The following is a 144,179-nucleotide window of genomic DNA, read 5'->3' as shown; positions in this document are numbered from 1 at the left end:
GGGCAAGGGTGCCTGCAGCTGCCGTTGTCGTCCTAAATGGATCTCTCTTCTTCCTCACCCTCTCCCTTGTCACAGCACCTGCTGCCCAGAACAGAGCTTTTCTGAAGGTGAAGTGGGAGCGAGCGGGAGGGCCAGGTGCTTCAGCTGGCCTGTTTCCCGGGGGCAGAGTGTGGCGGACTGGAATGGGTATGAGTAGAAATCATTAATGAGAGACTTATGTGACGGTGGGGGTGGGGTTAGGGGTTAGGGGGGTGAGGGTGGGGAGAGAAACACTGTATTGTCACACCCCACACCATGGCCACTTTTGAGCTCTGTGAGTGCAGGGGAGCTCAGCTCTGAACTAAGATAGCCCTCAGAGGAAATGCCTCAGCAACGTGTGGGTGTGTGAGTGTCAAAATCCTCTCCAAGGAGGTGCCACTGCATGGCTGGAGAACCAGGCCCCTGCTCCTTCGAAGGCATTGGCAGGAATGGGCAGAAATGGGGGTGGGTTTTAGAAAAGGACCTGGAAAGGTGGGTGCAGCTGGAGGTCAGTGACTCCCAGGGGTCTGATTGCCTTTGGTTTTCAAACGGGGTTCCCCTTCCCCACACATCCCCTGGATCCACAAAAGACACAGGAAGCGCTCATTACAAATGGGAATCTCAAGCCCTCCACTCACTCCTGTCCCCACCCTTTTCTTCATGCGCACTGAGCTCTCAGGACATGAGCAGGTGAGCACGTGGCCGGGGCACCCTGGCGCCCCAGGACAGCCCTGTTCTGTCCTGCCCTGGTCTCTGGATGGGCCCTCACGGCCAGAGACTGGACTGAGGGAGGGGCAAGCACATGCGCTTGGTGGAGAGGTGGTAATTCAGTCGGGCAAGAAAGAAGTGGAAACCATCAGGGTCTGTCAAAAATTTTATTTCTTTCTTTCATTTCACACAGAATGATGTTAAAATAAATCCTCAGTAATATATATATATTTATATACTTATTTACTTGTATTGATATTTACAAAAGACTGTGGAGCTCCATGAAGTCTATGTACACCTATGATCAGGTGGACAGGCAATGTTCATTGAGGCACATATGTACACATTTATGTATAACCTATGTACAAATATCAGACCCTACTGACACAGAATCTCTCAGCTGCAGAAGTCCTGGGCGGGGCAGTGTTGGGGCTGAAAGCTTCCAGAATATGTCAGCAAGAATGATAATACCTATACATCCTGTGCAATGCGGTTATAGCTGGTGTCTAAATTTTCACGAAGCAAACAAATAGTTAAATGACTCCCAACTCCCATGAGTCTTCCCCACAAGTCCTGCTCCGCCTTCAGCTCCCATTGGTCCAGTCTCTTATCACCATGGAGACCCCAATTCCCTTTTGGCATCATGCTTACGGAGCTTTACCATCAGCCCTGGAGTTCCTTCTCCTATTGATCCCAGGGAGGCTTATGTATCTGCCTCTCCTCTTTGAGTTTTCAGAAATTATTAGAGCTAGGACACAGAGGCAGCTGTGGAGCCATGCCTGAGCAGCAAGGAAGCCAGTGCAAACCCTAATTGGAATCTGTGCTGTGTGAGCCTAAGTGAGTGGCCATTTCCACATCCTATATATATGTGTATGCAATATATAAAATCTCCAGAGACAGCCTATAGAAGCACATATGCACAAAGGTCTAGAAAAGGAAATAGCATCGTGCACTCATGATCTTTACAGCTGTGTCCCTGATGAAAACTAGAGAATCCCCCTAGGTTGCTGGCACGATTAATCCAGATTGTTCCAAGATTACCCTTAGTGGAGCAAGGGGTGCAAGGATGCAGAAACCCAGTCAGAGGCCAATTTGGCCAGGGTGTTGTTTGCTCAGCAGGCTGGAGCTGGATCATGGGACTCTCCAGCTTCCTGGGGCCCTTCAAATGAAGCAATCATCCAAGCAAGACAACAGAGGGAAACTGGGTCGCCGGATCCCACGTGAAGACAGAACTGGGGCAAGCACGGAGCATGTTCAGACCCTTCAGAGTTGACACTCACCCTCGCCAAAGCCAGCCAGGCTGCTCTCCCTGCTTTTCTCCCCCACTTCTTAGCCTGCAGCTGCTTGCTCCTTTCCAGCCCTACCTGGCAATCACAGTCCTCACCCTGCACTTCACAAGCTCAAAAGGCAGGCATGTCAGCACTGACATGGAAATGAGTAGCAAACTGAACCCCTGAAAATCCTCTCCCTCCCAGCTCCTTGTCTTGCTTTCTCTAGCAGCCCAGAGTGTTTAGGTGCTCACACTAACAAAGTCGGTGTCTGGGGAATCATCTTCCAGGAGAGGCAAGGCTTATAGTCCTCTCAGGAGAATGGAGAAGAGACCCCAGGACCGAATCCTCTCTGAGTACCTATCAAAGGTCCTAGCTCACAGCCGCGTTTACACTGCCCTCAATTACCTAGATGTTGCAGCAGCTGTCCACACTGTTATGTAATTACACCTGCCTGGTGCATCTGTCCATGGAATGATGCAGGCAGTTCTCAGCTGCACACTTATCTGGAACATATCTTATTATTTTAGGAGTGCAGAGGAACATAGAAAGTTATATCTGTTTCCTTGCTGAGGTTCAGGCAGTGTAAGAAGGAGCCATCCAGAGAAGCTGCCTCAGTTGCTCCAGTTTACCAGCTGGCCATGATACATCTGGTTTATGAGATTCTACTAGCTGACTGCTAGTACATACACGAATGCTGGGAGTGTTGAGAGAGGGCAAGCACCCCTGCTCCATCTCAATTGCATCAGATAACAGGAACCTCTCCCACCCGCGTCTAGGCAGAGCACATACAGTCAATTGCAGGAGGTGAGGCTGGAGCTGTCTCCCATGGGTCTAACACACTGCCAGGGAGATGGGGAATGAGAGCACGTTTCAGCTCAGACCCAGGTGTTTCTCCGAAGAGGCAGCTGAATTCTGGGTGCTCTACTGCCTACACCCACAACCTAGATTTGGTCAGACTCAACAAGAGGATGGATTTGTTAGTTTCATGGGTTGCTACACATCTCACCTTCCACGGGGCAGAGGCATTCTCTAGCTATTATTTTCAGACTCGTGAAATTCAAGCCTAGGTTACCACCAGTGACAAAGAGAAAGCAAAAGATCCATCCTTTGCCAGGTCTTCAAGCTTTCCCCTCACCCAGAACTACAAAGTTTGTAATAACTTTTCCTGTCGGACAGGCAGAACAAAGGATAAAGCAGTAGACCCTTAGATCAGACTTCCCTTTTATCCCTGAGTCAGGCAGCCATCTGGGAAGGGAAAGATGCTGGCGCCTGATCTTCTGTTATGAAAGAACTACCTTCTACAGAAGTCCCTGTGCAGGAGAAAAAAAGTTGCACTGAAGTGATGGTAAGAATGCAAAGGGAGGTCATTTTAAAAATTCAAATAAATGCAGTATTTCTTGGGTTGCCAAATGTATTCCACATTAGTGAAGCTAAGGGGATTGGTCACTGTATAACTGTATAATTTTTTGAAACAATGGTATACATATATACATATACTATACATATATATACACAGATATATGTATATATGGAAAACCTCTGGTAACTCAGGACCAATTAACCAAAACCTTGACTAACAAGAATTATGTTTTCTTATTCTGCTTCCAGTAGAAAGAGGCAAATGATAGCAAGGGTATTATCTAATGAGCCCAAATGTCCAACTTCCAGAGATGTCTTGTAGCCAGCAGACATTTAGCCTATTTCTTTGGTCTTCTCCACCCACACTTCTGTACAGTGAACACTGAGGTTGAGAATACTGACCCTGAGCAATGCAAGGTCTCCTGTCAACTTCAAACATTCTACTTACTAAGGCAGGAAAGTTTATACTAACCTACTTAGGAAAGATTTTTTCCCCCCATAACAAAGGTTGAACCAAAACACATTTTCCCCTTCCCACCCAAAAAACCCATAATTATAAAGCCGTCAGAAGGCTTCCTTCCCTGAGGATTTCCCCGTCAGTTAACTGAGGTTTTGCTGTATACGCGGGTATAGAGCAAGGTAGATTGAAAAGGAATGCGGTGGGACCCTGGAGTTGCCAGCCTTCCCTGATTGTCTAGTCTGAAAATTCAGCTGCACAGATTTTTTTTTTTCCAGGAAAGGAGGCTCTTCTAAAGTCCCCAGTTAACATGTGCAAATATTTGTGCAACAGTACACTATAGTAGGTGGTGTGGTCTTTGTTTCGCTACTGTCATGCCCTAACCACCCACAAACACTGTCCCTGTAGACCTCTATCCACAACACTTGCTTTCCTCCACAGCTCTCATGGCAGACCTTTGGTTAAACAAGTCAGCTTATTTTGAAGGGCAGCCAGAGGGCAATTCCCCAAATCAGCCCAGGCGACCCATCTCAGGTGCACACCTCCAGGCCACATTCCTCTAGCATCCATCTCCCAAGGGAGGGGAGGGAGGGAAACAAATGGATCAAGTAATGGCTTTTAGTGCATGGAAATGACCTTCTGTAATGGCTCAGGATGCTTTATTCTTATCTATTGGTAAATGCTTTCCTGCAGGCTTCCATTACACCCTGCCAGTCTGACTGAAAGTCCATGAGATGGGCTGGTGTGAGGTCACTCAAACTCAAGGTTTCAGTGCCCAGAGGTTGTGAGAATGCCATGTGAGAGCAGGCAGAAGGGAGAAGGCAGAAGGCGAGAGGGACAGAGATGCACACAGACAGACAGAGGTGCACACGGGGAGGAGTCAGAGTGACAAAGAAAGTCTTCTCCTGGACCTTCCCCGTGCAGATATCAGACCTGTGTGTGTTTACATTCCAGAGGAGGGTCAGGGCTTCAGAGCGGCAGGGGTCACGTGACTATGTGGGAGAAGGAGGGAGCTACAGAGACAGTGAGCTAATGCCCAGAAGCCAAGGGCATTATCTGAGAATCCAGGTACTATCACTTTTCAGTCCTGAGAACAAGATTTTGAAATAGCTATTGCTAAAGAAAACAGTCACTATTTAGTTTATTGCACTTTTCCTCTTTAAAAAATAAACTATGAGAGATGTAGCTGAACGTTGGTGGGAAGGGAAGCAGAAAGAAGGGAAAAGTGAACTAGGTTCATTTGATAGAGACTCATTCCAGCTTGTTGGGGATCCCTCACCTCCACCCCTCTCTGCTTGCTGCTCTGATGAGAGAACAGGGCTGGTTTCAACAAGGGCCAAGTCTGCGGATCTAGATGAAGGTCACACTAGCCATTTGGACACCTCTCAGCATCCAGCGCTCTGCTGGTTGGCTCAGGTGGCCAATGATGTTAATGAGGTTGAGGTCATGGGCTCAAATCTGCCAATGGACACTTTGCCAAGGCTAGGGGAGCCTCCAGTGTGTAACCAAGGAGCACCCTGGACAGTATAGCCTATGTGGACCAGTCCTCTGTGACTAGACAGCCATCAGCAGGATGGAGGCTGTTACGGCAATGGGCTCCAGGAGAACCAGAGTTGGAGCAGGGCTCACCATCCCCACTCCTGGGGAAACAGTTCAAAGCAGTGTGCTCCTCCTGCCTGCCATGGGGGTCTGGTACAACTCTCATATACAATTTGCAAACCATCCTATGGTTTCCTTTGGGGAAAGTCAGCCTCTGCCTCTCCTTTCCACTACCATGGGCTGCAGTGAAGCCCCAGCCTGCCCTCTATCAAGATGCTACTGACATTTTATGACTGACCATGAGTGAGGAAGTTGGCCAAAGACCTCAGTACAGTGGAGTGAGAGATCCAGGGAGAGCAGACAGGACAAGCTAGTCTCGCAGCCTTCCCCACATGGCGCGGCCACGAGCACCCAGGCTGGAGGCTCAGGCCAAAAAAATCTGTCCTGGGAGCCCTTTCCACATCAAGACAATGAAGTCTAGGGGCATGCTCCTTTGGGAGCTCCTTTCAAGGCTGACCTCCTGGTTTCATGCCTACTCCATCCTCTGAGGCCCAGCTGAGAGGGGCAGAGGAAGCAGAGAGGAAGGGTATGTCAAACACCACAGAAGCCTCAGGAAGCACAAAGCCTTCATTATGACCTTAACTAAATTTCAGCTCCTAAAAAGTTGACTCTGAAATCTGACTAGCTCAGTTACCCTTTCTTCCTGACACCCTCTCCACCCAACCTGGACCTCTTTCTCTTTAGACTCCTGAGAACTCCAACTTCCTTGAAAGTTTGAGCCAAGGAGGCACCTGCTGAAGCTAAAGGGAAAATGGGTATTTTGACTTGAAAACACTTGAAAGGCCCAACACGTTGCACTAAGCGTGCAAACATGGATCCACACACCCATCCCCTGCTGTTTCCTTCTTGGAGATGGGGAGCTGCGACCATGTTTAGGGGGGCAGGTGGGACACAGCCTGGATGGCAGCAGGACTAGAGGCCGTGAGGATCTGATTTCGATCTGATGCCTGACTGCGACTCCCCAACTTCCATCTGACGTGAGGCCTTTGCCAAAACACACTAGCTCTCAGCTAGTCCTACTAGTGGGAAGAGCCAGCTCTGTGGGTAACCCCAAAACAGCACATAATCTTACAAAGCATTTAAATCTGGCCTTAGGATATAGGATATGAGACAGGCCTTCTAAAAAAGACTTGTTTGCTTGTGTAACATTAGGTTTACATCCTTAACCAAGTTTTACATAAGCTGAATTGGTGTGTGTTTCCTCAAGGTACAGCCATCAGATGGAAGACAGGTGTCCAGGTGGAGCTGGGGCAAGGGAAAAAGCCTGCCTGGGATGACACACTCATAGGGGGTCTCAGGAGTTGGCCCCACTGGGCTTACATCCAAGAGCAAGTGAGATGCCACAATCAAGTAAAGGTGAATTATTTTAAGAGATAAAGTCTATATAGGGTTTGACTCTCTGACCCAGCCCCCAACAAAGCCACTGGGGTTGGAGGAGCAGTAAGATCTGTGGGCTGAAAGAATGTTGGGGGCATCCTCACTGTCATTGTGGGCCCAGGACCCTGCAGATTTTTGAGCCAACACTGCTTTCAAGAGGATGGGGATGAATCCAGAGATCCCAGGGATTGGGAGCGGGGGAGGCTGGGCTATTGCACTGTCTGTGTGGATCTGCTTTGAAAGAAAGGGCATGGCCAGAAGGTGTATATTAATGGGCTGTCAGTTGTCCCAGGTCCTTCCACACTTGGCACCCAGGTTTCTGGTGGGAGGAAGGTGAATAAGTAGAAACCCAATGAGATTCCCAGTCTTAACCAGAGATCTGCTTGACCATGGTGGCCCATCTTTTTGCTTTAAGCCTCGAGGTCATTTTTCTGAAATCTGGGAGTAAGAGGGAAAGAGACTAGTGGAAGAGATTTCTTGAAGGATACTGAGGGGGAGAGATGCAGGCTACAGAAAGGTGATTAAATCTGATCTTTTGTTCATGCCTATTTATAGATATGGAGGCAAAGGAATGGATCTCAGTATATTTGAGGTGTGTGTTTGTGTGTAATTTCTTGGGTATGTATGCTGTATTTTGTGTGCCTAATACGAATAGATGTATTGGGTGTGTAAACTGAGTCTGTGCGTATTTTGCGTGCAAACAATAGTAAATTATCTTGGGTGTATTCCACATGTATACCCATGTGTCCATGTTGTTTTTGTGTATTTTGCATCTGAGTTGTGTCTTTGTACATGGTGTATGCAGGTATTTGTGTACACTCTGTATGACCATGTCATTTTGGATGGTTTGCATCCGAGTTGCAGGTTGTGTCTTTTACATAGTGTGCAAACACCATGTAGGTCTTTCGTGTATGTTCTATACGTACATTCCACGTCTGGGCTGAGTGTGCATATTTTGGATACAGATATAAGTGTATATCTTTTGAGTACACCCTTTTCATTAATTTGGTCTCTGCGTATTTTGCATGTGTGGTGAGTATTTTGTATCTGTGTATGGTAACAATGTAGATCTCTTTTGTGGCAGGTGTGTATGTCTGTGTGCTGGTGTGGGTAAACATTTTATAGTCCCAGGTCAAGGGATAAAATATCTACCACCCAACCTAGGCATTAGGTATAGGTTATTTTACCATTTGTCTTTTCAAGGTCTGCGTCCCTCCATCCCACGCCTTGGAAATAGAGCACCATCTCCCAAGAAGGAGAGGAAGACAAGCACGGAGGCTTTGTGCCGGGCCTGGGATGCCCTGTAGACCCCTGGGGATGTGGGTGACCAGGAACTAGCGAGCACCCTGGGCTGGTGCCCCACACCCCAGGGTAACTGTAGATGCTAAAGAGCCAACAGTGAGGCCAGGGCTGGAGTGACAACTGGCAGCCTGACCACATGGCTCGCTGTGTTTGGGAAATTTAAGCAATGATGTTGAAAGGCAAAGAAGCCTAGTGAGGCAAAAGCTTCCCCATCTGCACCCATTCCAGGGTCAGCCAGAACTCTCCCTTTAGGTGGTCTGGCCTTCACTCTCAGCCTGCTCTAGGGGTGGGGAATGATTCTTTACCCAGCCTTTGGTTGCTTAAGCAGCCCTGGTTGCCAGTTTAATGGGGGCGGGGGGGAAAGAGCTTGAGCCTGGTGATCAAAATGATGCCTGTGGATCAACTAGGGACTCCATCTCTTCGTCCTGAACTTCAGAAATTTCCACATAGAGGAGGTTCCCTTTTAGCCTAGACCTGTTCAATTGGGGCCCCAGGATCCCTCCTCCTCCGTGTCCTTGGTTTCAAAGCAGGCGATCCATTCTGGCTCTTTAGGGAAAGGTTCATGGAAGTGACTGATGCAGAGCCAGATGATCATGTCATTTTGCGTACTTTGCATCTGAGTTGTGGGTTATGTCTTTGACATGGTGTTTGTAGTTCTCGTGTGTATGTTCTCTATTAGTTAAATACATTCTATGTCTCAAATGAAAACCAGACAGGGCAGGGACAATGAGAATGGAGATGATGAAGGTGATGGGCTGTGGAGGGGCTGCCTGGGGTGGGTGTGGCCCAGGACAGCTGGAGCTGTGAGGGCCCTGGGGCCCTTGTGCACTCGGTAAGACAAGCTTCAGCCATGGGAAACTGAAGCTGCAGCACATGAAGGGCAGAAAGACAATTTGAACATCTAAGAGTCCATGAAGACTGGAGTGTCGGAGGCAATGGCAGCAAACCCAGGTCCAGTGGGCTGACCGATGAGACAAATTAACCCATTAGGTCTCTGAGACAACCAACCCACCAAGCAGTGGATTTGCTCCTGAACCTGAACTCCAGAGAATGACTATATATATGTGTGTGTGTGTGTGTGTGCATATATACATATACACACGTATGTATGTATATATAAGTATATATAAATAAATATATATATGCGTGTATATACACTCTAGTGCGCATAGTCAAACACATGCATATATTGCCCTGTGTCAAAAATATTGCATAAGCTTATACAAGGTTCAAATGCAATTTTTTCTATAGCTAGCTAGGGAGAGGAACTCATGGAAGAGACACTTGATACATAGGTATATACACTGGATCCACAGATCCGCCTGTGCTCAGGACGACGTGCCCCAGTCAGCTGTACAGTCTTGCCCATGACCAGGTCCATTCCTAAGGTGCAGTCACGTGAGGTGTTAGACACTGCTTTCCCTGCTCACTCTCCTGGCTTTGTAGAGGTCTGCGCCCCCACTTGGAAGAACAGGGATGGGGGTGGGCTAGAGGGCCAGAAGTTTTGGTTCCCCACTCCAAACAGTCTATTTTTTTTTCTCTTGATTGAGGGCTTTTCGTCTTCTGATGGGAAAGGAAAAAAAAACCCTAGTTCAATGCCATCCCTAGGCTATTAATACTCTAAATATGAATACTCTGTAGGCTACTAAGAAAATAGGTTATCTCCTGTGTTTTAAATATTGAGATTCATGCAACAAACACCCATGCAGCTCTATCGCATCACTGGTAGATTTCACTGCAGTGTCAGTGTAGCTGGGCCACAGCACTAGAAAGCAGATGCCTGCAAACTCCAGTGTAATGAAGAAATCAGACATGTTTTTGTGACCCTGAAGCCTGCAAAAATGGTGAAATCTGAAGCTGAGAGGTCCCTTGGTTTGTTAGCTTCTCCCTGTAGGGCGAAGGGAGCAAATGTGAAACTTGACAACTCACATTCGGTCATCCTAACTGTCCCTCCCCCGGGGTTCCCTCACTTTGACACTGCACAGAAAAAAACCAAATGCAGCATTTTCCGTTATGAAACACAAGCCTCCGGAGCATCTACTTGGCAACTGCAATTCACAAACCCCCAGCCTGTGACACAGAAAGTAATTCCAACACACAGCACTGTGTGTTCTTTTCAATGCAAAAATGGGAATGACCTTTTGAATAATCACCAGAACTTTAAGGCTAAGCCACCATGGTTTTTCTCTGTGAAGGGGGAGGTAGGCTCAAGTGGGGTGGTGGAGTGGGAGGGTGAGGGTGGTAGTGGTGGGGAGTTGATCTCTGAGATGCTGTGTGCATTTCATTAGGAAGAAAAGCTGACACTGATGTGATGGGTTCTGTATCTGCTATGAGGTGGCCTCAATGTGTCCTGAAATCCTGGCTTCCATAAGTGACTCCCATCTTTGGAAACCCCTAAGCCGGTGATGAAGATTTGCTTGAAAGCCATGGATAGATATTCTGTGTTCTAAATCAAAGATCAAAAATCAAAAGTCACTTGCACGACTATTGCTCTCCATGCAGAACCAGATACACACTGTAGGACACACTGACTACAATGCAGGCTATTATGCAATATCTGCATTAGTTCCATTGAGCTGTGAGTAGGTTAATAGGGTTCAGTCAGACGTCAGTTAACATTTTGGTAATATTCACATAGTTTGTATTAGCCAGAGTGCAGTTGGCTGTTTTCAAGTTTTCCTCTCTAAAGTCCTCGTTACTGTTGTTTACCCCCTCCTGGATCTCCATGTAATCAGACTTACTAATGGTAGAGGCACTTCTACTTTTCTTTAGGTCTGGGGAGGATGGGATCTTTGGACAGCTTGTCACTTGCAAGTACTGGGCCTGCTCCTCTCCCTCTGTCTCCCGGTGGTAGAAGTAGTTGAAATTGGACACTATGACGGGGACCGGTAAGGCAATGGTTAAAACACCTGCAATGGCACACAGGGAACCCACGATCTTTCCCCCAATGGTAGTCGGAACCATGTCTCCATAGCCTACAGTTGTCATGGAGACGACTGCCCACCAGAAGGCATCCGGGATGCTCGGGAACTGGGACTCCCTCTCATCGGCCTCTGCGAAATAGACAGCACTAGAGAAAAGGATGACCCCGATGAAGAGGAAGAATATTAGGAGGCCCAATTCTCTCATGCTGGCTTTGAGGGTCTGACCTAGAATCTGGAGACCTTTGGAGTGTCTGGACAACTTGAAAATCCTAAAGACTCTTACCAACCGGATGACTCGAAGGATGGCCAGTGACATGGCCTGCTGACCCTGCTGAGCATCCTCTGGCTTCTCAGCCAGCTCTGTTCCCAGGGTGATGAAGTAGGGGATGATGGCCACAATGTCAATGATGTTCATGATGTTGGTGAAGAAGCCGGCTTTACTGGGACAGGCAAAGAACCTCACCAAGAACTCAAAGGAGAACCAGATGATGCAGAGGGTCTCTACGATGAAGAAAGGGTCAGTGAAGGAAGTGGACTGCTGGTACCCGATGGTGCTATTGGAGTAGGTATGGAAGGTCACTCCACTGCCATGCATGTCTTCGTTCTCATCCCGGAATATGGGCAACGTCTCCAGGCAGAAGCTGACGATTGAGATCAAGATCACCATGACAGACACAATAGCTATAATCCTGGCAGGCCCTGAGCTCTCTGGGTATTCAAAGAGAAGCCACACCTGTCTCTGAAATTCATTTTCAGGCAGAGGACGCTCTTCCTCTTTGATGTAGCCTTCGTCTTCCCGAAACATCTCCATTGCTTCTTCTCCCAGCTCATAAAACCGAATTTCTTCAGAGAATATATCTAAGGGCACATTCACGGGTCGCCTTAACCGGCCCCCAGACTGGTAGTAGTACAAAATGGCATCAAAGCTTGGGCGGTTCCGATCGAAAAAGTACTCATTCCGGAGGGGATCAAAGTATCTCATCCGTTTCTTTGGGTCCCCTAAGAGGGTCTCTGGAAACTGGGCTAAGGTCTTTAGCTGAGTCTCAAACCGCAGCCCGGAGATGTTGATCACCACCCTCTCACAGCATTCGTGGTCAGCTTCTGGGTCATAGGTATCCTGCGGGTGCCCAGGGAGGGCAGCAGCCTCATCCGCTGGGTCTCCGGTGGCCACTGTCATAATTGGAACTGGGAGAGGCGCCTCTCGCTGCGCCTTCTAGCTGCCTGGTGGCCGGGAGCTCGGGATGGTGCTTACGGCCCCAGGAAACACAGCGGCATCAGCCTGGGTTCCAGCGGGAGAGCCCCCAGGGCTCCCTGAGAGCTGGAGAGAGAGCCTCGCTTGGCTGAAAGACAGAGGCGGTTAAGAACATAAGACCACTCAGCACTGGCAGCCCGACCTGAGGTGCTGTTTTTTTTTTTTTTCCCCTCTCTTCTCTCAGCCAAAAGCTCAAAAACATCATTACCACCACCAATACCACAAAAAAGTAAGATTTACGTTTACCTTAGCTGGGGATCAGAGAGGAGCAGGTGGTGGTCTCTCAAGAAAGCCCTGGAATGCCCTGAGCTGGAGGCAGGGGGCTGACATAGGTCCCTCTGCACTGCGCAGGCTTCATGGAGCACAGCCCCATACAAGAGGTTGGAAGGGAGCCCTCTCCCAGGCACTAAACTAATGCCTTGCAGAACCCTGCACCCTGAGAGGTATTTGCAGTGACAAATCTTGGGCCTGGGTGGGTCTCTCTCACTGCCCCCACCCCAGTGACTCTACACACGGCTGTTATTAAACAATAGATTGATTTACCTGGCAAGGCACGAATCTGCAGCTCTCTTCCTTGCAGAGCTGATCCGATGCTTCAGGAATCCTAGATACACAAACGGGCAGCCCGACACCCCATCACGTCTTCTCACTTGAGCTAGAAATAATGGTGAGTCATTCTGGGCAGGAGGGCAGGCTCCAGGGCCTGGAGGTGAGCTCTAGGGCTGGGCTGGGCTGGAGGGGTAGTGGGATGCCTGGTTGGGGCACAGGTAAGCTCGAGGACAGGTAAGCTGGGATCTGGAGCCTTTGAAAGGAAGAGGTAAGATGCAATGCTCAGCAAAAGCTGGAGTCCTCCTGGCTGTCCTCAGGAGGTGTGACGTTGCCTGGAAAAAACAGCAGCAAGGTGGAATCAGAGTTTTTGGGCAGCTGATGCCAAGATTCAGGAGAGCTCTGGCAGCTTCTCTTCCATGCCCATTTTCCATTCTGGTGTCATACCTGAGAACTATCCCTCAGCCTCCTAGCCTCTTCTGGGCAGGCTTCCATCCATTGGAAGCGTTTTCTCCCAGGGAACAAGCCTTTAGACTTGGCTGGGCCTGTCTCCTCCAGGGGCCTCCCCTGGCTCAGCCAGGTTCCCCATTGGTCCTCTGCAGCCATCAGGAGGGACTCTGGGCAAAGCCCTCCCATCCCGAGGTCAGGACACAGCATCTCCCAAGGGGACAGCTTCCTACACTGCAGCCCCACTCCCAGCTCTGACCTCTGCAGAGTCCTGGAGGAAGAACCGCTGATCCCCAGCCTGGCTACCCCCAACACACACTCCTCCAGAGCTCATCTAGGGAGACTTCTCACACAGAAAGGTCGATCTCCAAAAGCTGGTTTCCTTGGTCCCAGGACTTTCTCTCCCTCAGGGATCCCTACACTGCAGGCCTCCCTCCGGCAGGGTGGCATTCGAACCGGGCAGCCCTCGACCACCGATTTCTCCCCAAGAGAAAACCCCTCATGTCTCTTGGGCAGTGAGTGCAGAACCAAGTCTCAGTCAGCCTGGCTGCGAGGCAGCTTGGCAGCAGCAGCTAGAGGGGGAGCCTGGAGGAAGCCAGCTTCCGGGCTGGCCCCCTGCCGGCCCAATCCCGCCGGCCCCAGGGCGGGGAGGGGTCCGGGCCCTCTCCCCATCGCTCCGGGCTCCGGCCGGGATTCCGCCCCGCGCGCTCCGCGCTCGGCTCCGCGCGGGTGGACCTGACCCACCAGCTGGCTGCTGCAGCCAGCTCCACCTTAACCCACTCCTGCCCGGTCCGGAAGGGGGCTCTAGCGGTGGGGCCCGAGGGCAGCCCAGCTCTTTTGCCCCTAGGGTCCGAGGGCCCGCCGAGGCTCCATCTCCCTCCGGAAAACACTGGAACCTAAACTCTGGGGGTGGGGAGTAGGATGCTGCCCCAGATCTTGGCTTTCCCCTAAGAGCGGGGGGTCCCCGGCCGCCCACGGCCCCAGGGAAGCGGAAAACCCCCTTCTCTGCCGCAAAGCCGTTTTCGTTCCGAGCAGAAGAGGGGAATGCAGCCGGGCGGTCCCAAGTGATTCGGGTCCTACCAACCAGCGCTATTTACCAGACATGGTTATGTCAGCTGCGCTTCCCATCACCCGCCAGCTCCTCTCTGCGCCCTCCGCCCCGCGCGCCCGGCACTGCCCGGAGGGTCCCCGAGCCCTTTCCCCGTTCTCTCCTTCCGCTGGACGCCAGCCCCACATCGCCTGCCCCGGCTCGGTCCGGCCCAGGCTCGCCCGCCCCGGACTGAGCCCGAGCCCGCCGCGCTGCAGGCTGTGCCGCCCGGTGCCCCGCAGCCCGGACAGGGGGGCGGCAGCACGCGCAGCCGAGCGCCCCGACACCTATTTACCCTTCCCGATGGGCACCCGGAGCCTCCATATTTCTGGATGACCGCAGGAGGCGGCGTGCGGGCGGCCAGCCGGAGCCGGCTCTGCAGTCCCGCGGGCTGCGCGTACCGAGCACCCGGCCGCCGCCCGCAGCCGCACCGCGCCGCACCGCGCCACGCAGCGCCGCACCTGGCCGCCGGCGGACTCGAATTAAAGGGGCCGGCGGGGGCGCGAGGCGGCGAGGTGCCGCCACCCGGCTGTCCGCTCAGTGAGGCCCCCGGGCCTGGGCCCCCTCCCCGCGAGGAAAGCACCCCATCCTTTGGCAGAGCTCAGCTTACTAACCAGAACCTCGCGGAGGGCTGAGCTGGGTGCGGCGGCGGGCCGGGGAACCGGGGACCAGAGTTGAGGAGCGGTCGTGAGAGACTCCTGCCAACCATAAGTAAGCCAAGGAGGAAACAATCAATAGCAGCTATCCCAGGCCGGAGAAGGGATCCAGCCGCGTGGGAGACGTGTTGCTATTATTATATGATGCTGCCAGACGGAACCTGCAGACCCTTTCGTTGCCCTCTCGCACCGGCTTGCCCCCTCCTGCAGTTCTGCCTCTCCACCTCCCGCTTACCTAGCCGAAGCTCTGGCTTCGCAGAGGGGAATACAGCAGGTGTGGGCCGCAATGTGGCACAAACTCGGTGTTGTGTTCGCCCCCACGGGGAGGAGCCGCAGGAACCCGGCAGAACTGCAGCGCCGGCCCTCTGGACTCCCTCCCCCGGAGGAGCAGGGGCAGGAAAGGCTGGGGGTGGGGGCGTGGGGGGGCGTGCAGCTGCCCTAGGCAAGCGCCAGTTCAGTTCAGTCACTCAGTCTGACTCTTTGTGACCCTATGGACTGCAGTACGCCAGGCAAGTGCCAGGTTCCTTATAAAATGGGCCCCTCACAGACCTTAGGGAGCCAGCTGGCCTACGGGGCTCTGAAATTGGGGATGAGCTTATGGTACTCCGGGGTGGGTGGGGGAGGATGCTCTTTGCTTTTGTAAGTAGGTGGGAAGCCCAGGCTGCCCTCTGCTCAGATGGTGGGCCTGAGAGGGTCAGGGGTGCTCTTGGAAGGCCCGTGACAGCCCCAAGTCCCTGCCAGTTCTTGTCTCCTGTCCGAATTATGGTTCCAAACAGTGGTTCCTTGAGCCCAGATCTGAAGCAGACATGGAATCCTGCATGCAGAGGGCCTCTATTCCCAGGGAGGCTGCTGCTGATCCCTCCTTGCTCAGCGAATCCTCCTCTTTAGGCCTGTAGTTTCAGATAGGAGCTCCGAGAGCCCACAGGGTCCAGGTTTGTGGGATTCCAGTGTTTCATTAAGGTGCATGCATGCCTGCTCAGTCGTATCCGACTCTGCGACCCCATGGACTGTAGCCCACCAGGCTCCTCAACCCAGGGATCAAACCCTTGTTTCTTAGTCTCCTGCGTTGGCAGATGGATTTAAGACTGGGGCCTACCCAGTGCTGCAGGGGGTAGTCTGGGTGGGCAGTGACCTCAGTGAGCTCTGGGGACAACAGATGACTATCAGGTAGGACTGGTTTGGTTTAGGGCCCCATAGAAGCTGCCCTGGCAGTGTCCTAGCCTGTGTGGCCTGGGTGTTTCAGAGCCAGCCAGGCTGGGACTTACATCCTGGCAAGTTCATTCACATCTTTGGACCTCAGTTTCCTCATCTGGAAAATGAAGATTCTTCACAAACTGTTGTGATGGTTCAACAGTTTACGTAAAGAGTTTAGGCCCCGGGAAGACATGCCACAAATGACAGTCTCTCCACTCTGCTTCCCTAGGAAACTCCTAACTCCCAGCTTGCTGCTAAGCTTTTGGCTCTTTCTCTAAGTGCTCAATCACCAGGTTCTCTCTGCTTCCCAGTTTGCCCCGCCCATCTCCTTCCCTGAGATCTCAGTCGTTCCTGCCTCCTTCACCAAATTGTCCTCCAGAACCTTGCTCCACACTCCTTCTGGAAGCTTCTCCTGACCAGTCCCGCAGGACTCTGTCCCTCCTTCTTGCCACATTGGATCTTTATGTCAATTAATGCACAACAGTCTTATCCATTTGATCAAGTCTATATATTTTCTTTGCCCTCCTTTGTTGAAATGAAAGCCATGGACAGAGAAAAACTCTCAAGGAAGAATTAATAATCATGTTCATTGGTGACTTATGCTTAACATGTGCCAGACACTGTGCCAGGCATCTCTAGACCAGTGGGACATGTAATCCTCATAGCTCTAGGAGGTGATTTCTACATCAGAACCGTCTCTTGGGCTTTCCTGGTGGCTCAGACAATAAAGAATCTGCCTGCAATGCAGGAGATCTGGGTTAATCCCAGAGTCGGGAAGATCCCCTGGAGAAGGGAATGGCAACGCACGCCAGTATTCCTGCCTGGAGAATCCCACGGACAGAGGAGCCTGGTGGGCTACAGTCCATGGGGTCGCAAAGGGTCAGACACGACTGAGTGACTAACATACACACAATCTCAGGGGAAAGGAAACAGGCAGAGTGATGAAGCAACCTGCCCAAGGCCACTGCGCAGTGGCTCGGGAATTGAATCAGGTCTTAACACATACCTGTAGCCGCCACACTCACTGCTCAAGTAGAATGAGCAGCCCTTCAATTTCGTCCCCCTCTTTGGGATATTCCTCTGACCCTCCTTCCATCTGGTTGAACTCAGGGGTATGTCATCCTTGTTGTTGTTTAGTTGCTCAGTCATGTCCAGTTCTTTGCAATCCCATGGACTGTAGCCTGCCAGGCTCCTCTGTCCATGGGATTCTCCAGGCAAGATACTAGAGTAGATAGCTGTTTCCTTCTCCAGGGAATCGTCTCCACCCAGGGACTGAACCTGACTCTCCTGCATTGCAAGCAGAGTCTTTATCACTGTACCACCTGGGAAGCCCAATGTCGTCCCACCTCTCCTCATTAAAGCCTGATCTAAGTGTGAACAACAACCAAAAAGAAATTAACTAAGGAAGAAAGAAAGAAAAAAGAAAGAAAATAACAGAATTCTTACCCCTGACAGTTGCTTGCTAGTTGTATGAGCTTGAGCAAGTTATGTCAACCCTCTGAGCCTCAGCTTCCTCATCTGTCGGTAAAATAGCAAAAGACTTCATGGGGATGGTAAGGATTAAATGAATTAAGCCAGCTAGCTTAACCTAGGTGTTTAATCTTTTTAGCTTGAGGTCACAGTTTTCTATTTCGGTCACAAAAGATCAGCCAGAGTGCCCTTTGATGCCTTCCCTGGAGTGAGTCAAACCCCAAAGACCACTCCTTTCTTCTTCAGTCCAGTTTCCTTCTTGGAGGCCAGGCCCTGCTTTCAGCAGAGGGAAAGACTGCTGAGTGGCCATCACAAGAAAGGAGTCCGTTGGTTCCTGCCCTCCAAGACTACAGTCATTGAAAGGGGTTTATGACAGCGCGTCCATGCCCACACTGACCCCCACACCCACCCAGGCACCACAGGGACAGGAGGGAGGGTCTTAGGTCTTTCCACCACAATTTATGAACATAGGAGTATGGGGGGTGGGAATCACTCGTGGAGGACCATCTCTCCCTTCTTGCATGACTACCACCTCTGCTGATGCTTGCTGCAAAATGGGAATACTTCATAGGCTGTTGTGAAGGTTAGCCCCCCTACCCACCCACCCAGTGTGGAGTCTCAGCCCTTGCCAGCCCACCGGAAGCAGGGCAGGGAAGCATGGAATGTGAGCCCAGGCACTGGGCTGACAGCTCTCCATAGATCATTTGATTTAATCCTTGCCACCACCCAGTGGGAAGGATGCCATTATCTCTATTTTACAAATGCAGATCCTGAAGCTCAAAGAAGGCCAGTTGCTGTCCAGGGTAATTTAGTTGGTAAGTGGTGAGGCTAGGATGGAACTGGACTGTCTGACTCCGCAAATCACCATTCCGTTCTGCTGGCTGCTTCCACTGTGAGCGAGGAGCCAGGCCTCTGGGTTGACTTCCTGGTCTTAGGAATGTGGATTCAATCCAGCAGAACTTGCAGAGCCGCAGAGCATACCCACACATCCTGCGGAGGATGTCCATCCAACAGGAGGTCTTCTTAGAGGGGGACTGGTGCTGATGGTGTTTGACTGTTCACACCAAGGGAGTTAGGCAGTGGTACGAGATTCAGGACTTGAAGGCTCCTCCCGGTGCCCTTTGCTAGAGCGGCTCTACTGAGGCTTCTCTCATCTGCAAGGCCCAGGGCTCAGCATCGCTCACCCCGGCAAAGGCATATACAATGCAGAGCATCTGACCAGGGTTGTAGCCTTAGCATGCAGAAGTCTGTGACCCAAGGTTGCTCACTCAACCTTTCTTGCCCCAGTATACTTGTTAAACAGGAAGGATAGAATCACCCTCACCACCTCATTTCTTTCATAGGATTAAAAGCGAAAAAGGGTAGCACTAGTGGTAAAGAACCCGCCTGACAATGCAGGAGATGCGAGAGATGTGGGTTCGATCCCTAGGTCAGGAAAATACTCTGGAGGAGGAAATGGCAACCCACTCCAGTAGCCTTGCCTGGGAAATCCCATGGACAGAGGAGCCTGGGAGGCTATATAATCCATGGGGTCACAAAAGAGTTAGACATGACTGAGTGAGCACGCACAAAGAGAAAGAGGGAGGAAGGAAGGAAACTAACGTTCACATCAGTGTGTATTACAATATCATTTATAAGGATCAAAGAGAAGAATATGCATGGACACACTTGGAAAAGCCAAAAAAAACCTGATCCGTGTGGAACAATACACTGTTCTTGTGATTGTCATCACTGCTGTTGTGACTGCGCTCTGCCAGTGTGCCGGATGTCATGCCTGACGTCTGAGGACTTCCCCCGGAAGTGCAAGGAGCATCATTCCAACCCCCTACTTACCTAAGAGCTGCCTCCTGCATGCAGCTTCCTAAGGTAGTCAAGGGCTGCCTTCTGCAGGAAGCCTTCTGAGATTAATTCCTGTTGCCTCCAAGGAGCTCCTGTGTGGAGCCCTGGGCTTTGGTTGCAGAGGGTGGGCCTTTCCTCACCTTTTGGAGCTGCTCCTCCGTATTGGGTGCTATGCTGGTTGTCTCACAATCAGGGCCCTTTTGTTAACACCCAAAGGCAGAACAGCATAGTGGCTGAAGCACAGCTGCTAGTGTTGGCTGATCCAGGCCTAATCCCACACCTGGCATGTTTTGGCTGTGACTGGGTTCTTCACCTCACATTTCTATGGAGTGACTGGAATGTCAAGTGCTAGGAACAGTGCCTGTGCCCTGGCAAACACTAAGCATTAGCCATCAGCAGACCACTGTCATAGCATGGCCACCATGGTCTTCTTCTCCATTAGGAACAGAAGTGGCAGGGCTTTATGGTGAGCTGTGACAGCTGACGCCTTCTGTTGTTCCAGCCCACATCCCCCGGACCACCTACAACTTCAGCTGCCCATGGAGGACAGTTTCTGAGTGTGCTGGCAGTACCCCCTTCAACCACAGTCTCATGGGCTCCTAGACTCAGGGCTCTTTCTGAGGCTGGGGTGGCTCACTCAGGCTGCCTGGCCTGGCCTGGATGTCAGGAGAGGCAACTCTGAATGCCCCGACCTCCCGGCTGTAAGAGGGACAATTTGAGTTCTCCAGCAGGCTCCGCAGATGGCTGCCATCTGTACGGAGTCCCGGTGGCTCAAGAGGAAACTAGCTCAATCCCAAGAGCCAGCTGGCCCGGGTCAGGTCAAGGTCTGTAGCAAGGTTGCATGACCTCTCTCCCCGGCCCTGCCCAAGACTGGTCCCCTGGGAGCTCTGTCTTCGGCTCAGGCCTGTCTCCAGAATTGTAGCTCGTCAGTCCCACTTCACAGCCCTGCTTCTCCCTCATGTGCCCTGTATTGGGAAAGATGCCATATTTTACCCTGTTGCCCAAACCAGAAACCTGGGAGTCCTTAAAAGCTTTTTTTTGCTTTCCCCATCCTGACATCCTCCACAGCCAGTAAATCAGCTGACCTTGGCATCTGTTCTCTTCTTTCCGACTCCCTCTCCCTCTCCGGCACTCTGGTTTAAGCTACCTGTAGGCATGGTCTGGCCCACTGTATCCTTTCCTGGTCCCCTACCTTCAGACTAGCTCCCTGGTCTCTTCTCCCCACAGCTGCCAAAGTGATCGTCCTAAAGTGCAGATCCAATCATGTCACTTACCTCTTAGCTCCTCCTTGGCTCCCTATTGTGTGCTCAGTCATTCAGTCATGTCCAACTCTTTTGTGACCGCATGAACCGTAGCCTCTCAGGCTCCTCTGTCCATGGGATTTTCCAGGAAGGAATACTGCAGTGGGTTGCCATTTCCTCCCTCAGGGTATCTCCCTGGTCCAGGGATTGAACCTGCATCTCTTACATCTCCTGTATTGGCAGGTGGATTCTTTACCACCTAGGAAGCCCCAATTGCTATGATGCAAACTGCATGTCCTAAAAGGCAGGCAATGCCCTTCCTGATCTGATGTTCCTCTGTTCTCCCTCTGTCACCCATTCCAGAAGTCTGTACTGGCATCAAGGACTTCCCTGCAGCTCAAACGGCAAAGAATCTGCCTGCAATGCAGGAGACTGGGGTTTGATCCCTGGGTCAGGAAGACCCCCTGGAGAAGGGAATGGCAATCCACTCCGGTATTCTTGCCTGGAGAATGCCACAGACAGAGGAGCCTGGTGAACTACAGTCCATGGAGTCACCAAGAGTTGGATATGACTGAGTGATAACATACAACATACTTATACTGGCATCAAACTAAACTATCTTGAAGGCTGGAACTGGCTTAAAACATACAGATTAGCTAAAGACCTGAAGTCAGACAGGCCTGGGGTTGAGTCCTGGCTTTGCTGTTTGCCCCTCATGTGACCTCAGGTAGGGTATTTTTCCTCTCTGAGTTCCAATCTGGAAAATGGGAATAGTAAGACCTAATGCTCACTCCAGGGATCAAACAAGAGGATGTGAACAGGGTGTTTATCCCAGTGCCTCATCTGCAGAGAGGGCTCAAGAACAATGAGCTTCCAGATGGTTCTAGCCTCCTTGCACAGAACACCTTGCCTCACCGATCACCCCAGTGACTCCTTTTCTAAACATTCAACTGTGTTACATCCTTCTTGAAGCATTCCTGGACCACCTCCCTGGACCCCGCCCTCTAGGGCAATGCCTGAATGCTGCCCCGGAGACAGGTCATTGCATCAGGTTCTGGGGTCTGTCACTGTCCCCACACTGTCTTCCCCTGGGTGGGGAGCATCCTGGGGCAGGGACATGTGTCTTCTGCCTGCATCCCTGTGTCTGGTCCAGCCAGGCACAGACAGAGCAGCGGGCCCAACAGTGTTTGTAAACTAGTGATTGCCTGATAGCTTAACCATCTCTCCTTGCCTTTCAGCCCCAAGACTTGGCATCTCTGGAAAACCCTTGCTTCTGAAGAACCCTGAGTCACTGCAGGACCAGCAAGGGCTGTTCCTGATTCTTGCTTTAGGCCTAGAGTGGTCAAGAAGGAGGGTTGGCCATACACTAGCCACCTCCAAGGGTAAGGGTGCCCCCAAGAAGCCCCTGCATCAGAGGATGGCAGAGGAGTGTGGATGATGGCCCAGAGAGACATGGCTCCATCTCTGTATCACAGAGGTGTTAGGCAGCTTGCTCAAGGTCACATGGTTAGTCTAGGCAAGAACCAGGGTTTAAATTCAGGCTCCAGAATTCATCGGAGAAGGCAATGGCACCCACTGCAGTACTCTTGCCTGGAAAATCCCGTGGATGGAGGAGCCTGGTAGGCTACAGTCCATGGGGTCGCGAAGAGTCAGACATGACTGAGTGACTTCACTTTCACTTTTCACTTTCATGCACTGGAGAAGGAAATGGCAACCCACTCCAGTGTTCTTGCCTGGAGAATCCCAGGGACGGGGGAGCCTGGTGGGCTGCTGTCGATGGGGTCACACAGAGTTGGACACGACTGACATGACTTAGCAGCCAGAATTCATGCTTTTAGCTATTCTGCTGTGCTGTTTCATAGTTTGCGTATCCAGGCATGCTGCGGGCTGGGCTTGATCTCGTCCACTTGTCACTCTGTGCTGTAAGATTTTCAAGGATTTCTAAGGACTCTTTGACTCCTGCTTCTCCCGTTTCTGCACACACACCCTCAAGGAATGGTGCTTACTGCCTTTCACCATGGGTCATTCCAGTTTGGACAGAGCTAGCCTTTTGTCTTTTGGAATTTTCCTTCCTTGTGGCCATAAAGTACAGCTCTGCACCCCCTCCCCAGCAGACAGTTGCACTTTACAAAGCTGAAGAGAGTGGCCAGGAGCCCTATGGCCTCTGTTCTTTGGGCTCATCGCCTCTAGGCCCTCAACTCTTCCTAAAACGCCATGGCTTGGGACTTCGTATCACCGTGCCCTTCTCTGAAAATTATCCAACTTTTAAGTGTGCTTCACATGAGGTCCCCAGAGGAGAGTGCTTTGACCCAAGTGTGGCCCAACCAGCCCAGAGGTGGGGGCAGTGTTACCTCTTTTGCCTAATAAATGAAGCCTAGCACACACTGTCTCCTTAGTGTCTATAGTCCATGGCCTGATTGTTACTATAACCCCTATACCCTTCTCTTCTCATTATGGCCTTTGGTCCATAGAGAAGGGGCATGGAGCAGGCAAAGCAGAAGCAACTTGCTATCATGGAAAGACAGTCATCTTGGCATTTCAGCCCAGCTCTGCCACCACCTGGGTGACCTCTTCTTGTTTTATGACTAGTTCCATAACTTTGCACCAGCTAAGGAATGGGAGCTTCTTACAGACAAATGGACATGTCTCATTTGTGCTCCACTAGTATTTTTTTTAAGATTTTTTTTGATGTGGACCATTTTTAAGGTCTTTATTGAATTTGATATACTATTGCATCTGTTTTATGTTTTGGGTTTTTTTGGCCACAAGGCATGTGGTATCTTAGCTCCCCAACCGGGGAGAGAACCCACACCCCCTGCATTGGAAGGAGAGGTCTTAGCCACTGTACCTGCAGGGAAGTCCCTCCACTAAGATTCGAAGTGAGCCGATTATACTAGAGGACGTGAAGGCTCACAGAGGTTGTATGACCTGCTCAAGGTCACACAGCTCTAGGAAGTGGCAGAGCTGGGATTCAGGCCCAGGCCTCATTGATCCCCAAGTCAGCAGTTCCCCCATCACAGCTCACTGCCTGTTTAAAAAGGGAGAAAGGAATTTTGGAACTGCCAGATCACTTTGAAATGAATCCTAAAATAATTCAAAAGAGTGCAAACCTGATGCTCAGCGCATCTTAATAATGTTTTCCGAGTCTAAGATGGGTCATTACAAGGGGAACTCAGGGAGTCTTCAATTCTGGGAACCTGTTGAGAGAATATGGGTTTCAACCATAGTGAGAGTGTTCGGTTAGACATGGGGGAAAATGGTGGGCTCTGTGGGACATTTAACTGACCAAGGGACCCAAAGGAGACTGCTAAGAACAGGGTAGGGGCCTGATTGCCTGCTCTACATCACTTAGGAATGGCCTTCCCAAGAATGCTGAAAAAGTAGTATTTTGTTCAGTTGCCCAGTTGTATCTGACTCTTTAGATGGGTGAAAGATTGGACAGGAAATTATTGGCTAGCAAATCTGTGTTTGTTGAATGGAATGAGCTCTAGTTTGGAGAGGCTGCAGGGCCTTGTCCAGGGAATTTAGATCTGGGGTTCTGAATGACTCAGCCTTTCTTTTGAAGAAGGGGAAAGAAAGGGAAGATAGAACATGGAGGGGACTAGCCATCCTGGCAACTTTCCAGGTGTTGCAGAGCCAAGACGCACCTGGAAAAGTGAAGGGAAGACAGTCTATGAATGAACAAGGGGCTAGGGGCATGAAGAATGGCTAGAAGGAAGGAAAGGGAGTGGGAATGTACTCTCCTACTCCTCCATGCTCCCAGCCCAGAGTCTTGGCTTGCCAGCTTGTCACCAGAAATTCCAGTCTCGTCCAACAATGCCACCCAGCGGCTATGTGGATGAAATGCAAGAGGTGCTCAGGGTGGCCAAACCAGATAGAGGAACAGGAAAAGTACACAGCCACTCAGAAAAAGAAAACTCTGGGCTTCTTTCTGCCTTGAGGATGTGGTGCTGGGCTCCCCAGGGGTCTCTGGGTATAGGCCTAGAAGTTCTCTAAGACTCCTGCACACCCCAAAGGATTTGCTCTCTTCTCTGAACGCTAGCCCTTAGAATCTGCTGGGGTAAGACAGAGCTTCCCTGATCCATAGATTCCCGAAGCCTCCCTGACTTGTTATTCAGTTGCTAAATCGTGGCCAACTCTTTGTGACCTCATGGACTGCAGCAAGCCAGACTCCTCTGTCCTTCACTGTCTCCTGGAGTTTGCTCAAATTCATGTCAATTGAGTTGGTGAAGCTATCCAACCATATCATCCTCTGCCGCCTCCTTCTCCTTTTGCCTTCAATCTTTCCCAGCATCAAGACAGAGTTTCCTTGATCTGTAGATTTCTGAAGCCTTCCTGGGCGTAGACCTAAAAAGGCAAGGGTGTCTGTAGCCCCTCCCCCAGGCCTCCCTTTCTGGGATGATAAGAGGCTGAGAAGGCAAATGCCAACTGCTTCCACTGCCCCTGCCCTGCATTCATTGGTCACAGCCAAGGTCATGGTGGCTGCCAGGTCAGCACAGCAGGGTCTGTGGGGCAGCAGGAAGGGGCTGGAACTCACTTCACAATGAATTGCATACACTTGTCTTCCAGCTTCATCCTGCCCAAGGTCCATGAACTTCTGGGAACTAAGCAAATTTCTTTCTCTAGGAAAAGTGGGACCCCAGAGTTAGATGGTAAGATGGTGGCATGAGTCCTAAGGAAAACACAAAAGAACCTGGGAATGAGGGTCTAATGGAAGCTCTTTTCTCCAGGCTTCTGTGATACAGATCATACCTAACAGTGTGAGTACTATTTTTCATTCCTGTTTTACCAATACAGAGACTGAAGCTTAATGAGGTTGAGTTGAGTGACTAGCCAACAGCCATGTGGCCAGTGACCAGGTGCAAGAGGCAGGAGCTGAACCAGTCTGTCTGACTCACCAGCCCAGCTCTAAACCGAGCATGAGGAAGTGCTGTGGGGACGCCCAGAGCCTGGCACACAGGAGCCACTCAGATATTAGTGAATGACTAGATCCTTCTCTAGAGCTGGAGAGAGTAGTGGACTTGTCAGCAGTCAGCTCTAACCCAAGGCAGAATGAACTAGCCTAAATTCAGGGATGGAGTCCAGAAAGGCATAAAAAAGGGAAGATCCCCTGGAGAAGGGAATGGCTACTCACTCCAGTATTCTTGTCTGGAGAATCCCATGAATCCCAGCCTGGGGGGCTGCAGTCCATAGGGTTGCAAAGAGTCAGGCAGGATTGAGCGACTAAGAAAACAGAAGCCTTCAAAAACGTTGGGGCAATTGAAAGGCATCTTTAAGGAGAATGTCTGAAGACTGTACGAGGTGTTGAAGCCAGGATTGAGGCTTTCTGCCTGGGAAATCTGGATACCTCCCTGCTACTTCATCCATTCATTCACTCCTCTACAGAAAGGCTCTCTGGAATAGCCCATCTCACACAGCAAACCCCACCTCTGCGTCTAATCCTGCTGTATTTCTTCATTGCATTTATCTTGACCTGCTGATTTGCTACATACTTATTTGTTCATATTCTTATTTCCCTGCTCCTAGAATGCAAATTCCATTAGGAGGGTGCTTGGGACGCTGTGGGTGCTCAATACATAATTGTAAGACAAATGCCTAAATGAATGACTGAATTCAAGGGTTGGAGGGCAACAGGGATGGAGCACAGAAGCAGCTTCACTTGTTCCAGGAACACAAAGTCAGGCAATATGGAAGGACCCAGCAAGACAGGAAGGGTCATTGGGGAATAGTGGGGATGTCATGCTAAGGAGTCGATTTATTTTTGTCCTGTAGGCAAAAGAGAACTCCTGAGGGTTTTGTGTTGGAGTGTGACAGGAGCCAACATAGGTTTCAGGAAGGTACTGTAACTTGTAATGAAAACATGGATGATCTGAGAACAGAGGCAGGAAACCAGGAAGCATAAGGTTGCTTCTCCAGGTGAGAAATGACAAGGGGCAAAGTGGAACAGTGAGGTTGGTCGCAGAGAGAAAGCACCAACAGGGAGCCTTTAGAGTCAGTAAGGCTCAGTGGCCACGAGACGGGAGAGGGAGGGGGAACTTGCTGGTGCCTTGGACCAAGCAGGGGACTCAGAGAGTGGTGTGTGCAGACGGCAACGCTGGCCTGATGCTCGGGAGAGAGGGGATGGAGATCAGAGTCATCACTGGGAAGGGGTATTTGAAGCCACAGGGGAGAATGAGATCCTCCTGGATGGGAGCATGTTGTTGCTGTTGTTTAGTGTCACTTGGTCAGGAGAAGGAGGCTGAGGCATCTAGAACACCCGCACTATGGGGAAGGGAAGGGAGAAGAGGGGAAGGAGCCAGCAGAGCCCTGCTTGGAGGAGCAGGAGGAAGGTCTGCTACTTCCGGGCCAGGGCTGAGCAGACACTTCCATCCTCCCTTGACAGGACTTGGCACCCCGTCTGAGTCCCGTGGCCTCATCCCTCCCACTCGAGTACAGGACATGGCAGAGTCCGACAGCACTGGGTCTCCGTTTGGGGTCAATGTTTGTACTACATCAGGGTCAAGACTTCTACTCCACGGAGAAAGAAATAATTCATTAGTGTCATCTGTAGAGCTAAAAATAATACATTACAAATTGGTAAAATTGCACAAGAGTTTTATCCAAAGTAACCTGTCCTTCCCATTCATCTGTTTGGAAGCGTGGACTGCAGTATAGAGATGGGCCTGAAGCAGGAGATAGATGGGTCCCAGGGTGAGCAGCTAGTCTGTCCTCTGTAGACGGATACTCCAAGATGAAGAGAACAGCAGGAGCAGCGAGGAGCTGAGCCCTGCCCAGATAAGAGAGGAGACCACATATTTCTCATTCTCAAGGTCAAGGAGACCTTCCCAACTACACAAGCACAGAAATGCACATTGGGGGTCAAAAATGGAGGGGAGTCACTCCGCAGTAGGTGATGTCAACATACCCATAGGCCTCTTTGCCAGACTCCATCTTGACTAAGAGGTGCACACATGTGGGGAAGGACCCTGAGATAAACCAAACACAGATTCAGAACCAGTCAAAGCAAGATGATCGGCCAAAGGAAACCTGGAAGAAATGCCCTGTGTCAGTGATTCAAACCATCACTGAGGGCGCTGCTCCCTCTCTGAGTCTGCTCTTGGGAGTCCACTCACACATACCATTTTTCCTCCTAATAAATACTGTACTAGGCTTTCCAGGTGCCACAGTGGTAAAGAATCCACCTGCCAATTCAGAAGATGCAAGAGACACGGGTTTGATTCCTGGATGGGGAAAATCCCCCTGGAGTAGGAAATGGCAACCCACTGCAGTATTCTTGCCAGGAAAATTTCATGGACAGCTGAGCCTGATGGACTACAGTCCATGGGGTCACAGAGGTAGACACGACTGAGCACACGAACATTTTACTTGTTTCTTTACTTTCTGTGTCGCTGTGGAAGTTTATCTCTACCAAGCTGATGGGCCAGGGGTCTTGTCAATGGCTACTGTCCCTGGAACACTAAAGGAAAGAAATGGCAAGGACCTAACAGAAGCAGAAGAGATTAAGAAGGGGTGGCAAGAATACAAAAAACTATCCAAAAAGGTCTTAATGACCTGGACAACCACAATGGTGTGGTCATTCACCTAGAGCCAGACATCCTAGAGTGTGAAGTCAAGTGGGCCTTAGGAAGCATCACTACAAATGAACCTAGTACAGGTGATGGAATTTCAGCTGAGCTATTTCAAATCCTAAAAGATGATGCTGTGCAAGTGCTGCACTCAATATGTCAGAAAATTTGGAAAACTCAACAGAGGCCACAGGCCTGGAAAAGGTCAGTTTTCATTCCAATCCCAAAGAAAGGCAATGCCAAAGAAAGTCCAAACTAACACACCATTGCGTTCATTTCAATGCTATCAAGGTAATGCTCAAAGTCCTTCAAGGTAGGCTTCAATGGTACGTGAACCGAGAACTTCCAGATGTTCAAGCTGGATTTAGAAAAGGCAAAGGAACCAGAGACCAAGTTGCCAATATCCAATGGATCACAGGAAAAACAACAAAGTTCCAGAAAAAATCTACTTTTGCTTCATTGACTATGCTGAAGCCTTTGACTGTGTGGATCGCAACAAACTGTGGAAAATTCTTAAAGAGATGGGAATACCAGACCACCTTACCTGCCTCCTGAGGAACCTGCATGCAGGTAAAGAAGCAACAGTTAGAACCAGACATGGAACAATGGACTGGTTCAAAATTGGGAAAGGAGTTTGACAAGGCCGTATATTGTCACTCTGCTTATTTAATTTATATGCAGAGTATATCATGTGAAATGCTAGGCTAGATGACTCACAAACTGGAATCAAGAATTCTGGGAGAAATATCTACAACCTCAGATATGCAGATGATACCACTCTCCTGGCAGAAAGCAAAGAGGAGCTAAAGAGCCTCTTAATGAGGGTGAAAGAGGAGAGTGAAAAAGCTGGCTTAAAACTAAACATTCAAAAAACTAAGATCATGGCATCTGACCCCATTACTTCGTGGCAAATAGATGGGGAAAAAGCGGAAACAGTGACAGGTTTTATTTTCTTGGGCTCCAAAATCACTGCAGATGGTAACTGCAGCCATGAAATTAAAAAAAGATGCTTGCTTCTTGGAAGAAAAGTGGTGACAAACCTAGACAGCATATTCAAATGCAAAGACATGACTTTGCCCACAAAGATCCATCTAGTCAAAGCTATGGTTTCCCCAGCAGTCATTTATGGATGTGAGAGTTGGACCATAAAGAAGGCTGAGCACTGAAGAATTGATACTTTCAAACTGTGATGCTGGAGAAGACTCTTGAGAGTCCCTTGAACTGCAAGGAGATCAAACCAGTCAATCCTAAAGGAAATCAGCCAACCCTGAATATTCATTGGAAGGACTGTTGCTGAAGCTGAAGCTCCAATACTTTGGCCAGCTGATGCAAAGAACCGACTCACTGGAAAAGACCCTGATGCTGAGAAAGATTGAAGGCAGGAGGAGAAGGGGATGACAGAGGATGAGATGGTTGGATGGCATCACCGACTCAATGGACATGAGTTTGAGCAAACTCTGAGAGATAATGAAGGACAGGGAAGCCTGGCATGCTGCAGTCCATGGGGTTGCAGAGAGTTGGACACGACTGAGCGATTGAACAACAGCCCTGTCCCAGTGGTCTAGTGGCTAGGATTCAGCACTCTCACTGCTTCAGCCTGACTTCAGTTCCTGGCCAGGGTACCAAAATCCTGCCTCAAGCCGCTGCAGGCTGAGGCTACCTGAGATCATGACCAGTATCCAGCTGTGGAGAGTTTTGAGCAAGGTGTTTGAGGAGGAAAGGACTGGCAGTGGGTAGGGGAGGCAGCCTGTGGCAGGCACTGCTGCCTACGAGGGGAAGTGGTGGCTGCCTCCCTCTCAGGGACCACAGGACCCCACACTCTGCAGTAGGGTGGTCCAGCCACATGGAGAACAACTTGTTAGCTTGTGGTGAAAGATTTTCCTCCTCTTCTAACTCTTCCTGGTGAGTCACAGGAACCCAGAATCCCAGCCTCCTCCCCAGCTTTGCCATTCAGATAAAGATGCACCCTGGAAGATCACTGAAGCCCTCTGAACTTTCTATTTGGCATTATAGCCCTGGGTGGGCTTTCCTCTGGAGAAATAGGATAGGGGGTGCTTGGCCCTCTGATAAGAGACACAGGAGGGTTATGAAGGAGAGAAGGAAAAGGATGCTCAGGTGTATCTTACACCATCACTTACACTTTTAATAGGCAGCCAGTTAGGAACTTCCAATGGAATTCTCATTTTTGTCACCACACCCCCGAGCCTGACCCTCTTCCATGTCTTTAAATAGTGCTACTCTTCACTCAGTTGCCTAGGGCCCAGTCCCTGGAGACAGCCTTTGACAAACCCATTGTGTGTGCATGTGTGTGTGCTCAGTTGTGTCCGAATCATTGGGATCCCATGGACTGTAGCCCACCAGGCTCTTCTGTCCGTGGAATTTTCCAGGCAAGAATCCTGGAGTGGGTTGCCTTGCCATTTTCTACTCCAGGTGATCTGCTTAATCCAGGAGTGATCAAACCTGTGACTCTTGGTCTGCATTGGCAGGTGGATTCTTTACCACTGACTAACCCATCAGCAACTTCTATTTATTGTCTCTGTTTTCAGTGTATTTTGAATGTTTTGTCTTATCTCCTCCAAGAATGATGCAAGTACCAGACACTCTCATTTCTCACCTGGGCTCTCAACAGGTCTCATTTCTACGCTTGCCTCACGCAGCAGTCAGAGTGATTTTTTAGAAACAGAAATCAGGTTATGTCATGCCTTTGTCCAAAATCCAATGATTTTCAGCACCACCTTCAGCCTTTCTGTGGCCTGGAAGGTTCTGAACCATCTGTGCCCTGGATACCTTTCTGACCTCATTTCCAGCCACCCTCCTACCTTCATTTGGCTGGACCAGCTGCCTCCTTGCCCGTCCTCAAACCCAAGTACATCCCTGCAGCAGGGCTTAGAAGACTTGTTTCCCAAACGTTCTCATGACTTGCTTTCTTTATGGCATCTTGGCTTACATATGACTTCCTAGGAGAATGCCTGGCACATACTGGGTAAATAAATGAATGGATAGCAATATCTATATTAATCCCGTGAGCGGCACTTAGGAAGCACTTACTAACCAGCATGTAATAACAGTTTGGCCTAAGCACTCTTGTCATGCCTTTGAAATCTGCACTCACTCCCAGGGTTCCCACTGGACCTACGAAGGAAAAGCGGAGATCCGCGGGGCACCAAGAACCAGATGCATGCGAAGTCCGTGGCCACCAGAGGGCGCCACAGGCGGCGGCATCTGCGCACTGCGGTACAGACTGCGGCTGCAGCAACGCTGGAGGTTGGGCCCCCCCCCCCCCCGCCACCAGTACCGGAGAGAAGGGAAGTGAGTATCCAAAAGCCATGGTTTCTAAAACTGCACGTGACTCCTTCGTGCAGTCAGGATGCAGTCAGCGAAGACTGCTAACCCAGATCCCGAGGCTTTTATAGAAAGGACGGTTTTAGTTCAGTTCACTTCAGGTCAGTCGCTCAGTCTTGTCCGACTCTTTGAGACCCCATGGACTGCAGCACGCCAGGCCTCCCTGTCCATCGCCAACTCCCAGAGTTTACTCAAACTCATGTCCATTGAGTCGGTGATGCCATCCAACCATCTCGTCCTCTGTCGTCCCCTTCTCCTGCCTTCAATCTTTCCCAGCATTAGGGTCTTTTCAAATGAGTCAGTTTTTCGCATCAGGTGGCCAAAGTATTGGAGTTTCAGCTTCAGCATCAGTCTTTCCAATGAATATTCAGGACTGATTTCCTTTAGGATAGACCGGTTGGATCTCCTTGCAGAGAGATTTTGAGAGTTAATTAAAATCGGTCCCCCTGCCCCCACTATTTGTCAAACTCCAAACCTCAGCACTTCGAACTCACCTGAGATCAGCTTGCTTGACAATAATCCCTTCCTCCCCACAAACACAGAACCCAGAAACTGGAACTTTAATTAACACAAACTCCTCTGTCTGACAAACCCCTGCCATCATCTACCCACCCCAGGAACAGTGTTCTGAGCCTGCCTGAGTGACTTGGGTCTAATCTCCTAGAAGACCACTGTTCCATGTAACACCTTCCACAGCAAATTCTGCTATGAACTATGATTCTGTGAGCCTCCTGAAAGCAGAATCTGGCTTAATGAGGGTGGGGAGTGTGGGAGAGAGAAAGATTAGCCACTAACATGGGCTAGGAGGCTCCTTTCTGACTTCTCAGCCCTCAGAAAAAGTCTGACATCTCTAGCATCCAGACTCAGTCCCTGCCCTCACACACCCTGTCTATTCTCCAGACTCTCCCTGTTCCCTTCTGGGTGAATCCCATGCGGGCAGGTCAGCCCTGCAGCCTGGGTGCTGGATAACATCTTAGAGGTCACCTCACCATTTCCGGGGCCCATGCAGCATGCTGAGAACCCACTGCTCACTCCCCTCACCCCAGGTCCTCATCTGGTGATTTGGCCCGGGGCCAAATACCATCTTTCCGATGGTATGCACACTGTTTCCCAGGCATGGCTGCCCATGGTCTTGCCTATCTTTCCCACTGCCGCTTCTTGGGGTGAACGCTGTGCGTTCAGAACGGGGCCCTCACTCAGCAGAGGGCCAGAGGATGGGCCTGGGCAGGGCAGGGAGTGAGGTGGTGAATGCTGCTTTAGCCAACAGATGACCTGAGCTGAGGATGTGGCTGGGAGGTGAGTACAAGGATCAGGGCATGCAGCATCTGAAGTCAAGACCCCCAGGTCTTCCCATCTTCCACACGGCTCCTGCTTTTTTGGCCATTCCCCCTGTAAGTTCCTTTTAAAATACCCTCCCCACCCACCCCCAGGTACCCCATGGGTGGGATCACTTTGCCTGCAAAACAAACTGCTTTCATTATGTAACAATGAGCGTGTCTATCCACTGTTAACAACGTGAACATTTATAAGGGCCAACACAGCTTCTGGCCAACATGAGAGGCTGTGGATCGCCTCGCTGAAGTGTGAGAATTCAGCCCAAAGTAAAGTCACTTGACATTCTCTTTTGCTTGGGCAGCCTTGTTATAAGTAAAGGTGTGACTTTTCCTTGGGCTTTTTGAAATTCTAAAATAACTACAGTGCCTCAGTATTACCCACCCACCCTCCACAGACACCAGTCTCTGGAGATTTCTGAGTGTGAATGCTGACTTTGGCACATGACTTGTTCTGTCCTGCAAAGTCCCACTCTTTAGAATGCTGTTCTTTGCTGGGTGAATAAAGGTTCATTTACTAATTTTTCACGAGCTTCCATGAAAAATGGATTAGTGGGCTAATTTTAACCATAGCCCTTGCCCGTAGCATAATGCTTTAACCCAATGAAATACAGCTATCTCTGGAACATAAAATTGTATGTACAGCATGATTATAACTCCATTAAAAACAACTTTTAGCATTTCCAGCCACGACAGAGTTAAAAAAAAGGAAAATTGTTAGTTGTTCAGTCGTGTTCAACTCTTTGCGACCACATGGACTATAGCCCACCAGGCTCCTCTGTCCATGGGATTCTCCAGGCAAGAATACTGGAGTGGGTCGCCCTGCCCTTCTCCAGGGTATCTTCCCAACCCAGGGATCAAACCCGGGTCTCCCACACTGCGGGCAGATTCTTTACTGTCTCAGCCACCAGGGAAGCCCCATGGCAGAGTGAAGACACTGGCAAATCCTCTCATCCGAAAATAATGTTAAACTGGACAAAATGGTCATAAACAATAATTTCAGGGCTGGCTCTGAAAATTGATCAAATATAAATGACACATTAAGAAAAATTCACTCATAAAAAACCGTTGAACTTCCGGTAAGAACAACAGGAGTTTGAGGTGTTCTTGCTTCTGGCTGCCCCCTCCCACCAGGCTCGGGAGAGATAGATCTAGTAGAATATGACTGGCTGTGAAAACCAGCAGTTTCACTGCTGGAGGAGGCTGCTTGATTCAGAAAGGAGGGTAAAAGTCCCATGTTCAACAGAGTTTCAGTAAAAGTAGCAAGCTTGGTGTAAGACAAATGGGAAAGCTCACAGCCCTGCTTGTTTGAAGTTTCAGGCGGGCAGCAGATCTGTAGAGTATCCAGAAATTTAACAGGAAAAGTTGGAAATAAAATAGCTCCAAAGGGATGAGATAAACTCTGCACACATTTCTGGCTGTCTGGGAGTCTGCTCCTGCACAAACATGTCCTGGGAGGACCTGGTAGGAAATAAAAGCTGAGATAAAAAAACTGCTTGAAGCTTCAGCTGCATTCAACAAATTCTGATACATTCTCTTTTCATTTTTATTCTGTTACAAATATTTTCTAATTTTCCTTGTTACGGCTTCTTAGATAACACCCATCATTTAAAAGTGGACATTTAATATCTGAATATATGTGGTTTTTAAAGTATCTTTGATATTAATTTCTCATTTTGATATTAACTTCTCATTTAAATACTTCTCTGCAATCACTCTCTGTGTTTTTTCAGTCTTTTAGCTTTATTGAGGCTTTCAATGGCCAAGTCTAAGATCTCTCTTAGTAAATGTCACATTGTCCTTGAAAATAAGTGGGTTATTTTCAAATATCTTTTGATATTGATTTCTAACAAAATTTCACATTGGTAAGAGAACAGACTCTGTATGACTTCAATACCTTTAGACCATGAAATTTTTGCACCTTGTTCTATGTCCCTGAATATGTTCCAGTGTCTCCTGGTTTATAGTCTATGGGAACTTGAATAGCATTTGTATCCTGCTATTGTGTGAAAGTTCTATAAATCTTAATTATGTTGAGTTGGTTCCTAGTGCTTTTCAGGTCTACTATATCCTTCTACTTTTCTGTCTATTCATTCTATTAATTTTTGAGAGCTTGATATTGAAATTCCAACTAAAACTCTTACTTTATCTACTTAAAATGATTGTAATATATAGTGGAACTATATGTAACTTTGTTCTATATTTTCCAAGTCTCCTGTAAATGTATTACCATATTTTCATAATTTAAAAAATAAAAAAGAATGAAAAATAAAACCTTCCTGAGCTTTGGATATGCTCCCCAGTGCACACTCAGATTGTTGGTAGAGGGTGGAAGCCATGCTGGTTGAAGGTGCGTGAGCACAACCTCTGACCATCCATTGCTGATCACTAAACTATGTCTACAGAGCTATGTAGACAGCCTTCAAAGACGGGCTAAACTGAGCAGACATATCAGCGGCAGCACATGGCAAACGGACTGGTAACCACAGAGGAAGTTCAAGTAAGTGCTTCAACAAAACAAAGCAAAACTGGGAAAAAACCTTAGAGGAATAAAACCAGGGTCAAGAATTGCTACAAAATATTATCTAAAAATGTCCAGTTCCAACAAATTATAAGACATGCAAAGAAATTGGAAAGTGTGTTCCATACTCAGGGGAAAAAAGCAATTTAAAAAAGTGGGCACAGATGTTGAATTTAGCAGAAAAAACTTTCAAAGCAGCTATTATAAATGTTTAAAGGATTAAAGGAAACTATGACAATGACCCAACATGTAGGGAGAGAATCTAGGTAAATACAAACCCTAAAACAGGAAGCCCTGAGTGGCCAGTTTGGAGAGTTCAAAGGGGTGCTCACGCTAGGCTGCTTCAGTCGTGTCCGACTCTGTGGGACCCTACAGACCGTAGCCGTCCAGGCTCCTCTGTCCATGGGCTTCCCCAGGCAAGAACACTGGAGTGGGTTGCCATGTGCTCCTCTAGGGGATCTTTCCGACGCAGGGATTGAACCTGGGTATCTTGCATTGCAGGCAGATTCTTTACAATCCGAGCTTTACAACCTTGGTTTCTATGGTGGCTCAGACAGTAAAGAATCTGCCTGCAATGCTGGAAACCCAGATTCAATCCCTGGGTTGGGAAGATCCGCTGGAGAAGGAAATGGCAACCCATTCCAGTATTCTTGCCCAGAAAATTCCATGGACAGAGGAACCTGGTGGGCTACCATTCATGGGATTGCAAAGAGTCAGACATGAATGAGAGACTAACATTAACACACTAAAAAAGGACCACATGTAAATTCTAGAATTGAAAGTATAATAACTGAAATGAAAAATACACTAAATAGGTTTATTTAAGATGTCAGGGAAAAAGAACTGGTGAACTTGAAGGTAGATCAATAGGAATCATCCAACATGAAGAACAAATAAAAAAAGATGGAAGAAAAATGAGTGGAGCTATGACATTTTTGGGACAATACAATGTATCAAAATTATGTGTAATAAGACTCCCAGAAGGAAAGAAGAGAGATTAAGGGGCAGAAAACATTTTGAAGAGTTTTTTCTGTGGTTGAAAACTTCTCAAATTTGATTAGAAATTATCTGCAGGCCCAAGAAGCTCAAAAAACCTAAATCAGGGTAATCACAAAGAGATCCACACCTAGACACACTGTAGTCAAAGTGCTGAAAGCCAAAATAAAGAGAAAAGCATGAAAACAGCCAGAGAAAAATAACTCAAACAAGGAAATAAGGGATTAAGAGCTGACCTCGCCTGAGAAACAGTGGAGACATACAGGCAATGGAAAGATAAGTTCAAAGTACCATGGAAAAAAGTTAAAAAAAAATTCCTTATCCACTCAAATATCCTTTAAGAATGAAGGCAAATACAACTAAGATTAATTTTTAAAAATAATACAAAAGGATGATTAAAAGAGAAAAATCTAATGCATCAGAATAATTTGGAATGCCATTAAAATAGTACTTAGAAGAAATGTATAGCCTTGTACACCAATCTTCTTGAAAAGAGATCTCAAATCAGTAACCCCAATTTCTACGTTAAAGACAATGGTAACATGCACACACACACACAAGAAATTAGGAAAAGAAGAGCAAATGAAACTCAAAGTAAGCAAAAGGAAGGGTTAGGATGGAAATCAATACAACAGGAAACAATTGATGAAAATCAATGAAGTCAAAGCCAATTCTTTGAGAAAAATCAATAAAATTGATGTATTTAGTTAGTTTAACCAGATGAAAAGAGAAACAAACAATACTATATATAAAAGAGATGATATTATTACTGATTCAGCAGACATGAAAATAATAATAAAGGAAAAATTTAGTGAACACCTTTATACCAATAATTCCAACAACTTGGTGAAATGGATACATTTCTTGAGAGACACAAACTACCAAAGCTCACACACAAGAGACAGTCAAATACTCTGCTGCTTATTAAAAACATAAACTTGTCGTTGAAAACTTGCCCCTGAATAAAATTTCAGGCTCAGCTGAATGCTACCAAATATTTAAAGAAGAAATAATTCTACATAAACTCTTTCAGAAAATCAAAGAAAATACTCCACCATTACCCTGATAGTAAAACCAGACAAAGAGATCACAAGAAAAGAACACTACAGAGCAATATGCTTCATGAACATAAATGCAAAGCTTGAACAAAATTTATCAAATCAATAAAAACAACAGAAAAAAGATAATACATCATGACCAAGTGGGGTTTATTTTAGGTATGCAAGTTTGGTTTAACTTTCAAGAACCAATGTAATTCAACATATTGAAGAAATAAAAAAGAAAAATCATATGATTATCTCAACAGACACATTTGACAAAATGCAATAATCCCTCTTGATAGAATCTCAGCAAACTAGGAATAGAGAGCTGCTTTTTTTCAACCTCGTAAAATGGATCTATAAAAAACCTTCAGCTGGCATAATACTTAGTGGTGAACAATGGAATGCTTTCTGCCTAACATCAAGAAGAGAATGATGTCCACTCTCACCATTTCTGTTCAAGATTCTATTGGAGATTGTAGCCAGTGCAGTAGGCAAAAAAGAAAAAAAAACCAGCATCCATATTGGGAAGGAAGAAGTAAAATTATCTTTATTCACAGATGACATGGTTATGTAGAAATCCAATGAAATCTGCAATAAAAGCTACTAGAATCTAGAGTTGAATTTATTCACAGGTCAGGTTACAAGATCAGTGTACAAAAACCAACCACATTAGTGCTAAATACTATCAACAAACAGTTAGAAATTAGAAACATCATTTACAATAGCATTAAATATGAAATGCATAAGGACAAATCTGATAAAAGGTGTGAAAAACTTTACACTTTAAACTACAAAACACTGCTGACATAAAATGAAAGACCTAAATAAGCAGAAGGATATATTACATTCCAAAGTCAGAAGACACAATAGTGCTAAGACGCCAGTTCTTCCCTGGCGTTGAATCAATATAGTCAATGTAATCCTGATTAAAATCTCAGCATAATTTTTAACAGAAATTGACAAATGGGATGCAAAGGACCTTGGACTAACCAAAATAACTTTCAGAAAGAACAAAGTTAGAGGGTTAACACTATCCGATTTCAAGATTTATTATAAAGCTACAGTAACAAAGATACTGTGATACTGGTGTCAAGATAGACAAATAGATTCACTGAGCAGAAAAGAAAAGTCCAAAAATTGACTTACACATATATGGACATTTTTTATACAGATGGGAATGCAATTCAGTGTAGACAGGATAGTCTTTTTAAGAAATAAGGCTGGAACAACTGAAGAGCTGTACATAAACATGTGAACTTAGGCCTTTCCCAATACCATAGACAGAAATCAACCTCAAAATGGGTCATAGACGTAAGTGAAAGAGCTAAAGCTGAATTATTGCTTGAAGACATGTAGAAAATTTTTGTGACCTTGTGCTGTTGGGAAATTCTTAGATATGACTAAAAAAGAAATGACCTATAAAAGAAAAAGATTGACAAAGCATAATTTACATCACCAAAATTAAAAACATTTGCTCTTTGAAGATATCATTAAGAAAGTGAAAAGAGAGTCAGGCTGGGAGAAATTATTTGCAAACCCTACATCTGATAAGGTGTTGGAGAAGACTCTTGAGAGTCCCTTGGACTGCAAGGAGATCCAACCAGTCCATCCTAAAGGAGATCAGTCCTGGGTGTTCATTGGAAGGATTGATGCTGAGGCTGAAACTCCAGTACTTTGGCCACCTCATGCAAAGAGTTGACTCACTGGAAAAGACCCTGATGCTGGGAGGGATTGGGGGCAGGAGGAGAAGGGGACGACAGAGGACGAGATGGTTGGATGGCATCACTGACTCGATGGACATGAGTTTGAGTAAACTCTGGGAGTTGGTGATGGACAGGGAGGCCTGGCGTGCTGCAATTCATGGGATCGCAAAGAGTTCGACACGACTAAGCAACTGAACTGAACTGAACTGAACTGACATCTGATAAAGGACTCACATCCAGAATGTATAAAGGGGGGAGGAGCCAAGATGGTGGAGGAGTAGGACGGGGAGACCACTTTCTCCCCTACAAATTCATCGAAAGAACAACTGAACGCTGAGCAAACTTCACAAAACAACTGACTGCTAGCAGAGGACATCAGGCGCCCAGAAAAGCAGCCCATCATCTCTGAAAAGAGGTAGGACAAAATATAAAAGATAAAAAGAGAGACAAAAGAGCTAGGGATGGAGACCTGTCCCGGGAAGGGAGTCGTAATAGAGGAAGTTTCCAAACACCAGGAAACCCTCTCACTGGCGGGTGTGGGGGAAGTTTTCAAATCTCGGAGGGTAACCTAACTGGGAGGAAAAATAAATAAAACCCACAGATTACATGCCTAAAAGCAACTCCCAGCAGAAAAGTACCCCAGACGCCAGCACCCGCCGCCAGCAAGTGGGGGGCGGAATGGAGAGGAGCAGGCGGCATTGCTTAGGGTAAGGACCGGGCCGAATGCCCTGAGTGCAATCGGAGGGAGCTAACGTGAGATAGCAACTTAAATGGTGGGATAGCAAGAGAGAGAGAGAAAATTAACCGGCCTGAACACACTGCCGGCCGTTCGCAGAACAAAGGGACTGAGCAATTCCAGAGAAGTGCTAGCCGGCTGTGGAACAGTCCATCCCCCGCCAGAGGCAGGAGACAGGGCGGAGGGGAAAGGGGCAAACTCGGCCCCAGAGACGGCGTCCCCTACCAAACTGCAAACAGGCTCCCAGTTTCTAACCAAAGACTTCCTGAGATTCTGGATGGTCGACATCCACTGGGAGGGTCGCGGCTAGAGGCCAGCTCCCGGGAACAGACACAAGGCGCACGCACCTGCCAGGCTCGCACAGAAACTGAGGCTGGGACCACGGAGGGGAGAAGGCGCGCCGCACCTGGGGAGAGTGCGCCCGTCAAGCTCCTGGCTGCCTGAGCTGCTCGGGCTGGGAAGGCTCAAAACACAGGCCCAACCAAGTCCGTGTTTTTGTGGAGTACCCGAAAACTGGAACTGCATGCCACACAGGGCCCGCTCCATATAGAGCAGCTGGGAGCCTGAGCAGTGTAGACGGGGAAAGCACACACCCGTGAGCGGGGGCAAACCCAGTGTGGTCGGAACACTGTGAGTGCTCCCCACACAGGCCAGTGACACTTGTCTGCAGCGCCCCACCCTCCCCGCAGCAGGACTGAACAGGCGAACCTGAACAAGAGACCACCTCCACCCGCCTGGGTCAGGGCGGAAATTAGACACTGAAGAGACCGGCAAACAGAAGCCAAATAAACAAAGGGAACCGCTTCAGAAGGGACCGCTGCAACAGATTAAAATCCCTGTAGGTAACACCGACTACACCGGAAGGGGCCTATAGATATCGAGAAGTGTAAGCTGGAACGAGGAGCTATCTGAAACTGAACCGAACCCACACTGACCACAACAGCTCCAGAGAAAGTCCTAGATGTATTTTTACTTTTTTTTTTTTTATTAAAAAAAAATTTTTTTTCTCTTTTTTTATTTTTTCTCTTTTATTTTCTTTTAAAATTCCCTATCACTCCCCCATTACCCCTTAACTTTCATTTTCATATATTTTTACTATTTTTTTTAATTAGGAAAAAAAATTTTTTTCTTGTTTTATTTTTTTCCTCTTATTTTCTTTTAAAGTCCTCTATTACTCCTCTACTACTCCTTAATTTTCGTTTTCATTTCACTATAACTTGCGTCAAAAGAAAAAAAAAAAGGAGAAGCCATATTTTTAAACTGAACTTCATATATATTTCTAAAATTTTTTGTGTTTTTGTTTTTAATATTGTATTTTTAAGAGTCTAACCTCTACTCTAGATTTTTAATCTTTGTTTTTCAGTATTTGATATCAATTTTGGACATTTAAGGATCCAATATTCAGTACCCATTTTTACTCAGGAGTGTGTTGATTACTCTCTCCCACTTTTGACTCTCCGTTTTCTCTCTCAGATCACCTCTATTTCCTCCCTCCCCCATCTCTTCCCAGTCCAATTCTGTGAATCTCTGTGGGTGTCTGGGCTACGGAGAACACTTTGGGAACAGAGAACTGCGTAGATCTGTCTCTCTCCTCTTGAATCCCCCTTTTTCTCCTCCTGCTCAGCTCTATCTCCCTCCTCCCTCTCCTCTTCTTCATGTAACTCTATGAACCTCTTTGGGTGTCCCTCATGGTGGAGAATCTTTTCACCATTAACCTAGAAGTTTTATTATCAGTGCGGTATAGTTGGAGAAGTCTTGAGGCTACTGGAATAAAAAGACTGAAGTCCAGAGGCAGGAGACTTAAGCCCAAAACCTGAGAACACCAGAAAACTCCTGACTATAGGGAACACTAAGTAATAAGAGATCATCCAAAAGCCTCCATACCTACACTGAAACCAACCACCACCCAAGAGCCAATAAGTTCCAGAGCAAGACATACCACACAAATTCTCCAGCAACGCAGGAACATAGCCCTGAGCATCAACATACAGGCTGCCCAAAGTCACACCTAACACATAGACCCATCTCAAAACTCACTACTGGACACTCCATTGCATGCCAGGGAGAAGAAATCCAGTTCCACGCACCAGAACACTGACTCAAGCTTCCCTAACCAGGAAACCTTGACAAGCCAATCGTCCAACCCCACCCACTGGGTGAAACCTCCACAATAAAAAGGAACCACAGACCACCAGAATACAGAAAGCCCACTCCAGACACAGCAATCTAAACAAGATGAAAGCTTTGCGCAGTGGCAGTATCGTAGCCAATGAGGTTTATCCGAGGCGCGATTATTGCTAATTAAAAAAAAAAGAAGTAAACAAGATGAAAAGGCAGAGAAATACCCAACAGGTAAAAGAACATGAAAAATGCCCACCAAGTCAAACAAAAAGGCAGAGAAATACCCAACAGGTAAAAGAACATGAAAAATGCCCACCAAGTCAAACAAAAGAGGAGGAGATAGGGAATCTACCTGAAAAAGAATTTAGAATAATGATAATAAAAATGATCCAAAATCTTGAAAACAAAATGGAGTTACAGATAAATAGCCTGGAGACAAAGATTGAGAAGATGCAAGAAATGTTTAATAAAGACCTAGAAGAAATTTAAAAAAAGTCAGTTAAAAATGAATAATGCAATAAATGAGATCAAAAACACTCTGGAGGGGACCAACAGTAGAATAACGGAGACAGAAGATAGGATAAGTGAGGTAGAAGATAAAATGGTGGAAATAAATGAAGCAGAGAGGAAAAAAAGAAAAAAGAATCAAAAGAAATGAGGACAACCCCAGGGACCTCTGGGGCAATGTGAAATGCCCCAACATTTGAATCATAGGAGTCCCAGAAGAAGAAGACAAAAAGAAAGGCCATGAGAAAATACTCGAGGAGATAATAGCTGAAAACTTCCCTAAAATGGGGAAGGAAATAGTTACACAGGTCCAAGAAACCCAGAGAATCCCAAAGAGGATAAACCCAAGGCAGAATGTGTAAAGAATTCCTACATTTATTCTTGAGCATTTATTAGATTAGATTTATTCCTGAGTATTTTATTATTTTGATGCTGCTTTAAGTAACTTTTTCCTTAATTTAAAACATATCTACAAGTCAATAATAAAAAATTTTCCAATTTAAAAATGGGCAAGAGATTTGAAAAGACATCTTAGCAAAGAACATATACAAATGGCAAATAAGCACATGAAAAGATGCTTGACACCATTAGTTATCAGGAAATACAAATGAAAATCACATTGAGAAACCACTACACACTATCAACTATAATAAAATAGTACTGACAATACCAATTTTTGATGATGATGTGGAGAAACTGAAATCTCATACACTGTTGGTAGCAGTGAAACTGGTAAATCCACTTCAGTAACTAGCTTGCAGCTTCTTTTAAAAATAAGCATACACCTATTATCATACTAGTAATTCAATCCTGCATATTCATTCAAGAGAAATAAAAGCATATGTCCATCCAATGACTTACATGAGAATGTTCATAGCAGCACCACTCGTAATAGCCATAAAGTAGAAACAATCTAAATGTCCACCAGCTGGTTAATAGGCAAACAAAATGTAGTATATCTGTACAATGTATATGTTAGTCGCTCAGTTGTGTCTGACTCTTTGTGACCCCACAGACTCACAGACTATAGCCCACCAGGCTCCTCCATCCACGGGAGTTTGCAGGCAAGAATACCGGAGTGGGTTGCCATTCCCTTCTCCAGGGGATCTTCCCACCAGTGATCAAACCTGGGTCTCCTGCATCGCAGGCAGATTCTTTACCACTGAGCTACCTGGGAAGCATCTGTACAATAGAATATTATTTAGCAGTAAAAAATGAATGGATTGCTGGTATATTTGCTACAAGGGTGCCTCAAAACATGCTAAGTGAAGTTAAACACAAAAAACACACATCGCATGATTCCACTCATGCTACATTTCCAGAAAAGATATGTCGATAGAGAAATAAAACAGATCAATAGTTGCTGGGGCTTGGGGTGGGGGAGGGGTGTGAAGGCTGACTGCTAAAAGGTAGGAGTGAACTTTTTGTTGTGATGGTTGTATAATTCTCTAAATCTACTACAATATCATTGAATTTTAGGCTTAAAACGAGTGTGTTTTATACTGTGTTAACTATATCTTAATAAAGCTGCTCAAACTGCACAAGAACAACAACTACTACATAGGCCCCCCAAAAAGACTGAAAATAATATACCAACATATCAAAAATGGTTGTTTGGAGATTCTATTATGAGTGGTTTTTTTTTTCTTTCTTTCTTACATTTTCAATAATCTGTATTACATTTATAATGGAAAATGTAAACATTTAAGCAAAAGTGAATCTGGGATTACCTTATAAAGCTGTGCATAAATGAAGAAACAGACAAAGGATTAATCTCAAAAATATACAAGCAACTCTTGAAGCTCAATTCCAGAAAAATAAATGACCCAATCAAAAAATGGGCCAAAGAACTAAACAGACATTTCTCCAAAGAAGACATACAGATGGCTAACAAACACATGAAAAGATGCTCAACATCACTCATTATCAGAGAAATGCAAATCAAAACCACAATGAGGTACCATTACACGCCAGTCAGGATGGCTGCTATCCAAAAGTCTACAAGCAATAAATGCTGGAGAGGGTGTGGAGAAAAGGGAACCCTCTTACACTGTTGGTGGGAATGCAAACTAGTACAGCCGCTATGGAAAACAGTGTGGAGATTTCTTAAAAAACTGGAAATAGAACTGCCATATGACCCAGCAATCCCACTTCTGGGCATACACACTGAGGAAACCAGATCTGAAAGAGACACGTGCACCCCAATGTTCATCGCAGCACTGTTTATAATAGCCAGGACATGGAAGCAACCTAGATGCCCATCAGCAGATGAATGGATAAGGAAGCTGTGGTACATATACACCATGGAATACTACTCAGCTGTTAAAAAGAATTCATTTGAACCAGTCCTAATGAGATGGATGAAACTGGAGCCCCTTATACAGAGTGAAGTAAGCCAGAAAGATAAAGAACATTACAGCATACTAACACATATATATGGAATTTAGAAAGATGGTAACGATAACCCTTTATGCAAAACAGAAAAAGAGACACAGAAATACAGAACAGACTTTTGAACTCTGTGGGAGAATGTGAGGGTGGGATATTTCAAAAGAACAGCATGTATACTATCTATGGTGAAACAGATCACCAGCCCAGGTGGGATGCATGAGACAAGTGCTCGGGCCTGGTGCACTGGGAAGACCCAGACGAATCGGGTGGAGAGGGAGGTGGGAGAGGGGATCGGGATGGGGAATACGTGTAAATCTATGGCTGATTCATATCAATGTATGACAAAACCCACTGAAATGTTGTGAAGTAATTAGCCTCCAACTAATTAAAAAAAAAAAAAAAAAAGAGACACGTGCACCCCAATGTTCATCACAGCAATGTTTGTAATAGCCAGGACATGGAAGCAACCTAGATCCCCATCAGCAGATGAATGGATAAGGAAGCTGTGGTACATATACACCATGGAATATTACTCAGCCGTTAAAAAGAATTCATTTGAACCAGTTCTAATGAGATGGGTGAAACTGGAGCCCATTATACAGAGTGAAGTAAGCCAGAAAGATAAAGAACATTATAGCATACTAACACATATATATGGAATTTAGAAAGATGGTAACGACAACCCTTTATGCAAAACAGAAAAAGAGACACAGAAGTACAGAACAGACTTTTGGACTCTGTGGGAGAAGGTGAGGGTGGGATGTTGCGAAAGAACAGCATGTATATTATCTATGGTGAAACAGGTCACCAGCCCAGGTGGGATGCATGAGACAAGTGCTCGGGCCTGGTGCACTGGGAAGACCCAGAGGAATCGGGTGGAGAGGGAGGTGGGAGGGGGGATCGGGATGGGGAATACGTGCAAATCTATTGCTGATTCATGTCAATGTATGACAAAACCCACTGAACAAATAAATAAATAAATAAATAAATTAAAAAAAAAAAAAAAGCTGTGCATAGTGGCAAGTTTGGAAGTGGGAGTTGCAATTGGAGAACCATCTGGTAGGGAAAACTCTTTCTAGGCTTCAGAGCCTTCCCGAGGCAAGGCAACCCAAAGAGCTAGGGCTACTGATCCAGAAACCTTGGAGTCATTCTGACTTCTCATTCCTCCTTTGTCTGTTAAGACTTCATCTCCAAGCCCTGACAATTCTTCCTTTAGAGTGGTGGAGCTTCTGCTTCTTTGACCATTCTGATCCTCTCAACACTTGGACCACTGCAGAAGCATACCAACGGGTCTGCTTCTCTCTCCACTCAGTTCCTCAGTTGTGTCTGACTCTCTGCGACCCTATGGACTGTAGCCTGCCAGGTTACTCTGTCAATGGGATTTTTCTGCAATTTCTTTAATCCACCAATAATCTAAACACACCTTTTTAATGAGGGGAGAAAAGCCCCACTAATCATCACGAAAGTGAAAAGTGTTAGTCGTTCAGTTGTGTCTGCCTCTTTGTGACTGCCTGGAGTGTGGCCCACCAGGCTCCTCTTTCCATGGAATTCTCCAGACAAGAACACTGGAGTGGGTTGCCATTTCATGCCACACTGTAAAACCTCAATATTTAGAACAATGTGGTGGTCTTGGATCATGAATAAATGGGCCAATGGATTAGAACAGCAATTTCAGAAATACAACAGAGGCAGGGCTGACATCTTAATAAATGGTATAACAATTATTGAGTAGTCATCTGAAGAAAAAGTTGGATCCTACCTCATACCCTATCCCAGTGCAAAAAGTTAAGGAGATCAAACCAGTCGATTCTAAAGGAAAGCAACCCTGAATATTCATTGGAAGGACTGATGCTGAAGGTGAAGCTCCAATACTTTGGCCACCTGATGCGAAGAAATGACTCATTAGAAAAGACCCTAATGCTGGGACAGATTGAGGGCAGGAGAAGGGGATGACAGAGGATGGATGGTTGGATGGCATCACCGACTCAATGAACATGCGTTTGAGCAAATTGCTGGAGATAACGAAGGACAGAGAAGCCTGGTGTGCTGCAGTGCATGGGTCTCAAAGAGTCGGACACAGCAACTGAACAATAATAAAGCTCCAAATGTAAAAAGTGAAAGGTAATACTAGAAGAAATCACGGGGTAATGTTTTATGATCATAAGATAGAGAATGTTTTTCTATATATGACTCAAAATTGTTTACTGGCATTCTCTCAAAATATCAGAGCAATAACATAAAAATGATAAATTCAACAACAATAAAAATACAGTTGTACATAGTAAAAAATACAATAAGCAAATTCAAAAGACAAACGACAAACTAGGAAGAATATTTGCAACTCATAATCCAGACAAAGGGCGAATCTCCTTCATAAATAAAGAAATGAAAGAAATCAATAAAGAAAAAGATAAGCTACACAATAAAAAAATGGGAAAATGACCATGAATAATCAGTTCACAGGCAAATAAATGCAAATGTCCCTTGCTGTGTGAAAAGATACATTCTCTCACTTATAATTAGGATAACTGCTATTTATGCTATACTAAGATATCATTTTTTTTTTTTCCTCTTTTAGGTGTCTGAGCCGAGTCCCGGGTGCAAGCCCCACAGCTCAGGGAAGCACACTGCGGGTGGGGACCCTGCTCCAAGATATCATTTTTTTAACCTATCAATTTGACAATAATTCAAAAATAGGACTATACACTTCACACTCTGGGCTCTGGAGAAACAGGCACTCTCATTGGTTTACTGTCAGTGGGAGAGTTAATTGATTTGACTCCTGTGCAGGGCACTTTGGTGATAGTTTTCAAAATGACAAATGCATTTATACTTTGACCCAGCAATTCCATCCTAGGGATGGGTGTTCCTGAGTTTATCAAAATGACACATGCACAAGGTCAGTCGTGGCAGAGTGACCTGTAGTAGCAAAAGACTGGACAAATGCCAAAGTGTTCATCACTAGGACACTAGTGTCCACAGTATGTTATGTTGTTCAGTCACCAAGTCGTGTCCAACTCTTTGAGACCCCATGAACTGCAGCACACCAGGCTTCCCTGTCCCTCACAATCTTCTGCAATTTGCTCAAGTTCATGTCCATTGAATCAGTGAACCCATGCAACCATCTCATCCTCTGTTGCCCTCTTCTCCTGCTTTCAATCTTTCCCAGCATCAGGGTCTTTACCAGTGAGTTGGCTGTTTGCACTAGGTGGCCAAATTATTGGAGCTTCAGCATCAGTCCTTTCATTGATCATTCAGGGTTGATTTCCTTTAAGATTGACTGGTTTGATCTCCTTACTGTCCAAGGGACTCTCAAGAGTCTTCTCCAGCACCACAGTTTGAAAGCATCAATTCTTAGGCACTCAGCTTCTTTATGGTCTAGTTCTCACATCCATACCTGATTACTGAAAAGACCATAGTCTTGACTATACAGACCTTTGTTGGCAAAATAATGTCTCTGCTTAAGTACAAACTCTTAAGCCTGCTTTTGACAGTCTGCTTCCCAGCTTTCCCTCACCGCTCAGCCCTGCCCACGCCTCAGGCTCTAGCTAAACCAGGTTGGTCCTGAGTCTCTGAGAACGCCATGTGCTCTGGGGCCTGTGTCTTTGTTTTTTTCACCTATCCGGATGGAATGCCAATCCTTTCCGCATAAAAAAAAAAATCCATCACTCACTTTTTGCTTCCTCTGTGAAGCTTAAATAATAAGACTGTTACAAGGAAGATGATGAAGATGCTGGAAATGGCTATTGTTTACTGGGTACATTTTCAGTCAGTTCTTTTACTACATCTCCTGAAATTGCTGTCCCTGTTTCACACACAGGAAATAGACTCCGAAGGTGGTACAGCCCTTGACCCAAACCTTGATGTCTGGGGTCGCATAGGCCTGGACAAGACTCCCAACTCAGCTCTTTCCTGGCTCTGTGACTTTGGAAAGTTAGGTAACCTACAGACACTTTAATTTAATTATCAGTAAAACATGAACAATAAAAACTACTTCAAGGAGTTGTTAAGGATTAAATGAGATGCTGGAAAGAAAGCATAGTGCTTGGCACACGGTAGGTGTTCAGTTAATGGCCAGTCACAAAGACCTTGCAGTTCCATATTCCATCCACTGGCCCACATTAAAGTCTACTTCCCTTGAAATGTGAGGTCCTAACCACCTAAACCTTCTGTTTATATCAACAAGAGTTTTCTGGCTAAAGTCATGTTATTTATTTATTTTTACTTTTTATTTTATATTGGAGTATAGTCTTTTAACAATGTTGTGATAGTTTCAGGAGAACAGGAAGGGACTGGGCCATACATATACATGCATCCATTCTCCCCCAAACTCCCCTCCCGTCCAGGCTGCCACATAACACTGAGCAGAGTGTCATGTGCTAGGACCTTGTTGGTTATTCATTTTGAACACAGCAGTGTGTATATGTCAATCTAAAACCCCCTAACTATCCCTTCCTTCCACCCTTCACCAACCCCGGAAATCATAAATTTGTTCTCTGAGTCTGCAAGTCTGTTTCTGTTTTGTAAGAAGTTCATTTGCATCATTTATTTTTAGATTCTGCATGCAGTGGATATCATATGATATTTCTCCTTCTCTGTCTGAGTTACTTCACTCAGTGTGACACTCTCTAGGTCCTTCCATGTTGCTGCAAATGGCATTATTTCATTCTTTTTAAATGCCATGCTATCTTGATCTACTTATGCTTGCCTAACCTCATCTGTTAGATTATAAGGGCTTCAGGACCAGGACTAGCTCCTGGGTTTCTCTATACTCCATGACTGAAGCCAGCACTTAGCAGATGTTCAATTAAGTGTTTAATAATTCATTAAATCTGAAAAAGGAGAGTAGGGAAAGAAAAGAAAAACGGTGAGAGAAGAAAATGAAGATAAAACCGTAGACATCTAAAGACTCATTTAATTATATAAAATTTTAGTGCCAGGCTTGGGGTAGGGAGGAAATGAGCGAGGCAGAAACTCCTGTGAGGTGAACAGGAAGTGAATAACAAGGACAGGAATGGGAAAAGAGGGGATAGAAAGTAGCGCAATGCCTGGGGGCAAACATTTGTATTTAGAAGGATGGCTCTTGGGCAATACTTAGTTACCCCTTTTCTTGAATTCAGTACCACAAGGATGATTGAAATGAGATGAAAAATTCACTATTAGTTCCCAAGTGCCTTAACCAACAAAACCTTACTGTTTGGAGGTGATGGTGATGGTTGAAGGGACTTTAAACTGATCCAAGGTTGCACATGCACCCTGATAAGGGGAAAGGCAGCATCCAGCCACAGTGTTAATCGGCATGGGTCACACAAAGGCCAAGAGGCAATCGCCAGCTCTGTTCTCCACAATGGGCATGTCCTGAGTGGGAGCTGGCATCTCAGGTTTGATCTATGGGCTTTAAAGAAGAGAGAGAAAAGGGAAAAGAGTCTAGCAAAATAGGGGAGGAGAAATTGCATTCCCCATCCTCCTTGTTCACCTTCTGAATCCCACCATCTGTTTAGGTTTGCTGGGAAGAGTCCCCTCCACCACTGCGTGAGGGCTGACTTGACCATCCTCCATATTCCTACAGCACTGGTTTCTACTTGGGGACAGGGTTCACCCCACACTATTTTGTATGAGAAAAATGAGAGAGAAAGACTCCATCCCCCTAAATCTGTGAACCCTTTGAGAGTAGGGCTCCATCGCGTTCATCTCTGCCCTACCTTAAGGGGCTTCACCCAGTGACTGGCGTCTTGTGCCTGGCATATAATGGGTGCCCCGTGGGTTTTTATTGGTCTAGTTCTCTTTGTGGAGGACTGCATAAGAGGAAAGGACTTGAAAGGGTACAGGAGGCCAGATAAGATGTCCCACTGCAGTGCTTTTTTCACACCCTGGGCCTCCCACATCTTATTGCCGATCACACAAGATTCTCTTGAACATTTTAGACCCATCTCCCTAACCAGATCCTTGAGACCACAGATCAGCTGACTTGGGCTCAATGGAGGTGCAAGTGAGTGCTAGATGATCGCTGGGTGAGTGGACACAACTTCACACACTGTTGATTGACTTAGGGCTCAGCAAGGGTTGCTTGAGGGTCATGGTCTTGCTCTTCAGACTCAGGAGCAAGTCCCTGGCTGCAGGACCTCCCATGCTCTCCTCAAACTTGCATTTGGCTCCATGCACCTTCCAAGCCAGATCCTTGAGGATCTTCAAGAGTGGTTCTCAGAGTCAGCCTCCTGAGGGAGATTTTAAAGTTCCTGGTATCCAGGTCACATTTCAGATCAATTAAATCAAAGTGTCTGGGATGAGAAGCTGACATCAGAGATTTTAAAAGATCCCCAGGCGATCCTAGGGCTGATAAGTTTTAGAACTACCTATTTGGGAAATGCATTTTTGTTATTGAAATTGAATAAGTCTCAGTAAACCAGAAAATTAAATTTAACAAGACAGCATAAATAGAGGTCCCATCATAGGACATTTATTAAAGAGTCAAAGAACTGGTGTGATGGCCACGATTTGTCCAGATGCTGCTGATGTTTGCAGACCACCCTGAGCAGTAGGCATCCCCTGGTACCTCCTCTTAGCACAGCTGTTTGCTCTTTCCCTGTGTGCTTATTCAACATTTGAATACTTGTTGCCATATTTCTCCCTTCCCATGAGTAACTCAAGAACAGGAGCTATGTCTTCATAAGCACACTGTCTGGACTGTGGTGAATAAGTGACAGATGTTTGTAACATAAATGTGTCCATGAATTCATTCATTCATTGATTCATTCATTCATTTACGTAAGCGTGTATTCACCAGATGCTGATAATGACACACAGAACGTTATTGCATTGGCAGAGAAGAGTAATTGATCAGGCAGAGAGAAAAGAGAATCGATCCCATGAAAAGACAGAAACAAAAGTAGGGAAGTAAAAGGTAAAGGAAAGAAAAGAGAAAAGAGTATACAATTATGTGATGTAGTGGTAACTTAGTCAGGCTGGGAGAATCAAATGTTTTTAATCAGAAGGACTTAAAAGTTAAGATCCCCTGGAGAAGGAAATGGCAATCCCTTCTGATATTCTTACCTGGAACATTCCATGGACAGAGGAGCCTGGTGGGCTACAGTCCACGGGGTTGCAAGGGTCGGACACGACTGAGCATGGAACACACAATAACATCTGTAAGTACTCTGTACTTTTCTTCCTGAATGAATACTTTTAGGGTACTCATCACAATTAAAATCCATTAATTACTATGGAATTATTTGCATCACCCCTCTCTTCTCCTCACAGGGGTTAACTCTAGAAGAGTTCCCACTCCTGGCCTTCCCCTCCCCATCCCCAGGGTCTAGCACCACATGACGCACCGTGAATGCTCAGCAAATACTCACCGAGTGATTCAGAGAATTGCTCAGTTTCAGTTCCCTCTTCTATTAAAAAAAATCATACGATTCTAACCTCAGGGTTCTTATGAGATATAACTTAGATAATATACATAAGCACCTGCTGCATCATAGGCATCCAACAATTGCTATTGCATTATTATTAGAAAAAAACAGTAAATACTAAATGCCTACTCTGTGCCAAACCCTGTGCTAAATGGTGGCCATACAAGGCATGTCGAAAGGGCAAGGAGACTGCCCCCTTTTAGAAAAACTGAGGATTTGAGGACCCCAGTGTCACCACCTCTCCCTAAGAGCCTCAGCAAACTCCAGCAGCTACTCACAACACCCTCGCTGGCCGCATCTCGAATTCCGAGTCCTGGAACCACTCAGACTGGCCTTCCGCTCCACCACCACCAGATGGCAGCACAGAGCCCGAGGACAGCTGGGCCCATGGCAGGCCAGGCGCTGTCAAAGCCCCGTGCAGGATCTCAGTCTGAGAAGAAGGGGACCCAACCTCTGCCCTTCTGGCCTTGATATGCTGGTTGGAGTTATAGTTAATGCTTTGGGATCGGCCCCTCCCTTTCCACGTCCAACGCCCAGAGTCTAGCCCCTCATCCTGGGGTCACCACATACCTACAATGTCCTTGGTCAGAATCCTTCTCAGAGCACCTTCCCCTCACCTCCGTTCCCTTACAGATCCCTTGCTTTTGTGAGGACTCAGAATGCCCTGTTTGGCTTTTAAGGGGTGCCTCCATCAAAGCTCACTTTCTCATGTCTTGTTATATGCCTCAACATGACCTGCGATTCAGCTCTCGTCCTCTCTGCCTTTGCTCACATCATTCTTTGTCCGAAAACTAAAAAAGTTAGTCACTCAGTCGTGTTCACGTCTGACTCTGAAATCCTTGGACTGTAGCCTGCCAGGCTCCTCTGTCTATGGAATTCTCCAGGGAAGAGTACTGGAGTGAATAGTATCCATGCTCATATTTGTTGTCCCACTTTTCTACCACCTCCTTGGAAATGAGCTGTGGGTTTAATTTTAGGAAATCTTCCAGATTGACACCGGATGATGGTTTACTCTTCTGTGTGCTCCATCAGCACTTCCTTTCCTGGTAACTGCTCTCTGGGTTTCAGGTTTGGGTTGACCTGTTTACATAATGGTTTATCAGCAATCTTCAGGTGTTTCCTGTCACCTAGCAAGGGAGGGCAAGAACGGGTCTTTCTCTTAAAAGAAAAACAAGTCCCTTCTCTCTGCCTAGTCTGTACCCTTGTATATAGGTTAACTTGCTTCAGTCGTGTCTGACTCTTTGCGGCCCTAAGGACTGTAGCGCGCCAGGCTCCTCTGTCCGTGGGATTCTCCAGGCAAGAATACTGGAGTGGGTTGCCAGGCCCTTCTCCAAGTCTGTACCCTTAAGAGCCCTTCATAGTCACGGATAGGCTGAAGGAGGAAAGGGGGAGGTCAGTGAGCAATGACAATGCCCAGGAGCCTGGACGTCAGGGTGACGCCTAGACTCAAGGGGAAGCCTTCGGGGCGGGTGCCAAGGCTCGCGAGGACTGGGGAGGGACAGATTGTTGACAGATGGTCAAAAAGCAAGGGAATCTGGTGCTGCACTAGGTCCAGGAGCCTCCCAAGAGCAGGGTTGTAATAGGAGGGCCGTGGGCTCTGACTCTGGGAAGAGGGGCATGGGGAACACTAGCCTTCACCATTTGAAAGGGTAGCAACTAAGTGCCGTCAGAAGTGATGGGGCGTCCTTAGGGTGAGGAGTGCAGGAGCATCATCAGGCAGGCGAGCGTCCAAGTGCAGGGGGAGCTATGGGAGGCAGGAGAGGCGCAGACATGGGGTGAGAGGAGGATGAGCAGAACCTTGTCGCAGGTGGAGGCCCTGGGGGGCTGCATTCCCTCCCAGGCTTCTGCCTCCTCCTTCCTCCTCTCCTCTGCTTTTTCTTTATTCTCCTCTCCTGCAACCAGAGCAGAGCACCAGTCTGTGGCCTGATGACAGCCACGGTGACTAAGAACTGCGAGAGAAATGCTGAACCCTCAGGGGCAGGGTGGGGCCCGCAGGGGGCCTGGCCACAGCACCTGCCTCCTGGGCATGCCCTTTCATCTGGAACCCTGTTCTCCGCTCACTGGCAGCTCTGTTCTTCCGAGTCCTTGCCATTTTCTAGATGCTGAAGTTTGACTGGGAGAGGCCTCAAGAGGCTGCTGGACCTAGCCCCAGCCTTAAGCCAGTTGAGATGGGGGCTGGTCTGAGTACAGGCAGCTGCAAAGTGGCAAAGACAAAATTAAAATTCATCTTGTGAATTTAATTTTAAGTCATTTGTGTGCAGATTCTCTTACTCTTCTTACCTGCGGGAGCTGCCATTTGTACAGATGTTTTGGTTCACTGAAGGCCCAGGTTACAAGTCCTTTTATTCTGCTGAATCTGTACTATGTATTCACCATGTGACCTTGGAAAAGGCACGGCACGTGCTCTGGGCCTCCTTCCCCCTCTAAACAATGAGGGATCGAACCACTGCGGTGGCTTGTCAGCTTTGTCAGGTGGAGCCCAGGACTTGGCAGAAGAGGCTGAGGGACCCTTGTGGGTAGAGGTTGGGAGAGTCTGAGTGGGCACGGTTCTGGCTCCACCCGGGTTTCCTCCTGAGCGGCTGCTCTTTGACCTTGGTTCTGCATAGGATTGTGGTTGGACTGAGGGTTCAGCTGCTAAAACTGTTCAAATTCATGGTCTTTCCTACTGCTGACACTGCACGAGCCTGATGCCATTGTGCTGTAAGTCACGTCCATGGTGCTGTGTCCCCATATGCAAGCCCCCGTCCGTGTGTATGCCTAAGCACTTGGGTGTGCACAGGCAGCTTCAGGACCTCTCTGCTCAGTGAAAAGCTGATGCTCTTTGGTGGTGCTTGTGATGCTATCTCAGAAATCTGCTTTGACTAAAGTGGTTTGATGGGCCGAGGGCTCAGGTTCCCCATAGTCACCTTGCTGATAAATTACATCCTGAGTCTAGTGACTGGGGAAGACAGGTTCCATAGCCAAAGGACAAAGCCCAGATCTGTATTTTGTCACCCTGCTGCACCAGCTGGAATCCCTTGTCGCTGGGCTAACAGCTGTGAGCAATCACCTGGCCACCAGGAAACCTCCCCAGCTGGGACCTTTCTGAGAGTCTGTGCCAGACGTACGACATCTGTGAGCCTGCTCGGGGGAGAATCCAGTTACTCGGCTCAGTTCCAGCCCCAGTGGTCATGGGGAAGAACCAGGAGGCAGAGTGAAAACAGAAAATGGGCTGCTTTGCTTTTCTCAGTTTCCAGCTCAGCTCATCAGATCTCCATTTCCCCGTTTCATAATGGAAGTTGGCAGGCAAGACTGGAACCAAAAGAGGCCCCTCATGGTGGCAGTTGGTGAAGCCCACCGCTCTCAGGTACGGATGGTTTGTTCCCTCTGACCCTCTGAGTTTTCATCTTTGACTCCTCCCTTTGGCTTCTGACCCATGGTGACTCCAGTCAGGCTTTTAGTCTGCACGTGGTATGTTTGGACAGTGAGTATCAGGCAATGGGGAGAATCTGAATGTAATGAGTCATAGAAAAGTCTCCCAAACACTGGGACAGAGGCACGGAGGAGGGTGGGGTTTGTTTCACAACTCAGCGAGATGGATTATTGGTGCCAAGGGCTCTCTTCTCTGAAGGGAAGTTTAGCCAAGTGTGGGTTTTACAGCCATGGGTGTGAGAGGGCTAACCCTGTGGCAGTCTCTGTAAGGACTGGAGTGATTGTTCAGGGCCATTCTGGAGAAGGGCTGGTGGCTGGGGGTGACACTCCCCAGAAGAGAGACAATGAACACTGGGGAGAGGGGCTAGGAACCCTTCACTAAACGTGAGGTGAATTGTCAACTGCCAAAGAAGTCAAGTGACTTTGGGTTCCATTCTTGGATGAATCTTGGTGGGGCAGAGAGCCAGCCTTGCTCTACATGGCAAAGACCATTCAGGGAAGGTAGGGCTCAGTTCCAAGCAGTGGATTTAGGGAGTCATGAGACTGGGCAGGAGTGAGTCTGGGGTCAGCATGGCAAAGGTCCAGCCAACCAACCAAGAGAGGATGCTTAAAAGGGTTGGGGTAGTGAAGAGGATAGGAGAAGAGTGATTTGGAATTCCTGCTGCTCCTGATGTCAGAACTGAGGCCATAGATGAAATAACAAGAAGAAAAATTCCAATTCACCAGAGCTAGATCTACATGATCATTTGAAGACAGCAAATCCCAGTGGCCAAGACCCTGGGCTTTAGAATAGCATTACAGTGAGCACCATCAGGAACCTGTTCTCAGATGTGGTTATAAGACCTATTCAGTGTTGGCCTGCACTGTGATTTTTAAAAAATTGTGTCAATAACCAAATGCAATTGGGAGATTATGCTTATAAATTTATACTTATAACCTCAGATCTGAAGATCTGATCACCTAGGTTCATATTCTAGCATGGAACAAGAAATGGAACTTGGGCGGCAGCTGCCTCCTCTGAATAAGGTAAATACACCCCAGACCATCACAGGTCCTACCTCCTTCCACTTTTCCTCCTGCGTAATTTCACTGATCTCTAGGCAGGGATGATAGTTCACAACCCTGTTCTAGTTAAGGACTCAGAGTGTGAGTCTTGGTCCAGCCACTTTTGAGCTATTCTAATCTTAGACAAGGAAATCCTCTTTTGTAAGCCAGAGCCTCATTATGTGAATCTGGGAATCATAACAGTACTTACTGGGAGAGTTAGAGAACTCCTGGAAAGCAGCTAGCCCAGAGTGTGGCACACAGCTAGAGCTCACCAACTCTGAGTTGCTTGGGAACTGTCCACCAGTGGAGGGGGGCAGTCTCACAAAGATCTGGGGGCTCCATCACCAACACCAGCCTTGCAGAAGCCAGGGACTGCAGAGGATGGAGAGGCCCCCCTGCGCCACACCACCCGAGAATCTCTGAAATGAATGGCCATGCACCAGTTCTTCTTGGACCTTTCCCAATGAGCAAGTCAATGGTGTTGGTTTAGGGCTGTCCTGGATGCTCACTGATATCAGATTTGATCTGGGGGGAAAATGTGAGGAGTAGGAAAGAATGTGTCACTTAAAGTAACTTGCACCCACTTGGGAGGCTGTAGTGCGCTCAGTGAAGCGGGTGTTCCAGCCCTAACTCACTGGCAGGTGGGAGTGTCTCCCCGCCACTTCCTTTTCTGTTGCAGAGTTGCTCTGTGCTCACTGGCAGCACTTCCTCCCTGGGTTGCTCATCAGCAAGTTCTGCAGGCAGCTGGACCCACCACCATCCCTCAACTCCGTGATAGAGCATTGGCACATTAGGACCTGCCTGGGCTTTGATTCTCCCCTTGCCCCCCGCCCCCGCCACTCCCCACCAACCCTAGGTGGGGTCTGGTTGGTGTGGATGCCCTTCTGGAAGTCTGGACCCAGCCTGATAAGAGACACTTTGGTAACTGGCTCCCACTGGGCTCCGAGAAGTCCCCTGTTGGAGCATGATCAAGTAACTAAGAGATTCCGTTCTGTATCCTAAACTTCCATGGATTTCCTGGCCCTGGGAGCTGAGTCTGCTTTATGGATTTGGGATGCTGAGGAAGGAGTGGACACATCCTTCTCAGAGAGGGATCAGAGGAGAGGAAACTGAGTCTAGAGGCTGTGAGCACAGAAGAACAAGGGAAGAAGGTACCTGGGCAGTAGATGGGAGAGAGAGAGAGAGAGAAATCAATGGGAGGCTATAGGAAGGCCGATTTTTGGGATCAAGGACAGTGGCTAAGATGACATGGGTGCCAAGAACTAGCAGGGGAAGTGAAATGAATTGAGTGAGCTGGGAAATTCAGGCTCTGAATCCGCTTCCCTCACTGCCTTTCCACTCCTCCATCCTCCACTCCCTCTCCCCTTTGGCATTCACTGTGGCCCTGACACCTAAATACTGCTACAGCCAGAGAGAATGGTCAGTAATCAGTCCTCTCATCTCAGCCTTAGGTAATGTTTCCATGCTGTATCTCCCTCTGGCTGGCCTGGAGAGAACGGAGCAGTAAGAGTCTGATGCTAATGCTGGTTCAGAGCCCAACCTCCTACAGAATCATCAGACCAAGCCCTGACTTGGCAGGCTGACTTATCCAGATGTCAGGGCTCAGGCTCTTTGGTTCCTACACTTGAGCTAATTGGTCTCTTTGGAGAAGCTTTTCAGCCTCTGCCCTCTGGGCACTTGTCCCAGGGGAGTGGTTCCTCTTTGGCCTTTGCATTAGGCCTCTATGGCTGCTGAGTATCATCACAAGTCTTGTCTGATGGCCTCTGGCTTGCATCTGGGAAGCTGGGAAGTAACTCAGACAGTGAGTCTAAATTAAATATTAGGTCTAAGAGACTTTCACATTTTTCATAGCGTGACCTCACTGGGGTATTTACTTGCTGTTCTCCTGGTTCTCCCAAATTAATAATTGATTAAATCCTGTTTTGACATTCATAGCTGATTTGCTTACATTCTACTGAACTGCACCTGTTCTGTGAGAGAGTAGGTGTGCGTCAGGAGGCTGGGAGAAGTTGGGGCAAACAACAGAAGCTTTAAAGGAGGTGTGTAGCTTGAGAACTGACTTTACACATGAAAATACAATTCAGTTCTAAAATTGTGGGTCATCTACTATATGATAAGCCCTAGATTAGACTCCAGAGGCAGAATAAAATCATGGAGAGTACTGCCTCCTCTCTGGAAACTTGTGTTGGGGAAGAAATAGCAGATATACAAACACCAGCTAAACTGCAGAATGCAACCCTGCTCCCCCATTGCAAGGCTCATAACACTCAAAATCACAATCACAATCAAATACACATCTGTGCATGTCAGGTCATACCTGTGAAGATCAGCCCAGAATGTGGTTTTGCTTTTTTGGCCATTAAAACCTAGGAGTAAACTCTCACCATTTAGAATCTGCTTTTCATTACACCATTGTGGTCAGAGGAACCAGAGGGCTGGGGTGAGAATCTGGGTGCCTCCATTCTAGCTTTGTGAATTTAAACATGTCATTGAACCTGTCTGTGTTTCAGTTTCCTCATCTGTGAAACATGAATTATGGTGCCAACTTTGCAGGGTTGCTGAGAGGTTTAAACAAGTTAAACAAATATGTGGCAGTGCTCAGAAGCTATGACCATTATTCCAAAGATCTCACTGCTTGCAGAGGATAGCTAACCATCTCATCCTCTGCTGTCCCCTTCTCCTTTTGCCTTCAATCTTTCCCAGCATCAGAGTCTTTTCCAATAAGTTGGCTCTTTGAATCAGGTGGCCAAAGTATTGGAGCTTCAGCTTCAGTATCAGTTCTTCCAATGAATATTCAGGAAAATTCAGGGTTGATTTCCTTTAGGATTGACTGGTTTGATCTCCCTGCTGTCCAAGGGACTCTCAAAAGTCTTCTCCAGCGCCACAATTTGAAAGCATCAATTTTTCAGCACTCAGCCTTCTTTACAATCCAACTCTCACATTGGTACATGACTACTGGAAAAATGATAGCTTTGGCTACATAGACCTTTGTCTGCAATGTGATGTCTCTGTCCATGGGGTTATCCAGGCAAGAATACTGGAGTGGGCTGCCATTTCCTTCTCCAGTGGACCACATTTTGTCAGAATTCTTCACTGTGATCCATCTCGGGTGGCCCTGCACAGCCTGGCTCATAGCTTCACTCAGTCGCCCAAGTCCCCTCGCCACAATGAGGCTGTGATCCATGAAGGGGAAAAACAGAGGAGAACATGATAGATACCTCAAAAATTTAAGAAGCCTCATTAAGTTGTCAGTAAGGGGATTGGAACCAAGATTGCCAGGAGAAATATAAATAACCTCAGATATGCAGATGACACCACCCTTATGGCAGAATGTGAAGAAGAACTAAAGAGCCTCTTGACGAAAGTAAAAGAGGAGAGTGAAAAAGTTGGCTTAAAGTTCAACATTCAGAAAACTAAGATCACGGCATCCAGTCCCATCACTTCATGGCAAATAGACGGGGAAACAGTGAAAACAGTGGCTGACTTTGTTTTGGGGGTCTCCAAAATCACTGCAGATGGTGATTGCAGTCATGAAATTAAAAGATGCTTACTCCTTGGAAGGAAAGTTATGACCAACCTAGACAGCATATTAAAAAGCAGAGACATTACTTTGCCAACAAAGGTCCATCTAGTGAAGGCTATGATTTTTCCAGTAGTCATGTATGGATGTGAGAGTTGGACTATAAAGAAAGCTGAGTGCTGAAGAATTGATGCTTTTGAACTGTGGTGTTGGAGAAGACTCTTGAGAGTCCCTTGGACTGCAGGGAGATCCAACCAGTCCATCCTAAAGGAGATCAGTCCTGGGTGTTCATTGGAAGGACTGATGTTGAAGCTGAAACTCCAGTACTTTGGCCACCTGACGTGAAGAGCAGACTCATTTGAGAAGACCCTGATGCTGGGAAAGATTGAGGGCAGGCAGAGAAGGGGACGACAGAGGATGAGATGGTTGGATGGCATCACTGACTCAATGGACATGAGTTTGAGTAAACTCCGGGAGTTGGTGATGGACAGGGAGGCCTGGCATGCTGCAGTCCATGGGGTCGCAAAGAGTTGGACACGACTGAGTGACTGAACTGAAGGGAGTTGGGAAAGACCTCACGTGTGTTAGAGGAGGTGTTGCAGGTATCAGGAACAGCAGTCATCAGAACGGAGAGGCAGGAAGGCTTGGGATGTGTTTGAGAATAGGGTAGTGGCTAGTTTGGTGGAGGCAAACTATGGTAAGAACAATTGATTCAGGCTACCAATGGAGAGATGAAATGCACAGATAGGTAGAGAGCCAGCTCTTCATCAACAGGCAGCAGAGGACCCCTGAGGGGTTTTGAATAGAGTAGTAATAAGAGAGATGTAAGGAGAATCTTCATACTTTAAAACTAGAATCCCATGGGTGAGGAGGATGGAGATATCTAAGATTGCAACACATTTTTCTAGCCGGGTGACTAAAGGTGGTATTTCCTAGAAATAAGGAGGACAGAAGGGGCTGATTCAGTGAGAGATGGTGAATGCTTTACCTGGACAGGTGGAATTGGAAGTGCCAATGAGTCATTCCAGGGGCTGCTCCTGGCAGACTGTTGAAAGTGGAGGAGCTTAAGAATGAGGCTAAGGATAGAGATATGGATTAGGGGGTTAGTCCAACGAGAGTAAACCCATGGAATGAACTTGATGACCTAGGAAGGGATTGGAGGAGAAGAAAAGAGGACTGAGGGCTGAACCTTGGAAATATAGCACTGAAGGGAAAGGCAGATGAAAAGGACCCATGAGGAAGATAAAAGAGGAATGATTAGCATCAAGGGAAGCAAGGCAGTTCAGTGTTGTCAAAGCCAAAAGATGGAGACATCAGGAGGGCAAGATCTTGAGAGAAAGCTACTTGAAAGCTCTGGTGACCCTTGAGCACCATCTGCGTAGGGGTTCTGGGACAGTGCACTATTGAGGGTCTAAGTAGTTTTTGGTTGTTGAAGGAAAAAGAGACTGAAGAATGAGGGAAAGCAAGGAGAAGGAGAGGATAGAGTCTGGAGAAGAGGCAGGTCAGAGGGGAAACTGGAGAGCCTTCATGGAACTAAAGGAAGAGATGAGCTGCTGGCTCATTCAGTCCTGCCTACCTTCCCAACATGCAAAGTTAAGATCAGAGAAGAGAACCAGAGCAAGATGCCAAGTGGTTGCCGGATGCCAAAATATTAAGAAGTTCATGTTAGTGGATGTTAGTGGCAGAAATGGAGAGAGGGCATATGTTAACTATCACCGAGAAAACAAACATGACACAAAACAGAATAGCTTGATTATGAACTGAACGTTAAATCAGTTAAAACATTTTAATATGAAACATTTATTCTTTTTTTAATGTTTTTTTTTTTTGTGTGTGTGTGTGTGGTAAAAGGCACATAATATAAAACATACCATTTTGACCACTTTTAACTGTACAGTTCAGTCACACTAAGTACATTCACATTGTGTGCAACTTTCACCATCATCCATCTCCTGAATTTTCAGTTTCCTAAACTAAAACTTGAGCAGAAAATGACAACCCACTCCAGTATTATTGCCTGTAAACTCCCATGGATGGAGGAACCTGGTGGGCTACAGTCTGTGGGGGCGCAAAGAGTCAGACATAACTGAAGAGGCTGAGAAGCAGAACTGAAACTCTGTCCTCGTTGAACACTAAGTCCCTGTTGCCCTTTCCACCTCCCCCACCAGCCCCTGGCACCTACCAATGTACTATGAAACATTTATTCTTGAGGAAAATAACTTGGACAGCATCAGTTATCTTCAATGTTGGGGAGGCAGAGGAAAGCAGTTCATGTTTCCCTAACCCCACTGTTTACCAGCTCTGTGAGTTCTGTGAGTCACCCACCCATCTTTGGCTCAGGGTCTCACCTCTGTAGTAGGGATTGAAGGAGTTATTGAGGAATCTGAATGCATGAGAGTTATTATCCCAGTGCCTTGCACATGGTAAGTAGGTGCTCGGTAAATATTAGTTATTGTTACTGTGAGCTTTTCTTGGCAGTCTGTTAGTTAATGCAGTCTTGGAGGGAGCAGTTTGGCAGTTGTAGCCCTGTGATTTAGCTGGTCAGATGCTCAAACACTTGCCCTGGATTAATAAATGCAGCTGATGAAGAAGTGAAAGACTGTGTGGGACTAAACAAAAGATAAAAGGGAAGAGAAAGGAGAGATTTGGGAAATAACAGAATACATTGTGTGAGTGTGTGTGTGTGTGTGTAGGGAAAGATGATAAGACTAAGGAGTATTTTAAGCAGCATTTTATGTCTGGTAGAAATGGGTCACTTAATGATATAAATGAGCTTATTTACAAAGCAGAAACAGACTCACAGACTGGGAGAACTAGTTCATGGTTGCCGGAGGGGAAGGGATAGTCAGGGAGTTTGAGATGGACATGTACACACTGCTATATTTAAAATGGATAACCAACAAGAACCTACTGCATAGCAAATGGAACTCCACTCCATGTTGTGTGGCAGCCTGGGTGGGAGGGGAGTTTGGGGGAGAACGGATACATGCATATGTATGGCTGAGTCCCTTTGATGTTCACTTGAAACTGTCACAATGCTGTTTGTTAATCAGTTATACCCCAATACAGAAGAAAAAGTTTAAAAATAGAAAATAGAAAAAAAGAAATGGATCATTTCAACCATTTCATGGTTGACTTAGTACAGGAAACCCACAGCTTATGGCTTCATAACTTGAAGCTGTGAATACTGGTGTTCTTCATCAACTTCCCCAGTTGAACCTGCAAATATACAATCTAAAACCACATATTTCCCTCAATTTGACTTTGCAACCATGTCTACCTAATTAATGAGTATCTATCCTGTCCCTTACCCCCACCACTGCAACTGCCACTGTAAGAAATGTGAGGAATATTGAGAGATGCAAAAGATTGGGTGCACAGTTCAAATTCATGGTCTACCTTCTTTGAGTCTCAGTTCTGAGAGAGTTAATTCTTAGATAGGTTGAAAAGAAGTCCAGGGTCCCCAGGGAGAAGAAAGGGGTCTGGGCCTCTCCAGGAGGAGAAATGGACAAGCATTTTTTTTTTTTTCTACTTTAGTCACATTAGACAGTCACATTTTTCTCTTAGTCACATTAGACATTATTTTCTTTAAGCCCAGAGCTAATGATTACACAACACAACAACTCATCTTGATCCAGGGTATTTTTTTACTTAAGCTCTGTACTAATGATTATATAATAACAAATGTATCTTGCTTGAGGACATGTTTCTCCTTCTTAACGGGAACCTTCTGATTAATCTTGTTATCTTAAGAGGTATGTTGTGGGAGTAGGTCTAGTAAGACCTTCCTATTGTGAGTTCTAATCTTAATTTAAGATATAGGTTGTGGAAGTGGGTTTGGTAAAAGTGTATTAAGAACTGATAAAGCTAGTGAGTGGGGCACTCTCTGGCCCCTTTCTGACGTCTGTCATAACTCTTCTTTGTCCTTTTTCACTGTAATAAAGCTTCTGCCACACAAAAGTTCTGAGTGATCAAGCCTGGTCCCTGGTCCCAAAGCTAAATCTTTGTTCACCATAGGCCATCAGTTCTATCCTCTGGATGAAGACCTGATACGTACCACGTTGAATGCCTGTGGCCTTACTGAACTTACTTCCCCAACTGTTCAGCTCTCCAAGAAGAGCATCCTGGAACATGATGATCAAGTGTGCCTTTATCTCATGGAGAACATTCCCTCTCGTCCATCATATTTTTCCATTCTGAGGAGGCCCTGACTCTGCCTGGAGGGCAGTTTCTCTCTGGCAATGCTTTTCCCTTCAGCCACCACGTCAGCTTTCTTGAGCCCTGTCCAAGGCTTATGAAGCTTGTGCTTGAGATCTGACCAGTGGGGAGGCTGATACTGTACTCCAGATGTATGTGTTATGGCTCAATGTTCTGCCAAGTGATCAGTGGATTATCTGGGGCCAGTTTTTAATTCCTGCCTGATTCTCTCCTAACCCTGTACTTCCCTGGTAGTTCAGATGGTAAAGAGTCTGCCTGCAGTGCGGGAGACCTGGGTTCAATTCCTATGTTGGGAAGATCCCCTGGAGAAGGAAATGGCAACCGACTTCAGTATTCTTGCCTGGAAAATCTCATGGACAGAGGAGCCTAGCGGGCTATAGTCCATGGGGTCTCAAAGAGTTTGACACGACTGAGCGACTCATGCTTTCCCTCCTAACCAACTTCCCATTGCTGTCTTTTGCAGAGTGCATGGGGGGAAATGCAGTCTCACTTAAAAATTATCCCAAATATCTGCTAGTAGCCGCTACTACAATATATGTCTGTCACACACTTGTGCTTGTGCTCATTCGCTAAGTCATATCCGACTCTTTGTGACCCTGTGGACGGTAGCCCGCCAAACCCCTCTGTCCATGTGATTTCCCAGGCAAGAATACTGTGGTGGGTTGCCATTTCCTTCTCCAGGGGAATCTTCCTGATCCAGGGGTTGAATCGTGTTTCCTGCTTGGCCGGCAGATTCTTTACCATTGAGCCACTTGGGAAGCCTGTGTCATGCATTACAAATTCCTAAATTTATTTTTGGACAGTCTTCTATTTATCTCCAGCCTGACTCTCTTCTGTTAGCAGAAATAGTGTAAAGTGCTGTGTGTATCCACATGTACATGTCTCTCTCTCTTTTCTCTCTCTCTCACCACACACACACACACACACACAGATGAATTTCAAAAAGCACAAGTGTTAATTAATGGGGATAGAACATTGTTCAAGCTGTCACAATGTGTGATGAAGACACTGAAAGTGCTGTAAACCATCAGCGTTAATTCCATTCTCCAGGAGAGATGGAAAATTCTTGTATTCAGGGGACCTTAATTACTTCTGTCTGAGTTGCACACCAGGTTTTGTGGGCTGCTGCAGGGTTGGGTAGTCCCAGCTTGCTGAGGCTGCCCCCATGTATCAAATGAGATAATGCAAGCATACTTGGTGTCCTGTAAAGTGCTGAAGAAGGGTTATCCTTTCACCCTAGTTTCCCTTAATATTTTGAATTTGTTACATGTGAATTCATCTAAGGTATTCTAGAAACTTCCCTGGTGGCTCAAATGGTAAAGAATCTGCCTGCAATGCAGGAGATCTGGGTTCAATCCCTGGGTCAGAAAGATCCCCTGGAGAAGGAAATGGCAACCCACTTTAGTATTCTTTTTTTTTCCCCCCCAGTATTCTTGCCTGGAGAATTCCATAGACAGAGGAGCTTTGGTGGGCTATAGTCTACAGGGTCACAAAGAGTAGGTATGAGTGGGTAACATTCTGAATGGTTCTGACATTTCTTGATCTGCCCAGAATCAATCAGCAATGCTAAAGTGAGGGGTGGGCATGAATAATAGTGATCCCAGAAGCAATATATTAAAATATGCACAGAGATCATGGGGGATAATTCCTAGGAGCATGCCAGGAGAATCCCTACCTCCTTGTGAGAGTTGTCTATCCATAAATCAAAAGCCACATTGTTTGGTGGCCTTTATGGCTCAGCCACGCTGCAAAGCTGATGACAAAGATTTGCCTTCACCAGGTTCCTTAATCTTTGAGGAAGGGCAATACCTTGTGAAGCCCAGTTCTGCTTCCCAGCTCATCACTCGATTTGAAACTCGTCCTTCTGAGCTTTCATTCCATTTGCGATCACATGTCATCCAGACTTCCTCTATATCTTTTCTTTATTTACTATTCCTTGGTCTTCCCCACTCTTTGAAAACCGAGGGATGGTTGAGTTGCCGTGGCAACCTCCTACCCCCACCGCTTCTCTTTTCTCAACAATTTTTCTACATTTTAATAAAATCAGTATTTATAGTGTACAAAGCTTCATTCCCCTTCACTGCAACTCTTCAAGGGAGGTTTCCTGTCTGACCAGAATACTAATGATGACTAAAACCTGGCTTTCCAGTGAGGCTGCAAGGAGGCCCTACAGAGTGATCAGATTTGTGTTTGTGTTCAGGATCGTTTGTGTTCAGGATCAGGATTTGACTTGTAAACATGAAGGATCACAGTTGACAGAGCTGCAAACCCATCCTTGGAAAATATACCGTGCTGGATACATATAAAATACATGTTGGATATGTCTGGAGGGGAGGAGGCATGAAGCGAGGTGTTCTTACCTTTGCTGTGTTGACAGAGGGAACGGAACCCCAGGGCCAACCTGGAAGAGCCGGGAGGTAGCATGAACTTGGGGAAACCCAAGGGCTTCATCACGTCCTAGTCTATGAGATCTTGGTGTTCTCACACTATGTACACTGTAGAGCTGCTGTGAGGGGCAGAGATGACATACTCCTGGCGTTTGGTGGTATTATAGCCTCAGGGTTAGGTGTCTAGGCTCTGGAAGCGGCCTCAGATGCCAGCTCTGACACTGTGTGATTTTATGACCAGAGATAAATTATTCAACCTCTTCATGCCTCAGTTTTCTGATCTCTAAAACAGGGATTATAATGATAGAACCTACGTTTTAGGGTGGTTTTGAGGATTCAGTAAGTTAAATAGGTATCGGCTTTGCCTGATAAAGCTGTTGTCATTTGTTCTTGGCATTTGATAAATGAGAACTACTAACCAGTTTATCAAGGTCCAAGACTAGCGCAAACCTGGGTTTTATCAAGGATTAACAGCCTTTGAGGGACAGGCTTGGTGGAGAGCTTTGGTAGGATTCATTTAGTAACAAAATGAAATGCTTTGACTTCATTGAGAAGTAGAATCTGATTCTAAACAGAAAAATGTAGTAGCTCTCCAATACTTAGGATTCAATAATGATAAGATTCGTTTTATACACACACACACACACACACACACACACACACACACACACACAGACACAAGATGAGCTAGTTTAGCTTAAGTCTAATTTGAACTGAAGATACTGTTTATCCTTTCTGATAGTTCGCAGGTGCAATGTCTCAGTGAGATTATATAGTAGCACTGATAATACTGCTTCTGAAACTTTCATGGGTATGTGAATCACTTAAGGATTTTATTAAAATTCAGATTCTAATTTAGTAGGTTTGGGTAGAGCCTGAGATTCTGCATTTCTAACAAGCTCTTAGGCGATGCTGTCGCTGCAAGTACCTGGAGACCAGTATGTAGCAAAATAGTGAGGCCAGCTCTTCCAAGACACCTTGAAACCAAGGTATGGGTTTAGAGGAAAGGGTTCTTCCATTTCCTATTCAGATACAAAGCTGGAATTACCCAATAATAACAGAACTGGGCCCTCATGAGGGAAAGAGATTGAGAGTGACCAGTGGAAGCTTGAAGCCTCTTTTTTTCTGAGGCCTTTCTGACAAAGGAAGTCAGGTAAAGCTATATTCAACTGTTAGGCTTTTTGCCTGGCTGCATTTTGTAAGGGGCTTTCTCTTGCTTTACAAGTGTGTGATTATTAGTGTTTCTTTTCTTGAAGTGTTTTCAGAATTCAATAAAGCTCATCGTTTTTAGGATTCTTTTTTCAGTATTTGATTTATTCAGGATATTTTGAAGAGATGATTGTTGGACCAAATCTCAAGTGAAATTGAGCCAACTAAAGACATAATTATTAAAATATTAACTTGAAAATTCAATTCCTGCTTAAAAGCATTGCTTTCTGGCAATGTCTTATTTCAGTCTAAACTTGCATAAACAAACAAACAAAAAAACCCCCAACACCTCAAAACAAAACTCTTGACATGTTTTTAACAACAAACAACAATGGTGACATGTAACAGCTGCAAGCTCACGTCTGAATTACCAGTAGAGGAATTAAAGGTCCGTGTTATAAGATGAGGGGTTTAGCAGCTTTATAAGATGAATCAGCCAGTGACTCACAATTACAAGTTGTGTGATTTAAAAACCCCAGTGGTTGTGAGCTTCTTTTTGGAGAATTGGCAATCTTCAAAGAAATGTGATGTCAGAAAAAGAAACAGGAAATACACTTTAAATTCTAGACTGACCATGATTCAAAAGAGCATGGTAAGACATCTCCGTATGCTCATTTCATTGGAAAAGATGTCTCAACTGGATTCAGGCTTCTAGTCACGTAATATTCCCCTTTATTGAAAGGCAGTTTTGTATCCTACAGCAGACAGGCATTTCTCCTAGGTTATTACACAAGGTCTGCATCATTCTCAAAAAGACCCACAGATCAAGATCAACTGACACCAGTTAAGGGGAATTTGGCTTTTTAGTGGCAACTTGAACCATTGCAGATGCCTATTCAATCAACTAGTAACAACTCAGATGTGAGATGGACAATACGGCAGAGATGGACAAGAATATATATTTTAAAATGCAAAGTTTTTAAGCAGCGTTGAATGTTAGAAGTCTTTTCAAAGAAAACCACAGAGTAGGATTCCAGATTAAGGTCTCCTCAGCTGGCAGATAACTTCTGGGAAAAATGAAATAGAGGTTTACCATAACAGAGCTCTCATCCTTAAAGGAGGAGAGCTCTGTTCCTTCCAAGCTAGTGGGAACCGTTTACAGTAGCAGCCTTATAGTTTGTAATTAAATAAATCACCAGGTGACATTAATTATACCTTCTTCTTTGGCTCCCTAAATTCCTTTTTAATAGACCTGAAAGAATTGCAATGATTAATATGGATTAAGAGCCATTTGCAACTTTTAGACCCAGTATTTTATTTTCTAATAAATCTATATTCTTTCCCTCTTATTGCAGGTAGAAAAATCCATATTTTCAAATTTTTTTAAGGAGTTTTCTTAGAATTACCAGTAACCAAAATCTTATACTATGTTAGTCAATGGTTCTTGGCAATTATAATGATCTAAAGTTTGATATCTCTTGTATGCTAATTTCTCACAGATTCCACAAGGATAAAAGAATGCATGCAAATTTTTGAACTGGGAGTCATTTTGACTGAGGATTTATAGAGATATCAACAGGCAAATTCTCTTCAATTTAAACACAAGAACTTTTGTCCAAATGAAATACTTCAAAGGATTGGAGATTGAAGTAACCCTTTGATGAAACCTAAAAACTATTGGAAATATTTAAATACTGAGGTTAAAATTACATTGGAGATAAAATCTGATTTCCTGTTTCTAAGTCTAAAAGCTTCCAATAAGGACCCTGGAGTTTCTTGGAATAATACACAGATCTTCTAAGACAGCAACTGGATGAGGTAAGTGTTGTTGACTTGAAAGTACAGATTAATTTCTTCAACACTACTCATATGTTTCAAAATTAAGAGAAAATTTCCAAGAGTGAGACATATTTGGGGTTTTATTGAATCCAAAATATTTTTAAGTACTCCAATAGCTTGAAAAGTTTTTTTAAGGTTTTCCACTGCTAAGACAGCTATCTAGTTTCCATGGAGTAAATTTGTTTTATGAATCTAGTATTGAGAGCCTTTAAACTCTGGTACATCAACATGTAGCAGCTTTTGCAACTTGTGAAAGATAAGATGCTGGCTGCAAGTGGCTGCAGGAAATAAGGCTTGATGAGAAAGTAGCAATGCCTGTCTTATTTCCTGAAGGTCCTTGGACAGAGCCAATTATTCTTTTCAACTTTCTCATAGTAGCCATGTCTACTTGGCATAGAACTTGATACCATGCCATATCCATAGGCTTTCTCATTTTTCACTACTTCTATAAGGTCTTTGAGTGCAGAAGTTGTGTCTTTTTGGTGTCCTATTTATTCAACAAATGTTTATTGAGCTTCCACTAAAAACTGGGCACTGTATTATAATTACAATAATGACTAGGGCAGCGCTCAAGTTGCTCACAGTTTTGCAAAGGAGACAGAAGAGTAGACTGTTATATTTTGTTATATTTTCTTTGAACAAAGGGCTATTTAGGATACATCAGAGGGTTACTTAGCTGATTTCTACCTCAAGGTGACATCATCTAAACTTGAAAGATAGTTAGCCATCACCCAGCTGAGGAGAAAAATGTAGATGGTTGGAGAAGGGGGCAAAAAAAAAAAAAAAAAAAAGCTGTGGGCAGAGGAAGCAAGCAAATGTGAAGGTATGTAGAAGAGAGAGCATGTTACATACGAGGAATTCATAATAATTCAAGGTGACTGGAACAGAGCGTACCTGTTGGAGAGTGACAAGGGATGAAGTTAGAAAGGTCAACCAAAAAAAAAAAAAAAAACACAAAGGTCAACCAAGCTAGATTATGAAAAGCCTTGGATGTCATACTAAAAAGTTTAGGCTTAATTCTAAAAGGATAAAGGAGGAGTCACTGAAGTATTTTAGCCAGGAAAATCACTAGCATATTTGTGATTTACATAGATCATTTTTGCTGTAGTACAAAAGTTTACAAGGCTACTGCAGCAAAATAGGCAAGAAACGACTAGAGATTGAAACAATTCAGAGGAGGAGGCGGGGAAGGAAGTTGTTTCAAGAATTTATTGGTCACAAGGAGTGAGAAGGAGAAGTCTGAGATTAGAAGATTTCCAGATTTCTAAATGGTAGTATTAAGGAGAAATGGTTCCTTTCTCTCAGATAAGAAACATAGTTAGGGTAGGATGTGGTGCTGAGTGCAGGAAATGAGTCATTCCGGGTTGGCCATGTTGAGTTTGAAGTACCTTGGATAGTCTCAAGATCACCTAGTATGATGTTTCTAGTGGGGAGATTGTTATGAAAAAGATAAATTGTCTATGTGGTCAGGAAATCCTGTGAAGCTGGCTAACAAAATCCTGACTTTTTGGAAGGTTATGGAAGAATCTCATAGATCTCAACAGCAGGGGGTAGAGTTGAGGCTCCCACATACTAGAAATTTGTCTGTAGCTACTGTTCATCTTTCACCGAGGCAGTGTGGTTGTTCTGCTTCATTTCTGCTTCATTCTCTAAGCTTCTCTAGCAGATTTAGCTATTACTTCACCCGAACATGGATTACATGGATCTAGGGTTGTCACGAGGCTGACCTTGGCTCAACTCCATATGACTTAGAACTCTGCCTACTTGTTTCTACCTCTAAGTCTCCAAGTCTCAGTTATGAATTCCAGTGAGAGAGAATCTGATTGACTTGCTTTGGGTTAGGTGACCACATGTGGACAGAGGATGGGTTTATGTGGGTTCTAGTGCTGTCCCTTCTAGACTGTGGATTCTAAGAATGGAATGTGAGCAGGTAGGAAATGATGGGTTGAGAAGACAGGCAGCTGGAGTACAGTAAGAAGAATATTCAGTACATAATTTTGAAAGTGTTCGTCACTCAGTTGTGTCTGACTCTTTGTGACTCCATGGACTGTAGCCCACCGTGGAATTCTACAGGCAAGAATTCTGGAGTGGGTTGCCATTCTCTTCTCCAGGGGATCTTCCTGACCCAGGGATTGAACCCTGGTCTCCTGCATTGAAGGCAGATTCTTTACCATCTGACCCACCAGGGAAGCCTGCATAAGTCTGAGCTGGAGATAAAGATTTGGGGAAGTAGTTAAAACCAAAGTATTGGTTGATATTACCTGGGGAAAGTTCAGACTTTTAGATCTTTATTTTTAGATCAAGATGGAAAAAAGAACCTTGGGGAACAGCAGTGTTTAAGAAGCAACAAGAGGAAAATAAGTCAGTGGTAGAGACAAAGAAAAGAAGGGCAGTGCTACAAAAACCAAGAAAAAGGAAGAGACCCACAGGGTCAAACCCTACAGAGGCTGAGTAAGATGAGAACGGAAGAATGACAAGGAAACAAGTAGTGAGGAAATATCCAGTGAGAGGTGGAGATAGAAGCCAGATTACAATGGGATGACATGAGTAGAACGTCAAATAAATGAGAGTTGAAGGAGTAGAGACAATTTCTTTTTTAAAAAATTTGGCTTTGAGTGGAATGGGGAAAATAAGGCTGAAGATGGATTTATGGTCCAGGAAACTTTTATATACTAATCAAGTCTCCCCAGGTTCTGGGCTGGGGACATATCAAGGACAGAGCCAAGACAGTCAATGTTTGATGAAGGCAAATCAGGAGGGGGTTGAATAAGATGAACCAGAGCTCCAGAGACTGGGACAATTTTCCACTGAAGTGACAGGGGAAATGGCATATCAGGGGCTGTGATGTGTGTGTTACTGACAATCTAAGGGGGTAGTCAGTAACTATTCTTGAATAATAAATGAATAGATGTGTGGAGTGGTGACTGAGCCAGTTTGCAGAACTTAGGACTCCATTTCTCTGGGGTCTCACTTTAAGGCAAGAGAATTGGGTGGTAAAGGCAGGCTGAGGCAGGGCTCGGCTTGCCAGCTTGAATGCTGAGAGACAAACACGGTGGAAAGGCTTTTCTCCTGTTCTTCAAGGTACCCTGATGGAGGGAGGTGTGGGGGAAGTTCAAGAGGGAGGGGGCATATGTGTACCTGTGGCTGATTCATGTTGATGTTTGGCGGAAACCAGCACAATACTGTAAAGCATTTATTCTTCCATTAAAAATAAAGAAAAAAGATACCCGATGGCAACCCCTTCAGTTACCTCACTTCTCAAGGAAGCCAAAACTTGGGATAGCAGGGACCTTGAGGGCTAGGGATTATGGTTGTGAAAAACAACCTTGGTTTAGGGGTCAGGAAACCCTAGATTCTAGTCACTTTCTGAAATTTACTGACCACATGAGCTCACACAAATTGTGTAACTATGTATCTAGTTTCTTTATTTGTAGCAAGTATGTGATGTGACCTTCTCTGCTCATTTTAGAGTACAGATTTCACAAAATGCTTTCAAATATACGTCCACGTGTATGTATTATAAATATTGTAAAGCACAGTGCAGCTATAAGGCCCCATGAATTCATACTCCAGGCATTCTGAGAGTGTGGCTTGCTTGTGCAGAGTCCCCATGGCGCTAATTCTAAGCATCCAGGACTGTGGGCCAGGTTCCTTCTTGGCAGCTACATGTATCGAGAGCTTGGCCTGACTAAGAGTGTAGAGCATTCCCGCTGGCACAGAAAGTGCCTGGAGGGAGAAGCATATTAAAATCACAAACTCATTACTTTCTCAAGATTAGGACACATAAAATTCAAACAGCTTTATAAACTGCCTCCAGAAATTGTAAGGCAAAAATTAACTCTGCCTCAAACTTAACATCCGCGTTATGAATGCCACTTCCCTCTCTCTCCTAATTATGTCCACCTCCGTCACCATAAATCAAAAGACAACAGAAGCATTTCCCTCTGCAGAGTCCCCCAGCTTCTCTATAGGAATGAAAGAAAACTAAAGGCATAGGTATATTTATCATCTTTTAGCTCAGTTTCTGGATTCCTATTATGTCCTCTGAGTACCTTCCATCATTGCTGGTAGATTCAGATCATGTGGAAGTAACTGCTGGTTTTCATGGCTGGCAGAACACGTATAAATTAAACTAGTAATACCTGGCAGCTACGTCTCGCTAACACTGCAAAGGTTAACGAGATAGCGCTTGTCAATCAACTTGTGTTCTTCATCTTCATCTAAAAGTATTTATTATGCCAAACTGGACCAGACGTGAGTGAGGGACTGTGCCGTGTACACACAGTTCCCTGTCAATGGTGTGTTTTGAAATCAGATTTCTGGGTTCTTTATTTCGTTCCTTCTCTGCGGCTTCATTTCCAAAACAATGACTTCACTGACCTTAAATTGTAAAAGCCAGTATCGTCACCAGAGGTTTTAGTTCTTCATTTGGCCTTTTCTCCTACCCTTTTTTCTACCATGACTCAAGTTATCAGATATCACTTGGAGTGAACAAAGAAGGATTGTTTTAAAAACAAAATAATGTAACCCATTTGGGCTGTGATTAATGGAACTTATAAAGAAATGATAAATGGATGTTAGGGAGAGAAAGGCTCAGTATCGATAAAGGTTACAATACAAAAGAGAGGGCCCTAATCCATAGGAGATGTACAGCTATAAATCTATGTAGAGATTTGTTTCTGTCGAAGTCCACCAGAAACGTGACAATTCTCCTGGATGAAGGCATGCTTCAAAGAGGATGGCTGTAATCCATTGGAAACCACCTGCATTTCTTAATTCATCCTGTAAATGTTTGCAAAAGACTTTTAAGATTTGGCTCCTTAAAATGAAATACTTACAAATTATGGCTCATGGAGTCCACAACCAAAGCTGCACGGCCAGAAAGCTTAAAAACAGCTATTTCTCATATCAGCTGGAGACTGAGAAAAATATGTTTTGTTCTTTTCTCTAATAGCTAATTACTACATGTGTAAGACAGCATAAATCTGTAATTTTTTTTTAAGACAAAGTAAAATTTCAGATGGAAACAAGAGGGCCTCTGTTTTGGTGATGTAGCATTTGTTGACATTCCAAAAGCACACACACATTTGAATAGCTAGCTGCTATTAGAAAAATGATTTAGGATCAACATGGCTAAGTACAAAATAAGAACAATGGGTATATAAATGCTGATTCAGAGAAATTATAGTGTGTCATGGTGGAAAAAATATTGGACTTACATACATGATACTTTTTTACTTATGGGAAACAAAATGATCTTATTTCACACTTGACAGTTCTAGATCTAAATAATGAGAATCCTAACCTATAAACTCAGGAATGCATTACCCACTAGACTCTAAGTTCTTTGAGAGCAGGGTCCCCTTCTTCTTCACACTTACATCCTCTCATAGTGCTTTGAACAGCGGGGTGCACATAATTGATCCTTAATATATATTCTGCATGAAATGATGTACATTTGCTTTCTCACTTTGCCCTCATATAACTGACAGAATGTGCCAAGGCACAGACATGACATTTTTTTCTCCCTTGAGATGTTTCTGGGCCTCCAACAGTGTACAGTTGGCAGCAATAAAGGAAGCCTAACAATGTTGGCATTCGAAAGACCTGCTGAGTGTAACGCACAGAAGTGTCACTACAGTCACGTGAGAGGAGTCTGCAGAGCTGTCCAAAGGTAGCCGACACTCGAACTGCTGATAATAGCTCAGCTTTGGTGTTTCTTATTCAGAAAAAAAAAAAGAAAAAGAAAAGAGAAATGAAACAAAGAGAAAGAAAAGAAGGAAGGAAGGAGGGAGAGAGGGAGGAAGAAGGATCTGGAGCTAATTATTAATACGAGTATTAGGATTTTTTGGTATTTTATTGAATTCTGCACATAACAATTTCAATGAAAACACTTTAAATCCAATGACAGATTTATAAAAGAAACCAGATGAAAATGTCACATAATTAACTCACAGGTATTTACTGTTATTTACTTAACAGAAGGCCTAAAATTACTATGTCAGGAACGTTACAGAACACGGCATAACAGTTTATTTTAACTTTACAATAATATGTGATAAATTAACATAATTCAATGTCAAAGGAAGACAAATGTAGAAAAATATAAAATGTTTTGATCTTACATTTTATCAGAACTCCATTATTTATTATGTCATTGTTTAAAAATGACTATTATTTCATTCCATACAAAATAATACTTGTTTGACTTATCTGTTTGAGGAGGAGAACTAAACTTAAGGTTACAAAATTTTAAATTCTGATATGCTATAGCTTATATTTCATTTAATTATTCACAGTAATACTTCATTGCTAGTCAGTAAAAGTACAGAATGTATCAAAGACTGTTGATTTACAAGGGAAAGCAATTCCAGTGTCTCTCTGTTATTTGAAAAAAGAATTAAAATGTAGCATTATGCCATTGACTAACACATGAATGTTCTCCATATTTGAACTGAGAAGTCATCAGATTTTAATTTTATCCAGGAAATTACTTCAGTGAATTTTTAAATATGTGCATCAACTTTACCATATATTTGAACTATGGCTAAATGTTAATAGTCCTGTTGTCTAATACTTGATATCAATTCTTTTTGAACAGTTACAGGAAAAATGAGGTTTTCTTAAAAGAAAGGCAGTTTTTCTACTCACTCCCCATTCCCTGTCCTCCCCTAATCACAGAACACATTTGATGAAAAACAACAAGCTGAAAAATGGCCAATATGGTGGGTCTTAGAGTATGTTTTCTCTGAATTAGAATGTTTGCAGTTTCTTGAGTTGATTACTGTTTCTTTGAACTGTTCATAAGTCAGTCATTATGATGGACTTTTTAAAAAGGAAAATTAGAAAGAGACCAGTGGAGAAGATAATTTTTCAGTCCAGTGCTTTGATATCATCTGGATTCAATGTCTGTAGTCAGAGTGTGGGGACTTAAATATGTTTTAGATGGAAAATGTTTGGCTATCACCTTGTGGGAGGACTCTATTTTAGAAGTATTTAGAAAGGTCTGACAGTAACAGCAACAGTGCCTTGTGAAATTTCCTAGTGTATCATTTGGAATTAAATTTTAGTTAAAGTCTTAAAGATCATGGCAGTGGTAGGAAAGAAAAAACTTAACAGGGAATGAAAAGTGTAAAGAACGTGAAATGTAAAACCATTTGCTGCCCTTCCGATTTTGGACAAGTCACGATCTTTCTAAACCTTTGTTGTTTAATCTCTAAACTTCAGATAGTATTATTACTTTATAAGGATATTTCAAAAGTTAAATAAGATATGTGGATGATCTTTGCAAACTATGAGATAATAAACACGTATGAGGCATCTCTGTGAAAAAACTGAAGTTTTGTAGTTGTATTTGTTACTCTGTTATCTGCAAAATCACTTTCTATCTGCATAAGATTAAAAAATGGATTCTAAAACATTTAGCATGTTACACAGAAACAATACATACACTGTTTGCTTTCCCTTGTATGTGTAGAAACTTTTTAACAGAAATTATGTCATTTTATGGGATAACTTCAAAAATAGTCTATACAGTGCCTTTAATAGGATATTCCTATTTGGTTTATAATCATACAATTTTATGGCATTTAGGAAAAACAGTTCAACAGTTAGTTTTACGTAAACTAAATACGTAACCTCCCCACCCCAAACCCAGTATAAGAGATCACACCATGGAAACATTTTACCAGAAGAGATATTACTATGGTTTGTTTTCATACGGTCAGTTCACAAATTGTTGTAAGATACACTATTAACACAATATGCTAGAATCACCATTTAGCAAATTTTATCAACTTTAAAAAAATGGTTAAATTACTTCTTACAAAGATTACTAACACATACATATAAGACTCAGTTACAGCTAAAGTGAAAATTCAGATTCACGTAACCAAAATGATCAGATTAAATGTTTTAATGAATTGTTCCACTAATCAAAACATATATTTCCCATTATGACAGAGGCCTTTAAAAGCTGCCCCCTTTTCTGAATGGAAGGATATAAGACTATAAGTTTGGACAGATAATCTCAGTATGACAAAATATTTCTGTATTATTCAAATGGACTATCATTTAAACAATTTCCCTAGTGTCCATATTTTAGCGTCTTTTTATCCTAATCTCTTTCTACCATAAACCAGCAACCAGAATACACTCTTCTTTTACAGTGGGTATACTTATCTCTTAGCTATGTTGTGCAAAACCTATAGCCTTTCATTTTCCCAACCATCCACTAAAGCCAAACAGAAGCGTTGGTTTATCCCTGAATTTTGTTTCGCACTCCTGAGCAAAATTAATTACAATATGGCTCTATCAAGCCTCTTTTGTATTCACAAAAATTTATAAAATTTTTGACTATTATTTTAAATTATAGCCATTGTTTCTGGGGCCAAAAGGATATTAACTTTTAAATGTGACAAAAATGCACCTTACAATCAGCTACAGTTCACTGGGAAGCATATTCAATTCTGATTTGCTAAGTGTTTTACTCAACTACAAAATTTTTTCATAAGGTTCACTTGAACAGACATTTCATTTAGATAATTAGCAACATTAGAAGATGAAATGATAAATCATAGTAATTAAACCATGGTTAAAATAAAAATATTTACATGCCTTATGTCTTGCTGAGGTCGATTAGCAATATTGGAAATATTAACACTTGGATTTGCAGTTTGTTCAGTCCATGAGCAGAGATGTGGCATCTAAGTGATTGGAGGGAGCAACATGGACATGGACATGTATATTACAGCAATCCTAAAACAATATAGAATTCTCAAAAATGTAAAGACACATACAGATTACTAATAGAAATTGGGGCTCAGAGAGGTTAAAGGAACTTTCCTAGGGTACATGAGAGTTATTGGTAGAACCAAAATGAAAGCACAGAGATACCTGCTCTACCAAACTGCGGCTTACGTGGAAATAATCAAGAGATTGTAAGGCAAACACTCCTATCCCTCCAACCTTTTTCCACCTTCTCCTACTCCCATGGTTATAATGTTGAGTATGATAAAGCTCTGTTGCAGTTTTAGCATTTCATATATGATTTCAAATCACCTTAAACATCAAATTAAATTTAAAAAATAACCTCCCTTCCTTTCCAGGTACTTCATTAATCTGTTTCCATGTCGCAGAGTGAGTTTTTAATTTTTTCATGATCCCATTTAGAGACCAGTGACAATTTTTAGAGGAGAAAAAAAATCTCATATCCTTTCTCACAAGCATCTTGAAGAATGATATATTTATGACACTTTCAAGACTTAAACCTCATTTCAATTTATTCATTCTTTCAAAAATACCTAAGAAAATCTGAGTCCTTAAGTCTGCTTCAAAGACTTTTCAAATGCATATAATGAGAATTTGGGGACTGGAAAGGCCTTTTGAGATTAACCCAGAACATCCATTTGCAATCAGGAAACTGAAGCCTGGCAATAGTAAGTGATGCATCTAGGCAGAAAATAGGTAAGAATTCTGGTCTCCCGATATCTAGAGTAATACTAGTTTTACTACCCATTTGGTGAAACATATTTGCTATGACAGTTTCTTCATCTGGTACCATTCTGTGCTTTTATCTCAAAAGTCCAGGTTTTATCTTTATTTGAAACTGTAGCCTATAATAACGTGGATATGATATTAAACCTACTATAATGCTTAGGGTTGTGTCATTGGTATTTTATAAAGGTAGCTCCTGTGTCTTATTTTGGTAACACCTATTGATCTTTACTAAAACATCCGCATGTCTTAGACCTCCTATTAGGACAGTTGATTGGTTTGTTTCAATCATCCCAATAGCTGATGTGACCAGGCTGTAATCATCGGTTGTGGGTTACTAAGGAGGTTGGAAATGGACTATTCTCTGGGCCAGTGTCTCTATTACATGGGCTAACACAGAACAAAAACACCTTGGTGGCTGTATTGTCATCTTAATCACAAATTATCCAGATTGGAGGTGCACATAGCTCAAATCTGAGATAGTTGTCATTTTTTACTTCAGTTTTTCCCAGAGTGATCTGGTCTCAAAGTTTTGACCAGAGAAATTACCAGCAGATTGTGCAAAATCATTGTAGACATTGCCTCAAAAGAAAGTTACCTGGATTATATCTTCTATCTGTTTGTTTTGCCGCTAGTAGGTATAAAATTGTTTCAGTTATTGATTCTTATACATTAACAATGAAATCCATGACCCGTATTTCCTTCTATGGGATATCATAAAGTATTATAATTTTGACTTCCCTACCACAATATTTTGATAGTAATTGAAATTCTATGAGTGCTCTTAACTTAGCATTTTTAGGCATTTAAATAACAGGAGATGGGAGTTTTATGCATTTGGTCACCATATTTTAGAAATGAAAAGAGTCTTCTTTATATTAAATGTTCACAGTTTGACTTTCTATAAGGCTTATTAAATAATATACAAATAGCTACCATTCTGCTGAAATGTCACAGTAAATACATTAATAATGGCACAGAAGTGAAATGTCCCCAAATGGGAAATCATTTTCATGACGTCCTAAGTTACTTTTCCAAATAAAACTTTGCTTTTCTTTTTTAACTGAAAAAGTTCCATTTCTAAAAGAATATAAAAATAGAAAATGAGTCAAGAAGCATTTTACAGCTATGATTTTTAAGGAAATTCTAAAAACAGTAGATCAAATATATCTTTAAGAATGTGCTTTGTCTCGCCACATCAAACACTGCATAAAAACTAAATTAAATGAGTATATTATATATGAACTGTTGAAAAATATTAAGATAGATAACTTAAACATATAACTACTAATATATTTTTTAAAGTTAAGCTCAGCTAGAACCTACCTACAACTAATTTGCAAATCTATCATTTTGAATCAAAAAATAAAAGAATGTTTAATCAAGCAAGGCACATTTCTTTTAGGCAAGTCTGTCTTTAATACCATTCATCTGGGCACAGTGTAGTAGACTTCACTTATTTACACACAATGGACTAATATCTATGAGAGCCTTTGGTACAAAACACTTTCACAAATAAAGTTGTACATAGAAGATAACATTAATACATATCATGATTAAACACAGTCCAGTAATTAACTGAAAGAAAAGAACAGTATAATAAGTTGGCTTATTGGAAACAAGCATTTAGGCTTTCTTTATCAGCAGTACCGACTAGATTTTGGATGATTAAATATCACCAAAATGTCAAATGATACTTTAACACTTTTCATGTTCTTCTCTATCTCTTGGTCAACACCTTTTCTACTGCACACAGTTTGAAGAGAATCCTCCAGCTTCAGAGCTGTTTCTTTTATATGAAGCATTTGTTAGAGACATGTTATTCAATGTCAACTAAAAGTATGTGTTGGCAGACATATCACTGCTCATCAACAATATAATCAACACTGTATTCATTGTTCTGGGCAGTTTACAAAGAGCGTTCTACCGGCCCGTGCAGCTCTATAGTTCTTTATGTGGGGCTCTTCTGTATCTGCTGGACAGAGTAAACACAATAATTTACTATAATTTAGTTTTAAAAAAATTATAGACTAGGTCAATATAAAATATTCTATTCATTACACTTTTAAAAACTATTCACTGTTATGTTGAGAAGTTTGAGTGATTTAATTTACGAAATGTATTAACCACATATTGAGTGCTTTTAATTTATGTCAGAAAGTCTCAGAGTATTCTAGAATTATGAACTTTTCCCCCCTTATTAATATTGACCTCCAAATGTAGTCTAACCCAATGTGATTGTTCTTTGAATAGGAAAATTTATATTCATCCTAAGAACCATCTGAAATGTACCGAGTGCCAACTGATTTTTAGAAAAAGACATGTATCAATTTTCTCAATGTATTTTCAAGGGCTTGCTTCTTTTCTGTACATTCCACTGTAGTAATCTAAGATGAGAACTCCTTCAAAGTGAACTGAATTCTCATGCTCAAATAAATGTTATGAAGAGGGAAAAAAGGAGAGAGCAAAACAGTCTCAAAATTAGTGTTCTGATAACCATGTTCTAGGTACTATACAGATATTCTGTATGACCAATTATCACAAATAGCTTTCAAATATTACAAATAGCTTTCAAATCTACTGATCCTTTAAAGTATGAACTCTGCATAGTTGTATACTATTTTAAGAAATAAAAAATTAAGACAACAATAACCACTTAACCAGGGTTTGTGGAAAACCAAGAAATAAAAGTTCAAGTTTGTTGTTTTCTTCTCACCAACTACAAAAAAATTATTTGGAAATGCAGATGGTAAAGCATTCCTTAAAAATAGCATAAAGCAGCACAACTGTCTTATTCACTGCTACCTTCAAAATCTAGAATAGTGTCTGGCACACAGACACTTTATATGCTGAGTGAATAAATCCCTACTACTTTGTACAGCGTAAATTGGATATATAATTTACTGTGAAACTTAGAAAGACAAAAACGGAAAATCCTACACCAAGTTTCAGGTTTCAATATGTGAATATTATCCATCATAATACATAGAGAAGACTGTTTCCCATACGTACTCTTGGCTTTAGCAGGTATCTCAAAACCAGTGATAAATGCTTAATGATGGTAATTTGAAATCTGAGTATGCTTTTCATGGAAGAATCATTCACTCACTGAACTATATGTTGTATGCTTACCATGCTGGGAAATTATCTAGTGAAAAGTCTTACCTTTTTGGCCTGGATTATACTTGCTCATCCTTCATGAAAGAAGTAACTTCTTTTTAAAACTAGTCTTTACTTAAAACGTAAGAGTACATTCTTGCATCACAGTACACTTAATGTTCATTATAAAAAATTTGAAAATTACAATGGTCTACTAGTTACTGATGACTACTAATTACAAGAAAAGTAACATAATGATATAACCTTTTTATATCCTCAGTGCCTAACTTCTGCTCAATGCCAGTGCAGCTTTGGCTATCTTGAGATGGTTCCATTAAGCTATTCTTTTCTTGACACACCCTTTTTATGTAAGGGGCTGGGGCTTTCTTTAAGCTCATGAGTTAATACCTGCCTCAAGGCTCTTAGGATTAATAAGTCTGGTACAGCTTGCCATCCTAATAGACTGCAGGTGTGGAAGGAGTAGTAATTCAACAGAAACAAAACAAAACAAAAAAGCAAAAAGTAAAAGTGATATTTAGATGGTAATCATGTTTATATTAGGAGCTAAGAAATGGGTTGAAGGACTTAGAAAAATGGACTTTGGCTTAAGTATCAAAATTACAAAAGAAAGGATGTATAATAAAAAATGGTGACTTATAATTGAAGCTATTTCACCAAATAAATGTTCTAACAAACAAAGCAAGAAAACAGGATAAGAACAGTCAAATTTCAATAGTGACTGAAACTGCGTACAGCTCCTGTGTCCTTGTCTTTTGAAGTAAAATGCTGACTCAAGAGTTAAGACTGGGGGCTTTGTTGGTGGCTCCGTGGTAAAGAATCCACCTGCCAATGTGGAGACAGAGGTTCGATCCCTTATCCGGGAAGATCCGACATGCTGTGGAGCAACTAATGTGCCACAGCTACTGAGCCTGTGCTCTAGAGCCCGGGAGCTTCAGCTACTGAAGCCTGCATGCCCTGGAGACTGTGCTCCACAATGAAAGAAGCTACCACAAGGAGAAGCCCCTGCACAGTAACTAAGAGCAGCCCCTGCTCAACACAGCCAGAGAAAATGCTCTGCGGCAACAAAGACCCGGCACAACCTAAGTAAATAAATAAAAATTCTAATGAAGAGTTAATGATTGGGAAATGTGAAGATGTAGAAACAAAAAACAGCACTTGGGCCAGGAAACTGGTAACAATTTAGACTATAATTCTGCCACATAGCAGATCTTTGAACAGCCATTTCCCTGAAAGATATAGAGGGAAGCCTGATACACATTCTTAAGTTGCTTTTACAGGAAGCAGACCCCCTCCAGATGAAAGCATTGACCACACAAACACGGACCCTAGACTGGTTGAAACCAGAAAGCTGATGATGCTTGAAACTTCACCTTGATGCCAACCAATACGGGAACTGTGCATGAGCTGATCACGCTCTGCTCCTCGAACACTATAAAATTTATTACTACTCCCCGGGGGTGGGTCACACAGACTTGAGGGCAATAGCCTGCTGTGTCCTCATTTGCATGGAAAAGCAATAAAAGCTACTCTTTTCTACTTCACCCAAAATTCTATCTCTGAGTTTCTATTCAGCACCGAGAACAGAGGCCAAATTTTGGCAACACTATCAAGCCTGTGAAAAAGTAATTAAGACTTCCGCCCAGGCCTAAACGAATTCTTGAATGAAAACTCAGTATTCTTGCCTCAAGAACCCCATGAACAGCATGAAAAGGCAAAAAGATATGACACTGGAAGATGAATCCCCCAGGTCGGGAGGTGTTCAATATGCTACTGGGGAAGAGCAGAGAAATAGCTCCAGAAAGAATGAAGCGGCAGGGCCAAAGCACAAACAATGCTCAGTTGTGGATGCATATGGTGGTAAAAATAAAGCCTGATGATATAAAGACTAATACTGCATAGGAACCTGGAATGTTAGGTCCATGAATCAAGGTAAATTGGATGTGGTTAAGCAGATGGCAAGAATGAACATCACCATCGTAGGAATTAGTGAACTAAAATGGACAGGAATGGGTGAATTTAATTCAGATGACCATTACATCTACTACTGTGGGCAAGAATCCCTTAGAAGAAATGGAGTAGCCCTCATAGTTAACAAAAAGAATCTGAAAGGCAGTACTTGGGGACAATTTCAAAAACAAACAGATCTCAGTTTGTTTCCAAGGCAAACCATTCGACATCACAGTAATCCAAGTCTAAGGCCAACCACTAATGCCAAAGAAGCTTAAGTTGAACAGTTCTATGAAGACCGACAAGACCTTCTATAACTAACCGCCCCCTCCCCCGCCACAAAATAAGTCCTTTTTATCATAGGTGATGCGAATGCAAAAGTAGGAGGTCAAGAGGTTCCTGAAGTAACAGGAATTTGCATTACCAAATGAAGCAGGGCAAAGGCTAACAGAGTTTGTTCAAGAGAACACACTGGTCACAGCAAACATCCTCTACCAACAAAACAAGAGACGATTCTACACATGGACATCACCAGATGGTCAATCAGAATCAGACTGATGACATTCTTTGCAGCCAAAGATGGAGAAGCTCTATACAGTCAACAGAAACAAGATCTGGAGCTACCTGGCTCAGATCATCAGCTCCTTATTGTAAACTTCAGGCTTAAATGGAAGAAAGTAGGGAAAACCACTAGGCCACTCATGTATGACCTAAATCAAATTCTTTATGATTATACAGTGGAGGTGATGAATAGATTAAAGGGATTAGATCTGGTAGACAGAGTGCCTGAAGAACTATGGACAGAGGTTCATAACACTGTATAGGAGGTAGTGACCAAAACTATTCCAAAGAAAAAGAAATGCAAGAAGGAAAGTGGTTGTCTAAGGAAGCCTTACAAATAGCTGAGAAAAGAAGAGAAGTGAAAGGCAAAGGAGAAAGGGAAAGATATACCCAACTGAATGCAGAATTCCAGAGAATAGCAAGGAGAGATAATCAAACCTTCTTAAATGAACATTGCAAAGAAATAGAGGAAAACAATGGGAAAGAAGGGGAAAGATTAGAGCTAGTCAAGAAAACTGGAGATACTAAGGGGACATTTCATGCAAACATAGGCACAATGAAGGACAGAAACAGCAAGGACCTAACAGAAGCAGAAGAGATTAAGAAGAGGTGGAAAGATTAGATAGAAGAACTATACAAAAAAAGGTCTTAATGACTTGGATAACCACGATGGTGTGGTCACTTACCTAGGGCCAGACATCCTGGAGTGTTAAGTCAAGTGAGCCTTTAGGAAGCATGACTGTGAATAAAGCTAGTGGAGGTGATGGAATTTCAGCTTAGCTATTTCAAATACTAAAAGATGATGCTGTTAAAGTGTTGCACTCAATATGTCAGCAAATTTGGAAAACTGAGCAGTGGCCACAAGACTGGAAAAGGTCAGTTTTCACTCCAATCCCAAAAAAAGGCAATACCAAAGAATGTTCAAGCAACTATACAATTGTGCTCATTTCACATGCTAGCAAGGTAATGCTCAAAATCCTTCAAGATAGGCTCCAACAGTATGTGAAACAAGAACTTCCAGATATTCAAGCTGGATTCAGAAAAAGCAGAGGAACCAGAGATCAAATTGTCAACATCTGTCAAATCACAGAAAAATAAAATGAATTCCAAAAAAAATCTATTTCATTCATTATGTTAAAGCTTCTGACTGTGTGGATCACAACAAACTGGAAAATTTTTAAAGAGATGGGAATACCAGACCACCTTGCCTGTCTCCTGAGAAACCTGTATGTGGGTCAAGAAGCAACAGTTAGAACCTGACATGGAACAACAGACTGGTTCAAAATTGGGAAAGGAATACATCAAGGCTGTATTTGTTACCTTGCTTATTTAATGTATATACAGAGTACAGCACGAGAAACGCTGGGCTAGATGAATCACAAGCTGGAATCAAGATTTCTGGGAGAAATACCAACAACCTCAGATATAAAGAAGATACCACTCCAATGGGAGAAAGCAGCAAAGAGGAGCTAAAGAGCTTCTTAATGAGGGTCAAAGAGGAGAGTGACAAAACTGGCTTAAAACTCGACATTCAAAAAACTAAGAGCATGGCATCCGGTTCCATCACTTCATGGCAAATAGAAGGAGAAAAAGTAGAAACAATAGCAGATTTTATTTTCTCGGGCTCCAAAATCACTGTGGATGGTGACTGAAGCCATGAAATCAAATTCTTCATTGGAAGAAAAGTTATGACAAATCTAGACAATGTATTAAAAAGTAGAGACATCACTTTGCTGACAAAGGTCCATATAGTCAAAGCTACAGTTTTTCCAGTGGTCATGTACGGATGTGAGAGTTGAACCATAAAGAAGGCTGAGCACTGAAGAATTGATGGTTTTTGAACTCTGGTGTTGGAGAAGACCCTTATGAGTCCCTTGGACAGCAAGGAGATCAAACCAGTTAATCCCAAAGGAATCAATCCTAAATATTCATTGGAAGGATTGATGCTGAAGCTGAAGTTCCAATACTTTGGCTACCTGATGCAAAGAGCTGACTCACTGGAAAAGACTCTGATGCTAGGAAAGATTGAGGGCAGGAGGAGAAGTGGGGGACAGAGGATGAGATGGTTGGATGGCATCATCAACTCAATGGACATGAGTTTGAGCAAACTCAAGGTGATAGTGAAGGACAGGGAAGCATGGAATGCTGCAGTCCACAGGTCGAAAAGTGACTTACCAACAACAACAATTTGTATTTGATGAGGAAAAGTTTGAAATCTTTCTGTAACATGGTTTTATGGGAACTTGGTTTTCATGAGTCTATACTTTGACATCTACTAAATAACTTGGGGTTGGCTGCACATCAACCACCTCTACAAATTCTACCAACTAAGTGGTCATGAATTAGCCTCAAAGACTAGAAAGAGTTCTTGCTGAATTATGTATAGTTCTCTGATTGGCCTCTTGGAAATTATAGTCTTGGCAAGCAAAAAACGTTTTAACTCATTTAGTAATTAAAATTGGTAATGTGCCAAGATGTAGAACTTTGTCAAAAATCTGAAAGTCATGGGAAAATGAGCTGTGAAGTGTAAGCAATTCTACTTAGAGCAGTATTTAGGCCTACTAAAAATAAATCTCCTCAAGACACATAGCTACATAGTAATATAAATTGACCTTTCAAAATGAGTTAAAATGTTTGCAGGTATAAGGTTTATAGAAACTAGGAATAAAGCAATTCAAACACAGTTCTTACTTGGATAAATTGTTTCTGTCTATGGTTTTTAGTTGCTTACTACATTTTGAAATCTGACATATAGTCACTCTTGACTAGTTTTAATTACAATTTTTTATAAAGGTAATAGATTAGTGACTTCCTCAAATACATATTGCTCTTCCTCAAATACACCAGGCATTTTGTTTTGTCCTGTATGGAAGAAGGCAGGAGGCATGGGCTTGGTGGGGGTGGAGGGGTGGGGGTGGGAGAGGTGGGGGAGGAGAAGGAAGCTCAGTTTTGGACATATTAAGTTTGAGATATCTATTAGTTATGCAAGTGGAGATGTCAAGTGGACAGTCAGAAACTCAATCTAGAGTTTAGGAGAGAAGGCCAAGTGGGAGATACAAATTTATGTATAGGTCATCTAAAACTATGAGAATAAGACTGGAGAAGAAAAAGGGGTCTAAGGACTAAGTCATGGCCCATGGGGTTCTTCAACATTAAGACCCAGGAGGGATGCAGAAGAACCAGTAAAAGAGGCTGAACAGGAGAGGTCAGAGAGGTAGGAAGAAAATTCAGTGCGGTATCCTGGAAGTTAGATGAAACATTTCTTCCTAGGAGTGGGGATGTATTCTATAGGGCCAAATGCTTCTGATGGGTCAAATGAACTGAGTACTGAGAAATGGCCACTGGATACAGCTACAGGAGGTCACCGTGACCCTAAACAGTATGATTTTGGTGAACTGGTAGGGGTAAAAGCCTGTCTGGAGAGAACGGGAAGGGATTCAATGATAAACAGAGAGAGATACAGTCCCCACTCTTATACAGGAAACAGACACTAATTATATAACATAAATTAATTTAAAATTACAGCTATGTCAAGATAATATACTATAGTAATTCATTCCAAGATATACTTTTCCAGATTTGAGCAGCTAATTGGGATGTATCTCAAAATCTCTGGTATTTTCCCTTATAACTAGCAGTTTTTCTCTTCTTTTTCTTTGGTTACCAGGTGGAGAAAGGCTCAGATTGGCCCCAGGAAATGCGGGAAGGCCAAATGAGAGACCTTCACACTTATCCAGGATAGAGATGATAGGAATGTGGACTAAAGTGGTGGTGGCAGCAGTATAGAAAAGTGGGTTTTTTTAAAAGAGACATTTAGGAGGTGAAATGACAGAACTCAGTGATGGACTGAATGTATTCTCTTTGAATTTATTACTACATTAACAGACATTGATACACTGAGACTACTAGGCAATAAATCTTCCTTTTAAAAGGCTTTAAAAAATTAAGATTATTTGCAAATGTTTATGCTGCACATATGAATGAAAACAAATATTTTGGAAATTCACTAATTGTCAGAAAATGAATGACTTTAGATCTATAGATAAAAAGCATATACAGATAAAAAGCATATAGGACAGGGTATAACTTATGAAGAGGTAAAGTGCGTGCATGTAATAAATTAACCCCATGGGCTTCTCTTTCAAATAAATTACATGCTTTAATTTAAGAAAATGTTTAAATGTCTAAAAATAAGAATCTTCGGATATTTAAAGGAAAGGAGTTTAAAATAAACTTAACAGAAAACAACTGAAAGAGCAGTGCTGATGGCCCTATAACACACAGGTGCAATGCTGACTTTCATTCTAAAGAGGTAATGGGGAATTTCCCCAGGGCCTTTATACTCTCAAGGAAGGGGTGAGGGGAGGTTGGGGGCTCATCAGAAGAGAAAAAGTATCTCTCCATTTCCTACCAGGGGGCTATGATCTCTGGATCTGCAAAGTCAGAGCCCTGCATACACAGATTTATTCCAACATTCTTTAGATAGGATGAAATGTGATCTTTTGTCCACTTGAATGCTATCCCAGGATTTAATTTTTGGGCAAGAGTTCCTATTCTGCACTATTTAGGTTGCAGCAATAATAAAATGGCTCCCCTAAAAATGATGGAGCCTCTTTTTCAGATCACTTCTTTAACGCATTTGATGGTTAATAGTGCAAAATCTGAAATGTAAGAAAAAGCATACCCAGGACTGAAAAAAAAAAAAGAGGAAGAGAAAAACCACAAAAAAGTTTTCTTATTTTTCTTTTTCAAAATGCTTTTTCTTTACAATGTCAAAGACAAAATTAGTTCATAGCATCACTGAAAACAAAGACAAATATCTGAAATGCTCTAACCTGTCTAAATCATTTAAAGAAGACTATTATCATGTATACCATATGGCAATTGCCATTTTCAGGCACGAAGCTTGGGGCTGAGTCACAACCATAAGGTTTGGGCTCTGCGTGGTTTTCTTTCCTTTCTGTCTTCTCTGATTTGCTTTCTCTCAAAGACACATTATCAGCAGGTTATTTTTAAAAAGTGATTTATTATATATAAAATTATGAAATGAAATGTAGTTTTTTAAAATTTTGTTTTGGGGTATAGCTGATAGTTTCAGGTGAACAGTGAAGGGACTCAGTCATACATATACATGTATCCATTCTCCCCCAAACCCCATTCCCATCCAGACTGCCACATAATATTGAGCAGAGTTCCATTTGCTACACAGTAGGTCCTTGTTGGCTACCCATGTTAAATATGGCAGTGTGTACCTGCCCATCCCAAAGTCTCTAACTATCCCTCCCCCTGGGCCACCAAAATCTTGTTTTTAAGTCTGCGAGTCTGCTTCTATTTTGTATGTAAGTTCATTTGTATCATTTCTTTCAGATTCCACATATAAGGGATGTCATATGATACTTCTTCTCTTTCTTGACTTCACTCAGCATGACATTCTCTAGGACTACCCATGTCACTGCAAATGGCATTAGGAAATTAGTTTTAAAGCAATAGTTTTATCTTCCTTAGTTTAAAAGGCCAAATACAAAACAGGAAGAAAAAAAATTCCATCCTAAAATGCAATCTCTAAATATCCTCTTCCCCATTCTTATGCTCCTCACTTCTATCTCACAGTGTTTGCATAAGTCTTCAGACTGGGGGCACATGTGCTTCTTTGCATTTCTTAGTGTGAGGGATTAGCACTTCTATTCACAGCTAAGAGATGGGAAGATCTTGGAACTGCTGTAGAAAATGCTGAGATTTTAAATGTATAGGAAGTCAGGAAATTATAGCTATGGTTCTCAAAAGAATAGACTGCTGGTATATAGTATATATATTGGATTTATGTACAACCAGCAAAGGAATTACTTGAGTATGTTATATGCCAAAGAGGCAAACAATAAGTTTTATGTAAATGAACCTTAACTTTAAATTTCTTCATTCTGTGCATTTAAAATTTCAATCCCAAAATTTTATTTCAAAGTTGAGAAATAATTAATATAACACTCCTGTTATGTGTAGCCATTTGTGATTATATCACCTTAGTTGGTGGGTATTTATGTTTGCTATAATATCTGTCTAAAACACCATACGAAAAATAAAATAATGCTATTGTTTTTATCTCTGGATTCTCCAGCTGTAGGGTATATATATTTTCCCAGGATGTTGATGGATATGCACTGATCCAGTCACATCTCCTCCCATGAATCTCTTGTACATACAGACATAGGTATACTTTTCAACATCCAGGACATGCAACTGAGCTCAGTGAAGTCTATGGTTCAACAAAGCTAACTAGCATGTGTAAACTGAGGCTCCTTAGCATTCTGCTCTAAGCCCAATTCACTACCCAATTTCATTTTCGAAACGCCTTAGGACCTTGAGGAAGGGGCTACAATTATTATGTAGGACACAGCTACAATCTGATTTTTTTTTTTTCAGCACAGATGTTCTTAAAGAGTCATGAAGTGGTTAAGTAAGGCAATAATGTCAAATTTCAGTGAAAATGGCAATCTCCTTATGGTTGCCCTGAGTTTGTTCTATGTAATTTCCCTTTTCTTAATAAGGGAGAGTCAAAATGTTTATACTACTTTCTGGCATGGTTCCTCAGTAGTCCAATTAAAGAATGAGAAGATAGAAAAATAATAATCTGCATAACCTATCATCTATTATAGAATAAAACACATAAAAGTAGGAAATTAATTTTAAACCTGAACAATATCCATTATCCATTGGATAATGTCCCAATAACCATTGTATCACTACCAAGACTGATTAAATATAATATTAAATCTAGATAAATCAACTGGGTAAAAAAATAATCTTTTATCACTAGAAAAGTCAATCTCCATCTGATTTAAATACCATATTTGGTTCCTATGGTTAAAAATATCTGATGGTTTAAAAAGGGTTAATTTTCAGTACACTGAATGATTAGGTTTCTGGGGCTATGATCTTTCCATGAATTCATTAATTAGTAACATGGGCTGAAGTCAAATCTAAAAGTACAAGCAATTTATTTTCTCAGTCTCTCTCAAGTCATTCAGTAAAAGGAACATGGGTTTTGGGGCCAGAGTGACTAGCTTTAAACCACGCTAGATCTCTTGCTAGCTGTAAAGTCGGGTAAATCACTTAGCCTTAACCATCTATTTTTTACTCTCCTAAGATGGGGTTAATACCACTTACCTTGCAGAGTTGAGAAGTGTTCTGGATGTGATTGACACTTAACAGATTGTAATTATTATTGTTATTATAGAAAGTAAATAGTAAGATGCTGATTATGTTTTACACACCATTCACAAGGCTTGATATTTTTATACAAGGCCTGTGAGTAATGATCCCAATAATAACGTAATCTCTTAGCAAATAATGGAAAATAATATAATGTAATCTCTTGGCAAAATCTCTGACAATATACCTGTATTAACATTTACAACAACCCTATGAGGTATCATTTATTATATTTATTGTACAAATAAGGAAACTGAGGCACAGAGAGATTATATAATTTGGTCAAGGTCATACAGTAGAGTCAGGATTCAAACCCTGGCAATATGACTGCAGAACTTATGCTATAAATCACTTCATTAAAAACCTGAAAACAACATTACTGTAAGATAATGGCCATTCACTCATCAAATATGTATTGAATACAAACACAATGCTACATTTGGTGCGGGGCACTAGAGTCCAAAACTTTGTCAGGACTACAAAACCTATAACCTTCAAGGAGCTTACAATATGGCGACCAGAAGCAATACTACCTTAAAGTCATGACTCAAAAGCCATATTTTTCTGGCTAAAAAAAAAAAAAGTCCTTTGTATTACTGTTATTTGAAAACCATACAATTCCAAAATTATAGCACAACCATAATTTACCTAGAGAACTATCAGGGTTTCTATATCTTCTGAATAACTGTGAATAAAATTCTCACTGCACTTCATTTATCTTTATGCTTACATCTTTTAAGAACAGACACAAAAATTATTCTTATGTAATGACTGTTATGTGTCTAACATCACCACCAAAATGGGTCATAAAAAGAATTTCTGGTCATTAAAAATACCAAACGTTTGGTCAAAAGGTGGATCAATGTTAAAGGCTCAAATAAGTAGCAAAGGGAACTAGATAAAGGAGTTCTATTTCAAAGCTTATATATAAGAACAATGACTCTATGACCAGGTACACAGATTTCCTGCTTCCTTTTTTTTTTTTCTTTCCTTTCCTCTTTCCCCCTTATAGCTTTAATCATTATTTTTCACTCTCTCAAATGCACAAATAATAAAGTAAGTAGGTTTCTGACTACCTGAAAATATTTTATGAGCTTTAAAAATAGGGTTACTCTCATTTACCCTAGGATAAAAGAGTTAAACCTATCAAACCAAAAAGCAATTGTGGATAATGTATAGTTTATATAATGTATATAAAATAACATGATTTATATAATGTATATAAAATGTTAAAATGTTACCCTTGTTGCAATTTTATCCATCTTTGTTTTGAAGAACTGTACTACTGCATACTACTACATAATTATGTAAATGAAATCAGACCAATAATCTAACAGCAGGTCTGCCTTTTACCCTTTTTTCATGGGAAACAACTTGTTCAGAAGACAAGGAGGTTAGTAAAAGGAATGGAGTCATTTTCAGCTCAGTCTGAGTGAAGGTTATTCTGAAGAGAAATTACTTTTTTCCCCACTTTTTTTGCAATAAACAGAAACCAAACAATAGTTGGCAACCTGGACATCAAACAGAAAAAGTATTATAAATGATCTTCAAAAGGCACCTAGCCTGTAATAAATATAAACCTATTGATTTTGCAAGTGAGCACAAATCTAGATATGAATGGTATCCCCCTGGTTCCCTGTAGAAAAAGAGACTGCTCCAGTAGCCCACACAGTGCTCACCTGATGCTGTCTGTCTTCTGGCCACCCCTGGCACATGGCTGAAACTTGCAGGTGTTTCTCCAAGGTTTGGTTACTTCCTGTGACTCCTTTTCATTGATTGTCTGCAATTCCCTCAGTTAAAAGCATGCGTCCTTTATACTTTTCAAATATATCTAGATTTCAAGGGCTGTGATGGTGAGTGTTGTGGGATCTGGATACTTTTTTTAAAGAGGAAGTCTGAAGGTTTCCTTGTAGTAAAGTTTCAGGTATACTGAGTGAACATTTCATTTGCTTATGTGCAGAATGCTTTTACATTTGCTTTTTAATTTCATTTGTTGGCTTGAAACTTCTTGGGGAAAGAGAACAGTAGAGAAGCATCTTTTAAAAAGATTGCCCAATTACTGGCATTTCATTCAAATCATGGCCTATTGTGGTGTATGTTTAACACTCCAATGACGACATTTTCCTTTTCGATTCAGTCACTATGGGATAACATCAGTGATTTTTTTTTTTTTTTGGTAGTACAAATAAGCATTTTGTGATTCATTTCACCGCCTCGAATCCTCAGACTTAACTTTATTTGTGCAGTTTATTCAAACAGTGGTTTTCCTTGTGAAATCATGTACGGAGGAACCATCTGGAAAGGTTACCGTGGAAACGGCTGGGGCTAGGGGGTGGGGCTAGAGAGCAAGAGATGCCATGACGACCTTTTTCGGGTTTCCCGGGAAACAAGGGTTGCTATGGGAACTGCATCAGTCAGGTCTGAATTAGTAACTTCCGCTGGAAGGAGTGTCTGCCACTTTAATCTTCTTGTGATACTGCAGAAGCTTATCTCTCACATACATTAGGAAAAAATTTTTTGTTTCTCTAAGCAGCGCTGAAAACATCTGTTTCTAGGCTTTGATAGATGCTAGCTGGAATGCACACAGTTTCACAGGAATCTGTTACTCTATACTTTCAAAATGCTTAACAAGCCCCAAAGAGTTAAACTAATTAGATTAGGACATCGCAGTCCTTTCCCTTAGTCCGAAGTTCTAGAGATCCTTAAAATTCCAGGGGGCAGGGTCCAAATAGAAATTCCAGTTGAAAACCAAATAAATTTATGGTGGGTTTACAAGTCATTGTTCTAAATAGGCTTTTCATTCAAATATCCACAGTGTTGGCAACTCAACTAAATATTCAATAATGTTGAAGAGTTCATCAAACTGAAGCATCCTTTAAGTATATTCCTGCTTTACTTAGTAAAGAAACAACTGCCTGTCGATTCTGAGGTTAAACAGTCATTCTAACTGTTCTTCAGTTTCATTTCCTCCCAGGATGTACAGCTTGTTTTTTTTTTTTTTTGATTGGTTTTTGCTTTTTTCTTACAGAGCGTGTGCTAAAAATCAAGTTTAAAGTAAGTTTGTTGCCAAAATATTAAGAGAGGGAGAGAGGGTTAAAGAAAGGAGAGCTGAGAGAATGCAGCCCACTTGCAGAACAGACACCTGTTTCAGTATGAAGCAGGAGGGAGAGGGAGAATGAAGTGTGCTTTCCACTTCTTCATGTCCTTTCCTTGATGAATGGTCTGAAATGTATAAAACGAGGGCATACACAGACCAAGGGGGCACGTTCCACACAATACTGAGCACAGCATGTCACTTGTTTCATATATTAAACATCGGTAAATATCTTTTTGATGTTGACACAGGAGTTGGGATTATTGTTCGTGGTGCAGGTGGCCGTGGAATTGCCCGTTTTGAAGGGTGCCTGGGGGAAAGCACTATGGTTCATACCCCCCTCTTCGATCACCATATACTCTGACTTACTCAGAGTGGAGTTACTCCTTGCTTTCCGGAGCTCCTCAGCTGAAGGGGAGAGATGCTGGCAACTTCCCACGTGCAAATACTGGGCTTGCTCTTCCCCTTCTGTCTCCCGGTGGTAGAAATAATTGAAGTTGGAAACAATTACAGGGACTGGCAAAGCAATGGTCAAGACACCTGCGATGGCACACAGTGACCCCACAATCTTGCCCCCTATGGTCACCGGGTGCATGTCACCATAACCTACTGTTGTCATGGTTACCACAGCCCACCAGAAGGCATCCGGGATGCTGCTAAAACCTGAAGTGGGGTCGTCCGCCTCGGCAAAGTAGACAGCGCTGGAGAAGAGGATGACTCCAATAAAGAGGAAGAAGATGAGCAGCCCCAGCTCCCGCATGGAAGCCTTTAGAGTCTGCCCCAGGATCTGCAGCCCCTTGGAGTGGCGGGAGAGCTTGAAGATGCGGAAGACCCTCACCAGGCGGATGACTCTCAGGATGGCCAGGGACATGGCCTGCTGTCCATTCCCCTGTCGCTCAGCTAGCTCGGTGCCTAGAGTGATGAAATAAGGGATGATGGCCACGATGTCTATCAGGTTCATGATATTTCGCGAGAAGGTAGCTTTGCTGGGGCAAGCGAAGAACCGCACCAGCAGCTCAAAGGAGAACCAGATGATGCACAAGGTCTCCACCACGAAGAAGGGATCCGAGAAGCTGGAGGCTCCCGCGGGGCCCCCCGACGTGCTGTTACTGGCCGTCTCGAACAGCTCCTGCGACGGCGACGCAGTGTAGTACTTCTCGTCGCGGAACTCGGGCAGCGTCTCCAGGCAGAAGATGACGATGGAGATGAGGATGACGAGCACGGACACGATGGCGATGCCCCGGGCCGGCCCGGAGCTCTCCGGGTACTCGAAGAGCAGCCACACCTGGCGCTGGAAATCGCGGCGGGGCAGGGGCCGCTCTTCCTCCCGCAGGAAGCCCTCGTCCTCGCGGAACTTCTCCATGGCCTCCTCGCCCAGCTGGTAGAAGCGGATCTCCTCGGAAAAGATGTCGATGGGCACATTGACAGGCCGGCGGATTCGACCCCCGGACTGATAGTAGTAGAGGATGGCGTCGAAGCTGGGCCGGTTGCGGTCGAAGAAGTACTCGTTGCGGAGCGGGTCGAAGTACCTCATGCGCCGCTTGGGGTCGCCCAGCAGCGTCTCCGGGAACTGGCAGAGGGTCTTGAGCTGCGTCTCGAAGCGGAGCCCCGAGATGTTGATGACCACTCGCTCCCCGCAGCAGTCCTGCTCGCCGGCGGCCGGCAGCGCGGGCGGCAGCGGCTCGTAGCGGTCGCAGCCGCCGCCGCCACCGCAGCCACCCTGAGGCTGGTCCCCGCCACCGTCGGCCGCCTCCGGCTCCAGCAGGTGGTCCCCGGGCACCACCGTCATGTCGGGCGGCAGCTCGGAGCCCGCGGCGGGCTCGGCGTAGCCGGGGTTCACCAGCGTGTGGGCGTCGCCGCCGCCGCCGCCGCTCGCGGGCTGCTGCGGAGGGTGGGCGCGCTGGCGGGCGGAGGGCTGCGGCGGCGAGCGCAGGAGGCTGAGGTGCTCGTCCATGCGGCGGGGAGAGGCGGCGGCAGCGGCGCGGGGCCGGCTCGCTCCTCCTCGCGCTCCCCGCCCCTTCAGCGCCTCCGCCTCCCGCCGAGCCCGCCGCCTGTTGCTGAGCTGCAGCCGCCGCCGCCGCGAGGCTCGGTCTGGGTCTGGCGTGGTCCGCGCGGCTCCTCAGAGGAGACGCCTCCTCAGCCCGCCTCTTCCCTCCCCCGCGGGGCGCGCGCCCGCCCCTCCGCGTCCCCTCCGGATTCCGGCCCACCGCGCGGGCGCGCGCCCCACTCCCCGGGAGCCTCCCGGCCCAACCCTTCCCCGCCCGTCAGGGTCACCCGAGCGCTCACATTTCGCACGCCCCTCGCCCCGCCGAGGCAGCCCTTCTCCGCACCCCTTTCCCCCCGCCCCGAGGCCGTGACCCAATCTCGGGACTTCCCCATTTCGCCCCGCACGCGCCACCTGGGCGGGCGGGAGGAGGCAGGCTCCGCTGGGCCGAGGTGGCCAAAGGCGGGGGCCGGCTGGGAGGGAGGACGGCGACTTGCCCTGGGGCTGCCGAGTTATCCAGGGAGGGAGTGGCAGGTCAGGTGGGCGCCTAGGACAAGAGGTAAGCCGAGTGCCCACTTGAGGGTGAAAGAACTCCGGGCCGGGAGGGATAATTAAGCTCTTGTTTGGTTGAGAAAGCCGGCGGAGTAATGGGAGTTTCTCACCCGGAGTCTGAAGAAGATGGTCATTAAGACATTCAGAGACTTTTGCTTCTGCAGTGAATAGTTGACACTACCTTTGGTAGCTGAGATTTTAGCCATTAGGAAGAATCGAGGACCAAATTAGGTTTGGCGAGGGCAGCCTGGTCATTCCAATCCAGTAAGATTTCCTATCCGTGCGAATATGAGAGGAAAAAGAGAAAGGAAATTCACATCTCAAGTCCGTAGTGGGAGGGGCGTAAGCCAGACCCTCTTCCTGGGGAATTTGCCATGTTCTAGTTGTTAAACTAGGACAACAGTCATCCCGCAACGTGTATCTCTGTTGCTTGATTTTAGCCTGGAGATAATGACTTACAGTTCTCCCCTTTGAACCTAAACTATTTCTCCAAATTGTTGTGGGCACAGCGAACACAATTTCTGTTTCCAGACATTTCAGCAACTTCGAGTCAACCGTAGGCTTAAAAATGTGTTTTCCATGGTATCATTCAAAGCGTTTACAAAACAGGAACTCTTTATGTAGATAGTTCCCTCATCTGACAATTCAACTTGAAGTAAGCGTGATTTGTGGTCATTGCTTTCCATATCATTCTCAACTGTGAGTTTCTCTAGAGCACAGCCAGATCTTACCCGATTTTATATTCCTCGCAACTACAGAGGTCCCTGATATATAGTAGGAACTCAGGATACGTTTGTTGTATTGAATTTCCCTACAAGTGATGCTTTGTATTTCTATCTGCTCTGAGCCCAGATCACTGGGTTTCCTGGGCTGAGGGCTGGGGAGAAACTGAGCTCCCAGTACAGCACATTCTTCAGTTACTCCACAGGGTTTCCACCTCTGCCTCTTCTGAGTACAAATAGCACCCCTGTTCTTTACTGTCTTTTTATCTTCCATGTCACTTCCAGGTCAGTACCAGGCACTGCAGGCAGTAACATGTTAAAAGTAGACAACCATGTAAAATACTCTCTCACAAAACTAAAACACTGTATTTGAACTGGTAATTAGGGTAGCAGTATAATCAATCATTCATATATTTAAATCTAAGAATAAGACAGATGACTTACTTCAAGGATGGCTCGTAGAAAGGCAAGGACCCTATTTTTAAAGACCAAATGTTTCATGCACTTCTATGTCTGACTTAGAAAGTGATTAATTTCTCCATTTGCAGGAATTAGTCCTGAAATTAATATTAATCAATGGCAAGGAAGAGCAGAACAGAGGATGGTCCTGTGATGGATGGTCACAACTTCTCCCTGCTGTGATCTCTCTCCTTCAGAAATGACTATTTCCATTACTTTTATCCATTTGCCGTGTTTGGAAGACTGCCTGTGAGTGACTTAGGATGGCCCTTACTTTATATTTGAGGCCCAGAGAAGTTTAGCAGTTTGTTCAAGCTCACACAGATGGTTAGTGGCAGAGTTGGGCCTAAAATCTTGGATCATTTCCAAATCTAGTGTTCACTCTACTGTATCACACTGTGAAACTCTTATGTTAATCACTATGAGTGCTTAATAAATACTATATTTCTAACAGCAGCCTATTTTCTTCTGATTGCTGACTAGTTTACTTCAATTCATATTTATTTTAACTGAAAACCACTGCCTTCTGATGGCTAGTCTCTTGTTTATAGGAAATAAGTTGGTGGGCAAATTCCAGCCCTGTTGGACACCAGAACCCATCACAACAAATTGATGTCAAAAATGGCACTTCAAGAGGAACACATACCATTTATTTGTAGTACCCCCCCAGTGGAGTAACTCAAAGTGATTTGAAAATGTCTCATTAATCCTCATGACACCCCTGTGGGATAATAATAATATTACTATAATGTTTAAGTGCATAGAATTGTGGCAAAGCTGACAGCTTCTCCAAGCATGTGCAGAATTTCCTTATATTTCCATCTTCAGTGTTGGAAGTAAAACCATCAAGTTTACAAACAGCAAAGGTAAATCTTGGTATTTGGACTTTCTATGTTGCTTTCAAGGTAGCTTGAGTTTCTTACTCATCACAGCAGTACCGGAAATAGCTAATTAGTGGTTAGTACATATTAGCAGCCTCTGGAATTAGTCCAGAAAGGTTTGAGAGTGTGACAAGACAGGCCACTAATTACACTTATGCATAAATGAATGGAGAAAGAGCACCTACTGTGTACAAAGCACTGTTCTAGGTACTGTGGAAGTATAAAGTTGGAACATAGATGTTGCCTTCGTTGGCTCATGTGGAGTTAGAAAGATGGGATGTAAATCTGGAAAAAAATCTTAGCAGCAGTATTTAGTTAGCAATACAAGACAACAGTACAACAGTACCAGAAGTGTCACCTGGGACTATTTGGTCTATTCTAGGCAACCTGATTGCCTTGCTGTCTCTCAAATATACCAAGTTGGTTCCTACCTTAGGGTCTTTGTACTTGTTCTCCCCTCTGCCTTAAACACTGTTCCTCTCAATTTTCATATGGCTTTCTCCATTACTTTAGGTCACCATTTAAAATGTCTCTTCAGAACCGGCGCATCTTTCTGCTTCCTAGATAAGATGTTGCTCAATGCATGAATCATTTAACAAAGACAAGATCTTCAAATTTACTTCTTCGATTGGTGGCAGTGAGGGGATCCAGAGCAAACTTCCGATGACTATCAGAGACAATGAGAAACCCTCTGGGTTCACTGTCTTTCTTGCCCTTTCTGGGGGGCTACTGGTAAATTCCTGCTTGAGCTCCACCCTCTTTGCATTCAAGCAATTGGCTTTCCTTTACAGGGCAGGTCGTCCTGAGCGGGCACAGGGTTGGCCTTTAAGAAGACCACAGTTTCCAAGAAGGGAAAGATCACGTGTTTACGCCGTGTTGTGCGCGGGACCGGACATACCGGGGATTCCCCATGCGCTGTGCCAGGGGTGTGGCGACACGGGGCTTCTATCTCAACAGGACAACAGGGAAGCCCATGTGTCACGATGGAGCCCGGGACATACGACACGGCGTTTCTGTCGCAACAGCGACCCGCTGAGGACAGAACCAGAGCGCGCCTGCCCCTTCCTGTCCCGGTGGTCCCTGGGATGTCGCGACCCCCACCGCCCCGTGATAGAGAAGTCGCACCATGCGTGTTGGGTTCTGCCACGAAAAGTACGGCGAGATGTGCCAGGGCAAAACCCGAGGCCTGCGACGGAGCCCGGTCTGTCGCGACACCCCGTGTCCTGTTGCGACACGGGGATGGCCTGCCAGGCGCCATATGTCTGTCGTGTCGTGGTGTGTCATGGCATGTGTGTGGTGCGGTGCACGCAAGCATGTTGATGTTTGCGATATGATATACATGTAGATATTTATCAAATCCTCTAATCCCATCAAATTCAGTAAATCAAAATCAATCAGTGCTATTGCACAATGAATGTAAATATGCAATAGCAATTAATATAAATATGCACTGAGAAGGCATAAATAAAATGTCACTTCACCAGAGCTGACTCCCTTGGTGACAGCTACTCAATTTCAGGAGTTCCCCTTCCTCTCCCATCTTGGTAAATCTCTAACCTACTTTATTTTTTCCTTATTGCATTTATTTACTTGGGATTTTATCTTTATTTGATTACTTGCTTATTGACTGTCTCCTGCACTAAAACATAAACTCTCTGATGGCAGGGTTTTGACTTTTTCACTTCTGAGACACCAAAGTCTAGAACAGCACCTGGCACAATAATAGATGCTCGATCAGTATATATTGGATGGAAGAGAGTAAAAAGGCAGAGTGAATGCACAAGGCATATGAAGGTACTGTGAGTGAACCAGTTTTGCTAGTGTAGATGGGTTATTTTGGAAAAGAATCTGTTCAGTTCTGGTTCTGCTCCATGGAACCTGCTGAGCTGTGTGTGTATGTATATATGTATATATATAGATTGTTTTTTAAAGTGTCACTTCCTCCCTGTTACTCTACTTTCCCTTCTCCTTATCATCATGGATGGGTCTATCTTGCCCTCCAGAATTACATTTTAAACTCCCTCCTTGGGTATTCTTCCTGCAGATATCCGAAACTTGATATTTATAGCACCAAACTCATTATCTCTCTCTTTCCAAACTTGCATCTCTTCCTTTTTTTCTTATTTCATGTGGGAATGTGAAGTCACCCCTGAATCATTCCTCTGCCCCCCACATCCAGTCAGTCCCTATTGCTTTCTGTTCTCTCTCCAGGCCCCTCTGTATTCTGTCCTCACCTCTCCATTCTTGCTGCCATGATCATTCCATAACAGGCTCCCTGCTTTCATTCTCTCTTTTATGTATTTCATCCTCCAGGAAGTAGCCAAGTTATTTTTGTAAAACATACATTTGATCACATTGTTCTCTGGTGCTGCTGTGATGATTGGCCCTGACTTATCCTCCTGGTGGCATCTTCTGTGTGCCTTCCACACCACTTGGTGGTCCTTGGACATGCCACCTGCTCACACACTGCCAAGCCTTGGCCCACACTATCTCCTCATGTTGCAGATCCCTGGACATCCTGTCCACCTTTCCCCCACGAGTGAATTCAATTTTCAGGGACCAGCTTAGAGGTCACCTCTTATGAGACCCTCAGCCTTACTGTCAGCCATGATTACTACTTGAAAAAAAATCACAAAATAAAGCTGATTATTAATAAATTCATGATTCCCTTTCTCATCAGAGCTTCTGTGGCATTTTATCCAGGGTTCCATTATAGGGCTTTACTGAACTATATTTTGTACATATGATGTGATCTGTCTTCCTATGAGCATATGAACTGCATAACGCTAGTAGCTAACATAGTGAGCAGTGAATACCCCGTGCTAAGCCAGTACTGTGTAAGCACTTTGTATATAGTAACCTTCAGTAGCCTTGTGGGTGGGTCGTATTAGTACTATACTAGTTCACACGTGGAGAAACAGTGCAGGCTAGTAGCATCGCTGTGGCAAGAGCACACGACCAGGAAATGACAGAACCAGGATTCAGATCGGTAAGTCTACAATCTCAAGCCCTATCTTAGACTACCTCTGTGAGGATTAGAGGGCTTCTCTCATCCATCTTCATATTTCCAGGGCCTAATATTGTGCTGATATGTAAGAAATGTTTTCTGAATAGTATAGTAGAAAAAAGTGGTTATAAAGCATGAACACTTATTCATTAAAAGGCTGAATGACCATAATGAAGGTGTTAGTCCTATTCCCCAAGGCAAAGATTAAGAATATGCTCTCCTGAATTTGTATTCTTTTTTAAAAGATGAAGTGAGGAAATGATTCCAGAAGTAGATGCAGACTCCTGAGGTTTGGGGTCCTGATCTGGGTTAGGGTGGCTCTCTGACATTACTCAGTCCCTCAGACTGACCCAACAGCTTGTGTTCATGGCAGGCTTGATTTTTCTGGAAAAAATTCTGTTGTTAGATGACTGAATTCTGTCAGCAAATGTGCCCACCAAAGAGTTAAAAGTATTATGTTAGGGGAAGCATTTAAATAAGTCCAATGTTTCTTCTTGAGCTTCTGTGTATAAGAGGATGCAATCAGACACTGAAACACCTGCATGGCTTTTTCTGGTTTTGGTTAATTTATTGAAAAATCAGTCACCGTCATACCTCTAATCATAGATGAAATGGGCAATTAATGGTGAGACAAGCAGTGAAGCTTCCTGTTATGTGCCAATTATTTGTTTGCAGCTGGGAACCTTAACATTTTTAAAAGCAATTGAATGGCTTTAGAACACTACAAACTTAGTTACTTTCTTTTAGTTAGATGTACATTACACGTAATACTTTCACCATGGTTTTCCTCAAAGTGGATTTGACCAAGAATGTTGAAATACCTAGAAAACTCCTTTTGTTTCCTCATGTTCCTCTGTGATGAACTTTGTTGTGAGGTCATGAGTGAGCCACAATGAAATTAATTTCAAGAGCTAAAAAGGATTATTTTAGCTACGTGATTGAGTTGATACTAATGTGAATTTTGAGCATACATGGACATAAAATTGCAAAGCTTTAGCAGACATTTATAGAAATCTATTGAAATACTGTAATGTCAAGGTTAAATTTTGACTGTAATATTTTTTGAATTGACATTCTGGTGAAAACTAAAACATAGTTTATTAATCTACAGACATAATGTTACAGTGTTATTACTTTGTCATTAGGTTTTGCAATGATGCTGACAAAGCAATTCAAGAACAGTATTACAGTTTTATTGAGTTTTCGTTACAATGGTAATAATGTTAACGAAAGTATATAAAAGCCCAGAAAGATCCAGTAAGTACTGAGTATTATAATGACAAAAGAATATGAATGCAATTATTTGGGGACTTCATCATACCTGAGATAAAATGCAAAGAATACATCACTTGGTTAAAAGATGGATGCAAATAAAACTAAACCCCATTCTGATATATTAGATCCAGACTCAGCTGCAAGTATTGAAAATCTTTATTTATAGTCTTCACTCAGGACAGTTCTGTATATGAGCCAATTATAAGCAAACTTGTCAAAATATATTGGAAATCTCATTCTTACCCTTACCCATGACAGTGGGTCTAGAGTCCATCTGGTTGCCCTAAGCTGAGTGTGCCTGGGATGCAACCCCCATTGCCTGTAACACTTCAGTCTTGTGTTGAAACTCTGCCATATTTTGCATGGCAATAGGACCAGACCTCTACTTAGCTTGCTACTGTCTCTCCAGTTTGCCCACTGAGACAAAAAGCCTATCCTGAAACCCTGACTGGCTTGTTGAGATCCTACCTCTCCTTTTACCCCTTAGTAGGTCCCTCCAAAGCTGAACTCTGCCATAAGTTGGAATTCTTACTTATGTGAGGTGGTCCTCCTGGTGTTACACAGATTCCACCCAGCTGAGTACTTAGATTGCCATTGCTGTTGCCCATCCTGTGGCCCTACCTCTGCCACTGGTCTGGATCCCATGGATAATAAGACTTTCCCAGCTTGCACACAGATTTTATCTCCCCTCTAAAATTTTGGGATTCCCAGGTGGTACAGAGGTAAAGAATCTGCCTACCAATGCAGAAGGCACAAGAGATGCGAGTTCAGTCCCTGGGTTGGGAAGATCCCCTGGAGGAGGAAATGGTGACCTGCTCTAGTATTCTTGCCTGGAAGATTTCCATGGACAGAGAGGAGCCAGGTGGGCTACAGTCCATGGGGTCACAAAGAGTTGGACACGACTGAGCACACATGCAGCATACCTAGGAATTATGACTTGAGAAGTTGGCCACCCTCTTTGGGGACCTGTCCTAAAGGTGAATTTATTCTCATAGCCTGTGTTCTCACGATTTCCAGCTCCACTTCATATCTTTACCAGTCAACGGAAGTCCTAGAATGTTTCATGACTGAGTTACATGGGTTGATACACACAGCTAGAAATGCTCAACCAATTTAAGCTGAAGTCTGTTGCTTATATAGTCATTCAAATGAACTGGACTTCTCTGGTGGTCCAGTGGTTAAGAATCTACCTGCCAATGTTGGAGACATGAGTTTGATCCCTGGTCTGGGAAGATTCCACATGCTGCAGAGTAACTAAAGCTCGTGTACCATATCTACTGCATTCATGCCCTAGAGCCCAGGGGTAACAAGAGAAGTCACTGCAATGAAAAGCCCAAGTACCACAACTGAAGAAAAACCTTGTCAAGTAATGAAGACTCAGTGCAGCACAAAATAAATAATAAACTAATGAACTGATATATATATATATATAACCAAATATATATCAATTTATTTAAATATATGTTATATATCTATATACTTGAGTTCAGACGCTCAGTCGTGTCCGACTCTTTGTGACCCCATGGACTGCAGCATGCCAGGCTTCCCTGTCTATCACCAATTCCCGGAGCCTACACAAACTCATGTCCATCGTGTCAGTGATGCCATCCAACCATCTCATCCTCGGTCGTCCCCTTCTCCTCCCACCTTCAATCTTTCCCAGCATCAGGGTCTTGTCCAATGAGTTAGTGCTTCGCATCAGGGGGCCAAAGTATTGGAGTTTCAGCTTTAGCATCAGTCCTCCCAATGAATATTCAGGACTGATCTCCTTTATGATGGACTGGTTGAATATCCTTGCAGTCCAAGGGACTCTCAAGAGTCTTCTCCAAACACCACAGTTCAAAAGCATCAATTCTTCGGCACTCAGCTTTCTTTACAATCCAACTCTCACATCAATACTTGACTACTGGAAAAACCATAACTTTGACTAGACAGACCTCTGTTGGTAAAGTTTAATGTCTCTGCTTTTAAATATGCTGTCTAGATTGGTCATAGCTTTTCTTCCAAGGAGCAAGCGTCTTTTAATTTCATGGCTGCAGTCACCATCTTCAGTGATTGTGGAGCCCCCCAAAATAAAGTTTCTCACTGTTTCCACTGTTTCCCCATCTATTTGCCAGGGAGTGATGGGACCAGATGCCATGATCTTAGTTTTCTGGATGTTGAGGTTTAAGCCAACTTTTTCACTCTCCTCTTTCACTTGCATAGAGAGGCTCTTCTTCTTCGCTTTCTGCCAGCCATAAGGGTGGTGTCATCTGCATTTCTGAGGTGACTGATATTTCTCCTGGAAATCTTGATTCCAGCTTGTTCTTCATTCAGCTTGGCATTTCACATGATGTAATCTGCATATAAGTTAAATAAGCAGGGTGACAATATACAGCCTTGACGTACTCCTTTCCCGATTTGGAACCAGTCTGTTGTTCCATGTCCAGTTCTAACTGTTGCTTCTTGACCTGCATACAGATTTCTCAGGAGGCAGGTGAGGTGGTCTGGTATTCCCATCTCTTTAAGAAATTTCCACAGTTTGTTGTGATCCACACAGTCGAAGGCTTTAGGTAGTCAATGAAGCAAAAGAAGATGTTTTTCTGGAACTCTCTTGCTTTTTTGATGATCCAGTGGATGTTGGCGATTTAATCTCTGGTTCCTCTTCCTTTTCTAAATCCAGCTTGAACATCTGGAAGTTCATGGTTCACGTACTGTTGAAGCCTCACTTGGAAAATTTTGAGCATTACTTTGCTAGCTTGTGAGATGAGTGCAATTGTGCAGTAGGCTGAACATTCTTTGGCGTTGCCTTTCTTTGGGATTGGAATGAAAATCCCAGTCCCATGGCCACTGCTGAGTTTCCAGATTTGCTGGCATATTGAGTGCAGCACTTTCACAGCATCATCTGTTAGGATTTCAAATAGCTCAACTGGAATTCCATCACCTCCACTAGCTTTATTTGTAGTGATGCTTCCTAAGGCCCACTTGACTTCGCATTCCAGGATATCTGGCTCTAGGTGAGTGATCACACCATCATGGTTATCTGGGTCATGAAGATCTTTTTTGTGTAGTTCTGTGTATTCTTGCCACCTCTTCTTAATATCCTCTGCTTCTGTTAGGTTCATACCATTTATGTCCTTTATTGTACCATCTTTTCATGAAATATTCCCTTGGTATCTCTAACTTTCTTGAGGAGATCTCTAGTCTTTCCCATTCTATTGTTTTCCTCTATTTCTTAGCATTGATCACTGAGGAAGGCTTTCTTATCTCTCCTTGGTATTCTTGGAAACTCTGCATTCAAATGGGTATATCTTTCCTTTTCTCCTTTGCCTTTAGCTTATCTTCTTTTCTCAGCTATTTGTAAGGCCTCCTCAGACAACCATTTTGCCTTTTTACATTTCTTTTTCTTGGGGATGTCTTGATCCCCAAGGTCTTGATCGCTGCCTCCTGTACAATGTAACAAACCTCCGTCCATAGTTCTTCAGGCACTCTTGTCTGTCAGATCTAATCCCTTGAATCTATTTGTCACTTCCATTGTATAATCAATCGTAACGGGTTTGATTTAGGTCATACCTGAATGGTCTCGTGGTTTTCCCTACTTTATTCAATTTAAGTCTGAATTTGGCAATAAGGAGCTCATGATCTGAGCCACAATCAGCTCCCCATCTTGTTTTTGCTGACTGTGTAGAGCTTCTCCTTCTTTGGCTGCAAAGAATATAATCAATCTGATTTCAGTATTGACCATCTGGTGATGTCCATGTGTAGAGTCTTCTCTCGTTGTTGGAAGAGGGTGTTTGCTATGACCAGTGCATTCTCTTGGCAAAACTCTGTTAGCCTTTGATCTGCTTCATTTTGTACCCCAAGGCCAAATTTGCCTGTTACTCCAGATATCTCTTGACTTTCTACTTTTGCATTCCAGTGTCCTATAATGAAGGTGACGTCTTTTTTGGGTGTTAGTTCTAGAAGGCCTTGTAGGTCTCCATAGAACCATTCAACTTCAGCATTACTGATTGGGGTATAGACTTGGATTACTGTGATATTGAATGGCTTGCCTTGGAAACACACAGAGATCATTCTGTCATTTTTGAGGTTGCATCCAAGTACTGCATTTTGGACTCCTTTGTTGACTATGATGGCTACTCCATTTATTCTAGGGGATTCTTGCCCGCAGTAGTATATATAATGGTCATCTGAGTTAAACTCACCCATTCCAGTCCATTTTAGTTCACTGATTCCTAAAATGTTGATGTTTACTCTTGCCATCTCCTGTTTGACCACTTCCAATTTGCCTTGATTCATGGACCTAACATTCCAGGTTTCTATGCAATATTGTTCTTTACAGCATCGGACTTTACTTCCATCACCCATCACATCCACAACTGGGTGTTGTTTTCACTTTGGTTTTGTCTCTTCTTTCTTTCTGAAGTTATTTCTCCACTCTTCTCCAGTAGCATAACGGTCACCTACTAACCTGGGGGGTTCATCTTTCAGTGTCATACCTTTTTGCTTTTTCATACTGTTCATAGGGTTTTCTAGGCAAGAAGAGTGAAGTGGTTTGCCGTTCCCTTCTCCAGTGGGCCACGTTTTGTCAGAACTCTTCACCATGGCCTGTCCATCTTGGGTGGCCCTACACAGCATGGCTCATAGTTTCATAGAGCTAGACAAGGCAGTGGTTCATGTAATCAGTTTGTTTAGTTTTCTGTGATTGTGGTTTTCATTCTATCATTCTGTCTGTATTTATAGGAATTGATTCATATATATAAATCAATTTCTGTAAATGTCAAATAGGAATATATATATATGTATATAAAATAAAGGATAAATTGTCCTGATTTCACAACCCCATACAACTACATTTGAACCTAGGAATCCACCAGCAAGATGCCAGTCTCAGTGTGCATATGAACAGAACTTCTGCGAAATGCTTTTACATCAAAGGTTAGCTTTCAGAAAAAGCCTGCTATTTGAGTGTGTTTACTTGGAATCAAACTATCTGGAATTAAAGTGACCTTGACAAATCCATTTTACTTCTCTGTCTCAGTTTCTCACTTGTAAAATGAATGAAGAAAATAATATTTAAGCTGCATAAGAGTTAAATGAAATTATTTATGTGAAATTACTCAATTCTTCCTCTTGAATACACTAGGTGCTCAGTTGTGTTTCATTCACTCATACTTCCCACACAATATAAATGCATGGTGTAGGGACAGAGCATGGAGTTGTTGAGATCATTGTGAAATTGCAATCATACTTCTGATCGTGAAAGGCCATGTGCTATGCAAGCCCTTTATCTGTTGTATCTCAAAGAAGGTCACTCTCACTTCTGGCTTTAATCAACTTGTGGTCCAGGAGCACCCCCACTTAGCAGGGCTTGCAGAACCCACCAGAGAACAAAGGGCGTCCTTTACAGACAGAACTCTGGCATTTCCTGGTTACTATCATCTAAGTCATTTCAAAACTCAGTGCTTTGCAGTTAGCAGTCATGCAAAAAATGTTTGCTAAAGTGAGCTTTCTTTTTTTAAAAAGATGATTTAGTGTAACATAGGCTTCAAGTGGCACAAATTGTAAAGAATCCAGCTGCCAATGCAGGAGACACAAGAGGCATAGGTTTGATCCCTGGGTCGGCAAGATCCCCTGGAGGAGGAAATGGCTACCCACTCCAGTATTCTTGCTGGGAAAATCTCATGGATAGAGGAGCCTGGTTGACTACAGTCCATGGGGTCTCAAAGAATTGGACATGACTGAGCAGCCACTCATGCACAGGTGACTGAACAGGAGTCTAACATACTGATTTTATTGATGGAGTAATTATGTTCTCAAAATGTAAGTAACTTCTATTCAAAGTCAAGCATTTGGTTAGTGACAGAGTCAGAATAGAATCTAATATCACTAATTTCCAGCCAGGTTCTGTTAACTTTTGTCCCTATTTTTCTTCCTTATTAGTTTACTTATTCATTCAGTGACCACTTTCCCTCTGTTCCTCCTTTCTTTCACTTGCTATACACCCAAAATTCAAGATGGATGAGATGTGCCTGCTCTCAGACATGCCTGAGATGTCCTGCTTTACCTCACCTCCCTGTTCCTACCCTCAGTCCTGTCTGTATCTTCAGCACCAGCTGGGCTCTTTTTGCACTATCTGACTTCTCTGCCTAGCCCTTTTTACTCCTCCAGACTTTCTACAGCTTCTGAACTTATCCATCCATAAGGCAGGGTTTCTTCTCTGGAGCTCCTCTGCTTTGGCCCCATAAATTCTAGAACAGCCAGATCTGGTGTGTGTGTTAATCGCTTAGTCGTGTCCAACTCTTTGCAACCCCAGCTCCTTTATCCATGGAATTCTCCAGGCAAGAATACTAGAGAGGGTAGCCATTCCCTTCTCCAGGGCATCTTCCTGACCCAGGGATCCTTCCCGACCCAGGTCTCCTGCACTGCAGGCAGATTCTTTACCTTCTGAGCCACCATGGAAGCACCAAGGCAGAGTTGAGTCTCCCTTTTCATGATTTTACTGGTGCCCCCTGCTGGGGAGAGCATGACAACCTCTGCCTTCAACCATACATAACACTGAAGAATCTACCCTTGAGAAGATCAGTACTACATGATTCTTGGACCCGTTCCAGCTGGGGCAGCAACCTCAACAGCACCAGCTTACTGGGGCCTGGAGTAGGTCATAAGTCCTAAATCAGATATGCTGATGTGAACATTAAGGTATCTGCATGTCCACCAAGCTGTGGTCTGCCCCACCGCCTGTCCTGCTCACCTAGTTCTTAAGACTTGAGTTCTGCCACATTTTCCTTTTGTTCAATTCCTACTAGCTTCTACCAGGCTCCTCCTTGGAAGACAGGACGACAGGCCTTGCTACCTGTGCCACCAGCTGTTGTCCAAATCCTGCCCTTTAAGGGCTACCCTCCTGGTCATCAAGCTGTCTGGACTTCTGTTGCTATACCAACCCCTGTGTGGATGGGACTACATATGACTGACTCCCTTGCCTCTGCCTCCCTGATGAAGAGATGCTCTGTCATGTTAGACCCTGGCAAGATGACAGGTTTCAGAGATGGGTACATCGCTTTCTTCCACTCAGGAGAATAAAACAGCAAAATCTGGAAGGAGGGAGTCAATCCCCAAATGTCAACATCTAAGAGATGTAGAAGCTTTACTGTGCTGTGGTGGTACATTTTATTAATGGGTAGAAGTGCCCCTCTGTGCCCAGAAAACACTGGCTACATAGCTTTGGGCTTTGGGACACAATGCATTGCTAAGTACTCTTGACACTCCATTGCAAGGTTGACTTCTAAACAAATGGACTGAAACTCAATTACCCTTAATTCTGAAGTACAAGAGCTCTGGGCCCACCTCAGCATGAAGAATGGAATCAAAGTTTCCAACTAGAGAGACTATTCCAGATGTTCACATTCAAATATGTAAACTGAGAATATTTTAAGTGCATCTGAGTACTTTAGTGCTTCACGAATGGTCCAGCTACATTATCAAGCCCGGATATTGAGAAACTAATAAGTGAACTGCTCTCATTTGTTAAAATACTGTGTGCCTGAGTCAGAGGAAAAGCAGAGGGTGATTAGATTACTGGAATATTCCTTTTTTTCGTCAGTTGTTGCTGAATCCAGATTGACTTTGGAGGTCAAAAAAACTTAACTATAGGTCACATAAAATATACTGTAACTGGGGTCTTCTGAGTTTTTTAAGATAATAAACATGCTAACAGAAAACTGATGGCAAGACCAAGAAACATGTAACAGTCGGTTTGCCAGTTTTTCTTAATTTACTTGGTAAATGACCTCCTGTTTAGGAAACTCCAAAATAGGTTGGTTTTACAAACTCTGTTTAGATTACAGGAGCAAGCCATGCCTTCTTCAGTGTTCCCCCCTCAGTGCCTGGTAGAGTGCTTTTCTACATAGTAGATCTCCATAGATATTAGTAGAATGCTTAATAAATTATTCATTTTCTGTATTGACCAAAGATCCAACTCACAGATCCATTTTAACATATTTTTTTGCTGCCTGAATGCAGTCTTTGTCATAGTCTGCAACCACTTATGTAATTTCTTCCCATTTTAACATATTTAGAAATATACATTTTGTACCGGGTCTATAAAATCTCTGAGACAGAGTGTGAAGTGCTAGGTCAATGTTACTCTTGCACCCAAATGCAAGCTTCAGGAGAGTAAGGTGGATTTCAGGCTCTACATTTCAACATGACAATAATACAAAGACAGATTAGTATATGTTTTTAATCATCTTTCTTATAGTTTTACCTCCACTCACCCTTCCCCAAAGTCTGATAGCAGCTTTAGTAAGATATTTACTTATGTGGCTGTACCTTACACACAGTATGGAGTTTGTATAAATGCAGTAAAAAATCCACAACACTCCTGTTTATAGAGCAGGGAAAAGCAGGGCCTTTGACTCTTGGGCTAGACTATAAAGCAGTTTCAGTTGCTAAGACAGATTCATTCTTGAGAGTCAGAAAACAGTCTTCAATCCCTGTTTTCAATTTCTGCCAAATAACCAAGAAAATAAATGCATCATTCTTCGAAGACAGAAGACATGTTGGAAATCAGGTAACTTAATTTCAGATATGAAATAAATCTAACTGATTTGCAATACTCTCCCTGGTGTACTGCCCATTGAAGATGCAATATTCTAAGGGTTCTCAGGCTATGATACAAGCTAAAACAAAACATCAGCTGCCACTCCTGCTTAGGAGACAAGAAGACAAAGAACAAACACAAAGGACAGTGATGCATGACCAGTAACTCCTGTGGGTTGCTGCCTTTATCAACCACAGGCTAGTAGCACAGAAACATATTAGGAGGCCAGTTTGGTTCTCAGCTACAGCATCAACTAGTGTATGTGAACCAACCTGGCTTTTAATGGAAATCCTCACCTACAGAGGCAGAATTCAGATTAAGGTGTGAACAGGCCAAAGAAGCTGTCTTTGGCAGGAGATAAACGTATCTTTTAGTCTATCTTTATCTGGCTTATGAAATAATATTACCAAGCAGTGATTTCTTTTCTTTTGTGGTCTGACTTTGGTCTTTTTTTGCCCTTAGAACTGTATTAAGCTGAAGGAATGGGACTTCAATTAATATTATAATAATCCTCACTGCTGATAGTCATTTTTAAAGCTCATTGCCATGAAATTTCTGCATGATGTTTTAAAAGATGCTCATGAGATTAAAAATCCTGATTAAATATTTCCAGTTCTTTCTAATATAAATCTGTACAGCTTAAAAGTATTAATATGATATGTGCTAAGAATAACAAATTTCACAATAAGTATGTTGGACCATTGTAAATTGCTATATTTATCTATTTTCCTGAATGCTGCCTTGGACTCCAAAAACAGACTATTGTAGTTCTGCTTGATATAAAAGGCTGTCAGAAATAATTTTGGCTAGCTACACGAAGACCAATTTATATGACGAGTACACAACTGCCAAACATTTAGCATAACAATCAACATAGAATGTGAGAAGAGATATTGTTACAAAAGTAAAAACCAAGGCCATAGTTGAATCAACGGTTGTTTAAGATATGTTTGTTACATCTCTTGAAAATCGGACAACCAGCAAAAAGTGCTAATAAATTTTAGCATTCACTTTTTTTTTCATGTAAAAGCTATAATAATGGATTATATGGATACTTGCTTTTTGAGATAAGTTGAGGTTCTATCCTATGAATGGGGAAACTGACCTGAACATCAGAGCTACTTTTTGAGGAGGTTGGTTTAATCAAATTCTTAAACTAGCTGTTTTTAAATTTTTTTTAAAGTATAGCTGATTCACAGTATTGTGTTAGTTTTTGGTATACAGCAGAGAGATTTTGAATATTGAAAACAGTTCCCTGTGCCCAGGACTTTGTGGTTTATCTGTTTTATATATAGTGATTTGGATCTGCTATTCCCAAACTCGTTTTATCCCTCCCCACTCCCTTTCCCCTCTGGTGACCATAAGTTTGTTTCCTAGGTCTGTGAGTCTGTTTCTATTTTATAAATAAGTTCATTTGTGTTGTATTTTAGATTCCACATATAAGTGATATCATATGGTATTTGTCTTTCTCTTTCTGACTTACTTCATTTAGTATGATAGTCTTCAGGGCCACCTATGTTGCTGCAAATGACATTAGTTCGTTCTTTTTAATGGTTGAGTAGTATTCTAGTGTGTGTGTGTGTGTGTGTGTGTGTACATAACATCTTCTTTATATATTCATCTATCAATGAACACTTAGGAGCTTCCATGTCTTGGCTTTCATAAACATTGGCTGCTATGAACATTGGGTGCATGTATCTTTTCGAATGGAGTTGTTTAAAATGTAAAAGATTAGAGATGATATTCTTAAAGCATCAAAGTACCTCACACAATACTGTCTTAACATCCATCTATTTATCTGTTATGTATACTTATATATATATATATATATATATATATATATAATATTTATGCATGCCAACATAAAATATGGGGTTTCCCAGGTGGCGTTAATGGTAATGAACCGGCCTGCCAATGCAGGAGATGTAAGGGACTCAGGTTTGATCCCTGGGTGGGGAAGATCCCCTGGAGGAGGGCATGGCAACCCAATCCAGTAATCTTACCTGGAGAATCCCATGAACAGAGGAACCTGGTGGGCTACAGTCCATAGGGTTGTAAGAGTTTGACAACACTGAAGTGACATATCATGCATGCATGCACATATATTTAAATATATGTATATATACTCTTTTAAAAATATAATTACTAATAATAGCATTAATTTAATGTTTTCTGGAGCTCTTAAATTATTTTTATACATAGCCCATTTTGGCCAAGTATATTTATAGTATTCTAATTTTGGCACAGAACTTTCCTAATGATTTGATGAGTGTCTGATCTGAATTGATTCCAAAGCAGGGCTGAGCCCTAGCTCCAGACTTTTAACAGACATGTCAGGCTGCTTCACTTTTAGAGACAATGTACCCACTTTGATGTTTCTCAGTTTTCGTTTCGCTTTAGTCCCTCTGTCAGAGCACCAGGTTTACTTTTCTGTGTACATGTTTGTGACATTTCTATGCTGGGGATATCTTGTACAATCAACTCCATTGCATTTTTTTTTTTTTTTTTTTATGAAGTGACATAGAGTTTGGACCAATGGGCACATTTGCATGTTTTCTGGTTCATTTCCTTACAGATAAAGATATCACAATCTTCTTTTAGTTAATCCTTATGTTCTTGCTGTTGCCTTGTTTACAGATTTTTTCACTAGATTGCCCACTAATTCCAAGCTTGTGTAGTCTAAAATCTGCCCAGTATATGTGAAAGTAGAAGTCCAGGGGAGCAATAAGAAGAACTCAAGACTCTAAGTGCAGAGACTGGGTATAAATCCTGGCTCCCTGGTTTCCTAAACCTCTCCAAACCTTCAGTTTCTTCATCTGTTATTACAGGGTGATAACAACCAGTTTACAAGGTGATTGTGAAGATTAAATGAAATAAGATACAAAGAGTACCTAGCATAATGCCAGTTAAATATTTAATGTGATATGCTCTAAAAGTGCTTGCCCATTTTTGCTGGAAGCAAGATGTTGGCACTCAGCGTCACCTCTCACTTGAGTGGAGGAACTGGCTGCTGGACAGAGACAGCTGTGTATCAACAGTTGGCCTGGGTCAGTTTAATTCAATTTGAGTCAGTGAATAATAATTGCCCACACAGCACTTTGTCCATTAATCAGACCTTTATACTTGCCTGGATTAACTCATAGAGCATATCCCTGGCTGCCAAATTTCCTAGATTTGCTGAACTAGACCATTTCATCTACATGCACATCTACCTGCCTTGAGAGATGAGATTCACAAATTCATCAGCAAACCAGATGAAGAAAATCTTTGAGCACAGAAATAAGATCTGAGCACAGTGGAGCTCAACTAACTCGTCTCTGGCAGGCCAGGCTGTTCCCTGCAAATTGCCCTTTGCAGCTGGTTAACCTATCTTTCCCAAGGATGGTGTCACACATAATCCACACCTGGGAAATAAAAACGTTTGCCTTGCCTTCTTTTCCCCTTGTGATCAAAGCTTACGGCCTCCAAAAATATGACAAGTGGTCGGGGAGAGAGGCAAATGAGAAATCAAAGAGGTCCAGGGAAGCCAGCTGATGGGGGATGGGAAATGCAACAACTAACCAATTCCAGACCAAGTTGAATTATTGCCAGGGAACCCAAGTTGACAAGTGTGAGATCCTGTTGAGGTACCTAGCAGCAACTGTTGCCAGTTTAGCAAAAGAGCAGTGCTTTTGAAGCCAGATTTGGAGAGCAGATTTTGTGAAAAAAATCTAGAATTCTTCTGCCTCCCAGGACTCAGTTCTAATTTTGGTTTTGGGCTGTCCTTAAAGCTCCCACCCCTCTCACGCATTCATTCTATTTGGGAGCTTATTGTGGAGGAAGACAGCTAATGCTACGTCCAGAAAGAGAAAAAGTAATTCCAAATATGTATTTTTCTTTTTGAAACAGAAACACAAATTCAGAAGTATCTGGGTTTTATGTTTACAGCTGTCCTTCGTCACCGGCAGAGCTCACCAGTCTGCTCATCTCAGCCTGCTGTGAGCAGATATTTCACTGACATATTTTTGCTCACTTGTAAATCTCTTTGCAGCTCAGCATTCATTCCCCACCTTTCTCCCTCCTGACTCTGCTCTAATCCCCATGCCTTCCCAGGCTCCCTGGGGCTAATGTTAGGAGAAAGGAGGGATCCAGGAGTCTAACAAGAGACAGCCTTCTGATATCCACTGATGTGGATCGGTGGGGGGTCGGGGGGGGTGCGGTGTATGGCAGTAGGAGGCCGTAAGGCAGCGTGACCATGCACCCTGCAGATGTGATTTTTCTCTTGAGCTTGGCAAGCATCCCCCATGAGCTTGTGCTGGGCATTCCAGGTGCCTATCTCTTATTCTCAAAACCTCTTCTTCTGCCAAGACTCGTGAGAGCCTAAGGAGTGAAGTCTGAGGCAAGGATGAGTCTGAAGGACTCAAGGTGGCCAGTGGGTTTAGTCCTGATTTGGTTCTGGGGATGAGCATGTTGTACAGGATGATAGTTTGATTTTCCCACCCCAAGCCTTTGGGTGTTCTGGCTCCTTCAGTGTATGGGTATGTGCCGAGTTAGGCTCCCGGAATCCCCTACCTACCCACTGGAATATGTGAAGTGGTCCTGTGCTGTGCTTAGTCGCTCAGTCTTGTCTGACTCTTTGTGACCCCATGGACTGTAGCCCGCCAGGCTCCTCTGTCCATGAGATTCTCCAGGCAAGAATACTGGAATGGGTTGCCCTCCTCCAGGGGATCTTCCCAACCCAGAGATCGAACCAGGTCTCCTGCAGTTCAGGTGGATTCTTTACCATCTAAGCCACCAGGGAAGCCCAAGAATACTGGGGTGGGTAGCCTATCCCTTCTCCAGGGGATCCTCCTGACCCAGGAATCGAACCAGGGTCTCCTACATTGCAGGCAGATTCTTTGCCAGCTGAGCTACCAGGGGAGCCTGTGAAGTAGCTGAAGTAGCTGAAGCTACCAGGGGAGCCTAGTTCCATCTTAACGCTAAAGAAGACCTTGCCTTCATATGCCCATATGATGGCTGAAGAAACTGTCTGAGATGGCATTTTCCAGACCCCTTGACTGCTTTATGATTTATAATAACAGGGCAGATTAAAGATAGGTCTGTTCTGTGTATCTAAAGTGACATGCTTCGCTTCTCTCTAATCTCTGAATAGCTGTCCAACACCTCTTTTCCTCTTTGAACTCTTTTCAAGGATCTGGGGACTGCTTTCCTGATCAAGACACAGCCTAGGGATTTATTCTGAATTCTTTGTCTTTATCTCAAGTGCTCTGAGCATCTTAGCTTGGACTTGGAGTTGTGGCTGGGCATTGGGTCTTGACTGGGTTTTTCTCATTCTCAGCAGAGTGTACCCGGCTTGGTTGGGTTTGGAGATTCTCCAACTAAGCCCCTCCCTCAGAGAGGGTGCCGTGGCTCCAGCCATTAGAGAAGCAGTCAGGAATCATGGTGACAGCAGCTTTCTCATAACCCACAGGAGACTGAGGTGGCAAAACAGAGAAAATGAAAAGGTCCTAGAGAGGTGGGGTTTTCTTTTTCAACAAGAGGTTTCATCATCATATTTCCCCTAATATTGCCACACTGTTGCTTTATAAGCTCCACATCTAATTCTGGCCCATTTGGAAAAAGGTTAGCTAGAATCATTTCCCACTGAATTCTCTTTATATTGCTTCTCATAACAGGCTAGGCCTAGAGTTGTGATAACAATTAAAGCTCTGACTAAAGTAATACTATTACTCATAATAGTTATGAGCCATCCAAACGAGAGGAAATTTTGGTAAATAAAAAAATTTTATAAGGAAATATTTTGTAAATATTTGACCTGTAGGTTGTTATTTCCATTTTAGAGATAGGGAAACTGAGCCTTAGGACTCATAAAAATGCTGTGAGAGTAGAATGAACTAATGTCTGAGAAGTGCTCAGGACACAGTAAATGACTTGATATAATTATTGTCATTATTCTTGGTTTTATCTGTTCTCATTTGAGATGATAAATAGGGAAATAAAGGCCATCATTTAGAATCTTTTGGCGAGAGCCAGCCGATCTCTCAGCCTGTCCTTGAAGGATAAGGACCTTAACTGGCCTATTACAGTTGGCCCATGGATCTGAACCTTTGGCTTACATGGGAAGTGGATGCAGAGCCTTAAGAACTAGTGATTCCTAGGACTCATCCTAGACTTCCCAATCAAAATCTCCAAAGATAGCTCCTAGAAACTCATATTCAGAAAAACAACAACACTTGGTCAGCTGATACTGTTGGGCACAGACTCTGGGGAGGGTAGACCTCTATTTTGGGTCTTGGAATATTTTTGTCAGAGGTGATAAGTTTTGGGAGATGCTTATAGTTAGCAAGAGTTTAGAGGTAGACATTCTTATACTTGGCTCATTACTAGAAAATTAACACAATCTTCCTGGAGACCTTTTAGCAGAAAACATCAGTAGCTACTAGGATGTTTCTTGACACTAATAATGCAAAAACTTGGAAGCAAATTTGGTGTTCAATGTGTTCATTATTATATATACACATAACAGGATGACATATAGTCATTGTTTAGAATAAAATTTATTTACATTAAAATCTTCACAACACATTGTTAAGCTAAAAAGCATGCTTTAAGACAATGTGACCAAATTGTTGTGTTTGTGAAAATAGATACACCAAAATGTTAACATAAATTTCTCTGGGTGATTAGATTATGAATAATTTTTTTTACTTGTCTAGCTATGTATTTTTAAAAAGTTTTATCATAAGAATATATATTAATTTTATTATAAGAAAAACTAAATAAACATTATCATAAAAACCATAATCCAGGTAAGTCTCTCTGAAGTTACACCCAGGTCATCATACTTCTATTTTGGGTAGTCTTCAAATACAGATTTTGGAGTTGTGTTCTTTCTATAAATGGTGACTATCATTCATTACCACTTGATCTGTCCTGACTCTGTTCACAGAAGATAATCCTAATTTCAGATTTGGTGTTCATAGCTGTCGATTCCTGGTGTTCTGCACACAGTTTGGCTACTGTGATGAGGACATTTGTCCAATAAACATTTATTGAAGACTTTCTTTGGGCCAGACTTTGAGGATTGTTGTTGTTTAGTTACTAAGTTGCGTCTTACTCTTAAGTATGTGTCTGACCCCATGGACTTACATACTTCAGTAATGTATAATTATGGCCCTAAAGAGTGCTGAAGGTAGGAAAGAACAAAATGTAAAAAAGATTATGTGTGTGTGATCAGTTGTGTCTGGCTCTTTGTGGCCACATGGATTATAGCCTGCCAGGCTCCTCTGTCCGTGGAATTTCCCAGGCAAGAATACTGGAGTGGGTTGCTCTTTTCTTCTCCAGAGGATCTCCCAGACCCAGGGATCAAAACTGTGTCTCTTGTGCCTCCTGTTTTGGCAGGCAGATTCTTTACCACTAGGGCCATCTGGGAAGCCCCCAAAAGAAACTCTAAGTGACCTAATAGAGGTGAGACTATGAGAACCCAGAGCCTTGAGGGAGAATCCAATTTTTGCTAGGAAAGTCAGGAAAGGCTTAATTGAGGAGACAACTTTTAAGCTTGGTTTTAAAGGTGGAAGTTTTCCAGGTGTAGAGGAAGGGCGTTTCTAGGAAGAGTGAGCCACTCATACACAGACTCAGAGTAATGAAAAGTCACCATGGGGAATGCTGAGAAATTAAGTGTGGCTAGAGCATGGGATGGGCTTTCCTGGTGGCTCAGACAGTAAAGAATCTGCTTGCAATGTGGGAGACCAGGTTTGACCCCTGGATTGGGAAGATTCCCTGGAGAAGGGCATGGCAACCCATTCCAGTATTCTTTCCTGGACAATCCCATGGACAGAGGAGCCTGGAGGGCTACAGTCCATGGGGTTGCAAAGAGTTGGACAAGACTGAGCTACTAAGACACACACACACACACACACACAGCATGGGGTAGTAGGGAGGGAGGAAGGGAAATGGGCCAAGAGTGACAAATTAATACCAAATAGTAAAGCGTCTCATGTGTCATGATACAGATTTTCAACTTGATCTTTTGGGCAACGGAAATTGACAGACATTTATAAGCAAGAAAGTGATAAAATAGAGCTATATTTAAGGACAAAACTCTGGGGACTGTGTGGAGGATGGGCAAGGTTTGGGGAAAGGCTGGCTATAGGAGATACATAAGAAGCTATTGCAGTAATAAAAATGAGGGTTAATAAGAGTTTGGTTTAAGTTGGTGGCCCTGGGAATGGAGAGAAAAGGCTTGATATGAGGGGCCTCTCTTTAGTAAATAGGGAGGAAATTTCCCCATTCCCTTGCTGTGTATTTCCATGTATTTTAAAGATTAAAGCTCCATATTGAACATTGCTCTGCCAACCCAAACTTGAATCAGTACATAAGCACCTGTGTTTGACAAAGCCCAGTGGATCCAAACCCAGTTTGCATTAAGTTTCCCCCCCAAAAAATGACTAACTGCTGAAGTGTACAAAACAAAACCACCCCCAACTCACATGTGTTTCTGTGATTCCTTAAGAAGCCGGAAGAAGATGAAAACAGTTTCCAGTGTTGGTTTTTAAGAAAATGTCAGATCTAAAACATTCAACCATATTCTCCCTCTGACTCAACATGCCTGGAGTATTCAGTGAGGCACCTTTAGAAATGATATAATCTTTTCGGTTGAGAATTGTTGACTCATGAAAATGATATAAGTTTTGGTTCCAGACAGACCTGGATCTGTAATAATTGTGACCTTTGGTAAGTTACTCAATTTCTTAGTTTATTAAATGGCAATACTTTTACTTTTCAAGACTGGTGGAGAATTGCAATATATATATATAAAGCATCTGTACACTCTTGATCCACAAAAATAATATTCAGAAAATAGCTTTTTATTTAAGACCAACTTACTCTTTCATAAGCCTATTCTAAACAAACTATTGATTTATCTGAAGGGTTTTGTTAATTTTTGTTTATAGCAGTTTAAGAAAAATAATGGTAAGCTAGAACGCTTTAAGAGAAAGATGATGAGAATGGTGAAGAGTCTAGAAACAACTTTTTTGTAAGCATTCTGTTTCTGATATTGACAGCTATGTAAACTCATCCTAAACTCTTTGTCTTAGCTGCCAGGAAACGCAGAGCCATATTTGATATTCAAATCCAGAAACAATTTGGATTGGTATATTTACTTCATTCTTAAATTTTCTTGGGTAAGAGTAGTACATATATAAATTTAGGAAATAATAAAATGTTATATGAAGATTTGTTGAAAAAACTGAGCAAGTTTAACATGCAAAATAGAAATCTAAATGGGGAGTTAATATTTGTCTTCAAGTATTGAAAAGCTGTCATGTGAAAAAGAAAATAGACTTAAATGCATTGTTCCAGACATCAAACACCTAAACAATAAATGGAAGATGCAGGAGAATTATTTAAATTAAATAAAAGAAGTATTTTTACAACTACACTAATGGGATTGAATTTCTATTGGGAAAATGAGTTCTCCATCACTGCAAGAATTAAATTTACCACACATGTTAGTTGCTCAGTTGTGTCTGACTCTTTGTGACCCCATGGACTCTAGCCTGCCAGGCTCCTTTGTCCATGGGATTCTTCAGGCAAAAATACTGGCATGGGTAGCCATTCCCTTTTCCAGGGCATCTTCCCAACCCAGGGATTGAACCCGGGTCTCCCACATTGCAGGCAAATTCTTTAACATCTGAGCCACCATACTAAGTGAATTAGATGGCCTCTAAAAATGTTTCTAGCCCAAATTCCCATAGTTACATTTCCAAGCAGCTGCTTTAGGATAGTTTGAAAAGATCACCATCCATTGGTGGCCTAGGAAGCTCTCCACTAGGACTAATCTGAACTTGTTGATAGCTGGTTGGTGAAGAATCACAGAAAATTAGTGTGAACTTTAACATGCTTCAGATGAATAAACCCAGTTTTTATCTTTGGTCACCACATTTGGTACTTGGCAAATATCTGTTGTGTCCCACATAGTTAGGCACTGTGAAGGAGCCAGGGGGTTCTCAAAAGAAAGAAGACCCCCTTGTAGTTCCAACCGGTAGCAATGTAGACTCATCCACAGTGATGAGCACACTTCACATTTAGTAAATGCCATCTGTATTGGGTGGCTCCTGCACCCAAGAGATGACAATTTACTTATGTAATATTAACTTTCTATTTTGAAATGATTTCAACTCTGGGATTTCATTTCATGTTCTTTTAATGTGGTTCAGTATATTGGAGCTGGATAAGAAAGCTGGGTCACAGAAAGGGAGGCTGTCATTACTGGTTATTAATGTTGGCTGCAACAGACAAATGCAGTACACCAGTGACTTAACACAATAAAAGTTTATTTTTCATGTCACCATTAGATGCAACTCAGTGATCTTTCTCCATCTTGTAGCTCTGCCATCTGGAACAGGCAACCTCCAAGGTCACAGCAGGGAGTGAGAGCGTGAGGATGCACACTGGTTCTTAACTACCTCTGCCTGAAAGTGACAGAGGCCACTTCTGTTTATATTTCATTGGCCAATACGTAGTCACATGGTCCTAACCCAAATAAAGCAGGTGCTGGGGAAGGTAGAGGATCCCATGGTATTTGCTGAGGACTAACTTGGATATGGTGAGTAAGGCCACATAGCAAGTTCACCACTTAAATAGAACTAGGAATCAGACTTCCTGATTTCCAAACTTTCATTTTCTGCTGTGAACCATGCTATCTGATCTTCCTATTCAAATGAAATATGGTGTTTAGGAATCAATTCAGAGCCTTTTGAGGGCCAGGAAATTTGGAGTCAAAGATTTGAGCTTAGGGTCTGGGGGGCATGCTATAGCATCCCATGCAGTTTTCAAATGTGTCTTTTCATAGATTTACTGGATCAGGATCATCGAACCAAGAAGAGAGGACATGTGTGAGGAGTCATGAACACCCAGCACCATGGAAATCCACTTCGGAGGAAGGTGTTGGTCGGAGGTGGGGAAGGAGAACAGATCTAGGAAATACCCCACCGTGAAGTATTCTCAGGGCCAACCAGACTGCAGGCTAATAATGTGGCTATTCTTCAACTCATATTTGTTAAATATTTTCCTTATTATTTAGAGGAAAAGATGAATGCTGTATAGAAAAAAGGCAAAAAGAAGACAGCAGACAGATGGCACACATTCTCAATGGTCCCAAACAATTTATCTTTGGTCCAGATGGACTCTTTTATCTTGCAGAATAGAATCTCTGTAGTTAAATGGACTCAGCCTTTAGAAATCAGTTAGTAATCTTGAGCATAACTCTTAAGATTCACTCCCTCAACCCTAAGGGAATTTATAGAATTTTAAGATTCTGGAAATACAATTTTCCCCATCTTGCTACCTTCCTAAGAATGTTTTAGTGTCCATTATTGTTTGGTGTCTTATGCTTCCTCTGGAGACCAGCTTTGGATCCCCAGATGCATTAATGGAATGGTCTGGCCATGGGCATCTGTTGCCTTCTTTCATTTAGAATAGTCATGTCCAATCTCCCTGACTTAGTGTGTATTATCTACAGAAGGAGTCAGCTTTGACTTTTATTTCCTCTTGACCTAAATTCTGTACCTTCAGCTACCATTTCTGCAACGCTTCGAGACACTCTTTTCTCAGCCAGAGCCACCCCGAGATATCCAGGATGTCTCAAGCATCACCAGGAACCTACAATGATGAGGCTCAGAGTGGGAAATGTTTATGCAAGAAGAGAAGGTAATGTAGTTAGGAGAACTTTGATTTTTGTATTTCTTGACTTACTTAAAGAACTCTACTCAGCAATACATTGTCATAATTTTATATGGAAGGCATTAACACACACACACTGATAGATTTCTGTCTTGGTTACTGGAAGAGAAAGCAGATGAAATGATGGAATATTGTCTTCCATTTGTACATGTCAAAGAATATGAAACAAGAATATGTGCATTTAAGTAGATTCTTTTCTTGTACAAGTTCTGCAATTGGAATTTGGTTTACTCAGGAAAAAATCAGTTACTTGTTTTTATCTCACACAGCTGTGAGAAAATGAGCCTACTAAACTATACAAAATGATTGAGAACATTTGTTTCTCAGCATTTCAGATTGGCTGATGGCAACACAGAATGATATGGCCTTTAGGCAGTACTTTTCCAAGCCTTCCTCTTGCTTATAAAGCCTTACATAGAAGCTGTAAATGTTTGCAATACACTTATTTGATTTATTCACAGAAAAAGGAATTTACAGAGATTTGCTTGAAAAAAAATAGTATAATATGCTGTTAGAAAACCCCACCACAGGACAGAACCATCCTCATAAATGAGTTTTTAATTCCCTTATTAATTTAATTAATTAGCTCATGGATTCCCTATTTCATTATTCAAATAGATGTTGGGTATGTTCTACCACATGTTTTATCACTGCTTTATTTTTTATTCTTAATACCTAATAGTAAAATGTCAGGAGATTTTATTGTTAAACACTATACAGCTCATGGTTTTTTGTTTTTTTTTTTTTCCTTCTCTTGGTAGCATAGCTTTCCCACACTTTCTAGTGTAAAATTGCATGCAGTGAGTTCAAGGACACACATAATCCCTGCTGTGTGAGTGTGTGCTTGTGAGATAGAGGGGTTCAAAAGCTCATGCAATCAACTGTGGGAAGTGGCAAAGGAGCCTTTATATTACCCAGGGGCCTGATCACATGTTTGCAACATTAAGCAGTTCTTTTCAGGGGTCATTCCCTTTCTTTAGTCCTTTGGCCCATCTTAGGGGGCGCCCTAGGGAAATTTTGGCATTCTATCCTATACTCACCCTCCTGTTGAAGGTTGGATTATTGTTTTTCTTTCTTATCATTTTGCCTACTCCACCAAACCTAGATTTCTCTGGATTGCTGGCCTTACACACGCATCTCTCTTCCTGTGCATCCTATTGTGTATCTGTTTCCCTGTCCACAGTCTTCATCAGAGCCCTGGCTTCAGGTCTCTCAGACTTAAGGAACTGCAGTAAGCTGCCTTGGAAATGAACTTAGAGAAATATTTTTCCAATGTGACTGCCTTCCATGACCAGAGGCAGAGGCAGGCTGGAGAAGGGAGATGCAAGCATCAGCAAGTATCTAAGAGCCACTCACCGACATTCACCCTCTGAGAAAGTCAAGACCACTGGAATCTTTGAGATCGTCTGGCATAGCCATTTTGTTTCACAGAAAAAGATACTGAAGACCATAGAACTGGGAGACTGACCTAAGTCCTCACAGCTAAGAAGCACCTAAACAGCCCCCATCTCTTGACTCCTGACCCAGTGCTCTTCTGCCTTGCAGAACTGCTTCTACAGCTAATTGCTATCTTGCTGCCCAAGACTGAGGCTTAAAGAGGGGTCTCCTATTTCCACCAAGAGCAAAGCAGCCATAGCTTTCTACTGTGATGAGCTGGCTCTGTGGCCAGTTTATCACCAGTGTAACTCTTTGAAGCTGAATGCAACCCCCACAAACTCATGGAATCAAGAGGGTTGGCATCAGCATCACTAGGCAGCTCTTAGAGGGCTCCTGTCAACCCCCTGGGTTATTGCCCTGGTGGTTCCCAAGAATGCCAGAAAGTCCTCAATATTTTCAGAAGCTTGTGCTTTGAACTTGTACCTGCTGATTAAATAATTGAAAAAAGCTACTGAAGCACAAACATAATCTTACCCTGTGTTAGTCATTCCTGGATGGGGAAGAGGGAATCATGTTAATGTTGGCCATTTCTATTCTGCTCATGTCTCCCGAGCCCATCACTCTGGCCCACAGAGCATGAGCTTATGAGCTCATGGTTTAATTGGGTTAGAAATTAAATGAATGCTCTTTTTCTTCCAAAGGAGAAGGAGAACCACCCCATACCAAGACTAGCAATTAAAACTGGAAGAAGACACTTGGCAGGAGTGTCAACAGTGAGGCACGCACACAGTGGAGAGAAACAAAAGCTCTCACCTGCAGAATGAGCCAGACAGCTCGAGAGAAGAAAATCCTTGATGTTGATAGGTGTGGGGGTTGATACGGATTTACAGCAATCTAGATAAACTCAAAGACAGACATATGAGAGAAAAGAGGGACTAAATTATGCTATGCTTATGTGTTTTTGTTCTTCCAAGAGGATGAAAGACACTTCTAAATGGAATGACGAGTTGTTGAAATGATTCTAAAACGACTTCCAAGTCTAAATTCTGTGGTGTCACATGACACTCAAACCTAACGTCATGAGCCTATTGATTCTGATGGAGTTACACTTTCAAAGTGCCTCCATTATTACTGGGAGTTCCCAAATAAGTGTCTCCTGTGTGCCCCCAACCCAATCTGTCAGCTACAGCCACTGTGAGGTACCTTGTACTTGCCTAAGAGCCCCCTGAAATAGCATCACTGCTGCCCCTGCTCACTCTTGGATATTATTTTCATCCTGGGGGTTCTGCCTCTTCAAGGTTCCAAAGCTGCCAGGCAAAGCTGGGGGGAATTTTCTGCTCAGAATCTCAGAAAGCTTCCAAGAAAAAAATTCTAACTTCAGGCCTTCATCTTTCCAGCCCCAAATATTCAGACACAGTCCAAAGGAACATGTGAACAACTCAATGAGTCAATCTTTACTAATTGCCTGTTATGTGCCTAGCACTTCTAGAAGTTGGAGTTGTAGTAATGAATACAGAGACTTGGTCCCTACCTGTATCACTGTCTTCCTTTTACTTTTCCTCTGCCCCTAGTTCTCACGCCTCCAAATCCTATTATCCCACCTTCCCAAGTTACAAAATAAAAGTTCTTGTAGATACTGATAAATGAAAAAGATCTTGGAGAAAATGATATTGGGGAGAAAGGAAGTCTCTGTGGGGCAGTGTTGGAACTTCAGCTCAGCCAGGCAAGATGCCCTGAACATCTGAAGATCCCACATTACCTAAATTGCTGAGACAATGTAATTGTTAATGTACTGGTCAATGTTAACTCAATTTATCTGATAGTGTTAGTATGTGGGAGGAAGGGAAGAGTTTGGAAAAACAGTTTAATAATTACAGTGAATATTTCAGTCTTATATATTTTGTGCATTTGCAAAATATGGTAGGTTTGTGATGAAATATGCCTCTACCTCTCACACTGATTCATTAATTTAGAAAATACTTTTTGGGCATCTATTATATGTGTAACATTGGTCTAGTCAACTGGGATTGTAGCAAAGGACAAGATAGGCAAAAATCCCTTCTTTTGGAGAGTCTGTCAATAGAAATGATAAATAAGTAAAAATAGACAGTATGTTAGTTAAATGTGCTTGGGAGAAATGTGGAACAAGACAAGGCGTGGGAAATATTGAGGGAGGGGATGTAGGTGATCAGGGAAGGTCTATCTCAGAGAGTAACATTTGACCCCTGAAAGTGACAAGGGAACAAGCCATACAGATATATCCCCAAAAGTATATTCCAAGCTTCAACAACAGAATGCAAAGACCCTGAGGTGAAATGTTGCCTGGAATATTCATGGAAGGACAGTGTGGCTACGGATCAGAGTCAGGGATAAGGCCAGAGACATATGGGGCCAAATCTTGTAGGGCTTTGTGGATCCTTGAAAGGACCTTGACATTATTCTAGGAAGGAAAGTCATTGAAAGTTTTGAGCAGAGAGTGAGGTGATCTGACTTTTGTTTTCACAGCATTAATTCTAGCCGCTCTTGAAAGAGTAGACTGAAGGGCCAAGGGCGGAAGCAGGGAGTCTCATTAGCAAACAACTGAGATAGTGGAAGTGGGAGGTGATGGAATGAGTCTTAAATGGGGAAGGGGAAGGTTTGGGTGGAGGGGTTTGGCAGAGGGAGCAAGAAGGAACATGTCATATTTCTTTTTATAATTCAGAATGTTAATTTCATTATGCCATATTATAACATTTGGTATCTCTGGCAATATAAAGTTCCTGTTTTTGATGATCAAGTGAGCTAATACATGTATAAAATCGACCCCTGGCCTATGGCAACCATTTGATTAGTGCTAGTTGTTGCTTATTTTCTAAATTTTCTACCATGGCTCTTTCTAAAAGGGATTTGATATAGCTAACAACCAACACTGTATCCATATACATAATTGGTTAAAAGGAAAATAAAGATCAGAAAATCATGTATAGGAGGAAAGGACTGTAATTGGACCAGAAATTAAATTATTACTGTAATTAAGCACTAATTCAATTTTTGTGTTTCCTGACAGTCAAGACAAGAAATGAAATCCCATAATTTATAAGATGCTGTCTGACAGAGGAAACAGCAGTTTTTAGGAGACCCAGAACTGTTCTTGGCACTAAAACCCCATGGATTCTTAACATAAAGTCTCTGATTATTATTAGTATATAATGTCCTCAACAGTAATTCAGCAGGTAATACAGAGACATTCTTTGTTTGGGTGTTTCTTTTATTGATTCACAATAGAATTGTTACATAATAACTCAGTGGCAACATTAGGGAGACAGCATGGTGTATCGAAAGACACTAAATGAGTTCTCAGAAGAACTAAGCTTCAGTTCCTCTGTAGCTGTGTCAGCACACTTAGCCTTTTTGACTTTAGTTTCAACATCCATAGAATGGGCCCTATGCTAACTCCTCTGTCTAGGCAAAATTCTGAGGAGTGAATGAGATGATTCATTTGAATGATACCTTCATCATTCAATCAACAAATATTTACTGAGGGTCCTCTATGTGGCAGTCACTGTTAAGAAGTGTTGAGTGAATAAAAAGTCCTGGCCCACCCTTCTGAAACTTTTGTTCCAGCAGGGGAGACAAGCACATAAAAAACACCTTTCCTTTCTGTCTGGCTTACTTCACTTAGAATGATAATCTCTAGGTCCATCCATGAGAGAGAGAGAGAAATGGAAGGAGAGAAACAGGGAAATATGATATTGCTTATTTATAGGATCTTAAAAAAAAAGATACAAATGAACTTATTACAAAACAGAAATATATGAACAGACATAGAAAACATATTTATGGTTACCAAAGAATAAAGGGGGAGGAGAGGGATAAATGAAGAGGATGGGATTAATAGATACACACTACTATATAAAAAATAGATAAACAACAAGGAGGTACTCTATAGAACAGGGAACTGTACTCAATATTTTGTAATAAACTATAAGGGAAAGAATCTAAAAAAGTATATATATATATATATATATGATTGAGTCAGTTTGTTGTGTACCTGAAACTAACAACATTGTAAATCAACCATAATTCAATTAAACAACAGTAACAACATGTTTACTAAAGTTAAGTGATAACAAGGGGCATACAAAAAATTAAAGGAGGGTAAGGGGACAAGAGAATGAATCTAGAGAAATAGGGTTAACGTGGGCCGTGACTGCCATGCCGAAAAGCACCCGCCATCTGCACTTTTGACTGGGGTCTACTTCATGCATTTATTCATTTTTTTTCAATAAAAATTTACAAAGCTACTCCCATGGCCTGGAGTCTGGGCAGCCAGTTGAATAATTGCCAGTTTATTGTCAAATTAATCTCCTCATATCTCCCAATTTGCCACCTTGAGACTCACCATCCAAGTTGCCTAGGCCTGGTCAGTTCAGTTCAGTTCAGTCACTCAGTCGTGTCCGACTCTTTGCTAACCCATGGACTGCAGCATTCCAGGCTTCCCTGTCTATCAACTTGTTCAAACTCATGTCCATTGAGTCGGTGATGCAATCCAACCATCTCATCCTCAAATGTCCCCTTCTCCTCCTGCCCTCAATCTTTCCTAGCATCAGGGTCTTTTCGGAAGAGTCAGTTCTTCGCATCAGGTGGCCCAAGTATTGCAGTTCCAGCTTCAGCATCAGTCCTTCCAATGAATATTCAGGACTGATTTTCTTTAGGATGGACTAGTTGGATCTCCTTGCAGTCCAAGGGACTCTCAAGAGTCTTCTCCAACACCACAGTTCAAAAGCATCAATTCTTCAGTGCTCAGCTTTCTTTATAGTCCAACTCTCACATCCATACATGACCACTGGAGACACCATAGCCTTGACTAGACCGACCTTTGTCAGCAAAGTAATGTCTCTGCTTTTTAATATGCTGTCTAGGTTGGTCATAACTTTCCTTCCAAGGAGCAAGTGTCTTTTTTGGCTGCAGTCACCATCTGCAGTGATTTTGGAGCCCCCCAAAATAAAGTCTGTCTTTGTTTCCATTGTTTCCCCATCTATTTGCCGTGAGGTGATGGGACCGGATGCCGTGATCTTAGTTTTCTGAATGTTGAGTTTTAAGCCAACTTTTTCACTCTCCTCTTTCACTCACATCAAGAAGTTCTTTAGTTCTTCTTTGCTTTCTGTCATAAGAGTGGTGTCATCTGCATATCTGAGGTTATTGATATTTCTCCTGGCAATCTTGATTCCAGCTTGTGCTTCATCCAGCCAGGCATTTCACATGATGTACTCTGCGTATAAGTTAAACAAGCAGGGTGACAATATACAGCCTTGAAGTACTCCTTTTCCAACTTGGAACCAGGCCTGGTACCCAGCATTAAAGCCCTGATATGCAGTTGGCCTCATGTGTTGCTCCCTCTCCTTCCTGGATGAGCAACTGGTGGCCTGGACTGTGGTCGCATGAATGGGGTTTATGTAAAATCCAGCATGGAAAGAAGGACCGTCTGTACATTTTCTTTTTTTAATGCCCAAACCATTCTTAGAAAATAATGGAAGGCCCTTGCTGCTGTTGCTGTGTGCACGCCCATCTGCCATCTGGTAGCTCCCTAGGCCTGTGGGCTGGATTAGTGGATATCTCTCAAAAGCAGGTCAGTGTTGTGGCTAACAGCCATGGTCTCTAATTCAACCTGCCTGGGTTGAAAACTCAGCTCTGCCATTTACCAGCTTTGTGGCCTTGAGTAGGTTTGACTTAACCTGTCTGTAAAGTGGGATGAATGACAACACATTTCTCATAGGATTATTATGAGGAGTTGATAAGTTAGTATATGGAAAAAACTTGGAATGGCACCTGGAACACTTTAGCTATTCACTTGGTGTTAGGTATTATTTCCTGTACCTTTGTGACAAACTCTTGCATTGATTCCAGCTCGTAATTTATAAAGGACCAGCCCCTATCATTCTTATGTCTCTGATGCAACCCCATAAGGAGGCCTTCCTTTGCTTGGCAAGGAACTTTTTCCAAAATGCTTTTCTCTAAGGCAGTGAGTGAGATTTAAAGGGGGAAAGTATAACTTTAAATTGGCCAAATTTTTCTCTTTCTCTCCATTTCCTGGGCTATTATCCTTCTGCAAGCTACTTTCACCTTTAGGTTGAACACTTTCCAGGTCCATGCGTCTACTCTGATTTGCAACCCCTAAATTCCGATCTCTGTCCAACAGGCAAAGGAATCCCTTTAAAATGCAAACATGATCAAGTTACTTCTCTGACGAAAATATCTAATTTCTTCCTATTACTGTTGAGATAAAACCCAAAAGGTTTCCTCTGGGCTATAAGGCCCTGCGTAATCTAGCTTGACATTCTCTCTGATACTCAGTCATGCCAAGCACAATTTCTACTTCTTTGTTTTTTTCCCCACTGTCCATTCTGTTTGAGTACTCTCTCCAGATCTTTGCATGGACAAAGCCTTATTATTCGGATCTCAGTTCAAACAGAAGCAGTGAAGGGGAATGGTCACAAGCATGACTTTAGAGCCAACCTGCTTGGATCTATATATCTTGGGCTTCACCACTTTCTAGCTGTGTGACCCTGGAAAAGGTACTCAGCCTCTCTGTGCCCCAGTTTCCCCATCTGTGATAGGTGTGATAATAACACCTACATCATAGGATTTTTGGAGGTCTAAGTGCATTAGCATTTGCTTAAAAAAAAACAAACCGTGACATAATAAGTACAATTTAAATGTTTCTTTAAACAATTGAAATATTATTTCTGCAAAAAATCATTCTTTGGCCTATTCCAAGTTATTACCTTCCCCATTTGGAAGGTGCTCAGTCATGCCTGACCTTCTGTAACCCTTTGGACTGTAGCCCACCAGGCTCCTCTGTCCATGGGATTTTTCAGGCAAGAATATAGAAGTGGGTTGCCATTTCCTCCTCCAGAGGCTCTTCCTGGCCCAGGGATGGAACCTGTGTCTCCTGCATTGCAGGTGGATTCTTTACCCTCTGAGCCATGAGGGAAGCCCAAGTTTAGTATTCTCTGGCCCAAGAAAATATAGGAACTTAGTGCCTGGACAGGGACTTGAACCCTGGGCCCTCAGATTAAAAGTCTGATGCTCTACCAACTGAGCTACCCAGGCTCTAACAATGTGAAGGTGTCTCATTTTTCTTTTCTTTGTGGCACTTGCCATTTTCAGTGATCATTTGTTTGTGAATTGATTGGTTCTCCCACTAGATTTTGTTCATGGAAACAAAAATCTTGTCTGCCTTATTCCTTAAGGATCTGTAATCCTGATTTTCAGAACAGACTTTATGTTCTCAATAAACATTCATCAAGTGAAAGAACTGGAGTTCAGATTGCTACCAGTGTAGTGACTTTTTATCTAGATATTTGACCTCATGCATAATATCTACACCTCCTTGCTGTTTGATATACACGCCAAACGTTAATGCTGATTATCTTTGGGAGATGGGATTACAAGGGATTTATTTTTTCATTTTGTCCATCTATATTACTTTTAAAATAATGAGCATGGATATTTTGTAATTTATATAACTTTAAAATTAAATAATAATTGTGAATGATTTAACACAGATTCATAGTGGGTATTTAATAAATAGCCAATCTTATTATTACTAAGGTTTTCAAAAAGCTTGAAAGGGCCTTCTTCCTCTGTGGCACTGGGCTGCTGACTCCTATCCCAATCTGAGGACTCAGTCACTGCCAGACCCCAGCTGGAATGACCAGCCCACCTCTCCAGCCAGTTTCAGAAAATAGAATAAAAGTGAGCTGAGGGGCTTTCTCTTTTAGACCAGCTCCTTCTCACCCCTTGGAACCCACGTTCGCCTCCAGATTCTGGTGGATGAGCTTTCAACATTGCTTAGTATGCACCCCGCATCCTGCAGGGTGCAGAGAATATTAATATGGCAAATTCCATTGTTTATTTCCCTCCCAAATCATTTGCAGTGGTGAGGAAAGAGATTGTGCCCAGCTGCTGGAATGTAATCAGGAGCAGATCTGCACAGCCCTGGGAGATGGAGCTGATACAAAGCTGTGATTCTTCAGCTAGTGAATTTCCAGCACGAGGGCTTGCCCACCCCTCCCCATCATGGTGGATGGACCAAATGCTTATTATTTGTAGGCTGGGGGAGGGGAGTGGGACACCCCTGGCACAGAGCCATGCGCAGCTTGGTGGCTGATGATGCAGGAGGCAGGGGAACCGGGGTGAGTCCTCATTTTTCATCAGGAATCCTATGGCTTTTCTTGTCATCAGGCTATCTGTCAGGGTAGCTGGCTCTAGCCGGGGCTTCTGGGTCCTAATGACCTGCTTTCTATTTGGCCCCCACAGACTGTCCATGATTATGTCTTTGAAGGTAAGCTTGAAATAATTTGAAAGCCATTGTTGTTCCCAGAGAGCAAAGGAGAAATACAGTCTCTCAGAGCAGGTTTAGGATTCTGTGGCTTTCTCAAAGGGCTTCCCAGGTGGCGCAGTGGTAAAATGAATCCACCTGCCAATGCAAGACACACAGGTTCGATCCCTGCGTCAGGAACATCCCCTGGAGTAGGAAATGGCAACCCATTCCAGTATTCTTGCTTGGAGAAATCTATGAACAGAGGAGCCTGGCTTGGTTTTCTCAAAAATGGTGACACACAGGCTATCTGGTCCATCGCAGCGAGTGTCACAAGAGCACTAGGGTCACATTCTCTGAGTTCAAAGACTGATTACCTGTGTGTCCAAGGGCAAATTTCTGTGTTTTCACTGATACATCCGTAAAACAGGGCTGGGACTCTGCCTCATTTTTGAGAAATTCAGGAACCTTCAATTTGAACGATTCCATTACTGCTATGTGGATTCTCAATCTAAAACTGATGTCATTATAAAAATCCCAGAGGACAGGCCAGCAGGCATAATCTGGCATTATAGGCCACCATCCCTGTACTAGTGTATTCAGCCAGGGGTAGATTCCAGGGCAGACCCACAGTCCAAAGTATTGTTTTGGGGCAAGGTGAGTCATTTTAGTCGTGTCCAACTCTTTGAGACCCTATGGACTGTAGCCTGCCAGGCTCCTCTGTCCATGGGGATGCTCTGGAGTGGACTGCCATTCCCTGCTTCAGGGGATCTTCCCCACCCAGGGATCGAACCTGTGTCTCTTATGTCTCCTGCATTGGCAAGCAGGGTCTTTACCACTAGTACCATCTGGTATTGCTTTAATCATCTAAAATAAAGCCTGGAAAAGGAGAGATCTACCTACCACAGGTCTCTATCTATTCATGGAGACCAGAGCCAGTGGGGGAGATTCTAAGGATGAGTTCTAGATTCTATCTTACAGCAACCTCATTCATTCATTCATTCATCCAGCAAATGAAGCAATTTTTAAGAGGCTGCTGCTGTAGAGTCCATCCTACAAAGCAGCGAGTGTCATGTGTAAGCACAAGAGAACTATGGTCACATTCTCTGAGTTCAAAGCCTGATTAGCTGTGTGTCCAAGGGCAAATCTCTTGTGTTTTCACTGATGCATCTGTAAAACAGGGCTGGGACTCTGCCTCACAGGGTTTTGTGAAGAGAAAAGAAGTCAGTCTATGTTCAGTGTTTAGCATATTTGGCACTTCCTAAATACTCCATAAAAAGTGAAAGACTTTTCACTCCTCTGTCCATGGGATTTTCCAGGCAGGAATAACTGGAGTGGGTTGCCATCTCCTTCTCCAGGGGATCTTCCTGACCCAGGAATCAAACCTGGGTCTCCCGCATTGCAAGCAGATGCTTTACCGTCTGAGCCACCAAGGAATCCCAAATACTCCGTAAATGACAGCTATTATCATTATTTCTACAGAAGACAAAGAAGTTAAAGTCTTGGTCCCTGACTTTGAGATGCCTGTATGAATGGGCACAGCTGGCAGCATGGCACAGGTGACCAGCCGGGTTACTGTATTCTGGGCTAAATGAGCTTTCCTTGTCACCTTGACAAAGTCACAGCAGTGGAGGCTGCTGCTGGTGGTGACCTGGCCTTGAACCGGATCTGGTGGCTCACCCCTCTGTTCTCATGGGCATTCACTCCCCATACATCTTGTAATGTTTGCCTTCTGCCACTTCCTACACTTTTCCCCCTTGAAACCTCCTCCTTTTCTTTCTTAAAACAAAGTAAAAATGTATCACCTGAAACAGAGGTTGAAAAATAGTCCAATCACTGTGGTTCAAAAACAAATTTCTTTTTGGTGGCACTTCTTGGTGAGTGGTTCCCTTCATGACCACGGGGCCTTCTTGGAGCAGAGATAAATGAGCCAATTTAGCTCTTATTTTGTGTTTGCACCAAAGTATGTAGGAAATCCTGAATTATAATTTGTTTGTGTGATTATTAAGTCATCTAAACATAAAATCCTCACAAACCATGGCATTGAAGAGAAATTATTAACCAACCCATTATGTTTAATGTGCAGCTCTTTAAAAAAAAAAAAAAAAGGCCAGCTAGGACTTCTCTGGTTGTCCAGTGGCTAAGACTCTGAGCTCCCAATGCAGGGGGCCTGGGTTTGACCCCTGGTGAGGAACCTAGATCTCACATGCTGCAGCTAAAAGTTGGAGCAGCTAGATAAATAAATAATAAAATAAACAATTAAAAATTTTTAAAAAGCAGCTAATAATTCATCTGAGGGGCCAGTGAAAGTGCTGATAGCAAAGATAGCTAGTGTTTACTGAGGACCTTCCCTGTGCCAATCACTCTTCTAAATATTATGTATATATGAAACCGACTTCATCCTCACATCTGCCCTATGAGATAAGTGCTATTATTATCCCTTTTTACAGATGAAGAAATTGAGTCACAGAGAGGTCAAGAAGCTTGCCTTGTGTCACAATCAAAACACAGTAGGACCAGGATTCAAACCCAGGCAGATTGGTTCCAGAGTTGATGCTCTTAGCCTCCCAGTTACTCATTCATCACATGTTTGTTGAGAACCCCCCTGGTGCCAGGTACTGTGCTGGGTCCAGAGGGTTCAAATGAAAACGGGATATAGCGCTTTCCTTTTAAGGGCTGAATCTGGCTTGAGAGTTGAACACATAAACAAACAGAGCTTAGATTTGAACCCAACCATTCTGGATTCAGAGAGGGGTACTAAATGATGAGTAGGAATTTGCCTATCAGACAGAAAGGAATGAATGGGAAGGCTTTTCCTGGAAAACTGAGAGAAGCCAGACCAGAAAAGGTTACCTCCAGATTGCTTTGTGCTGGCTTCCTTTCTTCCATCAAATCTTAGGGTGACTCCCATTCCTAAACCCACACCATGATCCACTCAGGGATAAAACCAAAACCACCCAAAAGAGATATATCAAACCACATTAGCTTTTTGAGCAGGTCCTTACCTGACCTGAGCACAACAGTGTCCTTGAGGCTCAGGTGCTGTTTGATCCCCTTGATATGTGGTTCCCTCTAGAGGGATTTGAGTTTTAATCTGTTTGATTTTTTCTTTTCCCTGAAGATTAAAATCCTCTCCGTCTTGCTCTTGAAATCTCAGATTACTCAGAGATGTGATCCACAACATTTCTCCTGAAGAAGGGGAGGAAGTGGGCTGTCGTCCTGGTGCCGGCTGGCATCTGGACTGCACCCCCCCACACACACACCCGGGGAGAATGGCAGGAGGTCAGGTCAGGTCACACTTAGGATGTCCATTTTACTTTGAGGTTTCTCAGGAAGCTGACTTCGCCCTTCCTTCAATCACCTGGTCAGATAGGCAGCTTGCTGCAAGAAGAATCCCCTTGTTAATCCTCGGAGGCCCAAATGCAATGTCTCACCCTCCGAGGCCTCCCCTGGAAGCAATAATACACATCTATAGTATTGGTGTGGCTCATATTGTGGGGCAAACAGCAAAAGAGAAGAGACTGGTGGGTGGAAAAATGACCTCCAGAGAGTTGGGGAGACTGAAGTTATCAATTTGGGAACCACATAACATGGAAATCCTTCTTATTCTTTGATGGGTACCAGGCTGGCTTTATTTTTCTATTTCTATTATCTCTTCATTAAGAGGGCTTCCTAGGTGGCACAGTGGTAAAGAATCTGCCTATAATGCAGGAGACGCCAAAGATGCAGTTTCAATCCCTGGGTCAGGAGGATCCCTTGGAACAGGAAATGGCACCCCACTGCAGTATTCTTGCCTGGAGAATCCCATGGATAGAGGAGCTTGGTGGGCTGAAGTCCACGGAGTCTCACAGCCTCATCCATCTCCTCTAAGATGAGTAAATCTTTTGCTGTAGTCCTGTCCTCTTACCCCATGGTCCAATGCCTGGTGTGAATATCTATTTATGAATCTCGCTGTCCATCTAAACCCAATAAGTCTAGCACCCAGCATAAAAAAAAACAAACAAACAAAAACCACATTCTCTCCCATTTCTGTTCAGTCAATACAGTTATGGACCTCCAAACTTGTGAGTTATCTGGAAACCACTGTTCCATAGTGCTCAGCTGTCCTAAACTTCCAGCAGTCTCCTCACAGCAGATGTTTTCTTCATCTACCCACAGTCCGGTCCTACCCTGACATGGGTTACCTCATCATTTGGCTGGACTTCTGAACAGCCTTCCTAAGGGTCCTTCCATCTTTGCCTTCTCCACCTCCACCCAGCAGCCTGGTGCCCCAGGGCTTCTTTGAAAAGACTACTATAATGGATGGGGAATACGTGTAAATCTATGGCTGATTCATATCAATGTATGACCAAAAAAAATAAATAAATAAATAAAAAAAAAGAAAAGACTACTATAATCCCATAACTCTCCTCTTCACAAGCACTTGATGGCTTCTTTGTTTTCAGAACAGGGCTTCCCGGATAGCTCAGTTGGTAAAGAATACGCCTGCAATGTAGGAGACCCCGGTTCAATTCCCGGGTGGGGAAGATCCCCTGGAGAAGGGATAGGCTATCCACCCCAGTATTCTGGGGCTTCCCTTGTGACTCAGCTGGTACAGAATTTGCCTGCAGTGTGGGAGACCCTGCGCTGGGAAAATCCCTGGAGAAGGGAACAGCTACCCACACCAGTATTCTGGCCTGGAAAATTCCATGGACTATATGGGGTCGCAAAGAGTCGGGTGCGACTTTCATTTTCACTTTGTTTTCAGAAACACGCCCAAAATCTCTCAAAGGCTTGCAAGGCCTTCTGTCCGTTTCCGGCCAAGGCGCCCCCTGGTGTCTGCTCTGGGTTTGCACGCGTGCTAAGTCGCCTACGACTGACTGTATGACCCCATGGACTGTACCTCGCCAAAGGATTCTCCAGGCAAGAATACTGGAGTGGGTAGGCATGCCCTTCTCCAGGGGTCATCCCGACCCAGGAATCAAACCTACATCAGTTATGTCTCCTGCATTGGCAGGCGGGTTCTTTACCATTAGTGCCACCTGGGAAGCAGGTTTGAGGATAGCATATTCACAGGTCTTCTTGTCATTTATCTCCCAAGGAGTCCCTTCTTGCTGCGATAACCAGGGCTGATTACTTTAGGGAATTGAGTGGACAGGAGGGGAAACTCACTATAGCCAGCAGAAAGGACACACAGGAGACTCCTGTCCTTCAGGACCTGTCTGCTCACCTTGCCTGTTCAGATTACTCCCAGACAGTGTGTTTCAAATGGAGCTGAAATCCTACCCCATTTATTCTTGTTCGTATTAGCACAGTGTTTGGTGAGCTCTTTATCAAGGGCTGACAGGTTGGTGCCAACCGAAGGAGGCCGAGAACATTTATCACTGCAGCTGGAACGTGCCCCAGCCTAAAAAGACTGTGCCGACCACTTGTCATTTCCTGGCAGCTCCCTGCTGTTCTCGCATCCAGCCTTCTCATAATTGAAAACCTCCAACTTCTGTGACCTTCAAGAGTCACATGAAAATTATTGGCCAAGTCCAGCTTCACATGGAAACTGAGTGCTGAGGTTTTGCCAGAGTCATGTTGGGACAGTTGAGCCTGAAGTGTTCTGGGGAGTAAATGAAATAAGAGAATTTTGAAGTCTCATTACCCTTCTTACTTTACAGGCCAGTAGAGCAAGGCTGGAGATGGTAGGGAAGGCCCCAGCTTTAGGACTTCCATGGAGAAGTTTGAGGGTGACATCTTGATTGGAAGAAGGAGCTAGCAGACTTATATTAAAGATAAAATTACACAGAAGGTATTTTTAAAAATTGCTTATTGGAAGTGGCCATGGGGGTTGGTGGAGATGATGAGGGTAGTCATATTTATCGTCCAGTGCTTTTCCCCTGCTTGGCTCTGCACCACAGGGGTCAACCCCTGAGAATGACGTGTCCCAGGCTCCTTTGTTCTCTGGCTTCTGAGTGAGTGAGAGGCACTGTCAGGAGACTGAAGACCAAGAGAATTCGGGAGGCCCGGTTGCTAGTCTGAGCAGGAGAGTCTGCATCTCTTCTGTGACCCTGGACACCACTGGCAGCTCTATCTTAGTTCCAACTCCTCTATCCACAGGATGGTCTTGCCCCTGGGATAAGGTGACACCACACCCTCCCTCTCTCTGCAGCCCAGGGTTGGTAAGCACTTCCTAGAGCTTCCTTCACCCTCCTGTATGATCCTTTAACTTCCTACAGTATATAGTACTGATGAGCAAACTTCAGGAGATGGTGAAGGATGGGGGAAGCCTGGTGTGCTACAAACATGGGGGTCACAAAGAGTCAGACATGACTTAGTGACTAAACAATTACAAACAACCTCTCTTTAAGTTTCTTCTATTGAACTTTGTGACATGGATGCATTTTCCTGAGTGGACCATCTTTCCTAAACCGTGTCTTGACACAGTCACTAGCAGGAATGGATTTGAAGGCAGCTATCTGGTGAGAGCAGAGTTTAGAACCATTGCCCTGATCAACAGTTTATAGAATCTTTTGATGCTACCACACAATGTTCTGAAAAACAGGCACATGAGTCACAAATAAAATGGGTCTCTGCTTTCCCAAGGGAAGTCACTCAGTCGTGTCCAACTCTTTGCTACCCCATGGACTTCTTCAGGCCAGAATACTGGTGTCAATAGCAGTTCTCTTCTCCAGGGGATCTTCCCAGCCCAGGGATTGAACTCAGATCTCCCACACTGCAGGCTGATTCTTTACCAGCTGAGCCACCAGGGAAGGCCAAGAATACTGGAGCGGGTAGACTATCCCTTCTCCAGCGGATCTTCCTGACCCAGGAATTGAGCTGGAGTCTCCTGCATTGCAGGCAGATTCTTTACCAGCTGAGCTACCAGGCACTACTAGGAGGAGTCCTGTTACCCCAGGGATCCTATTAATTATGTACCATGCTGTACAACACAGGCTCTTCTTCCCAAATTATGTTCAACACGCCCTGCCAGGATCTTGGTGAGAAGTGGAAGGGAAGGAGGAGAAAGAGATGGGGCTCATCCAGGGAACTCCACTCAGAGAAGAGACCTGAAATCAGGCAAACGATGACAGGGCATATATGGATGAATGCTTGCTTCCAGGCTGTTTCTCTGCCTCGCAGCCCAACCCCATGCCTCTGCTACCCGGACTGATCAGTGATACTACCGAAGTGGAAACTTTCCTGTAATATCAGCCTCAGAAAAACACTGCCGAGATGGGATGCTCCCAAAACACAGCCCTCCCTCCCCCAACATAATGATGCCACACCTGCAGCCTTCTTTTTGATTCCATGAATATTTATTGAGCTCCCAGAGTGTGCCCTCTTGAGGATTTCAAAGAAATACGAATCATGGCCCCTACCTTCAAAAGGTCTTTATCTATCTGCAGAGAGGAGTGGACCTACTTGAACCATCTGGAGAGGGGCACAAGGCAGACCTGTATTCAGTGTCAGGATGAGGGCTTGGGAAGGCAGGTAGTGGGAGCTTCTACTGGTTGTGCTCCAACTAGAGCTTTAGAAGCACGGCTCACTAAACATTTTACATATATCATTCCTTTTCATTATTCCCCAAATGCTGAGAACTGTATATCATTATTTCCATTTAATAGAAACCTGAGACTCCAAGAGGTTAAGTATTCCAGAATCACAGGGCTCTTTGGTTAAGTATCCCAGGATAATCATGGTAGAGCAGGAATCACTACCTCATTTGTCTGGTTCCAAGCTCATGCTTTTCCTACCATTTCACTAACTCTGTTCCTACTATAGCCAGGGGAAGAGACAGGACTCAGTCCTGGGTACTCTGAGAAGCCAAGTAGTGAAGATGCTGGACTGAGGTTGGAACATTAGGCGGGCCGTGTCTAAGGAAGGTCACTCTGCCTGGGGTCTGCAGGGTGAGCCCAGGAAGAGACTAGGGACAAGGAAATGAGTTAAAGGAACTGTGCCAAAGATCCCTGTAGATGCCCTGAGAATGGAAAGGAATGGGTGCAGAAAGAAACGGTTTGAAGGGAAGGTCACCAGACCTAGGGGGCTGATTGACACAGAGAATGAAGGAGAAGGGTTGAGAGAATTAATGAGCCCTCAATGACTCATAATTTGAATCTGATTATGATTTTGAAAAAATTTACCTCCTCATTCTGAAACTAAATGCCAAATATGCTCTTTTCCCTCCCTGTAAATTAAAAAAAGGGGGAGTGATAGTTATTCAGTAAAAAATCTGTAATTTATACTTGCTGATTTCATGATTAGCATGGTTTATTGAGTTATTAATAATTGTAAGACCAGGAAAACAATACTGGTTGTCAACATTTCCAGTGTGTAAAAAGGGGGTTGATGGAATTCAGGTTCAGGCAAATGTAGTAGGCCATGGAAAGGTTCCAGAAAAGACTCACTTAAAAGTTATAAAGGAGGAAGTTAGAGGATTATTGGCTTGAGGAAGAGTTGGTTGCAGAAAGGATCCATTGGGATGAGATTTGTCACTCATTAGGAAAGAATTAAATCTTTCAAAGACTGGAGTTGAGTAAATCAGCTACTCCTTGGGCAATAAACAGACCAGAAGGGTAATAAATAAATGTATAAACATAGTCTTATTGCTTAAGTTGTTTCAGATGGATTGATTAAGTTACAGATCTGTAATTTGCCTGCTGAGATGTATGCTCTGACCTGAGGTTTCCTCCCACTGTTGTGTTCTTTATTTTGAAAATATGAATGAGTAGAAAACTCACCTAGGACTCCAGATAAAGGATCCTAATGTAAAAGAAAAAGGATCTGTACATTCGGATCCTAATGTAAAAAAAAGAGCTCTGTTCCTTAATTTGTTGGTTAGTGAGAAAAGTAAATGTACATGAACATTGATGCTCTCTGTTTGAGGTTTCAGTAGAATCGGGGTCATCAGGAAGGAGACTCAGTTTGTGAGAGGACACGTGGTTTAATTGAGAGGAATAGTATAAGACCATTCAGTCTAAACTTCTCATTTCATGGACTAGGACACTGAGACTCATAGAAGGAAGGTGGCCTTAGGTTGAGGTGCTAATGGAAGGTCTAGACCAAGAGCTGAGAGGAATGGGAATTAAGAAAGTGAGAAAGAGCTAATGGTAAAGACCTGAGTCTTAAAGGAAACTGACAGCCAGGAGCAGAAGAGCTATACTCCAAAATACGGTAAAAAATGTGGGAGAACTAGAATAGTTCAGTATAATGGAAGCCAAATGAGAGGATTTTGAGAAGAAAAAGATTAGTCAAAGTAGCAATGGCCCCAAAATAATTGAGGAAATGCGATGAAAGCAATTTTTGAATTTGTAATGATCTTTAGAAGTACCATTGTAGTAAAGTGATAGGAAGGGAAAAACAGTCAAGTGAAGGGTGTGTGTGTGTGTGTGTGTTCACCTGAGTCCTGTTTGAATTCTCCTGCCCTGACTAGAAGGTGGTGAAGCTAAAGTGAGAGAAGGGCTGGCACCACTGGTGAGTCCTGTGAAGCAGAGGTCGAAGGTGAGATACTCTTCCCTGACACTGAGGGAAAGGCCCAAATCAGGAGCCAAGAGTCGAGCATGGAGCTGACTTCCTAGACAGGGGTATTGGGATGAGCCCTGATCCCAAAGGGCCAAATGCAGGCTGAAAGGGAACAAGCCAGAGAATGAGCCAGGATGCCCTCTAGGAAGAGGGAAGGGCCCCGGAGCCAGCAGAGATCAGTCTGCGGCAGATGAACTAGGGGCATTGTCCAGAGCTGGCTTGGTGTGTCTGCCACAGTGTGACGGGGGTAGGAGCAGGGTCAGCCTTATGAGCACACAAACTTCCTTCAGAAGGCCCCAGGCTAGGTTTGATGTTCTGTTCTCACCATCTTGAAATTCTTAATAATTTTATCTTACAGCTTTTTGTAGGTAAAATCTGATGGGATGATGGAGAGAATGTGTGTGAGAGTAGTGTGTGATG

General features: G+C 43.5%; 2 protein-coding genes, 1 long non-coding RNA gene, 1 other non-coding gene and 1 pseudogene across 10 annotated transcripts; 2 read left to right on the top strand and 3 right to left on the bottom strand.

Moving 5' to 3' along the window:
• Positions 1-9,636: 9,636 nt before the first annotated feature.
• Positions 9,637-15,358, bottom strand: KCNA2 (potassium voltage-gated channel subfamily A member 2). Of its 6 annotated transcripts, none has more exons than XM_043878050.1 (3): positions 15,239-15,358; positions 12,811-13,148; positions 9,637-12,355 (listed from the first exon to the last, which is right to left on the bottom strand). In XM_043878050.1, the coding sequence occupies exon 3, from the start codon at positions 12,190-12,192 to the stop codon at positions 10,693-10,695; it is 1,500 nt and encodes a 499-aa protein (XP_043733985.1). In that variant the 5' UTR covers positions 12,193-12,355; positions 12,811-13,148; positions 15,239-15,358; the 3' UTR covers positions 9,637-10,692. The 6 variants fall into 6 exon arrangements, with proteins under 6 accessions (XP_043733985.1, XP_043733987.1, XP_043733984.1 ...); XM_043878052.1 differs by lacking the exon at positions 15,239-15,358 and adding an exon at positions 14,962-15,164; XM_043878049.1 differs by lacking the exon at positions 15,239-15,358 and adding an exon at positions 14,643-14,779.
• Positions 15,359-42,224: 26,866 nt separating this feature from the next.
• Positions 42,225-42,308, top strand: LOC122678413 (annotated as a pseudogene).
• Positions 42,309-55,382: 13,074 nt separating this feature from the next.
• Positions 55,383-99,397, top strand: LOC122677524. Its single transcript, XR_006335824.1, has 3 exons — positions 55,383-55,761; positions 69,647-69,965; positions 99,216-99,397. It is a non-coding gene; the product is annotated as an uncharacterized LOC122677524 (long non-coding RNA).
• Positions 75,825-97,502, bottom strand: KCNA3 (potassium voltage-gated channel subfamily A member 3). Of its 2 annotated transcripts, none has more exons than XM_043877638.1 (2): positions 93,995-97,502; positions 75,825-81,456 (listed from the first exon to the last, which is right to left on the bottom strand). In XM_043877638.1, the coding sequence occupies exon 1, from the start codon at positions 97,361-97,363 to the stop codon at positions 95,624-95,626; it is 1,740 nt and encodes a 579-aa protein (XP_043733573.1). In that variant the 5' UTR covers positions 97,364-97,502; the 3' UTR covers positions 75,825-81,456; positions 93,995-95,623. The 2 variants fall into 2 exon arrangements, with proteins under 2 accessions (XP_043733573.1, XP_043733574.1); XM_043877639.1 differs by having other exon boundaries at positions 75,825-81,453.
• A 33,593-nt stretch (positions 99,398-132,990) lies between the features above and the next one.
• TRNAK-UUU lies at positions 132,991-133,063 on the bottom strand. The gene has a single exon. It is a non-coding gene; the product is annotated as a tRNA-Lys (tRNA).
• Between the last annotated feature and the right edge of the window lie 11,116 nt (positions 133,064-144,179).

The sequence above is a fragment of the Cervus elaphus genome, chromosome 20, assembly GCF_910594005.1.
Source record: "Cervus elaphus chromosome 20, mCerEla1.1, whole genome shotgun sequence".
Lineage (NCBI taxonomy): Eukaryota > Metazoa > Chordata > Mammalia > Artiodactyla > Cervidae > Cervus > Cervus elaphus.
This window is presented reverse-complemented; position numbering and strand designations above follow the sequence as displayed.

What these genes read in the sequence shown, in the direction of transcription:
- KCNA2 (XM_043878050.1), bottom strand. Translation starts at nt 12,192, where the DNA reads ATGACAGTGGCCACCGGAGACCCAGCGGATGAGGCTGCTGCCCTCCCT.
- KCNA3 (XM_043877638.1), bottom strand. Translation starts at nt 97,363, where the DNA reads ATGGACGAGCACCTCAGCCTCCTGCGCTCGCCGCCGCAGCCCTCCGCC.